The following is a 127,604-nucleotide window of genomic DNA, read 5'->3' on the forward strand; positions in this document are numbered from 1 at the left end:
TACATTATTAATGAGCTATTTTACATCTTTTTTTCTGTACTGTCTTTGAACTCTGGTGTATATTTTAAATCTTAATTCAGACCAGCCATTCATATGCTTAATAGCCACATGTGGCCAGTGACTGCGTGTTGGGCAGCGCAGGTTTAATGTTTCCCACATGTCCCCAAACCTGCACATTGTAAGTTTCCATTAAATGTGCTCGTCTGGGCTGGTCCTGTCTCCTGACCCCTCCTCACAGGGGCATCTATGCTCTGCCCAGGCCTTCTCTTGTTCCAACCTGAGCCTTTTTGGAAAAAGGCCAATGATTGCCTCAGTATTGTAGACTCCGATCCTTGTGTGAACATTCCATGCCTTTGCAAGATACATCAGCCTCATTCTTGCTTCAGCTTGCCTGCTTATGTCAGGAAATTTGTGCCCATAAGAGGAAAGTTACATTTTCTGGTTTAATTTTTACAAAAATATTTGGTTGACCCAAAAGGCAGCCTGCCCATAGGCAGGGTGGGAAGTTCCCAGGAGCCACGGTACCCGCAACTCCTCCCTCCCAGGCCCCGCCCAACTGTGGGTGGCCCCCGGGTGGCCTTCACAGCCAAGCAGCATGAGTCAGCCCGGTCACTTGTTAAACCTCGCTCCAGTCTCAGAGCCCCTTTTGTTTTTCAGTTGAATTGGCAGCTGGAAACACACATACACAACACACACACTGAGAACTAGGCTGAGGGTTTGGTTCTTAAGCAGGGAAGCATATTGTTTGTCATAACTACTATCATATTCCCCAAACTGGCCCTCCACGGCCATCCTAGGAGTCGCTGGGACTCTCTGTCAGGGAAGCTCTCTGTGGTTTAACTTAAAGTAGGAGGTGGTAGAGGAATTCAGATCCTGATGGAAGGGCAGGACAAGGAAGGAAGTCGTCCTCCTGTGACTGGGGGGATGGCCACAGACCCCACAACACCCCCTGCTCCAGCCAGGGCAGCAGAGCCTCCCCTTGTCCTCCCCACTGGGGTTGGAGATTCAAACTCCATCTGCCCAAATTTACTTTTTGACCCCAGCAATTCTCAACCATGGTTGCACATTAGAGACACCCGGGTAGGTTTTAAAATTCTTGATGCCCAGCCCAAAAACCAGACCCATTAAATCAGAATCTGTTGAGGCCTTTACTCTGTGACCAGGTGGATTTATGATTTCCAGTTTCAGCCAGAACCCCAACCTCTGCCCAGCAGCACTTCATTCCTCCTGAGTCAGCAGGCCCCAGAGCAGTGGTTCCACACCTCCGCTGCTCTCTCCTTCCTCTGCCAGTCTGGTCGAGAAAGGACAGAGGTGGGAAATTATTTTTTCCTGAGAAACTCATTTTACATACTTCCTTCCTGCGCTTCAGGGAAAGCAGAGATTGAGGCTAAAAGGGTCCCCAGCAAGGAAGCCCATCTCTTCCACACTCTGTGCTTTGCTGGGTTATAGTTTCTGTCTCTTATTCAAACTTTTAGTCTGTTGCACTGTCTTTTCCCTTTCAGCTTATGAACATCATTATATCACTATAGTACCCCCCAAGCAGTTTTTCTTTCCATGGTTTCAGTTACTTGCAGTCAACCTCAGTTTGAAAATATTAAATGGGAGATTCTATAAATGAATAAATAATTCATAAGTTTTAAATTGTGTGCTGTCCTGAGTAGCGTGATGAAATCTCAATCTCACGCCATCCCGCTCCATCCCGCCCGGGATGTGAATCATCCCTTTTTTCCAGCATATGTGCTACCCTCCCATTAGTCATTTAGTATCGCAGTTATCAGATTGACTATCTCAGCATTTGTGTTCAAGTCACCCTCATTTTACTTAATAATGGCCCCAACAGTAGTGACGCTGTCAATTGCCAAAGAGAAGCTATAAGTGAAAAGGTGAGGACAGTACGATAAGATATTTTGAGAGCAAGAGATACCACATTCACGTAACTTTTATTACAATATGTTATAATTCTTTATTTTATTATTATGAATCTCTTACTGTGCATAACTTACAAATTAAACTTTATCATAGGTAGGTATCTACAGGAAAAAACATAGTATATATATATAGGGTTTGGTACTATCTGCGGTTTCAGGTATCCACTGGGGGTCTTGGAACATATGCCCTGTGGATAAGTGGGGAACCACTGTACCACCTGAAAAATCCTTCCTCAATTCCGTCTCCCTTTCAGTTTAGCAATTTATCTCTTGCTTCCCTTCCCTGCTAAGAGAAGGACTCCTTCTTGAAGGAGGCCTTAGGGTAGTCGGCACTTTCTCAACTCTCCTCAAACCACTGTAAGTAACTTCAGCCCCATCACAACACTGCTGCCGCTGACACTCAGTAAGGTCGCTGGTGATCCCCTAGGTACTAAATCCTTGGTCTATTTTCCATCTTTCTCTCTTCCCTCATGGGCTGTGTTGATCACTTCCTTTCCCTTGAAACTCATCTTTGGTCTCCTGTGACTCCTCTCTTTACTGATTTCCACTCATCTCTTTGATAGTTTCCTCTTCCTGTACTCAGCCCGGGTGTGGTGCTCCCCGATCCAGTAGCACAAGGAAGCCCAGTGCTATCCTTGGACTTCTTTCCATGTGAGTTTATCTACCCCAAGGATCCAGCTACTACTTATATGATGTTAACTCCCAAATCGTTGTCTAACCCAGATATCTTGTATATCCAGCTCTCTACTGGACATCTCCACATGAACACCCCTCTGAACATGTCCAAAATGGAATCCATTTTATTTTTCCCATCAAATTTGCTTTTCCTGTAGTCATCATACTTAATGGTGAAACACTAGAAGTATTACTATAAAAGTTAGGAACAAGAAAATGTGTCTGCTGCCATCACTATTAGAATTGTACTGAAAGGACAATAGAAATCTGAATACAAAGATCTATTCAATTCAATAAGTTTTATAAGAAAAATAAATAAGAACAATACATGTTGGAAAGGAGGTAATCAATATTTACAGATGTGGAAAATTCCAGAGAATCACTTGAAAAACAAAGCTACTCAAATGATTTAGCAAGGTTGCCTGTTACGAATTAATGACACACTAACAATAGCATTGCTTTATACCTTTATTCCTTCATTCATTTCAAAACTTTTATTGAGAGCCTACAATATGGAGGCATTGTTAAGCTGTAGGGCTACAGTTATGAATAAAAGATATATGATCTCTGCTGTCATGAAGCTTACATTCTATAAGTTAATACTATATTAAAAAAAAAAGTTTCCACTTATAATAGCCCCCACAAATATAAAATATCTAGGAATAAACTTAACCACTAATGTGTATGACTTAGAACAAAACTATTCAGAGGCGTAAAGGGGATCTTTAAAAATGGAAAGAAATACTATATACCTAAACTGGAAAATCTAATATGAATTTTAAATCTTAATTAATTTATTTTGAAGGTACTTCAATGCAATAAATTTAGTCAGAAGTTTAAATGAGAGAAAATATTCAAGAAAGGGTAGAAAAGGGTGCTACCAGTTATTACCATTTAGTACATAGATGCAATAACCAAACAGGGTGGAGCTGGCATAAGAGAAGACAGGCTTATCAATAAAACAAAAAGTCTAGAATAAAAAAAGAATGTATTTCTAATAAAGGCCTCTCACGACGATGGGGAAAATGATGGATTAGTCTAGGGAATGACAAAAAGTTTCATCTTCATGCCAAAACTCACAGGTAGGCGGTGGCTGCATGAAGTTCTGGGAGGGCTGTCAGGCCTAATATAGTCTTAGCCAGGAGTTCTGCATTTGATTAGAAATGTCTTCCAGGGGCCCAGGACTGGAAGACTACACTCAGGCCACATATTTGTCATTCCTGGATTATTCAATATCATTGGGACAACTAGACAGCAATTCTGGGGGGGAAAGTAGCTTTTCCCATCATAGATACCAAAATAAATTTCAGGTGGATTAGATTTAAATATAAAAAATGAAAACATAAAATACTAGAAGAAAAAAGAGGATTTTTTTTACTTGTGTGTGTAATTGTTGTGGTGAAGGAAGAACTTCACAAGCATGACACTTAAGACAGAAACCAGAGTTAAAGATTGATAGATTTAGCTACTTAATCATTAGAAATGTCTATAAAGCAGAAGTTAATAGAAAACTGATAAACTAAGGAAAACATGCAGTATATATATAATGAAGCGTTAATATTTTGCTATATAATGAGGTCCTCAATAAGAAAAAATAAAAACACGGCAATGGAAAAAAGTGAAAAAGATGTTAATAGGTAATTCACCAAAGGAGAAATGTAAACAGCTGAGAAACATAGTTTTTTCTCCTCATCAGTAATCTAAAGAATAAAAATTGACACAATGCTATGACATTTTTTTCATCTGCCAAACTGTCAAAAGAAAGATCTCTAGTGTGGTTAAGAATGTGGGAAACAATATTGAGCAAATCCCAGCTAATGAGGCCTAGGCACCTTGGACACAAAATCCACTTTGTAATGGTTTCTGGTTACCTTTTTCAGAGAGCAGTCAAGCTATAAAAGGTAGCATTTACTGGTGAGATCTGCAAAAAGTTGTGAAAGGAGATCTCTGTAGCTAAGCTATAATTCTGTAAATTTGTGGTTAGCTAGAATATCCTGTCAGACTGTTAAGTTCTAGTTTCCTTTTCTTATTTTAAAATGTGTCTTCCTAAGAAATGGGTCATGAGTGCTTAGGCTATCATCCCCTAATATCTTGGATAACCCAAATCCCTTGTTAAAATTTTGGGTATAAACTGGCCCCACCTCAGGGTAGATGAGACAGCCCCCTGCTGGGCACCACAGTGTTGGCATGAGGCCAGGAGGCCCACCCAGGTGGGTCATCTCCTCCCGGTGAGGAACAGGAGACTTACAAGTCTCCAGCCTTCTGAGCAGGTGAGACCTGCCACACAAACAATCAACTTCACATTTATCACCCTGTTCTGGGTGAGGAGGAGTTTTCTCCCCAAGAACATTTAGTTGGCAGGTGTCCTGAGATGATGACATCAAAGATCATCTTCATTGTGGCTCAGATGTGATTCCATTTTCATTGTGTTATATACCCAAATAATCAACAGAATAAAACGGGGAAGATTTTATAAATATGATGAAAGTGCTAATCAGTTCCCTCCTGATGCCTTCCTAAGGCCAAACAATCACTTTCACACACTGCTGGTAGGAAATTAAATTAAAGGACAATTTATTCAACTTTGGGCTAATACCCTGAATATAAAGAGTGCTCTTACAATCCTTAAGATAAAAGATGCCCATCCAAGCAAAAAAAATGTGAAAATGATACAGAGGCAATTTATAAAAGAAAAATATAAATTAGAAAACTCATGAAAAAAGGTTCCATATTATTAGAAATACAGAATGCAAATTAAAATCACAAAGCCTGCTTTTTGCCTAACAAATTAGCAAACATAAAAAAAAAAGGATCATGCCCAGGGCTAGTGTAGGTGCAGGGAAAGGGGCACAGTGAAGGAGAGAGCTATGGTAAAAATCTTTCTACAGAGCAGCACTTCTCAAAAGAGTGGTCAGGGACCCCTATGGCTCCTTGAGACCCTTTCAGGAGTCTGAGAGGTTAAAACTATTTTCATGATAATACCAAGACGTTATTTGCCCCTTTCATTCTCATTCTCTCACTGGCATAGAGCGCAGTGTTCCAGAGGCTGCATGATGTGGAATATCACAGCAGATTGATGAAAAAACAGACATGAGACTCAGAGCATATTCTATTAAGCCAGCCATTAAAGATAAAACGTCTTTACCAAAAAAATAAAACTGCCAATTTTCTCACTAAATATTTTTTGTTTTGGAACATTGTTATTTTTAATAAAAATATATCACTTGTATTAGCATTTAATGGTTTCATTATAGTTATTTTTAAATGAATTAATATATAAATGTTTAACAGTTTTCTACACTTTAATTCTAAGACAGTTAATATGGCTAGAAATTACCCACACAAACAAAAGCCTTTTAAAACCTCAATAATTTTTAAGAGTGTAAAGGGAAAAGTTTGAAAACTGCTGGCTTTCAAGCTAAGCGCTAATATGCATCTAAAGCCTTGAAAATGGAGCTACAGTGGTGAATATACTTACAAACGTGAAAACAACTTAAATGTCTGTAAATAGGAGACCAGTTAAGTAAATTACATCAGTGTAATGGAGTACATACGACTAATAAAAAATACTACAAAATATTTATTATGGTGAAGATGTTCACAATTTATTAAGTTCAGAAACAGGATATAATGAAAGAATAGATTTTTTTCAACAAATGGTGATGGGACAACTGGATAGCTACATGCAAAAGAATAAATTTGGACGCATGCTCAGACCATATATATAAAAATTAACTCATGGGGTGGCCAATTAGCTCAGTTGGTTAGAGCATGGTGCTAATAACAAAAGGTTGCCAGTTCAGTCACTTCATGGGCCACTGTGAGCTGTGCCCTCCTTGAAAAAAAAAAAAAAAGAATTAACTCAAAATGGATGAAAGACCTAAATCCAAGGTCATGAAAATTTATACTTACGTTTTCTTTTAAGAGTTTTATAGTGTAAGAGGTAGAATTATAAAACTCTTAGAAGAAAAAAACATTAGAATTGGATTAGATATAATACCAAAAGCACAACAAAGAAAAAAATAGGTAAACTTGACTTCATCAAAATTAAAAACCTGTGCTTCAAAGCACACTATGAAGAAAGTTAAGAGACAGGGCACCCCACTTTCGGGTATCCCCTCTCATAAGAGAGCTGTACTTTCGCTTTAATAAAAATCTTTGCTCCTCTACGTCTCAAAAAACAACAACAAAAAAGAAAGTTAAGAGACAACCCACAAAATGGGAGAAGATGTTTGCAATCATTTACCAGATAAGATTCTAGTATACAGAATATATAAAGAACTCTTACACTCAACAATAAAAAGACAAATAACTCAATTTTTTAAATGGGCAAAGTATTGGAATAGACATTTCTTCAAAGAAAATATTGAAATAACTGATAAACACAAGAAAAGATGCTCAGTGAAGGAAATGCAAACCCTTAGGGAAATGCACATCAAAATCACAATGAGGTACCTACCACTTCATGCCCAGTCGGGTGACTGCAAAAAAAAAAAAAGAAAGAAAGAAAGAAAAAAATTAACAAGCATTGGCAGGAAGGTGGGAATATTGGAAACCCTATATACTGCTGGTGGGAATGTAAAGGGGTACTGTCGCTGTGGAAAACAATTTGGCAGTTCCCCAAAAGATTCTGCATAGAGTTACCATATGACCCAGCAATTCCACTCCTAGGTATATACCCAAGAGAAATGAAAACATGTCCACACAAAAACTTATACACGAGTATTCATAACAGCATTATTCATAATAGCCAAAAAGTGGAAACAACGCAAATGTCCATCAACTGGTGAATGGATAAACACAATGCAATATATTCAGCCATAAAAAGGAATGAAGTATTGATATATGCTACAACATGGAGGAACCTTGAAAACATACTTAGTGAAAGAAGCGAGACACAAAAGGTCTCATCTTGTATAATTCTATTTATTTGAAACATCCAGAATAAGTAAATCTGTAGATTCAGAAAGTAGATTATTGATTGCCAGAAACTGCGGTAAAGGGGGGTGGGTGAGCACTGAGGAATGACTGGTAATAGGTATGGGTTTCTTTTTGAGATGATAAAAATGTCTGGCATAAGATAGTGGTGATGATTGCACAATGTTGTGAATATGTTAAAACCCACTAAATTGTACACTTTAAAATGAATTTTATGGTATATATCTGAATTTAATAAAAAGAAAAATAGCATACAAATTAGTGTGTAGAGTATGATCTCATTTTAAAAGAATAGTATATGTTACTTTAAAAGAGTAATATATAAATCAAAGAATAGAAGATATTAACAGTAGCAATATGGATGTTTCTATGTATCCTGTTTCCCCGAAAATAAGACCTAGCGGCACAATCAGCTCTAATGCGTCTTTTGGAGCAAAAATTAATATGAGACCGGGTATCATATTATACTATATTATACCTGGTCTCATATTATATTAGATCTGGTCTTATATTAATTTTTGCTCCAAAGGATGCATTAGAGCTAATTGTCCGGTTAGGTCTTATTTTCAAGGAAACATGGTATTACATATTCACATATGTTTTATAAAAATATGTATCGCTGTCTTACTTGAAAAATTGGGCAATAAAAGTTACTAAAGACAAACTAAAACAAAGTGCAGTCTATCTATACATTTAGACTCTCCCCGAGGCAGTTTTTCTGGCCTAGAGGGACAGTCCAGAATCGTGGTTAAGAGAGCAGTGTGGGGGCCACCTCACTGGGGTTCAAATACTGGCTATGTTGCCGACTTGCTCTGTAAGCTTGGACAAGTCACTCCTTGCTGTGTGCCCAGTTTTCTCACCTGTAAAGTGGCATCAAAATAATATCTGCTTCATAGGGCTCTATGGATTCAGTGAGTTAATTCATTTTAAGGTGCTTGGAACAGTGGTTTGCACATACAGTAGCAAGAATTTGATAAATGTTAGGCAGTCCTGGAGATGTTGCTTGGAGCCGCACAGGTTCCAGGCTGGGAAATGACCACATCTGACCTAAGGTCCTGTCAGGAGCCAGTGGGAGAAGGTTCTCTTAAGGGCCCACTTGAGCAAGCCCAGAAAATGCTTTCTGGAGCAGAGGTGCACCAACAAATGAAAGCACAGGTTTTCATTCACATGGAGGCAGGTATATGAAAGCGCATCTGTTACTCCTCACAGTGGGTGAACTGCTCAGGGAATAACTAAGTTCGTGTCTTCCATCACTCCAGTGATGAACTGGGTAGTGTTTGCTGTCACTGAAGTACAGTTGCTTTAGCTCCCTACCAAGGTGTCCTCGGCCTGGTGGCAGATGTCTGGAGTCCTGGGAGGAGAAAGGGGGCAGCTATAGTCACCCTCTCCCTACTTTAGTGGACACGAGGCCAGGGGCCATTCAGGAGACTCGGAGGCCTCTCATAGAGCCTTGACTATTAGGGCAAGAGTGCAGGCGAAGAAGAGGTAGGCGGCTCAGTTCTGCTAGGGGACAAACTCCACCTCCGTGTAACCTTCTCTGGCATGCCCCCTTTGCCTTCCTCTCTACTGCTCCCTCCTCTCCCCCATAAAGTCTAAAGGTGACAGCACCTTCAAAAATGTTCAGAGCAAATTTCTCTGGCACTTCCTTTCTTTCTGCTTCCTCTCAATCAAATGAGTAGTTACCCAAAATGCCAAGCTGGGGCTTGTAGCTGCTGTTTTTTTTGTTAACTTCCGCTTTTTTTTCTTAGAGTGCTTATGGAAGGCCTGTATGTCAGAAGTCAGCCCTGTGGCAAGAGGCAGAAGCAGAGATGGGTGCCCACAAAGGCAGTATTATTTCCCAAGGCAGCCAGAGAATTGTGGGTATTATGCCCTCTTCTCAGATGGAGGATTAAGACCCAGAAAGAGGGAGCAGCTTGTCCAAGATCACCCAGGGAGTTGATGCCAGAGGTAGGACTAGACTCAGGTCTCCTGATCCTCAACAGAGTGTAATTTTCCTTCCCGAATGTTGATGCTTAAAAGCAGGAACCCCAGAACCCCCGGCAGGTAATAAAGCATTAGAGAGCCAGGATCAGAATGACGAAGAAACAGCTATTTCCCAAGGATGCCTAACAGAATGACTTTGGGGAACTGTAAGTCATTCTGTATGGGAGGGAAGGCAGAGAAGACACAGGCAGGCTTGCACTGCTGAGGCTGGTGGGAGCAGATCCTGAAGGGTGTGGAAGCTGTTGTGGGGAGTTTGAATTTTCTTCTGTATGCCATGGGTGGACGTAGGACTTGATGGCCTTTATGCAGGGGAGTGATGTGGCTAGATCAGAATTCTAGGAAGGCGCCTTCAGGTGGCCAGGCAGGCAAGGTGGCCAGAAGACTTGGCAGTGGAAGGCTTCTCTGGTGATGACTGCCTATTTATATGTCGGCTGGGTGCTGTCTCATTGGCAGGGGGTGACAGGCCCAAAGATGCGGAACAGTATGTGGCTCTCTACTCGGTGTAGCCAAGAGTAGCAGGGGGTGAGTTGGGCTCAACTCACAAACCTCAAGCTCTTGGCAAACACTCCTTACTCTCCAGCTGACAGAGAGTAAACTATTCTCGGGGTGAACCTTAGCGTTTCATTGCCCAAATTGCTGCCTGGGGTGGGGCATGTGGTGTTGGTGACCATGTGCGCATGTTGAGTAGGGCAAGGAAGGAGCCTGGGGATTGGGGGGAGAGGAGCCTTCTAAACACGTGGCACAACTCCTATGGCTACGACACAACACGTGCTTGTCAATGGTTAGATAAATCATTATACACTCCTGACTGTGGCAGTAGCTGTGGCCTAATACTGGTGGTAGAAAATGGGCTATGACAAGAAACACAGCAATGGCAGAGGCGACTCATCCATCTCCAGTCCTCAGTCCTAAAGAGGACAGGACATACTCAAACTGCCCCAAAGAGAAAGGAGAGAAATCCTGAAATGCAAGTCCCCATAGGAGTGGGGACAAGTGAATTAAATTCTAATAGTCAAGCTGGCCTGGCACTTGATATTCACTGCTCCAAGACCCTCTTCCAGCCACAGTCCCTTCTAACCTGTAGCTGTTATTTTCAGCCTTCTATTGATTCCTTATCTGCCTTTGGTGAGGTGCTTTTCAAAAACAACAAAAACTTTCCCCCCAAGTTATTGTCCTATTTCTTTTTCTCCTTTGCACCATGAAGTGTTTGAGCCATCTGCACGCCTGTCTCCACTTCCTCACCCCCTCACCCCCAGGCCCTCCTCTCCTGGTGCAATTTGGCTTCTTCCCATCACTCTTCTAAAATTCTGCTTCCCAAAGATTCCTATGACATTGAAATTGTCACCCCCAGTATCCCCCCTTGAAGTGGTCTCTAAAATGACTGGGAGAAGAGGTGTAAAAAAAAAAACTGTTAGAGATTAGATTTCAATGTTTTTAATCTTAACAGTTAACATTTAAGTTTTTGTTTTCTAGTATATTTAGATTATGCTTGTATATGGTTTATAAATAAGTATAGTGTTCATATATGTAATTTATAAATAAACATGTAAAAAGGGTGTATGACAAAGACTTTTTACTGAAGGGGTACACGTTAAAAAAATATTTGGAGATCACTGGTTTTTTAAGATAAAGCTTAAACCTTTTATTATGGCATTCAAGGCTGTTTACATTTTAGCCTCAAATGATTTGTGGCTTCCACTTCCCTTTACCACATACAACGCTCTAACATAGTTGGAGCTACTACACATCTTCTAATTGTACCAGAACATCAAGTTTTAGTTCAAAGTATTTTGCACGTAGATGTTCAATCAAATCTGTTAAACCTCTCTGTAGCATTATTGTCATTCCATCAGCCTTGGAGCTTTCCTCCTTGACTCTTCTCAAGGGCACTATCCTGTTTTTTGCCCCTGCTGCTTTGACCATTCCTTCTTCACTGGCTGCTGCTTCTATCTTCACTCCACAAGTACTTACTGAGCCCCTGCTCTATCAGTGTATGTCATCATATTAAGTTGCCATTCATCCTATGCCTTGCTGCCTAAATAATTACAAATTATTACCAGCTTTGCCTCCTAAGGGAAGTTTGAGAATTTGAGGCCTATGTTTTGTAGACCATTCACCCAGAGTTTCAGGGACTCCTCCTTACAAACCATTTGGCTTGGTTTGTGAAGGGCCAATCTAATGATCCATTCTTTCCTTACCCCACACAAACTTGATTTGTGCTCATTTCCAGGAGACAGTGAACCATTTCAGAGTCTTCCCTAGTCTCACCTGTCCTGGCCCCTCACTCCAATTGTCTTCTCTCAGCTTATTTAGTGCACATTGCCTTGTTCCCCATCTTTTAATATCTATCTTCAGTGCCCCAAAATATTGTGGACAGCAATGGGCCTTTGGCTTTTTGCAATCTAAATTAAATTGAAGTTTATTGTGTTGTAAGCACTGTTCTGCTTTACATGTTTTTTTTTTTTTTTTTTTTTTTAATAAGCCCAGATGATGTGTACTTTTACCACCATTTTATACTGAGGCACAGCCATTTGCCCAAGGCTACAAGTGGCAGAACTCAAAATTGAACTCAGGTTTAACTCCAGAATCTGGGCTCCTTTCAGTGACTGCATGACTGACCCCACATTAGGTGGTGTAAAGTGCACAACAGACCCCAATCTTACCTCCGGGGACTCTCAGAAGTAGGTCTGTACCTCTGAAAAAAGCAGATGCCCTGTAGAGAGTAAGTCTCAACATGTATTTATCGCAGATAACATTCTCCCACTGAAATTTTTCTTTGCTGTTAGTGATCTCCCACAGTGCCTGTGGTTTGAACACTTTGGCATCTAATCACCTATTGTCCTGTACTGTTGTTTCTGGTGTATCTTTGCCTAATGGTAGAGAATTTTTCTTCTCTCAGGTCCAGCCTAGTTCCACTGGCAGATGTGGACATGAGGCTTGTTAGGTCTTCACTGCAGGAACTTCCTAGTCCACTGGTGAAGAGACTCAATGGCACTCAAAATCTAAGAACCTTCTGGAGTGTTAAAAATGCAGTCTTCTGATTAAATTTGGGGTGGGACCCCAGAATCTGCATTTTTAACAGAGGTTTTTCTTAGGCCACAGCCAACGGTTCAGTCTATATTCTTGCCTGTGAGGATGCCCCATTTAGGCAGGATTATTTCCTGGTATAATGATTTCTCTAAATATTGAACAGCTGAAGAATTAGAAGCTGGGCCTCTTTTGTTTCTGCATAGGCCACTTGGCAGGTGTTAATAACATCCTGACAGGCTGCTTGCCACAGGTGCATGTTTGACACGTGCACCCCGCTGGTACCATCCCCCATCGGGTCCTTCAGCCCAACCCAGGCCCCTATCCCTACCACCACCCTGTAGCAGTCGCCCTCTTCCAAGCCCTCAAACCCACCCTAGCATTTCCCTTCCCCCAACCTCCGGCCCCTACCTCCTCCCGGGGGAGCCATTCCCTCCCCCTTTTCTGGGTCCCCAGGCTCCTCCCACCCGAGAACATTTTTTTTTGTTTCTGGCTGAGTTTTCCAAGTGTGACTGGGGGTGGTGGTGGGCTGGTTAGACCGGAGGACATACTGCCACTCAGGTCCTACCGAATGGGTGTATTTTCCCATGTGAGAAAACACATTTTCTACCCGAGATGGGCAAAGGCCTCTCTCTGCAACGTGGGTGGAGGGATGTTATTCCACCAGCGAGACCCTCAGTGTACAAACATCCCAAAGCAGGCTCAGCCTGCTGAGTTCCTTTGTTGGGACAGAGAGGAAATGGAATCTTACCAATAAGGTGGAAAGGGCTTGAGAGAATACCAAGGACCCGCCTAGCACTAAAAGGGAAGGAAAAAAAACCACCAACAAAGAGTTTAAGATAGTTCCCAGCTTTTTCAAATATGAAGCATTTTTTAACCAATCCACTTTTTAATTTTTAAATTCTTGACATTACAGAACTAAACTGAAATTTATTAACATTCCACTCTTACATTTCTTATTGACAAACAGAAATAAAATTCATGAGCCAAAAACCCAAAACAAAACTAAAAACAGGGAAAAGCTTATAAAACTAAATATGGATCCCAGCATTAACAGCTGAACAGAGAATGTGATTTTTAAATTCTTAGCGGATGAAAGTCGTGTATAAACTGAACCCTTACAAATTATTTAAAACCTGGAATCACTGACCAGAAATTACACAGTTGGATCATGGGAAAACAGCAGAAAGGGGTTACGAGTGGACCTACACTGTTCTAGCTGCACCCCATGCCCTTCTCAGAGGAAAGCCTGGCATTGATTAGATACTGGGCCAGACTAATACTGGCAGCAGAACCAGTGATAGTAACCTGCCTACCAGAGGAGCCTTCCACTGGATTGGCAATTTTGATCTGGGCCCCGGACATCTGGCGGATCTCATTAATGTTGGCGCCTTGGCGCCCGATTATACAGCCAATTAAGTTATTTGGAATGGTGAGTTCATGGGTGGTTTGAGTAGATGCATCCAAACTTGCCCAATAGCCTTTCACCTCTGGAGAGCTGGAGTCAATTCCGGCGAATCCGGTCCCGCCGTGCATCATGGCAAAGTGAGACTGTTGTCTTGCCACCTGGTTCAGCTTGGCCAGATCGAGCGGAGAAATGGTGTGTTGTCCTTGAATCGAGTAGGCATCTAGAGGTGGTCCCTCCAGGTCATGGGTGGCGTGGGGGTAGCCCGCAGCGTCGCTGCACCGATCTTGGCCGCCCGCGCAGATAACTGGAGAGCTGGCCGGCATGGGCTGGTACGGAATGGTCATGACTCTCCCTTGCGGAGACTGGGAGAGCGTCTCCAGCATGACCAGGCAGATCTGCTTGACACACTCGGTGACAGACTGCGGCACGCCAGCAATGGTGATGGCCCGCTCGGTGGAGTTGGGCAGCATATCCCCCGCCACCTGGACCTGGGCCCCCGTACTCTCGCGGATCTCTTTGATCTTACACCCGCCTTTCCCAATCAGGGAGCCGCACTGGGTGGCCGGCACCACCAGCCTCAGGGTGACCGGGGGCCTGCTGGCCGCCGTGCTGTTGGTCATGGAGCTGTTGATATCTTCTTCCAGCTTGTCGATGATCATAGCGAAGGCCTTAAAGATGGCATTGGTGGGCCCGGTCAGAGTGATGATTCTCTCCGGACAATTCCCCTCCGAGATGTTGATCCGCGCGCCACTCTCCTCGCGGATCCTCTTAACCGACTCCCCTTTCTTCCCAATGATGCTTCCTACTTCCTTTCCGTGCATAAGCAGCCGAATGGTGAGAGTCACATTTAGTCCACTTTCAGTCACACCGGCATCCATGGCGAGCGGCGGGCGGCGTTCGGGGGAGTTGGGCTCGTTACGTGGTCAAGTCTTTGGTGGCTGGCGGGGGGAGGGGAGGTGTAGGCCCAAAACTGCCGGCGCGAGGCGAGCGAGGGCCGCGGGAGCGAGCGGGCGCGGGTGGGAGGCCGCAGCGTCGTCGCAGGGGCGGACGGCGGCGGCGGAGGGGGCGAGCGGGGCCGGGAGCGGCGGGCGGGCGGGTGGGCGAGGGCGCGGCGGTAGCGACTCCGGCGGCAGCCTCGGCGGTCTGGGCGGGGCGGGAAGCCCGCTTTCAACCCCGCGTACCCTCTGACCCGGAAGTGCTTGCTGCGCAGGACCCCTTGAAAAAAAAATGAGGACCCGTCTTTTTTAGGTCACAAGACTGCGCCAACCGATACATGGTACTTAAAAAAAACAAAACCTCTTAACAGTCTAGTATTGAAAGTAGAGCCCCGATGGGCAGAAGCTGTGAGTCCGGCAAAGTTTTAAAACGAGCATGTATTTTATTAACCCTAGAGGCACTGGCAGATGTTTGGAAATGTTAAGTGTTGTGAATGGGGACGACACATTATTTTCGGGTCCTGCAAAACCGGTCTGGTCACGAAAGAACACGGGCAACCCTGGCAGTAACTGCAGGCGGCAGCTGGGACGCCGCGGGTTTAAAACGTGCGCGTGAGGCGGCCAGAGCGCATGCGCAAGGGTGTGGGTGGACGGGAGGGGTAGCCGCAGTCTTCCGGGGGGGAGGGGCGGCGAGGCTTGCTGAGCGGGTGCGCGCGCGGGCGGGCACGTGGGGCCTTTTGGTCCTCGGCATTCGGGAGCCCCGCGCTAGCCACCCCCCTGGTTTCGGCCCCGTGGCCGCGGCGGCCGGTGAGGAAAAACACCGAAGCCCACTTCCCGCCGCCGCAAGAGCGCGGGTCCGCTCGTGGTTTCTGGGAAGTCCTAGAAACGTGGCCTTAAAAAAGAATGGCGTCCATTTACATAATGCTTTGTTTGCACTTTGCAAGTTTCTTTCGTTAAACCCGCAGAAACTCCGCCTCCTGCCCTGGTGTCGTTTTAGCCTCCGCAGCCTCCTCAGACATTTAAGACAATGGTGTGCTTCTTGGGGTTCCTGTTCCAACAACTGCTCTGGGGAGCTCCAGCGGTTTGCCCCGCGCAGTTTACCCTCCCGCTGCGGCCTAGCGGCCCTTTCCTCGCTTGGTGCAGTCGCTGCGCCCCGCACTCCGAGGGCGGTCCCCGACCCGCCATCTTGGAAGGCCTTTTCCTGTCAGTGCCGCTACCACATATTCTCGCTAAAGAAAGGTTGCTGGGCAAGCTGGTGTTACCAGTTGTTATTTCTGCCGCTTCCCCTTTGTCTAAGCCCCACAGAAAAGGCCGTGTGCGCAACGAGCTTCCTGTTCCCTCAGGGAAAGCAGCTAACGTGGCACTCCGCCCCCTCTTCCTTCCCCACGGGGGTGGCCGCCATGTTTTCTGAACACAAAATGGCGACACGTGGCCTGTATTTGTCGCCGAGAAATTGGGGTCAGCACGAAAGCTCTAGAATGCGCCCAGCCGTCACCCCCAACCCTCGAGCCGTGGTTGGGGGCCTTCCCGCCTAGCGAGTCCTTTAACCACTTTGATAAAACCATCCACAGGATGGTTCAAATCTCGTGGGGTTAATTTTAATGCACTTCTCCCATTAATTTGAAACGGGAACGTGAATAAAATGTAGGCATAATACCGAGTCTCTTGCTCATTTTAAATTTAATGCATAATGGGGGCCAATACCCATGGGTAACGGGCACCAAGTACCAAAGCGTTTAGGAATCACTTCCTTAAGGCATGAGATGGGAAATTACTTTCCTAGACTTCTAGCACAGCTTGTTGTGCTAGAGAGACCAAGAAATAATCTTATAAGTCTTCTTTTAAAAAAGACGATTTCCGTGAAACAACAGGATGCCTATTTTTTTCACAGGCCAGCTGGACAGCGAACGCTGTTTACCACACTTGGTATTCCTTTTCAGTTTAGAAGGGACAGACATTTATTGTGGATTTAACAGTGCCAGATCCCGTGCTAGGCATTTTACTGCATACCATCTTTAATTTTTACAACGATTTTCTGAGGTAGGTGGTATTGTTTCTCTCTCTCTCTTTTTTTAACAGATGAATTCACTTAGTCCCAGGGAGATGGAGTGATTCATTCAAGGTCACACAGTGTCAAGGATGGAATCCAGACCTTATTTCCTTATTGGTGAGCGCATTTCCAAATTTTTCTGTAAATCAGGATTTTAGAATTTAAGTGCTGTTTTAATGTTTAGGCGAGCTTGTCATTTAAGGGAATCCCTCAGGTAACCTTTTGGTGGGTGGTTACCCTCTATTTGTATCTGCTTGGGAATTCCCAATTTTTCCTAGTGTGAGCTATACCTGTAACGGCCTCAAATGCTTTTTTTTTTTTTTTAATGAGGTGTATGGGTGAGGATAGGGAGGGGGTAGTGATTCAACCCTGCCTACCTGCCTAAAGGCTCGAGTATATTGTCAGTCCAGCCCTGTCTGTGGCACTCTTGAGTCTATCTGGCTCTGTGGAGCAAGCAATTTCTTTCTATGACTCACTGGCTTCCTTCATTTATCCATGGGCTTGACTTCCGCCTTCCCCACCCCAACTAGGTAAAAATAAATAATTTTACACTGGCACCAAGTGTCCATTTCTCTGCAAATATTGACAGAGCATGACAGAGTACTAGATAAATCGTAGTCCGTAGACTGTTCACTTCACTGTAACAAATAATGTGGGCCAAGCAACAAATATGTGCCTAAACAGGGCTCTGCTTGTGTGGGTGTTAGAGATGGAGAGAAGGGCTTTTTGCTTCCTTTAACTTGCATTAATCTCACATACCAGACTTTCCGAAGTTCTTTCACATTACCTTATTTAGTCCCACAAACAACTTTAATAGGTAGGAGCACAACAGCAACAATGACGATAATAGCACTAAGTGCTTACTGTGTGCCAAGCACTGTTCGGAGTTTTATTCTATGTGTTAATTCAGTTCTCACATTTTTAGAAGCAAACCACTTTTAAGAAATAAATTTTACATAATGACGTGTGTGTGTGTGTGTGTGTGTGTGTGTGTGTATACCATGTGTATAACAAATAATTTTTGCAAAAGTGTTACTCTTACTACGTATTATGTTCTCTGGTAATTTTTATTCTCTTCTTCACATTAAAAAAGGGGGCACATGAAAACTAAAGTGATGAAAAATCCATTAGTAGGTTGTGACCAATATGATTAATGTTCTCATTTAATTCTCACCAAACCTGAGATGGGGGTGATGTTATTTCCATTTCATAGAGGTACAGAAAGGTAGAGGATTTTGTCTAAGGTCACATAGCTAGTAAGTGGTAAAGCAAGGATTTTAATCTAGGCAATCTGAGTCCAGAGCCTATATACTCAACCATTAAGTTAGATGTGGTCTCTGCAGAGGCCCTTACAGGGAGACAGAGTTGATTAGGGAATTAAAAATATTAGTAAATGTTAAAAACTAAGGAGGCAGCAAAAGGACTGAATTACGTATAATGAAGAATTATGCTGATGCAAAGAGTTCTGGTCCTCTAAATCTGCCACCTCTATATTTTCCCTAAAGAAGATTTTCTCCGTTGGGTTTTTCTTCACAAGACTTCTTATTATTTTAAGGCTTTTCTGCCTGAAACATTCCTTTAATTTCTTAGCTGAGTACCTCCAGGACTATACTCACCTCCTCAATGAAGCCTTACCTTTCCTAGCTCTCAGCATCCTCTCTTCCCCCAGAGTCCTGCAGCTTTCCTTTGAGTAGCCCACGTTTGGCTGTTGATTAAATTAGAGTATGTCTTTGTGTTGATAATGTGTTATACAGGCCACTGGTGCCTTGGGTGACCCTGAGATCTGGCAAAAAGGGTGCTGGACTTGGGAATCCATGGCTCTGGCTCCTAGCTCCAGCTCTACCACTAGTTAGCTTTGAGACTTCCATAACCTAGTTCATTTATCTGGACCTCAGGGTTTCCATCTGTAAAAAAAAGAGATTAAATGGTCTCTAAGGCCCCTTCTAATTCTGTCCAGGACGTGATGATACTTGCTAATGTTGGTTATTTATCCCTGGAAGGGAGGGTTATGAAAATACATATTTTACTCACTTATGGTAAATTCTTCACTCCCTTCCTCAGACCTGCACTATCATGTGGGTACGTGACTGAATTCCACACCATCCATTTTGCAGATGAAGCCACTGAGATATGGAGCAACTGACTAAATAGTTATCACCCCACCCCTGGAGCCTTACACATGACTCTTCTCCTCCCACTCCAGTGACTGCAGGTTGGTAAGGGGTTTAATGAGGTTGGGAAGGTGAGTCAAGCTTAGACTTTGGAAACCGAACCACAGGATTTATACTCCATTCAGAAGAAGGATTTTTTTGCTTCCTCTTACCTCACATTGACTTGTTATATAAAACCTTTCAAAGTGATTTCACATTATTTATTTAATCATCATAAACAATGTGGCCAGGAAGGTATTTATTCTGCCCATTTTATGGAAGAGCCATTTTTGGATCAGAGTAGTGAAGTGACTTGCTCAGGTTTACACACCTTATTAGGATCTGAGCCTCTTTTTGTTTTCTTTAAACTTTTTATTTTAAATGTGCTTGTCTAGTACCATCAACTCCAAGTCAAGTAGTTGTTTCAATCTAGTTGTGGAGGGCGCAGCTCACACTGGCCCATGTGGGGATTGAACCGGCAACCTTGTTAAGAGTACCACGCTCTAACCAACTGTCTGCCTCCTAGGCTCTGAGCCTTTTGACTTTTAATTGTGCATGTTCCTTTCCTTGGCTTCTGATGACACATGGAATAGCTTTGTCTTAAACTCAGAAAGCTTTCTACCCAGTCTTCATTTTGCTGTTTCAGAACATCCAATCCACTTGTTAGGTTCTGACTCGTCTGGTTTAAGAGAATCTCTTCCCTCTTATTCTCTAATGTTTATGTATCTGTGAAGTGTTTGGCATGATTCCTCAGTAAGACTCTTGAGTTCCCAGTGGGCAGGGATCACATTTTTTTTCCCTAACCTTCCTGGCCCAGCAAGTATACCATAGTTTTTAAAATTTGCCCTACCAACATGCAACATTTTTTTAGAAAAACATGGTTTATTTTTCTCTTCCCCCGTCACATTTAACTTCCCATTTCTTTTTTATTTAAAATTATAGTAAATTAAAAGGACCTTTCCCCTATTACTTTCCAGATACTACATAGTGCAGCCTAGAAACATGTCTTTGCCACTTTGTGAATAGTAACAATTTGACCTCATGTGTTGGTAACCCTACACTGCTGTTGTGGGGTCACTACAAGGTTTCCTTCGAAACAGAAGAAATGTGTTGGTGTGCCTTACAGAAGTGAGGGGGAGATACAGCAACATCCTTGGCCTAAGTTCTCCCAACTGGGCAAAGCACTGCCCATGGATTCCCTATGGTCACTGGTTGAAATAAGGCTCAAGAAGGGAGTGCAGAGAAAAGCTAAGGGGAAATGAGAACAGAATGCAAGTGCGAAGTATCTAAAGTGAGAAAGGAAGAAAAGGTAAGAAAAGGACAGAGAGGAAAGAGTAGGGCAGAGAAGAGGAGACTACAGGATTAGTGGAAGGGAGGTAGAGAGAACAGTACAGAGTCCACAAGCCCCTCCTGTGGTGTGGGAAGCATAGGATGCTATCTTGTACCCAGGAAGAGCAGCTGGTGAGATAACTCTTCCTGAGCTGATCCTGAGCTGCTGGTCTCTTTTTTTTAAATCCTGTATTTCCAATATCAGGTAGGGATATTTCCAATATCAGGTTTCTTCTATCAGTTGGGAATGTGATTAGATCCCAAATAATTTTTTTCCCCTCTTCTTCTGCCTTTCCCCCCACCCCACTCCGGTTCAAGCTGTTGTTTCTCAGTCTAGTTATCTAGGACATAGCTCCCTGGCCCATGCTGATATTATGAGCCTTGCGCTCCCCCAGGCTGAGGCAGTTGGTCGCTGGTTGTTGGTTGGCTGCTCACAGCAGCTCACGGCAGCTCTTGCCAGCTGCCGGCCGCTCACGCTGGCTGCCGGCCGCTCCTGGCAGCACAGCAGCCCATGGCAATGCATGGCCGCCCAGCTCCAGGGAGAGCCGCTGTTCACACTCTTAGCTGTAGAGGGCGCAGCTCACTGGCCCATGTGGGAATCCAGCTGGCGACCTCCGCGTTAGGAGCAGTGCTCCAACCACCTGAGCCACTGGGCCGGCCCAGATCCCAAATAATTTTAATATCAGCCTCAGTTCAAATGGTTTATCAAAGAAAATGTGCTATAAAAATCATAAGGTATTCTAGGTCAAATTTCATCTTATTCATTCAACAAATACTGATTGCTTATATGTCCCAGACACTGAGGCTATAAAAATGAGTAAGATTCTGTCTTTGCCCTCAAGGTGTTTATAGTCTGGAGAGAGAGACAAACAGTTCATATAGTACAGTGTGTTAAAATACTAGGATATGAGTAAGCAGAGGGTACTGTGGGCTCAAAGGAGGGCCCTTGATTCAGTCTTAAAGGGGACCCAGGAATGCTGCCTAGAGAATTTGACATTCAGGCTGAGTCCCAGGTTGGCAAACTGTAAGGTGGAGGGCAGGGCAGGGTATTCCAGGCAAAGGAAGCAAAGGCAGAGAGAGCACAGTCCATACAGAAGCTATAAAAGCCATTTCAGGAGGGAATGAAATACGTTTGCATGATACAGTTTTTGGTGAGTATTGTTCTGCTTCAGAAGTTTAGATTATTGAGACTTTACTATTCTTGCTAGAGCACAGAAAGTTAAAATCTTTATTTCTTAGCAGTAATTCTCTTCTAAGATGAAGACACCAGAAATCGTACTTCCTGTCTTAGAGAGTCTAAGGACAAAATATAAATAAAGCACAGCCTTTGAATTAGTAAATGATTGTTAACCCTTTGTGCAGTAAAAGAAAGAAGGTGCAATACATGGCATATCTTTCTCAATCTTTTGGATTTGATTATGTTCTGCTTTGTTTTTAAAGGGGTGTGTGTGTGTGGAAATTTGAGGTCTTTGGTTACGATATGTGAAATTTGAGGTCTTGGGTTAGGATGTGTGAGGAGGGAAAGAATAATTGTTTCTTTTATAGCATAACAAAAGAAATTTATTTAAATAGCTCATTTCTCTGATCCCACCTCCTGAGCACAAGCAAGATGTACCTGGGGATTTTGTTTCAGAGAGACACTTACTTCAACCAGACAAAGTGTGTGTTCGTCATTATTCACTGTGTAAAATCTGTTGTCTAGATTAGGAGCATTGATTTTTTGTGTTTTTTTGTTTGTTTGTTTGTTTCCTTTGAGACATCGATATAGCTACATTAAACAGAAACCTTACGTGTATTCATTGGCCAATACTGGGATTTTTACCTGGGAATTAAAAGATAAAAAGTGGTATGTGTGGTGTAGGGAAGAACATGCTTAGAAAATAGCACATAGATTCAGTGGTCATTTCTCAGTTTTCTTCTTTCTTGACCTTTCAGTAGCACTTGACACTCCCTTTTTGTGAACTAGTTTTACTCGGTTTCCAGGATGCCACTCCCTTGGGTCTCCTGTACCTTACCAGCCCCTCCTTCTCAACCCCTCTCCCCCTCCCCCCACTTTGTTTTGAGCTGATTCCTCCTCTCAACCTCCAATGATAGAGTACTCAGATCAGTACTTGGATCCCTTCTCTGTCTACACGTATTTCCTCAGTGCTCTCTTTCAAGACTTTAAATTCCATCTATACCGTGACAGTTCTCAAGTGTGTATTACTAGCTCGAATGTCTTCCGCTGAACTCAAGACTCTTAATAGCCAACTGCCTACTGGATACTTCCACTTGGGTATCTATTAACTTCTTGAACATAATATATTGTAAAAAAATAACTCCGGAATTTCTCTCAAAGCCTCATCTCTGACAATTCTTCCCCATCTCAGTTTCAGTTGTATTGAATATACGGAGGACTCTCCCTAGGCCCGCTTCTTTTTCTTACTCTCCTCATCCAATCCACCAGGAGGTTCTCTCAGCTGTACCTTAAAATACACTCAGAATTTGAACGCTTCTCACTACATCCTCTGCTATTAGAATAGCTTTTAAATGGTCTTCCTCCTTTTGCTCTCAGTTGCCTGGGTCTAAACAATGACCGGAGTAATCCTGTTTAAGTATTTATAAAATCATGCCACGCCTCTGCTGAAAATTGTCCACTGGGTCCTTCTCAGATTAAAAACTAAAGTCCTCTGTGTTCTGCAAGGGCACATAGAATCTTCAGCACTGCCCTCCTCAGCGGCTCTGACCTCATCTTCTACCACTTTCCCCCTGTGCTCTAGCCACGTGGTCTCCTTGTAGTTGCTCCAAGATGCCAAACAACTTTGGGACCTTTGTAATTGTTTTCTCTGCCTGGAGCACTTCTTCCAGATATCAGGATGGTCTCCCTTATCTCCTTCAGGTTTCTGCTCAGCTGTCACCTGATCTGTGAAGCATACCTTGACCATTTTATTGAAAGTAAAAGCCATCTTCTGTCCTCTGCCTCTCCTGCTTTTTCTCCACAGAACTTATTGCTATTTGACATAGTATTCATTCATTCATTCATTCATTCATTCATTCATTCATTCTTCAGATATTTATAGAGTGCTGCCTACTATGTGCCAGTTCTAGGGACTATCTCTACTATAGTTTGTTTATTACTTGTCACCCAGCACTGGAATATAAATTGTATGATGGCGAGGACTTTGTTTTGCTCATTGCTGTGTCCTTCCTAGAACAATGTCTAGCACATAGGAGTTGAATGAAGAAATATATTCAAATGTTAAACAAAAACATATTGAATATATGTGTGCCAGAAAATTAGGGAAAGACATTGTTCCTGCCCTCAAGTTTCTTAGTCTAAAAAATGCTTATATTGACCTGAACCATGCTGTGATCTCTAGCAGGATAAACTGATACATCATATTGGAATTGGGGAGGTAGGACTGGTGTGCAAGGGTATGAATATCTTCAGAGACAAAATACGACTTTGTCAGGCTTATCAATACTTTGTGCTGTCTTTGGGAGGGCAGGATTGATGATAGCAAACTGCATTACTGGCTTTTGGGTTACAGTTCCTGTTTGCTCTTGCTTTGTTAACAGCAAGAGTTTGTTAAAAATCCCATTATCAGGTACCTCCTAGGAACGTCCTATCATAGCCACTTCCTCTCAGGATAAGTGAAAGAGTTTATTATTTTTACCTCCTCTATATCTGAAAATTGTTTTCCAGAATCCCTGGCCATCCACTTACTGGCTGTTTGGTCTTGAACCTCAGTTTCTGCACCTGTCAAATGGAGATAATGATAAATAACACCAATCTTCTTATGAGGATTAAACGACTAAGTGATATAATGGTTTTGAGAACAGGATAATGGAAAGAGGAAGAAGCAGAGGACAGAATTCCTTTTTTTTTTAAAATAGCAAATACTGTATATTTCTGCTTTACTTTGAAAAAAATTTAATAAGCATATGTTTCTTTTCTAAAGAGAGCAATGAAGATTTTATTTTTGAAAACGAAAACTTTAATATATCGCGGGGCGGCCGGATGGCTCAGTTGGTTAGAGCACGAGCTCTCAACAACAAGGTTGCTGGTTAAATTCCCTGCATGGGTTGGTGGGCTGTGCCCCTGCAACTAAAGGTTGAAAATGGGAACTGGACTTGGTGCTGAGCTGCGCCCTCCACAACTAGAGTGAAGGACAATGACTTGGAGCTGATGGGCCCTGGGGAAACACACTGTTCCCCAATATTCCCCAATAAAACTTAAAAAAAAAGTTTTAAAAACAAACAAAAAATTTAATAGATTGCTTGTTATAGAGTAGCAGGTTTATAGAAAATATTTTCTTGTCTCTCCACCCACATACTTACCCCTATATTGTCCACATACTTACCCTTATATTGCATGAGGGAAATGAAATGCTAGATAACCCCACCCCAGGCTGCCCAGTGAGCTGGTATCTGGGTAGGAAAGCAACCATTTCCCTTTAGGTGAAATTGGAACTCAGGAGGTAGTAGCATTTGAGAGAGGCTCAAAGAAGTCAGTGATGATGACAACAGCAGTAAGAGTAATGGCTGAACTTGATGCACCAGGCAGCGTGCTAAGCACTTTTTGTGGATTGTCTTTTTCCCCCCCTTTCTACTGCCTCCCCCGCCCATGGTCTCCCCAACCATGGCCTCCCCCCACCCCACTTTCTTTGTTCCATACGTTTTACATGGATTATTTACATGGTAGCCCTCTCTAGGGAGAGCTGTTGTTCACAATCTTAGCTGTAGAGGGCGCAGCTCACTGGCCCATGTGGGAATCGAACTGGCCACGTTAGGAGCACGTTTTTCCTACCACCTGAGCCACCAGGATGGCCCCTGGGTTGTCTTATTTTAACAACATCATAACCATATGAGGTTGGTGCTGTGAAAAGCAGAGCAGTATTAAGAGTAAGGAGCATAGATTCTGAGGTCGGACCTCCTGCACTGGCATCTCAACTTTGCCAGTAACTAGCCATGTGGCCTTGAATAAGACAACTGTGCCTCATTTTCCACATCTGTATCTGTAAAATGAGGGTAATAGTACCTGCCTCATAAAGTTGTTGTAACGATTAAATGATATAAGCCATGTAAAGTGCTTACCAGAGTACTTGGCACATAGAAAGTACTCACCAAATGTCAGCTGTTATTATAATTAAAATAGTTGTTATCCACATTTAGCAGATGGAGAGACAAAGGCTTAGAGAGAGGTAAGGTTATTTGCCTAAGTGACACAGCAAATAAATGATGGAACAGGAATTTGCACCCAGGCAGTCAAACTCCAGAGCTCTTGTTCGTAACCATTATACTATGCCACCTTTGTGGGTGGAGGGGAAGAGACTGGATAAGCACTGCGTTTTGTCTAACTTGAGATGAACATAGATGTAAAGGTCAGGTTTGGGTTTGGACCTACCTAACCTTTATTTGTGATCTTAAGCATCTAATCACCATAGCATGTGCTTGGTTATTCTCTTAGTTAATTCTTCCCTAGATCCAAAGAAATGAATGAGTGATGGGTTAGTTATGGTCTTTTCCTGTTGAGGGATTGGGTGTTCCCTGGCTGGGGCCAAGAAATGGAGCTAAATAAACACCTGTGTCCTTGCCAGTGCTCTATGGACAAGCAGTAGAAGCTTGTCTGGTCTCTCTTGTTATTATGATTGTTTATCTTCATAATACAACTGGTAATGATGAGAAGCAGGGCAGTGTATGCATTGAGCACTTTCTTTGTTCCATGCGTTTTACATGGATTATCTCATCTAATCCTTAAAATAACACTGTAAAGTAGTTGCTTTTATCCCTATTTTATAGAAGCAAAGAAAGGTTAAGAGACTTGACTAAAGTCACTCAGTAAGTGTTACAGCTGGGATTTGAATAAGCAATCTGGCTCCAGAGTCCATGCTCATAACCTCTATACTGCTTCTATTCTTGTCTTACCTGTGTAAAGTACAGAGTATGTACCAGGTGGTTTAGTAGGGCCAGTCCTGTATTTCATAGGAAAAAATGGGAAGATTTTGACTACTGGGCTAAGAAAAAGGAGGCCTGTGATCTTGTGACCTGTCCCTAACTTGCCCCCTCCAGGACTTCACTTTTCTCAGCCTATTGTCCTCAGTCATTAAGAAATGTGTTGCTGTAGATGGTGTCTGAGATGCCTTCTAACTCTGATACTCTGTGATTGAGCATGTGAAGTGAGGAGAATAACACCAGCTCAACTTCTTGATTTTGAAGCAGTGGTATTTGTGAGATTTTAGGGAGCCCGTTTTGTGCAGGGAAAATGCCAGATTTCAGGGCTGAGAATGAGCCGCCTTCCTGAAGAAGGTACGGTCTGGGCTCTTTTTTTGAGGTTGGTTGCCAAGGGAACCTAGCCTCTGGCCAGCAACAGTCAGGAATGCTTTGGTTGAGAGGGGTACAGATAACTAAAACAAGCAGCACAGTTAGGTTTCACTTTCCAAACTGCCCCCGCCCCTCTCCCCCCCCCCCCCCCCCCCCCAGTTACCTTTCCTTTTCAAGCTGTTAGTTTTATATACTTTCCGTATGTTAGGCACCGTTTTAAATACTTTACAAAGTATTATTTAATCTTCATAGTAATCTTATGAGATAGGTACTTGTTCTACATTTGCAGATAATGAAAGTGAGGCAAATAAAGTTACTTTGTCCACATTTACTTAAGTAGAAAGTGGTATCAAATCCACTAAGTTATAATGCCTGGTTGGAGCTTAAAAAAAGAGAGCTTAAAATGTAGAAGGAGGGGGCAGACAGGTGGCTCAGTTGGTTAGAGTGTGAGTTCTGGGCAACGGGGCTGCTGGTTCGATTCCTGCATAGGCCATTGAGCTGCGCCCTCTGCAACTAGAATGAAGTCAATGATCTGTTGCTGAGCTCCCATATGGCGAGATGGCTCAGTTGATTGGGGCGCGTGCTCTCAACAACAAGGTTGCTGGTTCGACTTCTGCAAGGGATGGTGGGCTGTGCCCCCTGCAACTAAGATTAAACACGGCACCTTGAGCTGAGCTGCCGCTGAGCTCCCAGATGGCTCGTTGGTTGGAGCGCGTCCTCTCAACCACAAGGTTGCCGGTTGAACTCCGGTAAGGGATGGTGGGCTGTGCCCCCTGCAACTAGAAAATGGCAACTGGGCCTGGAGCTGAGCTGCGCCCTCTACAACTAAGACTGAAAGGACAACAACTTGACTTGGATGGAGCTGATGAGTCCTGGGAAAAACACACTACCATTCCCCCTTCCCCCCAAAAAAGTCCTGGAAATAGACACTGTTCCCCAATAAAGTCCTGTTCCCCTTCCCCAATAAAATCTTTTAAAAAAATTTAAAAAGTAGAGGGAGGACCCTTTAGTTATTTATTAGTAGTTTTTGTTTATTTGTTTCGTTTTTTTTTTTGAATGATAGACGCTTGGAGTTGGAAAGGGCCTTTGAGGTTATACGATCAGTCTCCTTGTCTCCAGTCTGCCATCCAATTAGTTACAGGAATGCTTTCTGTCATCCCCCTGACAGATGATCATTCAGGTTCCTTTTGAATACTTGCATTGCTGGGGAGCTCATCACTCCTTGAGGATCCCATTATATTGAATAGCTCTCGTTGGTAGGAAATATTTCTTGTATTAAATTGTAATCTAATCTAGACCTGTCCGATATGGTTCCCCTGGAACCATACAGGAGAAATATAATCCATCTTATACATGCCAATCTTGTGAATGTTTGAAGATAATCTTCCTACTTATGAGGCATATTTGCAGTTTTCTTGTAGCATCTAAACTTGTATTTAATTCAGATTGGTTTATAAGCAATCTCTGTCTCTTACTACTTGGTAAGTATAACCTTGCAACAGATCTATGCTTCACTTTTTGTGATTAGTTAGGCACAACATTTGGGCCCTTCCCACATTTTTGGAGAATGAATGGATAGTGAGCTGAATCTATACAATTATATATGAGTCTGGAGGTAGTTTTCTATTCTTGTAAGGTGCTGCCCTATACACGGAACTCACAAAATGGCTGGAAGTTTATCCGGGCACTTGACGAAACTGCATTTACTTCATCAGACCACTAGGTGATGAACGACTCTCAAACCCGAACTGCCAGGGCCAGTTGTGTACGTGACAGTTTCTACTTGTGCCGTGAAAGGCCATCAGAAGTCATCTGGTACAACCTCTAAAAGTTTTTTGTGGGGAGCGGGAACCCATCTGTGTACACTTACTTTGTCTTTCCCAGCTTTGTTCTGTTTTAAATATTAATTTGATTAGGATGCTTCTTTTTTAATTTTCTTAAAAAAGAAGCATGGTTGGTACTTTCAAGGTTATTGTATGTCCAATTTTTTTTTTCTTTAACCTTCATGTATAAATGATATCTTGTTTGGGTTTAGGATTCTTGAATAGTAATCTTAGTCTCTACAAAGACTGTATGCAGCTTTCTACTGTGTTCAGTTTCTAGTGATACAGATGGAAAGTCCAATGCCAGCAGGATTCTTTGTTCTTTGTGAGTAACCTATTCTCTCTTTCTGAAGTTAGTAAATTCTTTCTTCATGCTCAGTGTTTCATCATGATATACTTAGGTGTGTGTCTTTTTAAAATACCTCTGCTTGCCACTTGATGAACCTTTTAGACTTAAAAACTTAAGTCTTTTTTTAGTTCAAGGAAGTTTTATTGCTTTCCTTCTATGTGTTTCCAACCTCCTTACTTTATAGATGAGGAGATTGAGCCAGAAATGTTAAGTGACTTGCCCAAGGTCACTCAGCTAGTTAAAAATGATCTTTAGCAAATAATTTGACTCCTTTTATGAGCTAGACTGTCATTGTATTTATTGACTGTTGCTCTAATGAGAGGGCCATCATGAACAACATGGAAATTTTTTAGTAAGACTGGAATTTTGGCAAGGGTTTATGGGGAGAGGAAGGAAGAAGAGATGATTAAATTCATTATGATTAAAATGTGGCCCATTTGAAGGACTGTAAAATTCACCAATCCCCGAGTATCCCAGTTATTGGAGTACCCCAAAGCTTTAAAAGTTAAAGCCAGGAAGTTGATTGAACACTTGGAGAATTAGATATTTAGTTGTCAGGAGTTGGATAAGCATGGTCATGCCCTGTTGTAAATATTGGAAAACATAAATGGCATCTGAAGGTTGGAGACAGACATCATAAACTGCCTTATCAGTGGTCTGGTTTCTGTTTTGAGTTTCAACTTGGGATCCTATTCTGCTGGGAATCACTCATTCCTGGCTCTGTTGATCTTTGGATTTCCCCAGCCCTTGAGTCCCTTTCGGTTTTGAAATGAAACCTACCCCAGAGGGTGAGGTCAGGTACTCGAGAGTACTTTGACAGCTCACACCAGGTTGTTTTCTTTTAGAGCCATCAGGCATGTGACAGCATGAGATATAAGGCTCAGCAGGCTGTGATATGGACTAATTGATGGTGAATCAGCTGTTGGGTAAGGCCTAGGCAGTATCATTTCTTTGGGTAACCAGGAAAACATGTAGACCAAATATGTTGTCTTTCAGCCCCAGAAAGTTGAAAGAGCACAATCACTAGAGACCGGCCATGTTCTCTCCACCTTTGGTTTACTGAAGAAGGAAAGGCTTTATTTTAGTGTGTTTTCTCCTCATTTGTAGAACCTCTTTTCTTTTCAAGAAAGACCCATGTCCCTGGCAGCTTTCTGCTGCTCCAGCTTCTAAACATTTACAAAATTTTTTTTTATTAGTTTCAGGTATACAAAACAATGTAATAGTTAGATGTGTACACCCCTCACAAAGTGAAAACCCCCCACCCCCAAGGTATTACCCCTCTGACATCGTATATAGCTGTTACAACTCCACTGACTATTCCCTATGCTGTACTCCTCATCCTGTGACTACATGTATATTAAGCTTCTAAACTTTTATACTGTGCCTCTTGGAACTGCTGCTTTGATATGAGGTGACTCCTCTAGATACCCCTACACACCTTACCCCATACCCTACTCCTGATCCTTTCACAGAATGCAGCTTCCCCTCTTCCCTTTGCTGTAAACCTGGTTTCTACCATATTACAGCACTTCACTTGGGATTTTTGTAAGTGGAATTGGCTCTTTCTTCAAAGCATCCCATACCACTTCCCCCTGATTGTGCCTGAGTGTCTCCTAGCCCCATCCCTCAGCGCTGCAGAGCTGCTTCCAGACCTTCAAATACCTTTTCTCCTTTGAGACTTCTGCTGGCCAGCAAGGCCACCTGATCTCTGTTCTTAAAGCTGGCATCTATACTCATTTTTCCATGTTTGCTTAGGACTTTGCTGTCTGTCCTCGTCTCCTGGGGTTCTGGCCAGGCTAGGGGATTGGTGGCCAGGCGTGGCCTGGCGCCAAGGATTCAGGATCCAGCATGAAATTAGGGGACTTGGTATTAGCATCACAGATGTGGGCAGATGGTGGGGTGGAAGGGACAGAGAAAAGTTAGTATCTGAAGCAAAGGATATCCTTTATAAGGCTCCCTCTTCTGCCCATTTTTGTTGTTTTAACTAAGAGTTATTTTTTTTTTTTAGAACACTTTTGGTTCACAGCAAAGTTGAAAAGGTACAGATTGCCATTAGTTTTTGAGAAATCGGTTTTTAATTTTATAGAGACTATAGTAAAATATCAAAAAATCAAAACATTGTAGATATTTTGAATACTCCTGTTGCCCCCGCCCCCATTTCAATTATTTCTGTATTCCCCAGAGGTAACCTCTTAGTGGTTTGGAAAATACCTTCTAGACTTCTTTTTTTCTGTATGTTTGCATAAGTATGTATGAGCCCAGAAAAAATTCGAAGTGTTATTTTTGTGTTTTATTTATTTACACAAATGGGGTTACATTTTAGGTATTGTTCTGGTATTTCTTTCTTTGATTCAGTAATGTGCCTTGACAGTATTCCATATCGGTACGGAAAGATATTTCTCATTCTTTTGGGCTACTGTAGAATTCATAGACAAGATATACTGTATTTTATTTAGCTATTTTCCTATTGAAGGACATTAAGGTATTTCCAGTTTTTTGTTGTTATGAATGATTCTTGTTGTTTTAAATGTCAACTTTCTGTTCCTAGGCTTTTTTTCCCTTTTCCTCACACTCTCCCTAGGTGATTTCTACCTCTGTGATGGCTTCAGTTACCATCTCCACATGGATGATGCCCATCTCTCTCTAGACCAGAATATCCAACTGCTCATATGGACAACTCTACTGGGATGTTTTGCAGACTCAGGAAAATGCAGCTTCCTGCTCTTCCCCACTTGCTCCTCATCCAGTGTCCTGTCAGTGATAAATACCATCACTGCGCCATGCAGTTGCTAGTCCCCAAAGCCTAGTAGCCATTGCAAATCCTCCCTTCCCTTTCTACAGCCGACAACCAGTCTGTCACTAGGAGTTGTCCTCCCCAGTATTTCTTGGATCTGATTGCTTTCTTTACTTCTTCATAGCCACAACCCTGTACCTTCATTTCCTAATTTATAGAGTATTTTTGAAGATTAAATGAAATAATATGTATAAAATGCTTAGAACAATGGATTGGCACCCAGTAAGTGCTATGTGAATGTTAGGTGTTGCCATTATTGTTGTCTCCTCCTCCTCCTCCTTCCCCAGTCTTTGCCTCCAGTCTTGATTTTATCCTCTCCTACTTCCATTCCATTCTCCACACTGCAGCCAGAGTGATCTTTATAAAATGTAAGAAGGATCATGGTCTTACTCCCCTACTTAAAAAAACTTCAGTGATCTTTTTGTTGGGCTTGTGCATGTACTATTACCCCCACCTAGAATGCTTTTTCCCTTGATCTTTGAATGGCTGGTTCCTTTTTATTGAGGTACCTGCTTTTAAGTGTTTTCTTCTCAGGTTTTCCCCCAAATCATTAGGTCTGAAGTAGCCACCTGTATGCTTTCACATCACCTACTGTGTACATCACATCACCTACTGTGTATAGCACTTACCAATATGTGCTATTTTTCTGGTTTATATACATACTTGTTTACAGTCTCCTCCATTTAGAATGTAAATTCTCTGAAAATAGGGATATTGTTTGTTTTATTCATGTTGTATTACTGGCACATTGTTGGCACTGAATGAATACTTGTTAAGTGAGTAAAACAGCTTCACATGTCTTATGAGGCCCTTCTTGGTCTCTCCAGCATCATCTGCCTCTTAGTATACTCTCTGCCTTGGCTCACCCACTTTCCAGCTCTTCCCATCTGTTCAGGTGTGCTTTCTTGCTGCAGAAACTTTGCATATGCTGTTCCCTTTCCCTAGAACACCCTTCTTAAAAGCCCTGCTACTGCCTGGGTATCTCCTATTTATCCTTGAAGTTTCAGCTTAGGTGTAACTTCACCTTACTAGCTTTCTTAATTTTACAGGCTGGTTCTGTGTGTATTGCCTTTAATTATACACATTGTAATTATTCAGTTGTCTGTCTCCCTCACTAGACTGTGAGTTCTGTCGGACAAAGGCCTATGTCTTGCCCACCATGTATTCTTAGTTCTAACTGCCGTGGGCTGGAAGGGTCCCTTGAGGTGGGGCTGGTGGGTAAGAGGGATGGAGTACCAGGGATATTACTTGAGTGCTAACGAAGTGTGTCTTAGAATGTAAGGGTGAGGTCTAGACATTCGACCCTGACTTATTGTCGTTCTTATTCCATCATCTTCAGTGATGCCAGTGTTTGCCCGGCTGAATATATTTGTGTCTCTCTGAGACATATTCATAAAATCAGGGTAAGCTTGGCAGGCGACTTGTCCATGAAGGGGGCATGAGTGCTGAGGATAAAGGCTGAGGATCTGGGTGGGTTGATTATTTAGTCTGAGTGGCTGATGGCAGAATAACTGGGAGTGGAATAGAATCCTAAGCAAGGAAGGAAGCAAAAAGGCCTTAGGGAAAAGGAGAGGCAAAGACGAAACAGGAAGTTGAATCATTAGGTCAGAAACGCAGAGAATCAGGATAGTGGGTGGAGTGTGAGAAGGCATGGAGTAAGCAGTCAGGATTAGGGCCATAAGTAATCTTGGAGAGTACTTAAATCATCTTTTAGCATTCTTACCTCTTTAGTGTGGAACCAGCTTTTGGATTATAGGAAACATCAGGGTTTGAACTAGATTGCCTGTTGCTTTTTTATGTTTATGTGCTATTTAAAGTCAAATCCCCAGAAATCCTACCTTACCCTCCCCCACACACATACTTCAGTTTCTGCTGCCTTCACTCCTTTTAAATATACCCTATTTCCCCCAAAATAAGACCTAGCCGGAAAATAAGCCCTAGCATGATTTTTCAGGATGACATCCCCTGAACATAAGCCCTAATATAAGACCCGGTCTTATTTTCGGGGAAACACGGTAGTAGGTTCAATTAGCTCGTCTTTGCGAAAAGTTTCCTGTACAGAAGACTGCAGCCGTCCTGGTGCTCAATGCAGGTTGGGGGAGCACTCCTGCCGGCCCCCTCATCTCACCAAACCAGGCATAGGAGTTACCTAGGCAGCCTTAGGAGTTCAGGATGCTCTGCCCAGCCTGAATCTGTGGAATTTCTCTCTGAATTTTGGGGAGGGACATGGGAGTGTAGAATATAGGGTGGGACTCTTATCGGTGAGGCATAGTAAAGCGTAGTGACAGACTATCTGGGTATGATAGACAGTAGGATTTGGGTTGTGTATGCGATGAACTTCCACGTTTTTGACCTGGAATGGTCCTGGAGTTTGTGGCAGCGTTAGGAGGTTCTGATGTGTTAAGTAGAGAACCTTGGTGAATAGCGCTAGTCATAAACTCTTAGAGGTACCTGGATGGATTTCTACGCGGCCTGGAACTCTTCTGCAGATTGCCTGGTCGCTGGCAGAATGGTGGGTACAGAGGGGGAGTCATGCGGATAGAAACAGTACTTACTAAGGAAGGCTGTGTTCTATTTTGAAGGTTGGATGGAGTAATTGTGTGCACATACTGGGCAGTCTAAGGCCCAGTTACCTGGCCTGTGTGAGGCAAGGCGTCTGCACTCCCTCCGTAGGGCATCGCTGGGAAAACCAACCGAAGAGAGCTGAAGGTCATGGCCGTTGTTAGTGATTACCCCAAGAGTGCTCCCCGACTTTGACTCCTCTGCTCTCTAGGCGCCATGCTCTGATGTCCTGCCTTCTGTTTTCTGCTTTGTAGCCTTCAAATTTCATAATCCATCCTGACTCCTCTGTCTAGATTGCTCCCTACCCAGCTTGACTCTTGGCTCTACGTAGTCCCCTAATTTTGACATTGCCAGCCAGCTTCAAGTGAGGGCCTTCCTCCATTAGCCGCCTTCCTAGAATTATGATTTTGAAGCTTTAATACATCAGAATTACCCAGGGGACAAGGGCAGGAGGGCTGGAGACTTGTCTAAAATGCAGATTCTTGGTCTCTAGTCCTAGCTATTCTGATTCAGTAGGCATGGGGAATCTGCATTTTGAATGGCTTTCTGGTGACTCTTACACCAGTCGTCATGTTCAGACCATATTCGGAGAAACTCTGACTTTGAAAGGACTCTGGTTACCAAAGGGTAAGGGGGGTGGGGGTGGGAGAAGAGGGTAAGGGGGATCAAATATATGGTGATGGAAGGAGAACTGACTCTGGGTGGTGAACACACAATGGGATTTATAGATGATGTAATACAGAATTGTACACCTGAAATCTATGTAATTTTACTAACAATTGTCACCCCAATAAATTTAAAAAATAAATTAAAAAAAAAAAAAAAAGAAAGGACTCTGCCAACCTCCCAATTCCTAAAGGGGAAGAAGGGATTTGAACCTTTACTTGGATCCTAAAGTCCTAGGAACCTTAATCTGTCACTGGTCAGCTAGTGGGGAGAATGGATAGCTGTCTCTGTGCTGGTACCTCATCTCATTACCATTGTAGGCGCAGAGCCCCGAGGAAGTTGAGGGCCTTAATGACTCCCCCATAGCAGGTCAGTACCTCTGGGATTTACAGGGGGCTTTGACTTTGGACTTAGAAGGCAGAGGAGAATATAGACCTTGACAGCTGCTAATTGCACCTCAGCTTTGTCTCTGAGGTGCCTCTTTTTCCTGTGCACATAGACTGCCCTGGTATAGGCCATCGTCATTTGGTCTCAGCTCTCCTCACTCTCATTGAGGCCACTTCCCTCCTATAAAACAACCCAAACGGTCTCTCCTTTTCAAATCCTCTGTTGCATTTGTATTACCTACACAATCAAGTCCAAATGTGTCAGGTTGGAATAAACAGTCTTGCACAGTTTGGCCTAAACTGTGGCCTACACAGCCCAGCAGGAACTGGCCCCTGCCTGTTTCTCAGGTCTTATCCCAAGGCCTCTCCTCCTCCTCTCCCGCAGGCGCCCCACCCCGCTCGCAGCTCCTTGACCTCTTCTTTTAGCTCCCTGGCTTCAGGGCGTTTGCAGTGCTGCAGCCTCTGCCTAGAATACCCTTACCCTGCTCTTCACCTCATTACCTATTCCTTGCCTTTAAATTTCACGTAAGCATTGTGTCCTCTTTTCTGGCCACTCCATACTAAGCAAGTCCATGTTACACACATGTTACTTTAGCACCCTGTTTGCTTCCATTAGGTCATTTTATCACTTTTTACTGTTTTGTCTTTCCCTCCTACTAGATTATAAGCTCCATGAGGACAGGGACCTTCTTGCTTATGGTTGTATCTTCAGTGCCTAACGCAAGGGGCACTCAAGTACTTGTTGACTAAATTGTCTTTCATGCTCTTGTTGGTACCTTAGTTGGTGCTTTGGGGGCGCTGCACAATTCTCACCCTTTGCATGGGATCTTGCCTCTGCCGGAAGCCCCCTTCCTCTCATCAACGGTCGGGGTCCTTGTCCTTTACCACTTCTCTAAGCAATTCCTTGACTTTCAGAGGCAGTGGTAGTTCCACAGAGGAAACACTTTGGTCCTCTCGGAAGGACTTTCACCCTGCGTGGTGATTCCCCAGGGTAAGAGAGAGATGGTATTGCCCTGGGTTTACCACATGGCAAGCCAGAGGCTGTGAAACGTGGATTAACTTGGAAATAGCAGAACTGAGATTTGAACCACGATATGTCTGTGGACTCATCAGACATATCATCTGATATGTAGACTCACTCATCTACCTCAGTATGTTCTCTCTAAGAGAAACCAAACAGCACACTCAGAGACACTGAAGTGAAAGAGGTGCTTTTAAAAAAATTATTTAGGTAATAAAAGTATATACAAATATATTTTTAAAATTTCCTCATAAACACAGTAAAAGGTATATTATTGATGAGCCATTTATAAGGATGATGGAGTAAAGGGCGACCATGATATTTAGAGGATGATGTGTGTTTCATGTGTTTCTTTGAGCATATCTTTGGGGACTCTTTGTGACAATGACAGAGTCAACATGTAACCTAGTAGAAATGAGCCAAGGTGAAACATTATTAAATTCAAACCAAAGCAAATATTCATCATTTATAGTTGCTTGGAGGATAAAGAGTGAAATCTGAACAATTTTGTTGAGCAAAAAAATATGCAAAATTTGTGTACAAAGCTTTTAACACATTTTGCTTAAAATATATATCTTACTATATGTAAATAAGATACGCATTTAGTAAATTATGGTAGATATTATCATATTATGCAGCGATTAAAAAGGGTGAGACAGACACACACACGCTCACACTCTGATATGGACCAATCTCTAAGATCTGTAATTAAGAGAAAACTAAAGCCAGGTGCAGAATGGTCTTTGTGGCATGCTAGTTCTAGTATTTGTATGGAAAAAGGGGAGAACTCTGTATACTTGTTAAATCTATACTATCTCTGGAAGTTTGTTTTGTTAATATTTTTTTGTGTTGTTGAAATTTTTTATTCATGTGTGCATTGCCTTTTTTAAATTGTAGTAAAAAACTAACAAAATTTACTATCTTAACCATTTTTAAGTGTACAGTTCAGTATTGTTCAGTATATTTACATTGTTATGCAACAGATTGCCAGAAGTTTGTCATCTTGCAAAACTGGACCTCTTATACCCACTAAACAATTGTTCGTTTCCCGTCTCTCTAGCTCCTGGTAACTACCATTCTACTTTTATGAATTTGACTACTTTAGATACCTCATAAAAGTGGAATCATACCGTATTTGCCTTCTTGTGACTAGCTTATTTCACTTAGTTCATCCATGTTGTACCGTGTGACAGGATTTTCTTCCTTGTTAAGGCTGAAGAATGTTCCATTTTAGGTACATATCACATCTTATCTATTTGTCAATATGTTGCCTTTTATTAACTTTTAAAAAGTATTTTGTTTCACCCTATAAATGTGATTTCAAAAATTTGTATGTGAACAGTACGTGTGTGTGTGGTGTGGCAATAGGGACAGAGGTTAGAGGATTATTAAATTGTATCTCCATAAACTTTATAGCAAAGGGAAAGATCCCTTTTGTCTAGTGAATGATCCCCAACTTTATGTCTTGGATTTTTGTATTTAAGATTTTCTTTTGAAGGGAAACACATCTCTTACTAAGAATGGAACCAAAACAGGGGAGATTATGTTTGAAATTGAAGATATTTGTGTATGTCAGGACACTCCACCATTTGTCTTACTTCACCTACCCCTCTGTTTGTCTTACTAGTATCTCTGTTCTTCCTGTTTCATGCAAGAAATCTGAGGGTCCCCTTTTTTATAACATATTTCCTACGTGTTGATTTTGTCTTCACAAATGGAGTAAATTCTTAAAGGCAGGAGACATGTGTTCTGATTATATCCTATAGTGATGAGCATAATAGAAGTTGCATAAAACTACATATTCAAGGAAGACAAGACAAAGGTGGAGAGAAAGAGGTTCCTCTGCTAAAGAGATGATTGCTTTTGGTTTTCTCTGACTCATCTTATACTCTCCACTAGTGAAGAATTTCTCCCACTTGCAGACTAAGTGTGTTGGAGGATGTGTGTGTGTGTGTGTGTGTGTGTGTGTGTGTGTGTATGTGTGTGTGTGTGAGATGTTCTCTGCTGAAAGCCCAGGAAAGAGAGTAGAAGCTGGCATGGGGCCTTGATAGTGTGTACTGAGACTTCTGTGTGCAGCCCCGAGGAGAAGCTCCGATTTCTGCCCTCTTCCTAATTTCAAGCCTCATCCTAAATTCAGCTGTCAGCAGGATGGCTGGACCTGTATGTGCCTTAGGCTTCATAAATTTAGTAGGATATAGTAGGAATGTTGGATAAAAGTGATTTGTCATTTTTGGTGATAGTATATGAAAGCACTTAGCACAGGACCTGGCATATAGTAGGTATCCAAGAGGTGACACAGAGTATGTGAGAAATAATTTCAAACAGTCAAATCTTTCTCTAGATCCCCTACCTCTACTCATGTGCCTCCACTCCTACCCTTAGGCTAAAGAAATAGGGGATAGCAATATGAAGTCCACCTTTGGGAAGCTGCCAATTCCTTGTTTGTGGCTTTATGCTCAGGTGAGAAGCGTAATCTGCTTCCACATATCTGAGAGCAAATATATCTGGGCCGTGTCCACCAGGTTACTTAAAACCTCACCCTAGACTAAAAATGTTCCAATCAAACTAGCATATCCGGTCACCTTGGGCAGCTTTCTTGGTAGGGACCTATTTTTGAGAATCTTAGTGGAGACATGTGTGAATCTCTAGGGGAGTGTGGTAAGGAAGTGGGGGTGTGGGGTTGGGCATGAGTTTAACTTAGCCAGGATAGCTTGGTGGATGTCGGCGTGGAGGAATGGATAGGGGAGGGGCAAAAAGGGCTCAGCTCTGTGTCATTTTCTGTTCATAGGAAGGTACAGGCACTTGTGCTGGGTGCAGACCTCTGCCCTGCTGTGCCTTGTCACCTCCCTGTGAATGTCACTTCCTGGCTGCCCTGCAAAGCATTTGTGGTTAAGTAGCTGAAATAGGGACTCTGAATCAGATAGCCTTGCTTTAAGTCTTACAGATCTGCAGTGAGGAAGTGTGCCTCCCAGGTTCTGCTTCCCATGTGCCAAAATGAGAGGAATCCCATCCAGATCTGTGGGAGCTTCCCTCTATCCTTCTTATGCCCCCTCAGCTTACCTTGATCTTAAGCCTTTATCCCTTTCATCCTATCACTGGCCTGGCTTCTGGGAAGAGGAGGGAAAAGGGTGAGGGAAAAATAGGGAGCGTTAAAAGAACTGGCAGGGGTGTAGATTTGCTGTCCTTAAATGTTTTCTGGAACAAAAGTGTAGGTGTGGGGAGGAGGATGAGTAAGGGGGTGGGAGAACAAACAAATGTCACCTGTACCACTTGTCTGGCATCAGCCTGAACCCTTGCTTGGTATTATCAGTATCTTTCTGTGTTGTTCCCTTTTCCCATTTAAAGCATGAATATGTACACACATGTAATTTCATATCCATGGAATCATACCTTAATACTGTTTTGTAATCTTTTATCACTTTTTCCTTAGATTTATTGAGATATAATTGATGTAATGACATTGTGTAGGTTCAAGGTATGCAATGTGATAATTTAATATACATATATATTGTTGTGATTACCACAATATGGTTAACACATCCATCACCACACAGTTGCTTACTTTTTTTTGTGTGTGGTGAGAATCTTTTTTCACTTGATTGTGTGTTATAAACATCTTTCCATGATTTACTTTTTTTTTTTTTAAAAGATTTTTATTGGGGAAGGGGAACAGGACTTTTATTGGGGGAACAGTGTGTACTTCCAGGCCTTTTTTTCAAGTCAAGTTGTTGTCCTTTCCATCTTAGTTGTGGAGGGCGCAGCTCAGCTCCAGATCCAGTTGCCTTTTCTAGTTGCAGGGGGCACAGCCCACCATCCCTTGCGGGAGTCAAACCGGCAACCAACCTTGTGGTTGAGAGGACGCACTCCAACCAACTGAGCCATCCGGGAGCTAAACAGCAGCTCAGCTCAAGGTGCCGTGTTCAATCTTAGTTGCAGGGGGCGCTGCCCACCATCCCTTGCGAGACTCGAGGAATTGAACTGGCAACCTTGTGGTTGAGAGCCCACTGGCCCATGTGGGAATCGAACCGGCAGCCTTCAGAGTTAGGAGCATGGAGCTCTAACCGCCTGAGCCACCGGGCCGGCCCCCTTATTTTTGTTTTTTAAAAGGATTTTATTGGGGAAGGGAAGCAGGACTTTATTGGGGAACAGTGTGTATTTCTAGGACTTTGTTGGGGAACAGTGTGTTTTTTCCCAGGACCCATCAGCTCCAAGTCAAGTTGTTGTTCCTTCAGTCTTAGTTGTGGAGGGCACAGCTCAGCTCCAAGTCCAGCCGCTGTTTTCAATCTAGTTGCGGGGGGCGCACCCCACCATCCCATGTGGGAGTCCCATGGGATGGTGGCAACCAACCGGCAACCTTGTTGTTGAGAGCTCGCGCTCTAACCAACGGAGCCATTGAGCCACCCGGGAGCTCAGTGGCAGCTCAGCAGCAGCTCGTTATCTTCAATCTAGTTGTGGAGGGCGCAGCTCACTGGCCCATGTGGGTCAGAGCTCGTGCTCTATCCAACTGAGCTATCTGGCCATCCTCATGTTAACTAATACAGAATAAGTGGTTGAATTATATTTCAATGTGTGGCTATACCACAATGCATTTTTTCTCTATTATTTAATCTATATCTTGTCTGTTATCAATGGGGTCTTTCCTGACCCCCGTACTTAAAATTCTAACAAACCTTCCTTTCCTGTCTCCTTTCTGTCTTTTATTTTTCTCTATAGCATTTAGCACCACTTGATATACTACATTATTAAAATTTATTTGTTCATTGCCTAACATACTCCACTAGAATGTAAGCCCCATGAAGACAAAGATTTTGTCCACTGCACTATACTTGGTGCTTAGAACAGTTCCTGGCACACAATTGGCGCTCAATAAATATTTGTTGAATGAATGAATTCTTTGGACTTTTGATGTACCTACTGGGTTTTTTATTTGCAATAATTTTGTTATTATATATATTCTGTGATAATCACTTTGGTATATAATCTTTACACACTGTCTACTTATTTCCTTAGGATAAATTCCAAGAAATGGAATGGCTAATTTAAAGGGTATGCACATTTAAAATGTTGATTCATGGAGCTAAGCTACCCTTAAGAATGTTAAATTCTACCAAAGGCATGAGATTGCTAATTTCTCCACATCATCAGTAACACTGGGTTTTGTGGTTTTCGTCTTCCCTGTCTGACAGGTGAGATATGGTGTTATCGCTGTAACTTGGTAGTTCAGAATGTCACTCTGGAGCCAGCCTGTTTGGGCCTGAATTCTGACTCGGCCGCTAACTGTGTGACCTTGGGTAAGTCATTTAACTTCTCTTCCCTTAGTTTCATCTTTGTTAAAGTAGGGATAATGATAGCACCTATTTCATGGTGGAATAAATCAGTTAATCCAAATAAAATGCTTCAATTAGTAACTGAGATGGGACACTCAATAAATATGATTTAATTTACATTTCTTTGAATATTAAAGATTGAATATCTTTTCAAATGTATTTTGGACATATATATTTTTCTTTGGGCTACTTATTCATGTCCTTTGCACGTTCCCAGTAATATTTTCCTAATAATTTGTATGAGCTAAAGGGTTGACTATTGTATATGGTACAGAATTGTTCTCTGTTTGTCATTTGTCTTTCAACTTTGTTTATGCAATTCTTTTTCTGTCTGGAACTTTTACATTTTTAGATAATCAAAATAATATTTTCCTTTGTAGTTTTCTTTGCTACTAGGCCAGTGTTTAGAAAAGGCGTGCTTTGCTACCTCAAAATGATAAACATAGTTACTCATTTATTCTCTTCAAGTAATTTTTGTGTGTGTATTTTTAAATCTTTGATCCATCTGGAATTTATTTTGATATGAAGACAGCAGTTGAGATGTAGCTCTATTTCTTTTCAGTTGGGTAGCGTTTGAAGCCCATTTATTGAAGAAGAAGGAGCAGGAGCAGGAGCAAGAATCAGGAAGGATTCTCTTTCAGGAGGATCTATTCTTTTCTCTAATTTGAAAGTAGGCTATCCTACAAACAACAGATTTCCATTTCAGAGAATAAATGTGCTGTTTGGGTCCAGTCAGTAGTCCAAATTCGGTCAGTAGACGATGTGGGATGAATATGTTGTATAAAGCATTTTGCAATCAGAACTCACAACTTGACTTTAAGTGATGAGACTGCTGTGCTCACTGGGGCAGTTCTCTCCTGGCTCTGGAGGCTCCTCCTAAGTGGATCCTAATTTGGGGACTGTTTTGAAGGGGCCATTATTAGTTTGGAATGATAAGTTCTGTGTTGTTCAAAAAACAAAAGAAGTGACTGTAGCAGATATTTCCTCACTCCAGCTTGGGGGTTATTGAATGGTAATGAACTCACTGTGTTCTAGCTTTGCCTTCATCGGCTCTTTCTGGAACTCTAGTCCCATCCAGTTTCTTGCTTCTGACTCAAGACAGAGGGAGGCTGATCCTTCTATAAGAGAACATCCACATATCCCATGGCAGCTCCTATCTGCCAGAGATGAAGAAGGGTCGCTGATTCTTACATAGCGTATATTACGTACCAGGAACTGTCCTAAGCACCTTATACCTGCTCTTTATGAGGTAGATGCTCTGTACTGGGTTGAATAGTGTCCCCCCCCCCCCCCAAATTGATGTCCACCCAGAACTTATGAATGTGATCTTATTTGGAAATGAAGTCTTTGTAGATATAATCAAGTTAAGATGAAGTCATACTGGTTAGAGTGAGCCCTAATCCAATGACTGGTGTTCTTATAAGAAGAGGGAGACACAGAGAGGGAAGATGGCCAAGTGAAGATGGAGGCAGAGAGTGGAGTTATGCTGCCACAAACCAAGGAAGGGCAAATATTACTGACAAGCACCAGAAGCTGGAGGAGGCAAGGAAAGAGTCTTCCCTGAGAGCCTTCAGAGGGAGCATGGCCCTGCTGACACCTTGATTTTGGACTTCTAGACTCCAGAAACATGAGAGAATAAGTTTCTGTTGGCTAAAGCCTCCCAGTTTGTAGTATTTGTTATGGGTGCCCTAAGAAACCAGTATATCCTCTTATTATCATCTTCATTTATAGATAAGGAAACTGAGGCCCCAAATGGTCAAATACTTGGAGGTCTCTCCAGGTCACTGCTTTACTGGCTGGGCACTTACTCTGAAGCTTCTGCCGTTGCTGTTGTCAGCTTTCCACCTTCACCACGGCCATCAGCTTCTGGTAGCACTGGGGCTGAGCTGCTGGAATGGCTGCTTTCTCTAACAGCAGGCACAGCCTTTCTTCATCCTTGGCCACTTCTCACCCTAAAACAGAAACTCTTCCCAGGAGGCTTCTGGCTGTAGCCTGATCGTTTCACTAGATCTCTTCCTGGTCCCATCTGAAACCAGGCTTTTATTTTTCATTTCCCAGCAGTGTAAGAGAAATGTGGGTGACATTTGGGGGGAGGGTCACTCAGCTTCTTCTGGCAATTGTTTTTATGCTTTTCATTTCTGGCCTGCTATACTTCCTAGAATTTCTGTTAGTCAAGTCTTGTTTTTCTTTATAGCTTTCAGGATCTCACATACCCCTCACATAGCACAAACCCGGTTTCCACGAAAATAACACCTAGCCTGACAATCAGCTCTAATGCGTCTTTTGGAGCAAAAATTAACATAAGACCCAGTCTTATATTATGTTAAATAAGACCCAGTCTTATATTATTGTAAAATAAGACCGGGTCTTATATTAATTTTTCCTCCAAAAGATGCATTAGAGCTGATTGGGGAGACATGGTAGCACAGTTCATGGTTGTGAGCAGACAGGAACATCTTCATGGTAGCTGGCTGTGAGAGCCCTGCATACCTGTTCTTTTTCTTACATTTTTGATTTTTTTTTTATTGGGGAATATTGGGGAGCAGTGTGTTTCTCCAGGACCCATCAACTCCAAGTCATTGTCCTTCAATCTAGTTGTGGAGGGTGCAGCTCACTGGCCCATGTGGGAATCGAACTGGCAACCCTGTTGCTCAGAGCTTGAGCTCTAACCAATGGAGCCATCCGGCCGTCCCCCTGGTTACCTGCTCTTAATGAACTCAACCCACCACAGTGCCTCTCCCCTTGCCAATGGCAGGGGGTTGGAGGGGGAGGGGATACGGGTGCTCTCTAACCCAGCTCATCTCCCTCAGTAGCTCCTTGTCTGCCCATGGTCTCTTCTGCCAGCATCCCAGAAAAGGTTTCCTTCTTCTGAATCCTGTTACTGGCCGCAGAATCTTGCTTGTTTTCCAATATAGACCTTTGCCTTGGATCCTGCTCTTATTGTCAGCTCCTCTCACTAGACTGAGCTCCGGGAACTCAGGAACATACCTGTTTTGTCTGCCACTGTATCCCAGGACTGAGCAAAGACCTGGCATTTACTAGCTAGCCCCTCAAGAAATGTTAATTGAATGAAGAAACAAATATTGACTTTGAAGCTTTGGAATCCTGGTTTTCCTTGCTTCTTGTTGAAGCCAAGGACCAGATTAAGAACTTTAGAGGTCTAAGCAATATAACGATTATGACGTCCCTCATACTTTCAGCCCTCAGCATATATTTCACAAATAATATTAAACACAAAAGAAGTATAAGGAAATCTGGTACAGCATAAGGAAAATAATTTTTACCATGGTGACTACTTGGATAAATATAAAATAATTTGAAACATTTTTTGGTTATTGTCTCCGCTTTGCCTGTTCCCTAAACACAGGCTGTTGGATAATTCTGCCTGGACAAGCCCCTTCGTCACCTTGGACTTCATCTTCCTCTTTATTCCATCTGCTGAAGCTGCCAGCCAGCCTCTTTCACCCCCCAGGCGTGTCTGGCTCCTGAGACCCCATCCTGGGCTAGTGCCCTGGGCTTCCTGGGGGCTTGCCAAGAAAGTCGAGTAGAACATGCACAGTGCTAAGGAGTGCCTCCAACTGAGAGCTCCCGTGCTGAACTGGGATTTACAGTCAGCATAACACATTGGGCCAAGTGATTACACTTAGATCGTTTTTAGTCATAATAATCTGCTTCCTGATCCTGTATATGGAAAGCCCTCCTTCTGGCTTACTGAAAGAAGTCAAGATGCAAGTTCACTGTGCCTCCTATATTAATCTGAGACCATTCAGAGAAGTAAAGGGGGATTCTGAAGTGAAGCCCAGGCCTCCTACTGGCTGTTCCAGGGCTATGATCATAATCAAAGCCTGTTGCTGCTTGATTCCAGAGTTTAAAATAGTGTTGGAAACCTCCTGGGGAAAAGAGCACCACCGTAACCTCCTGGCTAAGGAAGTAGTGTGTGCTGGCCAGAGCAGAAGGGGTAGCTAAGGCTCCCAAGTTCTATTCTGGACCTGTTGATTTGAGGTGTGACATTCAGCAATCTGAGATGATGTCCTGTAGCTCTGATGGTTTTCTCTTCTCTGCGCAGAGAGTGATGTGGCTGTGCTTGCAGGAAAAGAGACCAATACACTGGTCCCCTGTCCTCTAAGAAAGACTCACCATTAGATGTTCTTCCTTTCATTTGAATTTCAAGGCTCCTTTTAAAAATGCAGGCCCTTCCCTCCGCCACCACATACACACACAGAGTAAATATAGAAACCCAGCAATATTCACAGTTTACTTGAATTCATTTAATTAGAATTGCTTCCCTTTTAGCAGTGTGATTAGACCAGCTCTTTTAAGGAATGAGAACTTTGATAGTGTTTAGGAAAGGAAGGAGAGGTTTGTGTGGGGCACATCACCTTGGCTTTGGACAGCCAGAGAGTAACATGAGGGCAGCAGGTACCTGATGTGCTAGATGAGGAAGAACAAACTCACATCCCTGGAGAGCCAGGAATGTATTAGATGCTTTTCATATGTTTTCTTATTTAGTTACCATAATGCAAACCAATTAAGTATCTCCATTTTTGCACACGGGCAAGCTGAAAGTCAAAGAAGTTATGTAACTTGCCCAAGGTCAGACAGCAAATAAAAGGCTGAGCTAAGATTTAGTTCTCCTCAAGTATGTCCAATTCCAAAGCCCATGCTGTTTTCACAGAGCTCTTGTATCTCTGACAAGATTTAGCAAAGGAGGGTGGGCAAAATAAGAGAAGATGGGGAGATGCCCCCTTTCTCTACCTCACAGTTTTGCTTGTTGAGACCTGTTTAGCCAGAGCATCCTGTTTATAGCATACTACTAGGTTCTATATATAGAGATGCTGCAACAACATATGTGGGCTGTAGGAGAGGATTGAAAAAAGCCTTTGTTCTTTACCTCTAGGTCATCATTGCAGTGTAACCCACAAGTGTCAAAACGTCACTGGTAACTCTGGTTTATTGCTTAAGAGGCCCCGTCCTATCATCCAAATAAAATCTGTTGATGTATCCCAAGGAGTAAGCCATGATGGGGGCAGAGGTGAGGGTGTGGTGTGCCCTTACTGCATGTGCTGGAGCTGGTGGCACCTGTTATGTGACTATTGTAGTGAATTATTACTGAGTAAACAAGAGGTGTCTCTCTTTTGCTTTTCTAAGGGAGACCAGATGGCAGTGGGTGTTGGCCCAGATCCAGGGGAGCTTCGCCTCTGGTCTGGCAGAGGAGACAGCTTGAGAGTGTCAGGTGATGGAATAAGAAGAGATAGGACTGGTCTATCAATTGGTGTAATTTTAGGGGCACCAAGAATGTGTCCTGCCCCCTCAAAGACTTGCCTCAGCTATTTCCTATTGCTTGGAATTCCACAAGTGAAATTTCTTTCCTCTGGTTTAAGTCTTTGAGACCCTATTAAAAATGAAGGGACTCCAGGAAACGGTTTGATTATGATGCATCTTTGTCACGTGATTGAGAAGTGTGATTGAGTTTATGAGATTGGTTACTGAGAACTAGACTAAGGCAAGGGCCAGAGAGGAGGGGGCACTTTCCCCCCAGTCATAGGAACACAAGGGAGACACCACTGAGTTGGAGATAAAGGTCCCTAAAGAAACACTGTTTCCTTCATAGTTTTGTCTGAGAAAAAAAGTAGCAGCTGAAGGTAGTAGGGATAGAGGCTCTTGATCCCAAGGGGGGTGGGAGGTAGAGCGATTTTCCACCAGTGTACTGGGTGTGCAGGCACGGTATTGCCTGGAATAGCTGACAGAATGTAACAAGGAGCACAGCACCTTTGGGTCTGTGGTTTGCGGTGATGTCCTCAGACAGGACCGTCACAGATTTTAGGAAGCGTGAGGGAGCTTCGCAGAAATGATGTAAAATGGTGTCGTAAAAGAGACAACATGGGCAGGGCACTTCCTCAGTGGCCATTGGTCATAGACAACTTCCGGTCTTGATTTCCCAATGAGCTGTGCTGAGAATAGGGCTTTACCGGAAAGCAGAAATAAGCCATGTCAAAAGCAATGACAGAGCACTTGGGGTGTCCATACAAAGATCCAGTTCCCCCTTGTCCACTAACTTTGTGAAGCAAAAGTAGCTAATCCAGAGGCTGCCAGCATAGCACCTATAATTCAGATCTATAACATTTTTAGGCTGAATTCCTCCAAAGAGAGTGAGCCTTCCAAGTTCACTGTTCATTTTTTATTTTTTTCCTCCCCAGGCCAAATCAAATCTCAGTGCCTTCCCAGCTCCTTACAGTGGGGTTCATGTATGTTCTTCACCCTCAGACTTCAGCTTCTACCCGTCCACATTCTTATCCTAAGTCTAGAGCATTTCCTTTTGATCAGACCTTTGGTTTCATTTACGCCTCTGGAGTTCTTACTCATTTCTTCCCACACAGTTCCCTAGAGGGCTATCCTAGGAATTGACTCTACCCCTTACCTCCTAAATTTGGCAGGGTCTGGAACTTATTCCTTACTGAAATCAGCACAACTCTGTGGAGGTTTCTGGATGTTCTGCAGGCTCTTCTTTCCCCAATAGCCCCATACACAAAATCTAGTGAAGGAGCTGGATCTGTTCACCAAGATTTTGGAGCTAGTACCCCCCGGGGAGTCTCCTGGGCATGTGTCCTGTGCCCTGAGAGACAGCTCTGTCCACCAGTCTCTGCCTCCCCTCCGCGTCACCTTCGGCTTTTTCCTAAGAGGGTCAAGCTCTGTCCAGTCGCCCTGCCTGGATCCCCAGCCCTGTCCAGGACTACAGCTCTGCTGTCACACCCTCACCAGGGGCGTGGCCATTGCTTTCCAGCCTCTATTAGGCCAGGTCCCTTCTCTAATACTAAAGCCTTTTCTAGCATCTAGGCTTTGGTAGGTAGAGTCCTTCCTACTCAGGTACAGGTCTCCCAGTGTTGACCACCCTGAATCCTGCCCACTACTTTTTGGGCTAATTGGATATCATGCTGGTCTGTCCAGCTGCACTTCCGCAACAAGGCTCATAGCTTAGTCAGGGCCCTGTCCTGAATTTCATGTGAGTTCTCCAGCTGCCTGTACCTCAAAAAGAGCTTTAAATATGCATGTCTAAAGCTCCAAAAGGGAGATAGAGAATATAACATTTTCCAAACTTTTTAACTAGAGAACCATTTTTTTCTGAATTTCACAGAATGTGGAGTTTGGTGGAGCATAGTTTTGGAAAGTCTGAGCCTTTCTCCCAAAAGAATGGATATCAAATGGAGGAATTCCTGGTGAAGGTAATGTGACAATCAGTAAAAAAAATTCTTTGGGGGTAGGAAATCTTTCCTTGTGCTCTCCATTGAACATTGCCTGCTGAACAGCTCCCGTTTACGGTCTCTGCTGGCATGACACCATTATTGTGTGTCTGCATAAGGCCAGTTCTGACCTGGACGAGCTGTAAGGTGGGGAGGAGGTAGGGATTCTACGTTCTTTCTCCCACATCTGGATCCTCTTCCCTTTTCCTGCATTTGAAACAGGAAGTGGTGATGGGGTGATGCCATTATGGCCACAGACATCATGGCCACAGGTATGTGTCTTTACTGTCATGAGTAAGATCTTTAGCTTCTGAATCCAAGGAAGGAGGGCTTGTCTGAGGCTTCTTTCCCCCCATTTATCCTCTTCCAGGATTTCTCTAGCACTATCTTGGACTATTTATCTCAGCATCAGTCTAAGTCTCACTGGTAGTTTAGGATTTTGACTTTACATATGGGGATCAGTGCCAAGTGGGATGGAGCCCATTTTTATGGAAAGGGTGTGACGTTATACATTTTCTTTTTTTTCTTTTCTTTTTTATTTTATTGGGGAAGGGGAACAGGACTTTATTGGGGAACAGTGTGTACTTCCAGGACTTTTTTCCAAGTCAAATTGTTGTCCTTTCAATCTTAGCTGTGGAGGGTGCCGTTCAGCTTCAAGTTGTTGTCCTTTCAGTCTTAGCTGTGGAGGGCGCAGCTTAGCTCCAGGTCCAGTTGCTGTTGCTAGTTGCAGGGGGCGCAGCCCACCATCCCTTGCGGGAGTTGAACCAGCATCCTCGTGGTTGAGAGGACGCGCTCCAACCAACTGAGCCATCTAGGAGCTCAGTGGCAACTCAGCTCAAGGTGCCGTGTTCAATTTTTAGTTGCAGGGGGCGCTGCCCACCATCCCTTGCGGGACTCGAGGAATTGAACTGGCAACCTTGTGGTTGAGAGCCCACTGGCCCATGTGGGAATCAAACTGGTAGCCTTTGGAGTTAAGAGCATGGAGCTCTAACCGCCTGAGCCACCGGGCTGGCCTGTACATTTTCTACGTTATGAAATACCTCTTGTTTTATAGCTCCTGGGCAGTCCAGACTATAATAACTTTTTTTCAACCCTTCAGTGGAAATAAACTCATGCTCTGTGGCCAGGTTAATTTTGCAGGCGGAGAGTCATTTAAATCTGGTAGGGTGGGTCACCAAGTACCAGAAGCTCCGGCTGGCATAGGTGGTAACCAGAGAAGAAGCCAGTCACTTCCCTCTTTATGCCATTCCCAACCAGAACAGATTGGAAAAGACTACTTGAAGCAGATAGAAATCTCTAAGACTCTTGATTAAGAAATTACTAGGTCTCTTTGAGACTCTGAGGTATGTGTCTTTACTGTCATGAGTAAGATCTGTAGTTGGCTGATCTTTACTTAGTTGGCTGAGCTAATCATAAAACAAACTAGACAGGCTCAGCTTTGACCCTACCCTTAGGTATGATGTTCTTTGAACATCCAACAAGTAGCATCCTCCACCCACAAGCCCCACCCTAGGGGCCTTGGCCTATGGCACTGGTCCATTTCTGCCACTTCCTCTGAAAGACCATGGTTTTAACTATGAAAATCAGGGAGTGAGCTAACATACAGAAAGGTGGGAGGAGGGCTTGAAATGGGCATTTAGAGATCTTAAATAGAACCAATCAGATATTTGATTAGTCTATAGGCCCTTATAAGTATTAGTTGGCCTATGCCTATAACAACAGAAAGCCTATTTTCCCCTACTAGTCTTTCCCTAATAGGCTCCCTACATAAACACATTTCCTAAGATTCTGTTTTTAGCTCTCTTCTCTCCCTCCCTGGTGTCATTTATGCTTACGGTTTTCGCAACCACTAATATGTCAGAAACTCTTACATCTCTATCTCCAGTCTAAATTTCTCTTCAGAGTTTCTGACTCACAGTGGCCAAACACTGTTGACATCATAACCTGGATGCCTCTTAGGCATTTTAAACTCAACATATCCGAAACCAAATTATATTCTTTGTCAACCCATCCCCTTCTCCCCATTCTCGTATTCCTTCCTATTTCTATTCCTCCTTTGTTCTTTGACTTAGGAGCATCACCATCCAGGGTCATTAGTAAACTTGTTTCTACGTCACTATCTTATGAGGTGTGATCAAAAAATATGATGACTGTTTAAATAAAAATTTATGAGGAGAATTATTGCCATTAATTCTCCTCAGAATACTCCTCCTCACCTCCAACACACCCATCCCATCATTCTTACCACTTTCTAAAGCAGTTCTGGAAGTCCTCTTTCGTGAGTGTCTTTATTTGTGCTTTTGAGGCTGCCTCGATGTCCTGAAGCAATTCAAAACATTTTCCTTTCATGGTCCTTTTAACTTTGGGGAAGAGCCAAAAGTCACATGGTGACAGATCCGATGAATAAAGTGGATGAGGACACAATGTAATGTTTTTATTTGACACAAAATGACGTACCAGAAGCAATGTGTGACATGGAGTGTTGTCGTGATGGAGGATGAAACCGTTTGCCCATTTCTCAAGCTGTTTTTTATGCATGTCGTTTCTTTTCTTTTTTTAAAAAATTTTTTATTGGGGAATGTTGGGGAACTGTGTTGTTTTGCAGGACCCATCAGTTCCAAGTCCAGTTGCTGTTTTCAGTCTTTATTTGCAGGGGGCGCAGCCCACCATCCCATGCAGGAATTGAACCAGCAACCCTGTTGTTAAGAGCTCGTGCTCTAACCAACTGAGCCATCTGGCCGTCCCTGCACATCGTTTCTTAAACACTTGTAAAGACACTCACAAAAGAGGACTTCTAGAACTGCTTCAGAAAGTGGCAAGAATGATGGGATAAGTGAGTTGGAAGCGAGGGAGAATATTTTGAGGGGAATTAATGGCAATATGTCTTTTACTGTAATAATTTTTTAAAATTTAAACATTCACCATATTTTTTTTATTACATCCGTATACTATTACCCCACCAGAAATTTAATAGGCTCTGAGTATAATGTAAGATGTTAGGATGTGGGTGGGTGATTTCCTTCCATCTTTCTTCCCCTCTCTCCATTCTAGGTTGTGGTTCTTGTCTGCAAGGCATCTGTCGTTGAATTTCACAGAGCAATTAACAGATTGAAAATAAAAAACTTAAAGAACAATTAAAGGTTAAAGTGAGGTTCAGATTCTAAGTAAAATGGAAATTCTGGAAAGGAAGCATCCAAGTTCTAAAACCTTGGGAGAAAGCATCATGGAAGAGGTGATAGTTGACCAAGAATATCCTAGGTGGGATAGGGATTACATGACCCCTTTGGAAGCATGCGGCGTGGAGAAGGGATGGGGCATATGACCCTCAACTTGGTTCTTGGGCAAGAAGAGTAATTAGCACTTTCCCCGCTGCCTGCTTCTGTAAGTCACCACTGAACCTCATGCAGTTTGGTTCCTTTTAAAATGTTGTGAAGATTGAGTATCCTAGTGTTAGCTGAAACCATCCTTTCCCTTAAAATTTTGGCTCAGTGTGTCATTCTACAACTTGTAGAAAGTCTGATTCCTCCCAAATTTCTTCAAATTCCTAGAAGCTCATGTATTTATGGTCACTCTAATTTTGAGCTCTTGCTTTCACTAAATTAATTCAGATTATAGATGGTCTTACTGTCTCAAGCATGCTCTACCGATTTTCATCCACAGTGACCCAGATGTAGAACTCAGATATTTCCCAGTAAAAGCCTTTGTGCGTGTAGCAGACTTTATTAAAGGTTTGGGTAATGGAGAGTATATTACATTGTAGTAAAGCAAGCAACTCGAATTCTAATACTGTCTATTCCTGTCCCTTAAAGTACTTTTGCCCACCTTCCCATTAGGGATTCATCACTTATTCACATCACCCAGGTATAAGGCCTTGGTCTCTTATAATCTTATCTTTCTCCTCTCAGCAAACCTTCCTTGTTCTCTTGTCGCTAAGCACTCCAAATACTTCTTTCTCTGTTATACAAAGCATTTGAATTCTAACTTTCCCTCCCTAACTCACCTCTGTATGTCCACAGCCCACCTAAGTAAGGGCTCTGCTGAATAAAAAGTTCTCCACTTTTTTGGCCACACAAAGGATTTGTAGAATTTATGATGTGTTCTTTTACATTATCTTACCTCTTTGGAAAGCATTTCTTGTTTTCGATAGCATTTACTTCTTATTACCCCAGGAATGGTTTTGCTTTGAAGGAACTGTGGAGAGAATGTGAGAGGATGTTGCAGTTAAGGACATCAATGTAAATATACAACCTACATGCAACCTATTGTGGGCAATGAAAAAGCTAGTCCGAATGGAAAGAAGAATTCTTGTTTGGCAGCAGAGCTCAGAAAAGATTAGAAAGCCCAGAAACGGCCCTAAGTTACAATGGGAAAGAATAGTGTTTGGGACAAATGTCAACTATTAAAAAAAAAAAAGAAAGAAAAATATTTCTGTCACCTTCTAGCAAAATTAATTCTAAAACTAAAGTAATATGTATACTAGAAAATAGTTTTTTAAGCATGGCACCAAAGGTAGAAACTATAAAGGAAAAAGTGTGATGAGGTATCTAAAAAAAAAAAAATTACAACAAACACCATGAACAAGATAAAAAGTAGACGACAAACTGGTTACAAAGAGTTTTCAACATGTCTCTAATGTGCATAAAGCCCTACAAATCAATAGGAAAAAATAAAAATCACAAAAAGAAAATGGGCCAAAGTCATAGAAGAATAAATACAAATGACCAATAAAACATATAGAAAAGGGCTGTTTCACTTAGAATCCAGAAAACACAAATAGAAATAAGATACAATTTTTCAACTGTTAGATTGAGAAATATTAAAAAGAAGAAAATATTTATTGCTGGTGAGGGTTTGAGGATACAGGAACTCATACTCTGTAGCTGGGAATATAATTAATACAGTTTCTCTGAAGTTCAGTTTGGGAATATGTATCACATTTAAAGTGCACATGCTCTTAAAGCAGCAATTTGACTTCTAGGTATTTCTCCCAAGGGCAAGTGTGCAGAGATACATGTATGAGGATATTTGTTACTATAGAGTTTATAAAGCAGTCAAAATGGCCATCAATAGGGGATTGGTCATAAATTATGTTATGTCCATACAATGATAAATGAAATAGATCTATAATTATTGGTATGGAAAGATGGCTACAATATATACATGAAAAAATGTATAGCGTCTGAACCTGTTTTAGCTGAAAAAAATACATATGGCCATAGCTACGTGTATATATTTAAAAATTCATACAGCACATTGTAACATAAGTTATCTTTTCTAATTCAGAAAAAAAAGAACCACTTCAAAAAAATAGGAAATAGATTCCGACTTGAGGGTGGTGGGTACAGTTATTTGACTTTGGTGGACTAGGTAATGAATAGTGGTGATAAAAGCAGTGTTTGCGGAAGGTTTTGTAGTGTGAATGTGTGAAATGAATGAAGTGAAAAATGAGGTTAGAGAAATCAGTTAGGAAGCTATCTTGGGAGTTCAGGCCTGAAATAATGAGGCACAAACTGGGGTAAGTGGTGGGATTATAAGGAAAAGAATTAGTCTGAGGGACAGTCCATGGAAGTAAACACTGATTTGATAGTCTGTCAGGCAGGAAGAGGATAAAGAAGAAAGAGAAGCAAGTCACTGATAATGCAAAGGTGTCTGTGTACCCTGTGAAGTTGGAAAATGACTTGTCATGACGGAAATGGGGGTAACTGGAAAGGAGAACCACTCTTCTAGAAAGGGGAAACAAATTTGTTTCTTGGAGTTGAATTTGAAGGGCCAGAGGTACATCCAAAAGGAAATGTTTTGTAGGCTGAGGATTCCCACTTAGAGAGAAAGGTACTTCTAAACTAGAGGAAATAGGTAGAAGTGGGGATTCTCTAGACTTGAGATGCCTGAGGGAGGGGTGTTTATATTTTGGTTTTCTCTTTCCTGTTGGCAGCCTTGATGGACCTTGGAGTGGAGTGTGTGGCACTGGTCTCAGCTGGAACCTGAGAGGAGAGCCTGAGGAGAGGTAGGAGTGGGCAGTCATCGTCATAGAAAAACAACTGCCATGACATTACTTAGAAATCACTACCGTTTACAAAGGCCATTATATACGGTGACTTAGCTAACACAATCCTGTATGCTATGCGTTACCATTTTTCTGAGGCTCAAAGAGGAGAATTCGGACTCAAATTCTGGTATTCAGGCCTCAAATTCCATTTCTCAGTTCTTTACTATCCATGTCTTAGAGATGCATTTTCTAAGGAGGGAAAGACTAGAGCAAAAGCTGCAGCCTGGAGCTGGGGGTACCCACAGTTAAGAGGTGGGAGGAAGGAGAGTGCCAGGGAAGACACCATGTCACTCAGAGTCACTGCCTTGTCCCCTGGCCTTAGTAGGCCCTGACATTCCTCTAAACTAGAGAATGTTGGCTCTCTGTTGAATTCAAGGGGAAAAATAGTCCTAATCTGTCTGTAAATAGCTCGAGGTGTTTTGGAAATAAGACTGGCCGTTTTATTTACAGCAGAGTTAGTGTAGTGGCTTAGTGGTTTATTGAATTCTGGCTTCATTCTTTTGAAAGTAATACAGTAAAAGCATATTGACTTTGGCCCATGAGGGAAGGGCTTATCTGAATCAATCACATGAAAAAAACGTTTTTACGAAGTCATTAGGTTTGTTTACTTTTGGAATCACGTGGTAATTCACTTGTGTGTGTGTGCTTGCTAGCTGGTAGAGATCCTAAGAGGACCCACTTTAATGAGTAAAAAAATCAAAAGTCTCTTAAGTCACTTCAGTTTTCCAACTGACAATCGTATTTATGGTTTTAAATTATTTAGCTAACCCATTCTGATAGCATAAACACAAAAAGCAGTTATTTCTTGTTAGAAGTTCTTAACAGGGTCCACTTTAAAGAGGTTCTCAGGCAATTGCTAGACCAATGTCCACTAAGAATCCTACAAAGCATCCTTGCACCCCAGTGCTTGGAGCTTAGTGGGCAATCAGGAAGCAGTGGTTGAATGAATGAGTGAGTGAACAAGTGAGTGAGTGAAGGACTGAAGGAGCCTTTCTTCCTGAGGCTTGTTGAGCTGCGTGGAACAGTCTTCCCACAACCTCACACTACAGCTTGGCTGGGTGCTTTTGGGACTAGTCTTTCCTTCAGGTTTTGTAGCGGGGAGGGAGGAAATGCAGGCACCATGGGAAGTTTCTGCTCTGTGAGCTGATGACTTCACAGAGAAGGAACGTTTTCAAAACCAGTAAGCTAGTGTCACTTGAGTCCCAGTCACATGATCTTTCCTTCTAAAAAGATCAGGCTGCTGAGAAAGTCTCTGGAGCAAATGAGGAAGGCTCTGGAGGTAGGAGATTACCTACTGTGTTTCCCCGAAAATGAGACCTAATTGGAAAATAAGCCCTCACATGATTTTTCAGGATGACATCCCCTGAACATAAGCCCTAATGCGTCTTTTGGAGCAAAAATTAATATAAGACCCAGTCTTATTTTTGGGGAAACACGGTATTGGCAACCTGGATCTTACCCAGAGAGGGCAGCTACTTTCTAAGTCCTCTGTAGGAGGCTCTCCAACAACCACGCTTCCTCCTCAGTGTGTGGATTCTAAATCAGGCGCCCATCTGGCTCATTGCGGGCTCTTGCTTACCCAGCCTGGCCCTGCCCTTTGGCCGTGTGCCATTGGCGATTTTTGGTCCTGCTGGAAATTATACCTTCTAAGAAGGTTAAGAAAACTGGGAGGTTCTGGATGTGGCTCCAGAAAGACTGGGACCTGTCACCTGGCCCTGCCCTGTTTCCTGGCATGCATGCCCAGCCACCTTTGTACTTTTAGCACAGTCTTCCAAGCCCGTAATTCTGCCTAGAAGGACTGGCTTCTTCAGAGGGACTGTGGGAGCAGGCGTGGCCGTGCTACGGAAGGTGCTCCGGACGCCAGTCTCCATCTCCTGTGTTAGGAGAATTAGTGATCTCATGCGGATGGTCTGGTGCTTACATTGGGGTGGTTGGGGGACTGGAGAGTCTTCATATCATGAAAGGATCTACCACTGGGTTTCTTTAAGAGTTGAACCTAATTTTCAAAATAAAATTTGATTTTCATGCTGTAAGTAATGTGCAGTTATTCACATCAGAAAAAAACTTCTGACACTTTCCAGGCAAACCTCCTTGTTTGAGAAAAGAGTAAACTTTGGGAGGTCCAGCAAGGGCAAAGCCATGCTGTATGAGGAGGTGACACTCAGAGTCTGTGAAAGAAATTGAAGCAGAGGGGAATAGACACTGCGTGAGAGGAAGTCTCAGTCCCACCTGGAAGAGCATTTCTATTTCTTGAGGGCATTTTTCAGGTGAGGGAGGGAAAAAATGCATGCATTCCTTCCCCCAGGATACCCTGCTTATATCCCTCAGATGGAGTAAGTCCTGCCTCGCTCGCTTTTACCTTAGTCCTTTCAGACTGAACCCAGACGACATGGTACTTGAGTACTTGAGACTTTGCAAGGCACATTTAGGGAAGTGAAAACCTAAATTATTGGATATGAATGACTGAATGCAACTTTATTATATCCAATGTGTTAAAAAAAAAAGACTAATATTCAGTTAACAAAATGTCAGTGGAGGCTTTTTGGGGTGGGATCGGGCTGATTTAATTAGCCAGTTTGATTTGCAGTCAGAAGTATCTGAACTATAATAGGTGCTTGTAAAGTCCATTCATTCATTTATCAAAAATTTATTAACTGCAGAGAGTTCTATGATAACTTGAGATAAAGTGATAGGATATGGCAACTATAGACTTAACTGTGGGAGGTCAGAGAGAGGAGAGATTGTTTCTAGCTTTTGGATCTAGAGAATCAGGGAAGTTAAAGAACACTTTGTTTAATCTTGCTTTTTACTCTAGTCAGAGGTAGTGTTGATACAAAGGAAAATCTGTTCTCATTCCTATTAAAAATTATTCTCATTTATATTATTAAAACTGAATTAATAGCAACACAATATATTCCTTTTCACTGTGCTTTTTTGCTAATCTCTAAAGAAATTTTCAAAAGAGCAGACCTTTGGGAAATAAGGCCAGTCCACTCTCTTCTACTAGACAGAACCTTTGCAGCTAGCGCCTGGAGGGAGGGGATGGACCAGGCAGGGAGGCCACTCTTTCAAGAAGCTCGTCTGTGAAGTGAGGAGAGTTGATGAAGGAGCGACACAAGATCTAGGGAGGGTTATTTATTTTTTGAGACCCGAGCATGTCCTTGTGTTGTGGAGAAAGAGCTAGTAAAGAGGGAGAAGGTGAAGACTGAAAGAAATAAAAATTATTGATCATGTCACCTGGGGAGAAGGGGCTACTGAGCACCGGTGCAGAGATTCAACTTGAACTGAACAAAGGACGAGGCTACCAGTAAGGTGACTCCGTCACCACTATCACTGCCATCATTGATTACTTTCCTACATTTGCTAGCACTCTGTTGAGCATTTTTAAGTCTCATTTGATGGTGGCAAGGGATATGATGGGGCAGAGGAATTTTGTAAGATTTTAGGGAGACAGAAAGTTGGAGTTTCCTTCTGTTGGGTTTTGTTTTCTCTAGGCAGGAGTTGAGGTTATCTGATAAGAGCAGGGAATAGTGGGGACAGTGGCCTGGTTTTTAAAAACGTGTGCCAATGGCGCTAATCTGTGGACATGTAGCTGAGCAGTGCTGAAGACCCAGCTAATGTTGGAGATGATGACTTTCTAGAGGAAGCAGCTCTCATGACAGTGGTTGCTTTAGCAGCACTTAGCAACTAAGGGGTTAAAGCAGAGGGCATTCTATCCTATAGGAGCTGTGTTTTGTGGGGCAAATGGTAAACTTGGAGGGAGGGGCGTCTAGGATATTGGTAACAGTGGTTGTCATCTAGTTGGCTAGAGAGACGAGTGAGTCCAGGAGAGGATGGATAGGCAGCAGTGTGCTGGGGAGCGCGTATCAGGGACTGAACGTCTCAATGCTGTTGAAGAACAGAAGCTATAGAAGTACAGACAAGGAGAGGTAGAAATATAGGCGGACATAACGGCTGCACTAGTCTGCATTCCCACCATGTATGAGGGTTCCTTTGTCTCCACAGCCTCTCCAACATTTGTTACTATTTGTCTTGTTGATGATAGCCATTCTGGGGTGAGGTGATATCTCATTGTGGTTTTGATTTGCATTTCTCTGATGATTAGTGATGTTGAGCATTTTTTCATATGTCTATTTGCCATCTGTATGTCCTCTTTGGAGAAATGTCTCTTCAAGTCCTCTGCCCATTTTTCAATTGGGTTGTTTGTTTTTTTGTTGTTGAGTTGCATGAGTTCCTTGTATATTCTGGATACTAGCCCCTTATCGGAGGCACTGTTTGCAAAAATCTTCTCCCATTCAGTTGGATTTAATAAAATTTAAAAAAAGTATCAGATGGGATAAAGTGAAAAAAAAAAAGAAATATAGGCGGACATAGGAGGTCACGACAGGCAAGGGTCTGACTGGAGTGGAAAGGCAGACTCTGATCAGGTGGCCCGTGTCCTTGGTGACCAAGAGGTCAGTCATTGACAGCAATGAGGAGGAGTGCAGTTGCTTGGTACAGGCCTCAGCAAAGGAAGGATTTTTTTTGGTAAGATTGTAGGAATAATGGCTTTGTTTCTCCTCTTGGTACCACTGGTTACTGCTGAATGATGTTATGGCAGAACCTTCATTGCCCAGAAACCAAGTTCCGCAAGGAGTGTCAGGTTTCAGCTGGGGAGAAGGAGGCCAGAACCATCTTTTAGGCCTGCTTTCTGTACTGCCTGCGCAAATACCATGGAGGTCTCATAGTTGCGGGAGGACGGGAGGGGAGTTCTGGCCAAGTGGGAGGACCTCCACAAAGCACTCGGCCTTCACGCAGAGTTTGCAGGAACAGGGACTAAGTACTCTTGCAGGCAAAACCCCATTTGGCCATTAGGGTTTTTTTGAACTGTTCAGGATCAGGTTGGGCCAGTGCTAATCTTCTGTGAGAGGCTGAAGGGAAACTTTGTAAAGGTTCCCTGCTTAAAATTCTAGGAGTCATGGACTCTTGAGCCTTTCTATTTCTGTGGTGTCTGGAATTTTTTACCTCCACGTACGGTAACAGTAAATAATGCCCTAAGGCCCACATAGTTTGAAAGAGTCTGAAAACACTCAGATTATTGTTTATAAAAATGTTTTTGGATTTTCAGTGATTCAGGATTCCTTTGACATTGTTAGTACATGACTCCAACCATTTAAGAAAGAAGCCTCCAAACAGCTGAAAACAAAATCTTGACAATTCTTTTTGCTCCTTCTTCACTTGATCCATTTACACTACCGCCTGGCTATACAACCAGATGTGAGGAGCTCAGAAAACGATTGCCTCATCCGCCATTTACCACAGGGACCTAAACAAGGTTGTGCGGCCCCCAGCAGAGAGGCTGCATGTCTCAGAGCTCCGGGGGCCGTTCCCATGGTGGTACTTTCTAAATCGTTTGTAACTGGTTTTGCCACCTAAAAATGAGAGCTTCTGTCTGGGTAAAGTCATTGTAAACAAAGTTGGAAGACAACCAAGAGGCTGGAAGACAACCAAGAGGCTGGGAGACAACTTTTGCAATACGTGTAAAAGACAATGGATTAAATTAACATCTATAATCTAGAAAGGCACTTGCCACCATCTTTCCACACGGCCATAATGGTGCGCATGAATGTCCTGGCCGATGTTCTCAGGAGCATCAGCAATGCCGAGAAGAGAGGCAAACGCCAGTTCTCATTAGGCCGTGCTCCAAGGTCATTGTCCGGTTTCTAACTGTGATGATGAAGCATGGTGACATTGGTGAATGTGAAATCATTGATGATCTGGGAAAATTGTTGTGAACCTCACGGGCAGGTTAAACAAGTGTGGAGTGATCAGCCCCAGATTTGATGTGCAACTCAGAGGTCTAGAAAAATGGCAGAACAACCTGCTCCCGTCCCGCCAATTTGGTTTCATTGTACTGACAACCTCAGTGGGCATCAGGGACCATGAAGAAGCAAGACGAAAACACACAGGAGGGAAAATCCTGGGGTTCTTTTTTCTAGGGATGTAATACATACATGCAAATAAAAATTCCTCAATGGAAAAAAAATCTATAAAGGGTTCCTGTAAATCAGTAAGGAAAAGACAACAAACCCAATAGAAAATGAGCAAAGAATACAAATAATAATGAAACATCAACTTTCATCTTCGTTTATGTAAGATAAAAGATTTATTCCTCATCCTCACCTTCTTATTCTCTTTATTTAATCTGGTATTATAAATCTTAACCTCTGACAAGAGTTTAGGGACCTTTCACTACCCCCCCTTCTCAGGAACTAAAAGGATTCCTGAGGGAGGCTAGTGGGCCATGAAGTCTGCTGTTGCACTTTTTGGTGTGATGAACAGAGGAATTCAAAGCTCAGCACTCTCCCTTCCTAGGATTTGCTCCTTTTTAGTAGTATTCACAGCCTTGCAGAGCCTCTCTGCCTCCAGCCTCTGATGCAGTGGCAGGGGCTGGAGCGTCCTATGCTTGGGAGGTCTTGCTTGCTCTTTCCCCTTGGAAAGGGACTGGAATTACTTGAGTGGCCCAGGAAGGCAAGACGTAGAGCCGGCCTGGGTCTTGGGAGGAAACCCGCTCCTTGCACTTGACCTTGCCTTTCCTTTGGAGAAGCCTCTTAGCTGCTTTAAACTTGGTCTCAGGCCCCATCAACCTAGATGAAAGGAGTCATTGAAGCTAACTAGTTTTGCCTATTTCACTGGGGTTTGAGGCTCCAGACCGCCAGCCTGGAAACAACAGGAATCTCATCACAGGGCAGCACAAGAACATAAACATTGTCTTTGAAAGGCAGGTAACACCTTTGGGACAGAAATACTGCTTTCCTTAATCACATCCTTAGTGTCAGTGGGCCCTAGTACAGGTATATGTGAATTGTTTTGGACTTGAAACATAGGCTTTTCTCTGAGCTGGAAAGTTTACATTGAGTAATGTAGGCATACCTCATTTTATTGTGCTTCGCTTTGTTGAGTTTTTCAGACAGTTGTATTTTCATCAACATTGAGGCGAGACCCTTCACCACCAAAAAAATGATGATTTACTGAAGGCTCAGATGATGGTAGCACTTTTAGCGTAAAGTCCTTTTAAATTAAGGTATGTGCTTTGTTTTTTAGACATAATACTATTGCACATTTAATAGACTACAGTGTAGTGTAAACACAACTTGTGTGTGCACTGGAAAACCAAAAAATTTGTGTGACTCACTTTATTGAGGAATTCTGGAACCAAACCTACACTATCTCCAAGGTATGCCTGTAGAAACTTATCTAAAACTAAAACTGACTGCAGCTAGTTCTGTTCTAAAGAGGGGTGGCATAATTCATATTTGTAGGGGAAAGAATCATTAAATTTGCTTCATCACTACAGAATGGTGACAGTGAGAGAGTGAAAGTTCCAAACTTCGTTTTGTTCCTCAGTGCTAGTCAGCGGTGGAACCTGGAATGGATGGTTCATAATGGGGCTGACACCAGCTGTGGGTCCTTGGACATCAGTGGAAGGAGGATGGAGAGCTAAGCTCCTCTGAATAATATTAGGGGAACTTAGTTTCCTGAGGGAAGGACAGACCCCTCCCAAATGTGAGAAGCGTCTAGAGAGGGTGAAGGTGCCAAGTAGCATGGTAATATAAAACCCCTCTGTCTCTCCATAACTTCAGGAAAGTCTGATGTTTTGAGTAAGTTTGTGTGTGTATTTTTTCTTTTTGGTAAAGCATGGGAAAAGGGAGTTGAGTCCTACATCTGGGACAGCTCAGAGCAGAGAGAGGAGACCAGCCTTAGAAGATGAAATGTGAGTGAGATCACAAGTCCAGAAGGAGATGGAGTCAGAGGCAAAAGGGACTGTTAAGAGCATTAGCTGTCGGGGATTTGTAGAAATTGTGGGAGGGTCATGGGACTTACCTTAGAATTTGGGATAGGGGGATCTAGGCAGATGCCCGAGCGCAGGGTTGTTGCAGCTGACACCTGATTGTGATAGTGCTATGCAACTCAGTACATTTGACAGTGATGCCCCCCACCCCCTCAAGGACCCTCTTGTGGAGGTCTATTTGTTGGATGCTCCAGGAACTATCCTGATATTCCTCTTTCTGCCCAATGAAAGCAATTTTCACTTCAGACCCCAAAAGGAAGCAGAACTTTCCAACACAGGGCTCGTTATTCCCTTCTCTCCCTGTAATTTACACAGGTCCTGAGGAGACTGGTCAGAGTCAGAGAGCTGCAGCCTGTTCAGCCACACTAGCGCGGAGTAGGACACATCACTTGGGAGTGACGAGAAGTAGGAAAAGTCTGCCACAAAGACTTAGGACTTGAATACTGCTCTGAGCAAGGACCTAAAAAAGGGTGCCCGAAAGCCAGAAGCCAAAGTCCCCAAGCAGCCGAAGTGGGACCAGGGCAAATGTAGCCAGTGCCACACTGTACAAGTGTTGTTGCTCATTCCTTGGGGAGGAAGAACCTATTGTGTAGTCTTAACATCCACTGGAGCTGCGAAGTTTGAGGACAGTGGAGATGAGCGGGCTTTGACTGCCGAGCACGCTTCTCCCTTCTTAGGTCAGAGTCCCTGGGTTTTCCTTTGGGGGACCCCTCTGTCCCTGTTCTCAGACAGGATCCCTTGGCTCTAGATGGAGGACACATATGCCAGTCAGAGAACAGCAGTTGGCATGGGCATGGTCTCAAATCTAGGCCAGTCATGACTCTGGACTTTTGTTGGAACTATTAAGCACTGAACTCTCATTTCTTTTCCAACTGGGTTGCCAAGCTTATAGAATGTACATAGCCCTAAGGCTGCTGTAACCAACTTCCCACCCCAAGGGGAATGTGAAGCCAACTCATGAAAGCTGAGCTGTGAGGTGGAGAGAAACGGAGACTAGAGGACATCTTCTCAGCAACTGCATCTAACCATGCCTTACACTAGTCTAACCCTGAGCATTTCATTTACATGGGCCTGGGCTTTCCTTCCCCCCCACCCCTTTGAAAGTTTGATTTGGATTTTTGTCACCTGCAGCCAGTAGAGTCTTTATTCACGTTATGAATTGTATGCAATTCTCATTACAAAGTGTGGTTCGGTCTTTCTCAACAGGTCCTTTTGTCTTAAAGTGCTGAATTGTAAGTTTGCTGTAAGAATCAAATGAGACTGGCATATAAAGAACCTAGCATTATCCTCTGTACATAGAAGAAATCTAGTAAATATTAACTACAGGGAGGACGGGAAGTGAAGGAAGGTGGGGTGCTGAATTAAAAAAAACCCTTAGATCATATCAGGTCCCGCTATCCTGCATGTCCCAACACCCTGAGTTTTTCCCTCTTGACCCTTTGTCATGGTTTGTAATGATGATAAGCTTATGCAGTATTTTGATCATCTCCCTCACTGACCTGGCAGTTGCATGAGCGCTGTGATTTTTCCTCACTGTTATAGCCCCAGCAGCTAGTCCAGTGTGTGGCATTCAGCAAACATGTACTGATGGAATTGTCACACGTAGTTACCCAAATTGGACTGACCCTCCTTGATTATTGGGGTTAGGATTGCGGCAGAATTGGCACTCAGGGAGAGCTATTCCCGTCCCCTCTGTATCTCCCACACTGCCTACACCCCCAACACACACAGAATTTGGTCTTAATGAGATAATTTTGATTTGGTTGTTAAACCTTTCACAAAACCTCTAGTCCTTATATTTTTATTGGATCGTTGTAGTGTGGTGGTTGGCCTAATCTGTGGAAAGCCTTGTAGGGGAGCCGGTCAGGTCTCTGTGGGTAACAAGCAGTCTTCCTTGCTCCTCTGTCTTTATAAAATCATGTATTAACTGGGATAGTCCCCCTTTACTCAGGCTTGCTCAGGGATGTGTTGGAGGCTCTGGGAAGGCCTAGAAGCTGATGAGAGAAAGGTCCTGGATGCTGGAGACTTCACTGTCAAGCAAGAAACAAAAGCAATGAAAGGTGGCCCCGGGAGGGGGTGCTGAGCTGAAGCTCACTCCTTCAGCCCTCGCCTGGGCCCAGCAGGAGCTCCAAGACCCCCCCCCCCCCAGCTGGGGCTGCAGTTCACCCCTTCCCCCAGCCGGCTTTCCCTGAGGTGGGGAGAATGTTTCCCAGGGCTCATGTGACTTCCACTGGCAAGTGACGATTACAGACGGTTACCAGTCAGTAAAACTGCCAAAGGCTTTGTGCTGTAATAATCCTTTTCCTGTTTAAAACTCTGGGGATTTTCTACTGTTGCCAATAGTTTTTCAAGTCAGGAATTACGGTGTGGATTATGTAATGGCTGGGTATTAAAAATAGAAAAGACCAGAGTTTGCATCTATTTTAACCAAATCAAAACAGAGCAAAAGGAGGGGAAAGGAGGAGAGGGAGAGGCCAGAGGAGGAGGGAAAAAGATTACGTGACCAGAAGCAGTGAGAACAAATCATGTGACTGGACAATCCAGCCCACAATTTACTCTGCCCTTTTCCTGCCATTCTTGGCCCAAGGTGCTACACCTCCCTTCCTCCGCCTTCTGGGGGGGAGAAGGGAGCCTACAGAGAATTCAGAGGACTTAAGACCCTCGAGGCTATTCCTCAGCTCAGCCTTGGAGTGTTTGCCTGCTTCTGACTGGCAAAATGGCTAAGAGAGGAAAGGGACTGAATTTGACATCCTGCCCGCACCCCTCCAAGTCCAGGACTCCTCTGTCTTGATTTCTGTGGTCTTGGTGCTCTGCTTGTTTCTCTTGTTGCGGTGGTAGAGTCCAGGGTTGCTTCCACCTCTCCCTCTTCCCACTGGATTGCCACCTCTAAGCCCCTCATCTATGAATTCCAGGGCTATCATTGGTTTGTGTGACTTCTCACTAATCTCCACCCCCCACTCTGAGTTAAAAGATCTTTGTGTTTTTCTAGAGACCTATTGAGTAACTTTAAGGACCTGCTAATGGTGAAATTTTAGGTGTCAGGTGAGTCTGGAGCAGGGGGGATATTTTTGGAAGGAGGACTTGTAAGGGCTGATTGCTCACATCGAAATACACCAGGTTTCCTACTATGTTCCCCCCCCCCTCCCGAATACGGAGGCACTCACAGAGGGAGGTTTTGAGTTAACTTACACCCCTGAGTCTACAAGGACCACCAAACATTTGGTATGGCTCAGATTTTAATTCTTCCAATCCACTGTGTCCATTGATGCACTTGAACATGTCTGGTCAAGTGTCCTGGCTTCTATTATGGTCAGTGTCATTGCAGCATCAGTTTTTTGTTATCTGGACAGGCTGGCCATTCCACACCAGGTCGTCAGCAGAAGTTGGAGGTCACAGTGAGTATCTGCCCTCCACATCCCATCCCACCCCTGAAGCTTTGAAGCAAGGTAAGGAGTCCACTGAAATACCTATCTTACGGGCTGCTAGGGGCCTGAGTCAATCCAGGACTAAAATCATTAGCAAGGTCCACAAATGAACCCTTTTCCCCTAAACTCAACTCTCTGTTACATTCTCTTCCCACTCTTACCCCCCATGGATAGGACCATAAGGAGACATCACAGCTTGAGCACAGCAATGGTGGGTACATTAGTCACCCTCATCCTTTTCCTGAAGAAGCTTGATCACTCTTATCATTAAAATACTTAATGGAATCCCCCCTCCCAATGCACACACGCACATGCACACAGCCACACACCTTTTAGTGGGGGTGCTTCTAGGTCTGTTGCTTGAGATAACTGGTGGTCTCATGCTCATATGGACAGAGTAACATATTTAAATAGATTTAATTTTTATTGACCCAACTGCATTGACAAATTTGAGACAGTAATGCTTATACGCGTATATGTGGGACATTCATTTGGACCACAGACAGTGTAAGACATAAATGGTAGCTGTCTTACATTAACTCTCCTGCCAAGGCTCAGTGTAGACAACTCTCCCTTTACTGCACATATCACCACACCTGTGGGACCTCTTCTCTGTTTCATTTTGGCAGCAGACTCAGAAGTGCGCTTGGGGAATGGGCCGAGATAGGCATAGGGTTAGGCCTCAGGACTCCACCTATTTGCTGCAACTCCCTCTGGCTGGAAGTCCCGGCAGTGGGAGTAGGGAGAAGGTGGGACGCGGGGAGAGTTGGTATGGCACCTGAGGTGACTCCAGCCACACCTGGAGCTACTCTTTGTCTTCCAACAGAAGATGAAGGGCAGGGTGGGGAGGCAGGGAGCCGCAAGAAGAGGAGAGGAGGAAGGAAAGAGGGAGGAATGAGGAGGAGGGGTAGGAGGAGAGGAGGCAAGGGAGGAGGGGATTGCAGGCTGAGCCTGGGGCTGAGCAAAGCCAGATTGACGGGGAGGCTTGTGTGTCTGCCCCCCGGGACTGATAGGCTGGGCAGGATCTGGTGTTTGAGGCCAAGTCTTGGAGAAGCAAGTGGGGGCTGTCTTGGCAGCCTGGTACAGCCTTGGGGTAATGATTGCAGGCCACCAGGATGCTAAACAAGGGGCAGTGCCAGCCCCTGCTCTGTACTCTCAGCACCCTCTTCCTTCCAACCAGATGGGCCCAGGCTCCAAAGACCCCTCCATCTCCTTAGTGACAAGAGGCAAGTGAAGAAGGAACTCACTAGCACTTACCGTGCTGAGTGGTTCGCACTTTAAGAGGAGACCCCAGAATATTACTTCTGCTACCACTAGAAGTATTACTAAGACTAGTACTTCTCTAGTCAATTTTGGTAATTTTGAATTTTTTTCAAAAATGTGAAAAAAGTGAAAAAAAAGTTTTAAAAATTGCTAGCATAAAATTTTTGTAGTCTTCTCTTGTTTTTACATCTCTACTGTATTTTATCTTCCCTTTTTCATTCCCAGTATCCCTTATTTAATGCTTCATGCCCTTTCTATGATTAGTTTTGTTAGAGGTCGATTTTATTTTCTAAGAACTAGCTTTTGTGTTATCTTTATTTGTCTTGTATTTCATTTATTTTAATCATTTTAAAACTTGTTTTATAACTGAAAAGTAATACAAGGGGAGGGGGAGGGGGGTCTCCCCCCCCCCATCAAAGGGTCACTTTCTCTTACAAATTATTATAAAATGACTAGTTACCCAAAAGACTGGACAAAGGATTAAAAAAAAAGAAATCTAGGGGCGGCCGGATGGCTCAGTTGATTAGAATGCAAGCTCTTAACAGCAAGGTTGTGGGTTCAGTTCCCACATAAGATGGTGGGCTGCGCCCCCTGCAACTAACATTGAAAATGGTGACTGGACTTGGAGCTGAGCTGCGCCCTCCACAACTAGATTGAAGGACGACTTGCCTTGGAGCTGATGGGCCCTGGAGAAACACACTGTTCCCCAATATTCCCCAATTAAAAAAAAAAATCTATGTGGCTTATAAACATAGGAAAAGACCTTAATTACACATAAAATAATGCATCTTTAATGGTGGACCTCCAGGCTTGAGTGGGAAAGAGAGGTATCTTCGAGTTAGTAGAGGGAACCCTGGACTCCAAGTCCTAGGCTGCCGCTCCCAACTTGACTTTTATTGACGGCTGTTAGGTAAGGCACAGACCTCCCCTGTAAACTGTGACTGGTAAAAACATGATCCACCTGCCTTACGTCGTTGGTGCTTGTGTCACATCAATACGGAATGTGAGGGCGATAAAGCACCTGAACACCTCCTCAGCCCTCCACCCCAGTCTTCCTTTTCCCACAGGTGGCAGTAGGGGGCACGTGGGTTGTGGATGAAAACAGCATAGCCTGGTAGGGCCGCTTACCAGGTCTTGGCCCTTAAATTGGAACATTATTTTGAAGAGAAGAAAAGGGTTTTATTCTCTCTTTAGCTAGCTGTGCCTACTGTCTTACCTCTTCTTCAGTTAAGTGGTTGTTTTGTTTTGTTTTTTAAGTTTTATAACTGTATTCTCTGGAGAAGTGGGTGGGAGGGTTAGGTAAGCCCCAAAATTTGGGAGACAGGAATGGGTGGTCTGTATCAGTGGTTCTCTTAATATTTTGGTGTTGGGCCCTTTTACACTCTTAAAAATTATTGAGGAATTCAGAAAAATTTTGTGTAGTCTGTAGCTATAGATATTTACCATGTAACAAATATGGAAACAAATACTAGAAACAGAGGCTTTAAAAGTACTTATTATTTTTTTAAGTAACAGTAATAAATTCCTTACATGTTAACATTTTATAAAAAGTATATTTTCTAAAATAAAAACATTTAGAGAAGAGTCATATTGTTTTACAGATAGGCAGATTTCTTTAATGACTGGCTTAAGAGAAGACAACTGGATTCTCATATCTGCTTCTGTATTCAGTCTGTAGCAAAATGTTGCTTTAGTTGAAGTAGATAAATAAAATCCAGCCTCATACGGATTTGTGGTTGGAAAAAGTAGGACTCTTTTAATAGCCTTTTCAGATAATTGTGGATATCTCTGATATGTCCCCCAAATTGGACAAATGGCAGTTTCTGAAAGATTAGTTGTGGTATGGGATCTGCACCACATCCCTGATCTCATACACAGCTGAATAAAACTCCATTGATCTGTTTTATACTTTGAATGGGTTTTGTATTCATGCCTGATTTTGTAACATCGTGCATTAGTCATTTGGAAAATAATGGCTCAGTGAGTTATGCAGAGCTTCCAAATGTGGACACTTTCAGTCCCCGATATCACATTTGTTAATATTACTACTGATTTCATCACCAAAGTCTTTAGGTATTGGGAAGCTGTCAAGCTCATGGTGTGGATACAAGTTTTCTAAAAGTCTAATTTTCACTTGACAGCTCAAATTTTATAATTGGCAAAAAATACTGTGAGTTCTTTTACTTAATGTGACAAGCTCACTTCATTCATTTTTGAGAAAATGTCTGCCAAATACCCAACTGAATAATCATAGTTTGCCAATTGTTTTTTCTAATAAAAATGGTGTTCCACGAAAAAAGCAAGTAATTCAGTTCTCAATGCAACCATGTAAATGTGTCCATGACGTCAGTATGTAGCGGAAGTGCTTTGTGCATAGGCTGTTAACAAGATGTGTACTCAAGGGTCATATCTTAATAAAATTAACAATTATTACTCCATCATGGACATTCTTATGTGAATCTGGACTTTGTTAAACCATAAGTATGTGGGGATAAGGGATAGGACTTCGTTGATTCGTGTTAAAGCCCCAGCAGTTTTACCAGTTTTTGCTTTTGCATTATCAGTGCAAATGTCAACAAAGTGAATACTATAGACAGTTTTGGTGTTATTATAAAAATGTTCTTGACCTCTTGAACCACCTGGAATGATCTTGGAGACCCTCCTCCCCCACCCCGGAGTCCAGGGATCATAATTTTGGAGCCACCAATCTGTGTGACCATGGGCACTGTTAGCTCGTGGCTTTGAACACCTCAGTTAGCCTCCCTGGGCTTGCGTTTTCCAATTTTAAGGGGGCCCTGGGTGGGCTCTTAGTTTCTCTACACTATTGAATCCTGTTTGCTGGTCCTTGAAGCCACTTCTGCCCTAGCAGCTGTGATACTGCTCTCTGTTCTCCCTCTCTCCCTCTCTCTCTCTCATATCTTCCTTTTCCTCCATAGTTCCACAGCCCACGTCTTACAGGTGGGCGTCCTCCTTATTCTTTCATCTGTTCATTCACTCCCTGGGTGATCTTATCCCCTCCCTGGTCTTTAACCATCACCTACAGGATGACGCCTCCCAAATCTCCATCTTAAGTTCAGATGTCTGTGCTGGGCTCCAGTTCTATGAGTCCAGCTGCCCCCAGGGCCTTTTCACCTGTGTGCCCTGCAGGCATGTCAAAGTCAACTAGTCTAACTGATTTAGTCATGTTCCCCCACATATTGCTTCCTCTTCCAGAGTTAGCCAGGCTCGGTTAATCCATCATCTGCCCAACTGCTTACGACAGAAGCCTACGAGCCTGCCTCCCCTTATTTGGCCCCCTTACTTCACTCATCTAATCACCCAGGCCTATCATTATTGCTTTCTAAATAATTTCCCAACATCTTCCTGCTCTCCAGCTCTGCCACCACTGCTTCAGGTGAGGCCCTCATCACTTCCAATCTATACAGCTCACAAGAGTTATCTTCTCAGATTGTTTTCCATTAAATAAACACATATTGAATACATATTATGCTGGGCCCTGTGCAGGGTGCTGGGGGTATAACACAGAACAAAACAGACATCATCCCTGGTCTCTAGCACTTACAATATACGAGGGGAGAGAAAAAATACAGGGCACAGGTAATCAAGACAATGTGAGAACCCTCGGAAGCCTTGGCTAAGGGCTAGCTGAGTGACAGGTGGTCAGGGAACACTTCCTGGAGGAAGCAACACTCTGAGACTGCTCACTGGGAGGGAGTTAGGTGGGAGGGACTGAGTGTGGCGTGCAAAGCTTTCCTGGTAATTTGATTATCTCATTTCCCTACTTAAGGCCCTTCTCTGAGCTTCACCACTGCCTGCAGGATGAAGTCCAATTCCTTACCGTGGAAGACAACCTTTGTGGCCTCATCTGCCCTGCATTCCCTTGCATTCTGCCTGAGCTGCTTTCAGTTCCCACAAAGCCCAGCTCACAGCTCCAGGCCTTTGTACACTGGTGCCTCGTGCTCTCCACCCTTCCCACCCACTGAATTACCAGGCAGCTGACTCAGGAGACCTTCCCTGACCCTCCCATGTAGACTTTGTGGCTCCCTGTCCTGTGCCCCCCCCGCACACACCTGGACGCCAGTGCACTTGTCACATTGTTAGAGCTCATTCACGTGTGTCTCTGACTCTGGCTCCTACCTGCCAGTGCAGGGCCTGCCTCGGTCCACATCCTCACCCCATGGGCATTTGGGGCATCCTCCGGGGGGGTGTCTCCCATGTGCTGGTAGATAAGGTTAGACAGTTACCACCCCCCACCCCAGCTATCTTTTCCCCTTCTCAAGCTCTGCAACCTCTCTTTGCCCCTGCCACACCCCATGGAGCTATCAGCTCTGCTGGATATTGCCTCTCCCATCAGGCACCCCACACCGGCGGGAGCCACTGACATTCCTGTTGGCATGAGGTCAGCTAGCTCCACCGTAGGAGCAGGACTGTGGGGCTGCTGGTACCCCCATTACCTCACGGAGCCACAGGGTCTGGCCCCACAGATATATCTGTCACGGATAAAACTGGAGCTCAGAATTACCTTCTTTCCATTGAACAAAGCTTTGTCTCTGGGTCAGCTCATTATACCTCTCTCCTCCTTCCCTTAGCAAGAGTTCTTTCTCAAAAGGCTTCTTAGCCCCTCATGCAAATATGCTTCCCAAGGTTCTGCCCACCAGTGGGCCAGACAGGTGTGACTTGCGTCTCTCTCCATCTCCAGCCTGGAGGAAAAGGTGTAGACATCTTTGTTTGTTTTAGTAGTAGATTATGTAAGCAATACTGAATATAGCTTCATCATTTAAAAACTCCAAGCCGTTTAGAAATACATAGAATAAAAAGGTAAAACTCCCATTCTACCCCTTCCCCTATCCTAAAGCTTACCCTGCTGTTAATTATCTGGTGGAGATGTTCAGACTTTTTTGCTCTTTATGCATAATATTTGAGAAATTAATCTCTCCCCACCCCTAGATTTCCCCCTTTCCTACTCTCGCATTCATGGAGCTCATTTCCTCCTGAACTAGCTCCCCAGATTAGAAAATGGAAGCCGTCTTCAAGTGTCTGGCTTTGTGTGCCAAAAAGCTTATGCACTTAGGGAAACTTCACGATTTGCAAAATAATTCATCGAACAAAAAGCATTTTCTTTCACAGTCTGTGTGCCTTGACTAGAAACAAGATGGAGGAAGGATTTCACCTGGAGTGGAAAGACCCTCAACTCTTTGGAGCCTTCCCCTCCTCAGGCTGGGGGCAGGAGAGACCGAGAAGAAAGATCAGTGGTCTCCATCCTGCCTTCTAGCAGCTCACCGGGGCAGGCAGGAGTAAGATCCCAGAGAGTGGTGGCCACGTGGTGGGGCCAAGCTGTGGGGACACAGATAGGTCGGTCCAAGATTCCTGGCTGCCCACGGTGGCACAGAGCAGCGGAGGCTACTAGACCTGGCCTCAGCCCACTTCACAACCACTTCCCCTGTCCCATGCCTGGCACTTCTCAGTTTTCTGGAGAACTCAGACACACCTAGAATTCAGTTTTCTGTTGGCAGGAGGGAAGCTTACCATAAGCATTGAGTTGAGTTACAGAAACGAAAGTTTGGTTTCTTACATACTTAAATTTGTGAACTGAGATTTGTTCCTGTGGCTTGTACTATTCATATTCTGCCACTTTGGGAAAAAGATTTCGCAATATTTAAAAAAAATGTTTCCACAGCAGTAGATACAGATTTATGTTATTCTTTTTGAAAAGCAATACATGCTCATAATAGGAAATTCTAACAGAACCAAAGGAGAAAGCAAAAGTTCTCCAGTGCTCCATTCCCACTCCCTAGATATGTAACTATTGCTAACAGCTTCTTGAGAGTTCAAGAAGTTTTTTATGCAGATAAAGACATGTATCTATTTCTGTGTAGCTTTTTATATAGAAATAATCTCAAACCATACATACCTACCTGCAACTCATTTGTTTCTTTATTTAACAATTTGATTTTATTGTTAAATAAATTGTATTATTTAAATAGGTGTAGTTCTACTTCATTTCTTTCAAAGATGCCCAGTATTCCATAGAATGGATGTGTCACATGTATTTCACCAGATGATTGGCATAAGTTCCCAGATTTTTAGCTACCGTGTTTCCTCGAAAATAAGACCTAGCCAGACCATCAGCTCTAATGTGTCTTTTGGAGCAAAAATTAATATAAGACCCAGTCTTATTTTAATATAAGACTGGGTAATAATATAATATAGCATAGTATAGTATAATATAGTATAATATAATATAATATAATATAATATATAATAAATATAATACCAGGTATAATATAATATATATAATACCAGGTATAATATAATAGAAGACTGGGTCTTATATTAATTTTTGCTCCAAAAGACTCATTAGAGCTGATGATCCGGCTAAGTCTTATTTTCGGGGAAACACGGTAGTTTGCCACTGTTCTCAGTGCTTTATAGCCATTAACTCATTTAATCCTCACAAGTCTATAAGGCAGTTTCCTCTATTAGCATCCCATTTTACAGATGAGGAAGCTGAGGCATGGAACTGTAAAGTACCCAGTCCAAGGTTCCTGCGGCGGTGGCACTCTAGACTTGGTCTCCATATAGCCTCTCCCATGTGCTCATGGCAAGTGCTCCAGGACTTCTCTCCTCCCTCTGCTTCTTCTAGAACCTTGGAAGCACCAAGGATGGTTTATATCTATACAAGGAGAAAAAATTAAAAAGGCGTTTGATTGGTCTTTTCTCCCTGATTCTGACTTCTCCATTTCTGATGGCTTTTGTAATTTTTTTCTCCAGAGGGTGTAACTGAAGTAAGTACTGATTGTAGACATTATGGACAACCATGAAAATTTACTTGTTGAATCTGCATGAAAAAAATCTTCTGTCATTCCTAGTGTTCTCTTAGGGCCGTTTAGGTCTCTGGGCCTACTGTCTGAGATGCTTTGGGGTAGGAGATTTGCTTAGACATGAAAGCAAACTTTATCATCCAGGAGGGCAAGGAGATGCTGGTGAGTCAGGCTGTTTGGGACCCAGGGCTGTTTGGACTAGACCCATAGTTTGGATGAAGGGGGTACTCCGAAGGAGGCCTCTACCAGCCAAGATGGGAAGTTGTAAATGGGCTGAGGGTGGCAGAAGACGTGGGAAGGGATCTGCTGGATCAAAGCCAACTTCACACCATTGGAAATACTTAATAGCTCATTAATTATAGGATGCCATAGAATTGGCTTTGCCTCTGGGTGTGGGGGCAGTAACCTATGCTTTGAACAAACAGCCCCATCACTCAATAATAATTAGCAGCAACAATGGGCATCTTCATAGGACCAGATTGACAGGTGGCCCACAATACACAGCCTCCAGCCTGACCTGGAACTGGGCTTGGATGCCACACCTGTGGAGCCAACCAGCCCATGCTCAGGCAGCCCACAGGGGCACAGGCACAGAAATGACACATCTTTCCTGGGCCATTTGCTGAGAACTTGCTGTGTACTGGCCATTGAGAGGAACACATAAGCAATAAGGCACAGACTGTACCCACAGTTTATAGAGAATTGGGGCGACAAGATTAAGTTGGAAAAATTAAACAGCAGCACAAGAAATATCATATATGTCACATATATGGGACGTGGATGCTCAAAGCAAACAGCAGTTCTGGACAGGATTCCCCACCAGGTGGTCCGCATCATACCTCTGTGTTTCTTGTGAAAGAAGTTGGAAACACAAAGAGGAAAAAAATCATACGCTTGTCAGATGCATATTGTTACTATTTTGGTTATATCCTCTAAGATCTCTTTCTCTGTTTCTCCATATATATGTGTACATATGTACATATATATGTACACATATATATCTCCATATATATGTACATATACACATTTTATTACATAAATTATTATACCTATTTTTCTGTGACTTGCTTTTTATACTTAGTAATAAATTGCGAACAGTTTTCCTTGATAAACTTCTTACGTATGTCTTGTATTTTACTGTATACCTACCATGATTTTAACTAGTCCCTTATTTATTGCCCCTTTAGGTTACTAACAGTTGTGCACATCCTTATTTTTATTTCTGGGATATAGTTTTTAAGTAAAATTGCTAGATCAAAGAATGTGCATACGTTGACTGATTTGATACATATTGCCCAATTGTCTTCCAGAAAGGATGTGTCAATGTAGGCTCTTATCACTTGTCTTATGAGAGTATCTCTTTCCCAACACTAGGTATTAATTTTGTTTAATTGCAAATTTGATAAGCAAAAATATTTCATTGTTGCTGTTTTATTTTGGTTTTCTTTTTATTATTTTATTACTTAGACTCATTTTTTTATAAGCCAGTTAGTTATTGTAATTATTTTTTGACAAATTGTTTATGTGCTTTATCTAGTTTTCTAGTAGTATATTATTTTCTTTTTCCCATTTCCTTTGTGCAGTATTTTATTATTTAGTGTGTCTTATTCTTTTTATCTTATTGATTTATGAGTACTTGATATTCAGGCTATTAACTCTTTGTCTTCCTTATATTACAAATATTTTATCTTAAATTGTCATTTGCCACTTAGTTTTGTCCACTATTCAAGCATTCATAAGTCTGCAATGCCCACGTAACCAAGGTAGTCCACCTAGGCTTTCCAAACCACTGGGCTGGAGGTGGCCAGGACTGGACGCAGACAGGCCCATGGGTGGCCCCTGCGCTGGTACTGGGGTGGCAGGACGAGGCCCAAAGTCAGGACCAGGCTGGGGAGGAGCGAGCTGAGCAGATTGAAGCTGGAGTGGAGGGGTGGCCAAGATGTGGTGGCCTTGGGTCAGGGAGTGAGGAAGTCGGGGAGGAGTCTCGGGTGACTCACAGGGTGCTGACCGGACAGGGTGAGCAGGTGGAGGATGAGCCAGAATCAGGAATATAGGAAGGGGGCGGGGCGTAGGGGCAGAGATTGTTATCATTCCCTTTGGATTGTTGGTGGACGCTTCTGGTGGAGACAACTTGGAGGTATTTGGATTTCCAGGTCTGGCCTGGTTTCTGTCTTTGTGTAAGGCTCAAAAAGGCTTTTTCTGCTACAGAATTGTGTATTCACATAAATGCTCTCATAATACTTTCTTAGTTTTTCTGTGTGTTTGTTTTCTACATTTAAATCTTAATCTAGATGGAAATTGTGGTATTTTGGGGAATTGTGACAGTTAAGGATTTAACCTTTTTTTCTGAAGTCACCAATTAAAATATCTACCCTCGCCCTCCTGATGTTTCCATGTGTATCTGGTCTGCTCTGTTCCGGTGAGTTGTCTGTTCCTATTCCAGTACCATCTACTTTGATCATGTTTTCTTTAAATACATCCTAATAGGTGCTTGGGTAAAGTGTACTTCATCGCACTTATTTTTTTCTCAGAATTTTCTTGGCTCTTTTAGGATGGACTTCAAAATCATTGGGTCAAGCCCTGCTCCCTTGGACTGCACTGTGGGAGCTGGAAACAGGTGACTCCAGTGGGGCCCTTTGTATTCGTAAGCACCACACATGTCAGAAGCTGGATTTGATGGGGCTGGACTTTGTCCTTGGTGCAGACATCACATGGCATGTTTAGGAAGAAGCCCCTCACCTCATTGACCTTCACCTGGAGTTCCCCCAGCCTCTGGCCTGGGCAGTCCTGTGGACGCTTAGAGCCCCGGTGTCCCTGCTGCCGTGGCTGTTACAGCACCCAGCCATATACCCCCCACTGTAGCCAAGCCAGCTTATACTGGGGTTTTCCTGTCCCTCTTGCAGGGGACCCTACCCCCAGCCAGTGTTTTCTCCAAGTTCTGTTCTCGTCTCAGGATTTCCTACGGATTAGCTCTGGGGATCTCTTCTTAGTCTGTTCTTAAATGTGTTATTCCAGAAAGAATCCTTCATACCTGCCAGCATTGTGATGGCTTTTTCCTAGTTGCTTTTGTGCATGCATGTTTACCCTAATTCACATTAGTTAGGTTCTTTCTTATTTGAGTGACTTTTTCAGCATCTTTTTTTATCGATGAGTAGTAAATATACAGTAAAGTCACAAATCCTAAGTACCCGTATCAGTGAATATTTACAGAAGTGTACACTATGTAATCACCACCCCAATCCAGGTGTTTCTCTTAGAGTTCAGAAGCTGTTGGTGGGAGGTTGGATGGAGAGGGAAATCGTGAATATGTCCCCAAGTTGCCATCTTTTTCTAGAACTGTCCTCAAAGGATGTTAAGAAGGAGCCACTTGTCAAGTCTGTACAGTAGTGGGGGGAGCAGCATGGTTCGGAGTGGTGGGTCATGTGTCAGCCCACCCCTTTACTAGCCATGAGACTTTTGTGCCTCAGTTTTAACAACTGTAAAATGGGAGTAGTTGACAGTTCCTACCTCACAGGGTTGTCACAAAGATTACATGAGGCAGTACATATAAGTGCACAAAAAATGTTAATTGTTGTTTTTGTTATAAATAATGAGGAGGAGGAGGCAGTGGTTCTTAATGAAAGGTACACATCAGAATCACCTGGGGCACTTTCGCAAAATTCATATGCTCAACCTGGCCAGGTATACTGAGTCAGAGTCTAGATTTTAAACTCCACGTCATTCTGTGGCTTATCCATGGTTTAGAACCATTGGGCTGGAGGTGGTTGTGACTAGAAGCCAGAAGGCCAGTGGGTGGCCCTGCAATAGTGAGGGCTAGAGAGGAGCGAGCTGGGCAGACTCAAGGTAGAGTGGAGGGATGGCCAAGCTGTGGTGGCCTTGGGTAGGGGAGCGAGGAAGTGGGGGAGGAGTCTGGGGTGACTCACAGGGTGACCTGGATGACAGGGTGAGCAGGTGGAGGAGGAGCCAGAACGGGGAATACTGGAAGGGGGCGGGGAGTGGTGGGCCAGAGATTGTTATCATTCCTTTTGGGATTGTTGAGTGGAGGCTCCTGGTGGAAATAACAAGTTAGTATTTGGATCTCTAGGCCTGGGCATGTCGTGATTTTCAGGGAGTCCTTGGTGTGCAGGAGGTAGATAAAGCCATGAGCCTGGTCATAGAGCGAACGTAGAGGACAGGAGAGGGCCAAGTTCAGAAGCATCCACCTCTGGGAAGGTCTTCATCCACTTCTTATTCCCTCTCCAGAAAGAGAGAAGCACTTGTTTCTCACGTAAGGACCCCCTTGCTGAGGACCGTTGGGGAATGAAATCAGTCTTCCCACTTGAAGGTGAATAATAACTGAGTCACTTCTTTTCCTCACAGTTCTCAAAGTTTTCTGTATTCTCTGATGGAGGAGCTTAATCCCACCCATCAGTACCCGCAGATGGCACGTTTGGTTAGGGGCAGTGTCTTATCTTCTGACATCCCTTCACCCCAGGCGGTCACACATATCAGCCTCCGGTGGGTGGCATCTTAGGCTCTCCAGGCTCTTGAGATCAACCCGTTACGCTTTGGTAAGAATTTGAGCCATTTCAGTATCTCTCCCAGAAGCGTTTGCACTTAGAACTACAAGTGTAATGGGAATAATGGAAGATGTTGCCTTAGTCGCTGTCCAGCAGACCTTTCTGCATTGATGGAAATGTTATCTGTGCTACACAACATGAAAGCCACTGGCCACATGTGGCGTTTGAGTCTTGGAAATGTGGCTAGTGTAACCGAGGAACTGGATTTTTCATTTTAATTAATTTAAAGTTAAATTTAAATTAACAAAAGAAAAGCAGGCACTATTAGGTTGCATTTACTGGATCAGTGAGAGAGAGAGACATGGGCACGGGGCCTGACACCCCACTCGATGCCTCACTATCAAGTGCTCTCCAAAGGTAACTTTGAAACTAGGTCTTTGAAATCCAGTGCGTTTTCCTTCTCCCGTTGCTCTAGCCTCAGCCCCTTGATTTGCCTTCCCAAGAAGGCATGTATCTACAGCTGACGCACAGGCCTCTCCCAGCCCTCGTTTGCAGCACTGCTTCTTGCCCCAAGACAAGACAGGGCCCGTGCCTTCTGCTCTGCTGCCCTCTCTCTCCGCTCCTGCTCATGCCACAGCAAAGCCCCACTTCCTCCAGGAAGGCTTCCTCAACGCCTGTGCCTTCCAGGTGAGGCCCGTTTTCGGGCCCTTGAACAGATTCCACTGGGCTTCCCAGTCGGGGGTGGAGGTGGCAAGGACGGGTCTCAGGAAGACGCAGCCGCAGGATGGATGTGTGTTTGCTAACTGCGTTTCAGGCTTTCTTGACCACCACTCCCTGTGGAAATGTGTGTCACGTCCCAGCCACCACACATGCCTGCATATAGACACATAAACCCGAAGCAAACATTTTGTAACAATAATGCCTACCCTCACTATGCATGATGCACTTGGATATTTTCCATTCTGTTCTATTTATTTTTTAAAGAAAAATGCCGGTTGTGACCCACTAAACTGATTTCGCAACTCAGTAATGGGTCACAACCCACAGGGTGAAAAATGCAGAGTGAAATCACTGCTGCTCAGAACAACTCCAAACACAGGCCAAGTGGCCCTGTCCAGGTGTCACCCTCCGGGTTCCTTGAAGAGCTGGCAGATGATGGCCCCGGCAGCTGTGTGCTCCTGGTGGGGGCGTACCTGGTGGTGCTCTGCCAAGTCCTCTCAGGGCCCCAGCTGGTTGTGTCGTAAGGTGGCCGTGCTCACAGGTGCTGTCTGGTGCTGTGCAAGGAGGTTGAAGTCTCTAAAGTACTCCAGACACCTGAGAGAAAGATGCCGCTCCACGTCAGGTGCGTGGGGCTGAGCACCTCAGCCCTCTTGATGAGGCTCCTCATGGAGTCGAAGCTCCCAGGTCTAGTGGGGCTCACCTGTGGGGCTCACCTGTGGGGCTCACCAGTGGGGCTCACCTGTGGGGCTCACCAGTGGGGCTCACCTGTCGGGCTACGAATGACAGAAAAAGGAAGAGCAAAACACGAAGCGCCTGCATGCAGCCCCACAGTGGAAACAGCTTCCCAGTTAGAGGACGGATGATAAATACATAGAAGGAGCATTCCAGGTGGGATTAAGTCTTGGAGCCGTGCCTCCCTTTGGGCTTTAGCCCTCAATTGGGAGTTATTAAAAACAGAACCTGCAGAAATAGCTACATCAAAATCCCAGCATCTAAACCAGGTGTTTTATCCCTCTGAGGGCCTCAAACTCTGGTCACACTTACTTATTAGCACACTAATCCAACGAGAGTAGCTCCCTCATTTCCCAACCCACTGCAGAAGAAAAGAAATGGCCTGGAAGCGCGGTGGCGGTAGGTGGTTTTCAGAGACGGACACGTAGATAACAGGAACTCGAAGGCCGCAGGGAAGGACAGAGAACCGATGAGAAGGAAACAATCACGTGATTTTCTGGGTCCATAGGGAATGCCCAGAATGATCAGAACGGTGACCATTTCAGTGGAAAAGAATGTGTTTTTTTAAGGTATTAGGGAACCACAGGCCACATTGTAGTACGATTTCCCTTTAAAGTGGTGAAAACTGTGTTTTGGCAACTGAAGTTGTACTTTTCAGGAAAAGTAATTCGTGGGAGCCAAAGTGATTCTGGGTACATGAGATATTGAGCTGCTTCTGATTAGGGCTCGCCATACCCTTCATGGGTGTGAAGCACACTGATCTCAGGTTCAAGGCCCCCACCCCCCTGCCTTAGTCTGCCTCACAGCCTATAAACCCGTCCTTATTGCTGGAGTCCTTGGTTCACCAGTGAACTTGTGAATAAATCCTTTTCAGCCTGAAAGCTTGCTGATAGTAGCTCCCTGGTGCCCTGAAGGTAGGTGCAGAGAAGGGACTCTGAGCTGGCCACTCCCTGGGGATGGCAGGCCTGGGTGGCGTGGCCTAAGTGACCAGAGGGCAGGACAAAGTCACTGAATATTTGGGCGTCTGAGAAAGTGTTAATTAGAAGGCAGTGGGGTTGGAGATGTGTCACACCCCCAGGAGGTTTCTGTCTTACCAGTAGGTTATTATATACTACGCATGCGTAATACATTACACATTCTGTTGTGGATATTTACAAATGATGAAAACATTTCTCCTAATGGGGGACAATAACAATAATAAACTAAGGTAACATCAGGAGTCTGTGAAGAGATTTCAGATGTTTGCAGAACCATTCCTCGATGTATCCCCAAGGCCAGAAAGGGAACAGGGCTTGGCCTCGTGGTGGTTCTAAGAAGCTGCCTAATGGAATTATATTTTTCAGTAGGAATATAATAATGTCAGGGGTAGAGAAAAACTACCCAAGCTTAAACATTCTAACTAGTGGAAATTAGATTTTGATGATGAAATCACAGATGATTTTAAAAGGGAGAAGGAGGGGGACAGCAGCAAACGAAGACAGATGAGCTTAAATTTTCAGTGACCGTACTGGTTTTTCACATGTATGTGAGAGCTTGTGTGTGATACATTTATGTCAGAATATCCAGAAGGACCAAAGTCCAGAATGATCAGTGGTTGTAAATGCAGCCCGGCCAGCACAGAGGCTGCTCATCGGCTTCCTTATTGAAATCTGTTTCGAGCAAGAGGATGAACAGGACAAACGCAGGCCCTTTGCTAGGGCGAGGCACAGGGTGTTAATGTCAGAGAGAAAGAAAAAGCTCCCAATTCTCATTTGTTGCCAATTCTACCTCCCTTGAGACTAGTCCTTAAATTGGGGCGGGGGTGGGGGGAAGTAACAAAGATCACATGGGGTGACCTGTAGCTCCCTATAGTAGAGGGGATGTTAGTGGAACCCCTCCACCCCTTCCCGGGGCAGCGTCCACCCGTCATGTTCCCCAAAGGCGCTCATCCGGGTTGACTCATGCCTCCGAATCAGCACTGCAGGGGACAGGTGGTCTAGCCAGAGACAAATCCATGTATTAGCCCTAGATTTAAACACACCCGAGGAAACTGAAACCTGTCCTGTCCAGCAAAAATTTTTATTTTTAAAAATCAATAAAGATCCTACAGGTAGGTTTCTCTAGGCTGCAGATGACACAGCCCTGGGAGAGACAAGTGAAATGGCTTTGGAGTGACAAAGTCAGGATTCAAACCCGTCTTGTCAGGGTGGGGGGAAAAAAAAAGGGAATTTTACAAGGGAAAATACAACATTTTATATTTGGGTTCAACAAAATTTGTCATCCAAGTACACAATGGGGGCTCCAGAGGTGGGTTTGTGGGGCCCCAGGGGGCTGATTTTCCACAGGCTCCATGTCAATCAGGAGTGTGGGGCTCAGAAGAGGCATTGTCCTAGGACAAAGCAGGGAACACAGCTCATCTCCACTCCCCACTCCTCATGGATGTCCAGTGTGGGGCACGGTCCCAGAGACTACCAGGTCGGAAACGTCCAGGGCATGTCACCACGAGGGACAGAGTCTAGGGACGGAGCAGTGGGTGATGAGGCAGGGACCATCAGCCTGGAGCAGAAAGGTGAGTTCAGATACCTGAAGAGCCCCTGAGGGTGAAGGAGGGGAGAATTCTGTATGTCCAGAGGGCGGGTCCCATTAGAGGGAAGCAGGTCTGGGTTCCATCTGAGAAAGATGCCCTGTGTCTGCCCTGTCAAGGGAAGGTTTGCACAGCCTTGGCATGGCCTCTCTGCCAGGGACATCACAGAGGGCACTGCAGCTCCTGCCTAGGAAAGTGGCCTGAGGATTCTCAAGTCCCTTCATAGATGTTCCCTTTCCCATGAATGAGGAGTCAGCAGGGAGCTAAGCTCCTTTGCCCAAGCACTTTGGACTAGCGGTTAAAGGGCAGACGGACGCACTGGGGTTCAATTCCTGCTTCTGCCACTGTGTGTGTGACCTTTGGCACGTTACTCTCTGCACCTCAGTCCCTTCATTAAAAATAAGGACCATGGCAATAGTACACACCTATCAAAAATAGAACTTTTGTGAGATTCAGAGTTAAAGCAAGGCACTTGGGAAGGTGCCATGCCTGTGGTAAGGGCCATGTACCCAGATAGCTGCTATAATTGTCACCGTCTCCATCATTGTCACCACTACCAGCACTACCACCACTACCGATGTATCACACAGTTACTGATCTCTGTGTGCTGTGGGAGTAGCGATGATTAGTTGAGTTCCTGCCTTCAAGAAGTTGCAGCCCAGTGTGGAAGGCAGAGAACTGTCACGTGTGGAGATGGGGTTTGGGGAGAGCTCCTAGGGGTGGTGGGTTGGGGCCTCCTCCCTCAAAAACCAGCTCCTGAAACCATGACTCGGCTCCAAAGCATTTTTAGGCATCTGAGGTCTCATCACTCCAGTGCTCTCCCAGGCCTCTTGCTGTGGGGGCGGCTGTGCATGAGGTACCCCTTCTGCACCCCAAGCAAACACTGGGACTGGCCAGGCCAGCCGGGCAGGTCTGAGGGTTCAGGGCCCCACCCTGAGGCCTCCCAGGCACAGCTGGGGCCCACAGCCCCCATTCCTGAGCTTTCGGGCTGGAACACTAAAGCTCCCTGTGCGTGCCCCCTCTGTGCCTGGCACTTTGCTTGTGTCATGCACATCATATCCTGGGAGGTTGGGTGGCGTCAGGTTATCTCTATTTTACAGCTAAGTAAACAGGCTGGGACGTTAAGTGTCTTATAAAGGGCAGAGCCGGGACGTGGAGCCAAGGTTTCCAAGGCCAAAATCGGGCGCCGTTTCCATACCCACCGTGGGCAAGACCAGAGGTGACTCAGCCAAGAGCCCTGCCCTCTGGAGGAGATGGAGCCAGAGATCCGATGTCTGAGCACCCCAGCCCAGGGGAAGGGCCACAAGGGCTCTGAGAGCCCTACCCTTCGGGCTGATCTGTTCCTCAGGTCCCTGCCATTCACGGCGCCCTCCTCACAAAGCCGGTGCCTGCCTGCGAAGTACCCAGAGGACCTCTCCTGCAAAGTGGTCCCTGCTGCTTACTCTTCACGGCAACTTCTCTCAGCAATCATTTTAGAGAAGGAAGGCATCGGTTTAGAAAAGAACATGTTTTTAAGCAGTGGTGACCTTTTTTTTTCCCCTCCTAAAGACTATATTTTTACAACAGTTTTAGGGTGACAGCAAAATTAAGAAGAAGTTTCAGAGATTTCCCATACACCCCCTGCCTGCACACGTGGGGGACCCTTCTTCACCCCCTCCTACCACCCCACCCCTGCTCTGAGGTGGGGAGAGTTAACGCTGCTCCTTGTTAATGAGCTCTTCGCCAGGTCTGTGTCTCTGCATTGTAAGTTCCATGTGGCAGATTAAAAAAACACACAAAAAACTGGTAAAAGATACATAACAAAATCTACCTTTTTAACCATTTTTAAGTGTACAACTCAGTGGCATTAAGTACATTCACATTGTTCTGCGATCATCACCACTCTCCATTTCCAGGACTTTTTCATCATTCCAAACTGAATGTTTATGTCCATTAAACAATAACTCACCGTCCTCTCTCCCATCCCCCCTCCCAGGTGCTGGCAACCACCATTCTACTCTGTCTCTGAATTTGCCTAGTCCAAGTACCCCAGATAAGTGGAATCATACACTGTCTTTTGGTGTCTGGCTTATTTCACTTGACACAATGTCTTCAAGGTTCATTTGTGTGGTACCATGTGTCAGAATTTCCTTCCCTTTTAAGGTTGAATGTATAGACCACATTGAATGTATAGACCACATTTGTTTACCTGTCCATGGACACTTGGGTTGCTTGCACCTTTTGCCTATTGTGAATAATGCAGCTATAAACATTGGTGTATAAATACCTGTTTTAGTCTCTGCTTTCAGTTCTTTGGGGGTAGATACTCGGAAGTGGAATTACTGGATCATTGATAATTCTATGTTTAACTGTTTGAGGAGCCATCACATTGTCTTCCACGCTGGCTGCACCATTTTACATCCCACGAGCAATCCACAAGGGTTCCAATTTCTCCACATCCTCACTATTGTGGCAGGGGTTTTTAAACCTCTTGTCCATGGCTGTATCCCCTTCCCTGCCACGCCCCAACCCTGTGCCATCTGCAGCTGGCAGGGTGGGAGGAGAATGGTGCTACGCAGTGTTTCGGCACTGCCCAATGGGGACCCCTCTTCCACTCCAGCTCGGATGAGTCTTCCCCACTGAGTGACCTTACAGTCCCTTCCCACTCTCCTGGCTCCCAGTGAGAGGGACACCGGCCGCTGGGGCCCCAAACAGTCAGTCAGCATGAGACCAGCAGTGAGGCCCCCAGAACGGGGTTCTGCTGTCCCTCATCATCTGGGTCAAATGGTCCCCAGGCTCCAAGTGAGAAGGGGCTGGGGACTAATGTCAGGACCCCTGACACCTCCTGTGTTTGCTGCATGGATGAGGTCTGGGAAACTGCCATTCCACTTCCAAACGTGGCTTCCTCCTACAGTACAGCTGTGCTGGGGACGCAGGCCTGAGTTAAAGAACCTTTTAGGTGTCTTCATAAGGACTTGCTGATTGGGAGGCTTTCACCTAACCCAGGGGAGAGCCCCCAGTGGGCAGATTCCATCCTGGGCCACTAGTTTCTGCCTGGGGCTCGGAGGGGTGCCCGCTGCTGCCTTCTCAACTGCTGGGCAGCTGAGCTACTCGGGAGGACCAGTCACCACTGATGGCTAAACTGCCCCCAGTGCCACTTATCCTGGCCACATGTCAAGTTACCCATGTGGGAAGCAGCCTCGCTAGGACTGCAGCCTGCACTGTTTTTGGTTGGGATTCATATTAGATGCCCTGTTTGTCTTCTCCAGTGAAGGCCTCTGTATAGGGGGTCCTCTGTGTCCATTGGACACTCGGGCCGGCCTCCCCTAACCCCAGTCTCCACAGGTCTAGTCTAGTGTGACTGCTTCCTTCTTTGAAGTGTCCCCTTATGCTCCCCACATTTAATTTACTGCACGCCATAAAGTCTGCATGTTAAGTATGGCCATCCCTCACTACCCCGCCAAATCTGATGAAAATCCCACCATAGTTATTTTATGATGCTGAGACAGATGAGCAGAAACAACTGTATGTATCGATTTATATTTCTTCATGACTTCTGGATTAATGTTACTGTCCGAGCCACGCCCAGGCCTGCGCTCCGTTGTCTGCCTGGCTTCCCTGTATCTCCCCTCTCACAGACTTGTGACATGGGTCTAATTGCTTAATTGTCTTCTCCTCCAGTAGGCTTTCGCTCTCTGGGGACACTAACTGTTGCATTCATCTTTTTATCTCTGGACCTGGCACATATTTGTTGAGTGGATGTATGTATGAGTTTTAAACTTCTTGAGGTTAGAGCCTGGGTCTTTCTCTTCTTATTAATTCCACATTTCAGCCCAGCCCAGAGCTGAGCCCATAACAGGGCTGATGGCTTGGCCAATTATTGGCAGTGCTAGAGAGTCACTTGGAAAAGTTTACCAGGTCAAACTGGATTTTAATCCTCCAGGAGACAAAGAAACCCAAGGCTTGACTCTCCCAAATATCTGAAGTGCCTGTTAGTGAGAGGCCAGACCCTGTCACACACATATGAGGCATAATCCTTGGCAGGGGGAAGGTGGTGTGGTGAAGTGGGAAGAACTTGGGTAATAAAACAAGAGGGGGGTTTGCATGAACCAATAGTGATCAAGTGTCAGGAACTGAAGAGTTCGGTTTATTAGCTCTCTGTCGCAAGGTTCAAATCCAAACGAGAGAGAAGGAGAGGGAGGGAAGGAAGGAGAGAGAGAGAGCCCAGACATGGAAGCTAGATCAAACTGGACCTGAATCCCCTTTCCATCTTTTTAAATTGCAGAACTCTAGACATGGTAGTCATCTCTCTGAGTAGTCCTAGTTTCACCCTGCAGAATAGAAGCTAAGGCAAGTTTTTAAATTTTCATTTGCTTCTGCCTTTTGCTTTTTCAAAGTAAACTCAAACAAATTGACTCTTTACTCTTGGCCCAATCCTTCAGGAAATACAGCAGGTCCTTAAATAACGTTGTTTTATTCAGCATTGTTTCATTCTAATGTTGATAAAATGCTGTAGGAACTTAATTCTTGTTTACATCAGTTAGCTTGTGGTAAAATTGGTTTTGGTATATGTCATTTCATTAAAGTTGTAGAACCTATTGATGACGTTAAGTGAAGACTTACTACATGTTCTTAGGAAGGCTGCTAGGAGACCTTGGATTTCCAGTAGATCAAGAGGCTCAACAGAAACAAACTAAAAACATGACTACTGAGCATTGCCCAGTATCCTGACGTACTGAGCCCTCTGTGGAGCTGTGGGAGGGAAGGGCTTGGGGGAGGGGCCTTCTTCTCTCCCCTTTTCTGCTCCCAGTATTCTACTGCCACAATATCATCCACTCAGGATGTCGTGAAGGCCTCCAGGCCTGAGGGGGTCATGCTTCAGAGGCCTAATAGCTCCCAGGGACCAGCACTAGGCCTGATAAGGGTGAGAAGTAGGCCTACCTTCTCAGGACTGGTAAGTCAGCATATTTGTCTTCATACTGAGGATTCCTCGTGCGAGAGCCATCATACCGCACCAAGACTCATCCATTTCGAAAGGTACCTCTCCTCTCCCTTTGCCCCTATTAAAGCTTGGCTGTCCTGTGTCTCCTTCCCTTCTAGCCAGCTATATGTTAGAAGGCTCCAATCAATTCCCACATGGAGTAATTTTAAAATTCCAAAAAACTTGTATTTTATAGGGGAGATTTAATAGGACAGAGCATCTATGTGAAAGGGTGACTCTAAAGATTAGCTCTTTGTTGTGGGGGCCCCCTGGGCAGTGTAACTCTAGTACCAGAGGGAGGGAGGGAAGGGACTGGTGGGGAAGGAAGGTACCGATTGAGGGGAGATTGAGGGGAGAGTTCCATCACAAACACCTTCCCAGGATTCCATCCACCATGTAAACAGATGGCTGCCTGCTCTGCCTCCAGGGGCCTGGCTTGGGTGGGGAGGGGGGCAGCTGGCCTCTACTAGCCTAAGCATCATTTAAAAGTAAGGAAAACAATTTTTTTTAAATGAAAGTTTATTGGAGTGACAATTGTTAGTAAAGTTACATAGATTTCAGGTGTACAATTCTGTAAACGTTATCTGTATATCACATTATGTGTTCACCACCCAGAGTCAGTTCTCTTTCCATCACCATATATTATAATTAAAAAAAAAAAAAAGAAAATTATGAGAAGCAGTGAAATGTGGCATTTGGGTAGGGGAATTTTTTTTCCCTCTTTTTTTTTGTTGTTGTTGAGAGAATAATAATCTATAAACCACAAAATTCACACTTTAAAGTGTCTAATTCAATGATCTTTAGTATATTCCAAGGTTATGCAACCATCATCACTAATTCAAGAACATTTTTTCACTCCAAAAAGAAACCCTGTATCCATTAACAGTCACTCCCTACCCCCCAGCCCCTGGCAACCAGTAATCTACTTTCTGTCTCAATGTATTTACTTATTATGTACACTTCATATGAATAGACTCATCCAATAAGTGGCCTTTTGTGTCTGGCACCTTTCACGTGACATAATGTTTTCAAGGTTCATTCATGTTGAAGCATATATCAGTACTTCATTCCTGTTTATTGCTGAATCATATTCTATTGTATGGATAAACCACATTTTGTTTATCCTGATGGACATGGGGATTATTTTTACTTTTTGGCTATTATAAATAATATTGCTCTGAACATTCACACACAAGTTTTGTTGTGTGGACATATGTTTTCAATTCTCTTGAGTATAAACTTAGTAGTGGAATTGTTGGGTCATTCTGTGTTTAAATTTTTGAGGAACTGCCATGAGTTGGGGATTTTTGATACCTTTTTCCCCTGATTATAAACAAAACATATATTCATTATAGAAAACATATAAATGTATTCAGAAGAAAAGATTCACTCTAATTGTATGACCCATTAATAACTACCTTTAACATAGTGGTGTATTTCCTGCTTGTTTGCTTATGTACATCACTTAAAAAATTATATTGAGCTCAAAATATATATAGTTTTGTGTCCTAATTCTTTCATTTTACCTTCTATTGTAAGCATTTTCCATGTCAATAAATATTATAATGTGATTCTTTTTTACCACACTATCATCCTTGGATACATTACAACTTACTTAATCAATCTGCTATTCATGGACATGTAGGTAATTTCCACATTTTTGTGCTTATCATAAGTGGTGCAATGTCTTTGTACGTAAATGTCCATCTACATCTCTGATAAGTTTTGAGATAAATTCTTAGAAGTGAAATTGTGGGTCAAGAATGTGAACATTTAAAAAAGTAAACCTTTTGTTTTGAAATAATTTTAGATCTACAGAAAAATTTCAAAGATCGTAGAGACGGTTCCCATATAGGCTTCACCCAGCTTCCTCTAATGTTAATATCTTACCTCACCAGAGTATCTTCGTCAAAATTAATAAATTAACATTGGTTTGCTACTATTAAAAAAACTCCAGGTTTTATTTGGCTTTCAGTAGTTTTTCTTACTACTGTCCAATCCAAGATACTATGTTGTATTTAGGATGTGAATACTTTTAAGGCTTTTGATGTGTGTGTGTGTGTGTGTGTGTGTGTGTGTGTGTGTGTGTAACAGTTGTATCAATTTATACTCCTACCAATACTCTAGGGGAAAAAAGACTGACAACCGAATAGGCATAACAGCAACAACAAGGTAATTTGTGGGCATTTCTTAATTGCTAGTGGGTTTACTGATTTTTTCATCTGTTTGGTGGGCAGTTGTTCGTTTTGTTTTTGATTTCCCAGTCATCTATATGAGTTTGAACAATGTCTAGGCCGTCAGCTTCCATTCAGGCTGACATACAGTGTCAGGCGAGCACCTAGAAAGCTGTTACTGCATCCTGTACTCACTAAGGCAAGGGCACTGGGAGGGCAGGCTGCCAGAAGCTCCCTTGGAGGCCGCCCCAGCTGGGGAACCTGGATGACAGCAAGGTGTGCTCTCCAAGAGAGCAGGAGGCCAGCTGTGTACCAAGAGCATTGCAGGGTGGGCAGTGGCGTATTGTAAAGAGCACTGTCTAGACGTCAGGAGAACTGGAGTTCCATCCTAATTGTCTTACTACCCATGTGAACTTGAGCCAGTTGGTCCATCTTCCTGAGTTCTTGTTTTTCATTTGGTTAACAGGCAGACTCAGGGACTGAATGGACGATTGTGAAGGTGCTTTGTAAAGCACCGTACAAGTGAGTGATACGGTCATAGGGAACGATGTCACGAAGGGGACCAAGCAGTGCCTTACGTGGACAGTATGAATCTCAATCCACCATCGCAAGGGACAAGAAATGCTCCTGAAATTAATTTAGTTCGAACCCTGAGCTCCCATCTTGCCTGACAGGGAGGAAATTCCATCATGGTCATTATCGGCCCCCTCTTCGGAAGGGTCACCCCAGAATCCAGGAGGCTTATGGTGCTGCCCAGGAAAGGGGCACTTCTGTGGGCTGTCCACTCTCATGGGCCCCGTGCCCTGGGAGGCTCAGGCTCTGCCTCCAGTCCACGCTTGAGGCCTGCCTCCACACTCTGAGGCATGCCCCTCCCTGGAGGTCTCAATCCTTTCCCCACTCCCAGGTTTCCCTCTCTCTGCTCCCTCTCATTTCCTCCCTCCCAGGGGGTCTTCAAGACACTCCCCTCGGAGTCTGCCAGGAGCCAGGCTCCAGAAAACAGAAATAAAGGAGAGCAGAGCCTGGGGGTGGCTTCTGTCTGGCCCTAACACTTAAAGAGGACAGTCGATCCAAGACCCTGTAATGGGAAGGGAAAGGAAAAACGCAACCATCTAAACACAAATTAATATCTGAGAAAATAGTCTGGTCACCCTGAGAAAAAATTGGAATGTATGTCCACTTGTCAAAATACTGTCACAAACCTGCAGTGTGGCCCCAGGCACGTCAGCCATTGTCTCTGAGCCTGCTTCCTCAGCTGTGCAATGAGGGGTTGGGTTCCATAATCTCCAAAGAAGCCACGGGCACTTACAGTCCTAAGAGTCGGCCACTTTCTGGGAGGGTCAGGGTTTCTTTTATTTTGGAGTTCCTGGCCTTTTCTAGTCATGTGACCCGACAAGGAGAGGCTTGTTGGTCTAATCTGTGAAAGGTTTTTCGAAGCTCAGTATAATAGCTCATGCTAAAGAGGAGCTAAGTGCTCTCCATGCCAGTGTATTTATCTCATTTAATCCGCATAACTACTTGTTGGGTTGGTCCTATTGTTTTCGTTTGATGAAAGAGGAAACAGAGGCCGGTGGCGTTCCCAGAGCCATAGGTAGGTGAATGGTGGAGCTGGCCTGGCTTTGAAGCTATGCTGTCCTGCCCATTGGGTTGTGTCCCCTCTAGGGGTCAGGGAATCAGAAGGCAACTGTCCTGGGATGAGTATGTGACTGTCTTTAGAACCAGTCTGGGAAACCCTCCCTGAAGAGACTCCCAGGTTCTCTGTCCCCTGAATCCTGAAGAGCTGGAGAGAGTGTTGGGAGCACAGTTCTCTGGGGGGTGAGAGCGAGCATTTCTCAGAGTTCTGAGGTTGCTGCCCAGGACCCTGCCTGCATGCCCGCCCTGCAGAAAACTGTCCTCCGACCTCCAGGGGTGGGACAGACACATGGCCAGTGTGGTCCTGCTCCCTCTGTGGGAATCAATGTCTGGGCTTGCATCCGGTCTCTGGGCAGACATGTGCCGCCGCCATCACACACCACCCAAGGGCTGGGAACCATATCAGGGGCTTACCACCCAGAGAAGATCCACGACAGCTGGGATGGTTCAGTTCCGAGTGCCACCAACAAGCCTCCCCCACAGTGATCCTGTCACATCGGTCCCTCCACTGTCCCCACAGAGTTGCTCCTACTTCTAATTTCCACGTCTCTCCCCTTCACCCCGGGGTCTAAAAATTGGCTGTGGGAAAAGAAAATTCCAAGATCTTGTGACCGCCCGAAGATGCATTCTGTCCAACTTTCCTGATGAAACTTTTTGGGAAACAGTACATTATTTATCCAAATTTTAATTTAATCCAGGTTTGGGGGTATATTGACTCAAAAATCATGTTGGGCCATTTCTTTCCACGTCTGCTTATGAAGCCCTTCCTAGGCAGCCCTGGGCCAGGTACCATGAGTACAGTAGAAATCGAAGACAGAAGTTCTAAAGGTCATCCTTCATTTTGTAGATGGAAACAGGACCATCCAGAGATGTTAAGAAGTTCGTCCAAGGTCAACAGCTACCTGGGGGCCATTGTGGGTTTGGAACTTGAGGTTCCTGCCTTTCAGCCCTGTGCTCTTTTGACAGCATCTTACACAACTTCCAGTGTGGTTGGAGGAGCGGGAATGACACCTCTGCAAACGATGACAGAGCTCTTGGGGGGGGGGGGGGGGCAGAGTTCCCCTGGCTGGTGATTTCCCACCCACAGCAGGCTGGCTGCCAGAGCCTTTATGCTGTTTACTTACGTCTGGGGTTTGTCCTTTTCTTTTGAGACACTGAGAAATCCCATAATGACAAATAAATGATTAGGGGAAATTGAATTCTTACGTGTTTGCCCAGTTTGTTCTTAGTGTGTGTGTGTGTGTGTGTGTGTTGTGGGGGCATTCGAATACTTTCTATCCTCAGACAGTTTCACATAGAGTGAGCTTGGTTAGGACTCTCCAGGTGTGCTTGGCACGCACAGTGACAGGCTCAGCGGAGAGTGGAAATGAAGCAGGGGGAAGAGGTAACTGGTCCCATGTGGAAAGGAGACATTGCACCACTGTACTGACTGGGGCACTTTGAACCTGGAGGGAGAAGGGGGTCCACCATTGTTGTCCACTGGGGGGGTGAAGTGGGCTCTCTGAGTGAAAGGAAAAAGGCTGGGAAAGGGCTTTCTTAACCCAGAAGGGTACAGGTTTTGAAGGCGCCTGACTCAATGTCAATGTCATTCATTCATTCATGTAAGTAATTCTGGAGAGCATTCACAAATGATCTAAAATCACCTGTGGGCAGGAGCATTTGAGGTCTTGCTCCCCGGCATATGTTATCAGTTTTGGCTCAAATAAACTTTTATAAAAATTGGTAAGTAAAAGAAAAATCACCGCTGGGCAAGCTCTGTGTCAGGTTCCAGGAAGGATGTGTTTTCTATCCAGGGACGTGTCTTGGTTGTAGTCTCTCCTGGATAGAAGAGACTCCGTCTCCTTGGGGGCCCCACAGCCTCCCTTGGGCTTCCTTTTAGGGCTCCAGAGTTGACTCCTGGCTGGTTCCAGGCCCCCCACTGCCTGGGGTTGGGGAGTGTGAAGGCTGCCCATCCACCTTGTTGCCTCACCAAACTCAGATTGGAGCGTGTGAGGTGCTGTGGGGCTGGGCCTGGTTCCAAGGAAAACCGCCATCCCAGCTCCTCTGAGAAGCCCACGGCCGAGAGCAGGGGCTGGAGGGACATGGGTTTCCACCCCTCCCTGACTTATACAAGCCTTTTTGTCACAGTAGATGAAAGCATCTGGGCCCACCATCAGAAATGAAAGCAGATTTGGAACTAATGAGAGATCAAAATAGAGTCTGAAAACGGAAGCCTGGAGACCTTGGCACAAGCAGGGGTGCAGGCTGCAGAGGTGGCCCATCCTGGGTCAGGGCCTCCCCAGGCCACATGGTGGGAAGAGATGGGGCCGGGTGTGGCAGAACTGCGGTTGGGTCACATTGCTAACTCCTGTTTCTTTGGAGCTATGAGTCGGACAGATTTTATCTTGCCTGTTTTGACCCTCCATGAGCCAACAGCTGGGGAGTGGGGGGAGACAAGAGAGCAGCAAGCCGCTGGTTCTTCTTTTGGCCCATTTAGCAACTTCCCGTAACTTTTGAGTAAGGACAGGTATTTCCCCTTGTGTCCTGAGATGTGCAGTTGGCAACATATGCCTGTGGCCCCAAGGTCATCTACAAATGGACCGTAGCTCCGCCCAAAAGCAGTTTCATTGAATTCACTGACCACAAGGAAAGGGTGGAGGGGGTGTTAAATAGGCAGCCTTGGCCGGGCCAGGCCTTCGCGTTCGGACCCATCATTAAGTGAATTATTTTTTGAGCACCTACTTTGTGTCTGGCAGAGCGAGGGGCATTCTGGCTCATGTTTCCTTCATTCTCCACACCTTTCCCCTTTCTCATTCAGCAAGGCCCGCATTTTACCAATGAAAACATGGAATCACAGGGAGAAAACCATGGACTTGGCTTCTGTCTCTAAGTGTGTGAAGCAGGTAGCAAAGTCTCTTGGCAAATTCGTATGTATCTGCTACAAACAATCTTTTCCTCAAGTAATTTTGGGTACTTTCCAAATTTACCAATTCCCTAAAGGATGGGGGTGGGTGGTTGCTAGGCATGTGACCAGGGCCTGCTCTGGGTCTCAGACATGGGTGCAGGGCAGCTGGCCAGCGGGGGATGTGACAGGAATGTAAACGTGCCATCAGCCCCTGACCCCATATCCTGGGAACAGCCTGACCCGAGGGCTGCCTGCCCTCTCGCCACCCAATGTGTCATTGCCCAGAACTGTTCTGCTTCTACTCAAAAACAATTCCTGAATCCCCGCTCGTCGATCCCAGCCTGTTCCCTTCCAGAGTTTTCACCTACAACACCTACCACCTCTGCCCCCGACCTCACAGGATTCCCCAGCACCTTTCCCTCCTAGCCTGTCCTCACCTCCCTCTCCTGGAGGTCCAGACCCTTTCCTTCACATCAGACACATCTTCCCTAAACCTGCCAACCCCTCTTGCCTCTGTTCTTCCACTGCCCCCAACCAGGCTCTGGGTCAGGACAACCTTCCGCTGCCCTCAGCTCCCCAGTGCGGGGATTGGTTCTTCTACAAACTCCAGGCCTCTAATCACATGCTTCTAGCAGGCAGCGTTTGCCTCTCCCTTTCCCTGGAATTGTCCCAAGCCTTCCCCGCTGTCCTCTGCCCCGTAACCTCTCCACCACACTTTGGGCAAACAACCCAAATCCCACTTCTCTGAGCAATCAGAGGTCACCAGATGGGGAGCCCCTGCTATGGTAGTCATTTCCTCCCTGCCAGAGGGAAACTGAGGGGCTGGGGGAAGCATGGTCAGCTCAGCCCCCAGCTGTAACCAGCGGTGGCATGATGGGTATGAGGGCCCAGCCACTTCCCCCAAGTCAGGGTCTGCCTGCCCATCCTCCTGCCTCCTCTGCCTCCTCCTGCTCCCTCTGCCTCTCTTTCACAGGGGTTACCCCCCCACACACTAAATCTCTTGCACTTATAACTCCATTTGGCATCTGCTTCCCAGATAATCCAACTGACACCCGCCTTCCTGGCTTGTCATCTGAATATTTACCTGCCTTGGTTCCACCTTGCGTCCTCCTTGCGCATCTCCATGAAAGGCAGTTCTTCTGCCGGCCCGAAGCTAATCGTTTCAGCTGGGCTGTGGAGCCACTCCTTTGCTCACTGTCCGCTGTACCCCATACAGTCCTGTGGCTGTCATCCCAGCTTCCCAACCTTCTCCGTCCCTTTGCTGCCCTACACTTTTCCTCACCAGCCACTCTTCCTTCACCCAATGCCACCACAGCCACCAGTGAGCCCCAAGTTGCTAAAATCCTTGGGTACCTCTCAACCTTTGCCACACGTAATCTGTATTAAGCACCCTCTCCTCCCTGAACCACTCTCCTCTCCTGACTTCTGGGACCCCATTCTGCTCTCCGTTTCCTTCCTCTTTCACCACGTCTCAGCCTCCTCACCCAAGGCCAGCCCCTTCAAAGCTGGTGTCCCACAGGGCTGGTGTGGGACCCTCATCTCTCAGCCACCTCCCTCCCTCCGTGAGGGAGACGATTCCCAAATGCTGACTTGCTCATGACTCTCAAATGCCATCTTTCAATCAGGAGTTCTTCCTGACGTCTAGATTCCAGCAGCCAGTTGGCGAGGGGACTTGTCCATTGGCCCTACCATGTGTACCTCAAACCCAGCATGTCCCAGGATGAACTCACAGTCACCCCACGAAGCCAGTGCTTGGGTTTCCACTCCAGAGAGTGCCACCATCACCCTCCATGTCACCCAGGCCAGAAACTGGGGCAGCCCCCTGAGTCCTCCCCTCCAGGTGGTCACCAGGTACCGCTGATTCTACACCTACACTCTCTCCTGATCTGTCTGCTCTCCTCATCTCTGCCCCTGAACGTGGCCTTCAGCCGTAACCATGAGAGCTAGGTGGGTGTATCCAGATTCCGCTATCTCAACCCAGTGTCTTGCCTCTCACCCTATATCTCTCCATTACATTCCTCAAATGGAGCTTTCCGAAAGGCCTGTGATTCTGGACTGGGAAGATTTCCGGTTCTCCCATTGCCTTCACCACTACCAGCTTCACCATTTATCAAGCTTTCTCCGTGTGGCAGTTAAAACACTCTGGATCTGGTCTTGCCTTCCTCTTGATCCTTCGAGGGCGAGCCAGACTGAATCACATGTAGCTCCCAACACGTCCTGCACTCTCATGCCTCGGGGCCTTTGCACCTGCCTCCCTCTGCCTGGAGCATTCTCCCCCATTTCTCTCCTCGCTAACGCCTACTCATCCATGAAAGCTCCAATGGCTACAGTCCCCAGGAGCTTGAGTAAGGGTGTCTCCCTTCTGCTCTTCTCCAGCACCCTCTGCAGAGTTCTGTCTACCAGAGGGCTGATCGCCCTAGTTCTGTTTCCCCTACTAGACTGAGAGCTTTCTGAGAGCCGGTCTCATTTCTGCATCCCCAGCACCTAGCACAGACCGGCACAGAGTTAGCCCTAAACAAATACTAGTAATGAAGTAATGCACGAATGAGCAGATAATGAATTCTGGTTGGGGATGGGGGTGCTCACTAGGGGTTAATATTTGAAGTGAGTCCGAAAGAATGACTCAGGATTTGTGAAGCAGGAATTTGAATGGAGACGGGCATTCCAGGAACAGGGGTGCGTATGTGCAAGCCATGGGGGTTTGGAGAGGCGGATGTGTTTAGGAAAGTGTAGTGAGTTCTGCAGCTGCAGCAGACGTTGGGTGTGTAGGGCATGCCAGAGAGGGCTCTGGAGAAATGGGACCAGAGACAATGACTCTTGGCCTCTGGGAAGCCTGACTTTGTCCAGTATACAACAGCAGGACAGAAAGAGTGCTTCATGAGGAAAGCAGTGCCAGGCCATGGGGGCCTAGGGAGGAGGTGATGGGTGTGACCCTGAGCAGGCCAGGGGACAGAGAGCAGGGACAGAGTGGACAGGGGTTTAGATGGCAGTGACCTGGTGCCGGAGGAGGTGTGAAGGTTGAAGGGTGGTGCTGCTGTGATCTGGCGTGGGTTCCTGGTGGATGGAACCCTTCACCAAGATGGCAGCCTTGGAGAGGAGCAGGTTTGAGAGCAAGAGAATGCGTTCAGTTTTGCTTGTGAGTTTTGCTGGAAAGTGTACAGTGGAAGGGCTGTCAGGTTTGAAGAACCTTTTGAGGGCCCCCTTCAAGGCAGAGTGGAGGGCGGAGGTCAGATCTGGGTGTTTTGCTCAATTTTTCAGGACTTTTGTGAGGTAGTTAAACCTAGCTATTATTTAAAAATTAAATTATATAAAATTACAATTAGATAAATTATATTAAAAAGAAAGATAAATACTCAAAACATCACTTCCTGAGAATTTTACAATATTTTATAGTTTATACTTTCAAGATTATTTCCATCTATTATGTCTGTGAAATACTGTAGGTGTTACTGTGCTCTTCTTCCCAACTCTGAATTCAGTGACAGCATATTGATAGTTTAAAATCAGCCATGGTGGAAATATTTACACTGTGGAAGTTGGCAAACCCCACAAATCAGGGCTTAATTTATTGTTTTGTTGACTGTCTAGAGTTATGAGTTATAGAGAAAATATTAATTATGCACATTAAACTTAAGTGTATTTGTGCCATTACATTGTGACTGGCACAGAAAAACAAAGCAAAAGTTCTTTTAGTGTTCAAAAACTATTATCTGGTTCCATAAAGAAGTTGCTTATATCACTGACAAAGGAGTGAAGTTCCAACATGTATCTTCACTGTTTCACCTTTTTCTTACTAGTTGGCACAAACAAAAATATCAACCAGTATTCATGTAGGAACTACACTCATTTGTCAATTATAATTATAGGTTAGTTATGGATTCAGCAGGTCGGTAAAAATCAATGAAAGCATGTGTAAGATTCAATTTGCTCTTTGCAATTTACAATAAAGTGTACTGTATGTTTTATTATTATGTATAAACTGCTAAACATCCTTTATATCAATAAAATTTATAATACACTCATATATACACTATTTTCTCTGCCACATGGAATGCCAGCCATCTTCTGAGAGTGAGAGGCAGAGAAGAAGCGAGGAGCTGAGTGGGTGAGAGGCCAGAAAGGACCTGCGAGGACGAGGCCAGAAAGATAGGAGATGACAACATGACAACAACAGAATCATAACCGTGAGAGCTAGGTGGGGTGTCAACCAGATTCCGGCCCTGGGCCAAGCCCCACTTTATGGATTTGCTTTATTAACCTCCCAGGACAATCCTAGGAGGACACGGAGGCTTAGAGAAGTTAATTCCTTTATCCATGACCCACAACCACTTAGTGGCTGAGTCAGGATGCGAACTCAGGCAGCCCGGCTCTGTTGGCAAGTCAGGAGCCTGCCTCCCATCTGTTGCTCCTTAGCAAAGCCCCTCGGACTATGCACGTTGGAACTGGTCCAGGACAGAGATGGGCAGGGCACGTGTGGACACCTGTCAAGGACTTGGGGGCATCAAAAGGACTGGCAAAGCTGCCTCAGGCCTCTGGCCCCGGTCAGGTGTCCACCTCCCAGCACGGTCCTGCCACCACTCCCCGGTGTCTACTTAAGCTAATAATAGGAATCGGGGCTTGTGTTTAAAAAAATCTTTGTTATTTTCTAATGGTTCATTCTTACTGTATTTTTAAAGAGTAAAATACGTAACAGATTGGAAATTTCCAAAAATTGGTCCTTCCCTTTAGAACATTTGAGAAGCACTGTCCTAACCCGCCCTTCTAATCACAATCCTCTCCTGCTGGAAGCCCTTCGTGATCCCCACGGGCTATAGCAGAGGCTTCAAATAGTGGGCGGGGACCAATCTGCGGGTTGGGAACTTAATTTAACGTGTCATTACCAGCATTAAAAAAAGAAAAAGAAGTGGCGTGAAATAGAAAATATCAGGCGATATTACATGTGGTAAATACATTTTGTTTCAGCTACATATAAAAATAAATATATACTTATATATTAAGTATATAATATATGATGTATTGATATTAAATCTGTGACACATAATTATTATATACCATATACTAATATTAAATATATATTAAATATATACATTTATACATTTATAGATAGGTCTATCTGTCTATCTAATATATTATAATGCATGTGTGTACTGGGCGATGATGAGAAATGTCTTTCTTACTATGATCACAGTGAAAACAGTTTGAACGCCGCTGCTCTGTCAGGTAAAGAGCACTGCCAGGCCTGACGTTCAAAGCCGTAGCAGAGAGAGCAATCGCTGAGGAAGAGCAGGCAGTGCTTCCTGGGAAAAGGGTGAAGTGAGCTGGGCTTGGAGGACGCCCAGGTTATGGATGAGCAGAGGGAACGACGTGAGTGAAGACCCAGAAAGACCACGACTTTCAGGTCTCGATTGTGCCGGTGCTCCAACTCTGAGCGGGTCTGGACCTGGCCTCTGGGAGCGTGTCAGTAGCATGACGACCGCAACCCCTGCGGTGGCATCTTAGAGGAGGGGGAGCCCCTCAGTCTGCTGGGGGAATCAAAGGAGACTGCTGGAGGTGGTCACACCTTAGCTGACTTCTGAGGTAAGAGTTAGGGTTCATCATGGGAACAGGGGTGTGGGGAAGGCGCACCTGGCCAAGCGAGTGGCTTGGGAAAAGGCACAAGAGAAACCCGTCATGTGTAGGGAACTATGAGCCATTTAGTGTGGGTGGAGCATGAGGTAGGGAGGGGGCCTTCATGTGTCACCTTGAGAGTCAGGACTTTGTTTGAGGCTGAGGAGCCAAGGAGGAATGTTGAGCGAAGAATGGCAGGCATACACTTACATCTCAGGACTCTGCCCCGACGAGAGTGGATTAGTGGAGAGGGGCAGGAGGCAGGGAGACCTGCAGAATGACTGGTGCAATAGTTGGGCCTGAACTAGGGCACTGGGGGCACAGACAGAGGGCGGGAGGGAGACCCCACAGGAGGAGCCAACAGAAGGTGGCTGCCCATCAATCATTGGATGGGGCAGTGAGAGAAGGGGTCGTCGCGGGTGACGCCGGTGGTGCTGATGGGGCAGCTTGCTAGATGGTAGTGCCTTTTGCCCAGATGAAGAATGCAGAAGTCAGAGGGGGTCTGGGGAGAAGATAACGGATTCACTGTTGAAAGTGGCACTCGTAGTGGATGTGGCAGTGGGCAGCTGGAAAGAGGAGTGAGGCTGGGCCAGGAAGACACACACTGGAGAGGGCAGAATGAGAGAGAGGGCTGTTGAGGGAAGCCCATGAAAGACTGAGGGGAATAGTCTTTGAGGAACAAGATCCAGAAAGTTGGGTCACAGAAGCCAACTGGGCAGAAAAGACCTAAGAGGAAGAATAGCGATGCAAATGCTTCAGAAAATCAAATTCCTGAAGGGGCCATTGGATGTGGCCACTGGGAGGCCACTGCTGCCTGTAACTGGGGTACATCCGAGGGTGGCGGGGCAGGGGCCAGGGACTTTGGGAGTGAATGGAGATTGACACACCGAGGTGGAGAGGGAGCAGGGTGCATCTATTAATAGGCCCTATGGCACCTTTGTGTGAGTTAGAAAGGGACGCCCCTTTCTCCAGGCAGGTCAGCCCTCATCCCAACACGCTGGCTTGGCGAGAGGGGTGCGGGCTGGATTTCAGCACCCTCATGCCCCACAGAGGGACATCCACATGCTGTGGCCTTGTGAGTGTGGACCAGTCCTTTTAGAAACTGGGAAGAAAGGAGAGAAGTAGTCATCGACCAAGAAGGAAGCTGTAATATGTGAGGGCTTTATTTTTTCAGCTGTGAGAGACTGGTGCATGCTGGCTCAGATGAGAGAGGGGAAGCCATGAAGAAGAGAACAGGACAGGGAGACCAGCAATGAGTAGCTGGGTGGGAGCCCAGGCGGGGGGGGGGGGACGCCGATGGGGAGCAGGGTTCTGTGCTGACTGGGGGCCTGGGGCCCAGTGTGCAGGGCAGTTAACTGGGAATCTCTGTGATGGGCCTGGGGGAGGACACCGAGTGGGAACGCTGAGGTGTGGCTGAGACAGCCTGTCCTAGACAACCAGGTAGCGAGCCTAGAACGGCACAGGTCAGGCTGGGGAGGGTCTTGGCACAGAGCTTGTGTTGACTTATTATTTTACTTTTTACTACGGAAAATTTTCAAACACACCCAAAAGTTGTGGGAAATGCCAACGATCGGTCCTCTTACACCTAGCATTTAACTCCCATGGTTATTACTATTGTCAATGTTATTTGATGACACATTCCTCCCCTTTTAAGTACCTTTTTAAAAACTTAAAAAAATTTTAATAGACTTCAGTTTTTAGAGCAGTTTTAGGTTCACAGCAAAATTGAACAGAAGATACAGAGATGTCCCACATAACCCTGGTTAAAAACTGTTTTATTTGGACATAACTTTAAGCTTAACAGAAAATGGCAAGAACAAGTTGCTTTATTTTTAAATAATGTTTTTCTTATTAGAGAAGATATTCTCAAAATGTATATAGAAGAAAATTGAGATCATTCATGATTTAACCAGCCAAAAATAAGTACAATCATTCTTTTGGTGTATTTCCTTCCCGTTATTTTTTTCTATGCTTATATATGTATTTTCAATTGGACTATTTTATCCGGAGACTAACGCCACCCCCCGGAGAACTCCTTTCTGGGGTTCCCATGTGGGCTGTCCCATGGCCGTCACCCCACATCCCTCCACAGAGTCTGCCTGTGGGCAACAATTGATCCACCAGGTTTGTGGTTTGTGGATGACCCCTTTCCCTGGTTTCAGTGCGAGTGCTGGTCTCCCCGGTAACATTTGTTGTAGTTGTTTTTCTTGGGGACTATTGGCTGATTCTGGTGGGACAACTTGCCCAGTGCTCCTCAGGCCACCATCTTGCCCAGCTCCCACCCTCATCTCTCTGTCTCTGAGTCTGTCTCCCCCACTCACCTGAGTGCTCACCTGCGAGGGTAGGGCTCAGGGCTGACTCATTGCTCAACGTGAGGCAGAGCTGGCCTTAAGAAATATGTATGGAATTGAATCAACCCACGTATTGGGCATTGCCCCTCCCCATCTATGCTGCAGACTCTCGAGTGACGTACACTAACTTACAGCCACCAGTGTGGTGTCTGGTACACTAGCTGCTCAATAAATGTTTGTTACCGCTGCTGCCAATACCCTGGAGATTTCCATACGTGGTAGGGCTCAGCTGTTTTTTCCTTCTGCTCTTTCCCGCCTCCCCCTACTTCTTCCGGAAGGTATAGAAGAGAGACCACTTTCACATGCCAGAGGGAAGGTGGCCCTGCTTTGTCGCCCATTTTCTGTAAGTTAGGAGCAAAGCTAAGTCGGCAATGGATTCAAAAGCAGCAGTTTGCTGCGCTGAGGCTATTTTATATGCTTGCATTGCTGACAATACATCATGAGCAGCAATTAAAACTATTTCAGGATCAGTTCAAAGCTGTCTTTGAGGTGTTTTAAGTTGGACCAAAGTCCCCCATGTGTCTAGCTCTGAGCCAAGTTCTAGTGGGTGTCATTAGAAACCCACCGGTATTTGGAGAGTACGCAGGCTATATACTTTGATTGCCTGAATATTTCATAAATTTCAGGGGTGTTTGTCAGAAGTGGATTAATGTCTCCAGAGCTGTTTCGACTGTCTTCCAAGTCCCATTCCCAACCTCAATGAAGTGGAAGGGGCCGTGAGATGTGAGAGGAGTCAGTGATGTGCATGGGGTCGTCCCTCAGAGCCCGTCCCTCTGTCCAGGCAAAGCCCCTGCGCATCTGGCGCACGGAGGGAGGGTGGCAGGAACCGGAGCAGAAAGGTTTGAGGGCTTGGTCGAGGGTAGGGGCATGAAGAATTGGGAAGAAGACAGGAACCCAATTTGCAGGGCCGGCCTGTGAGGGGTGGAGCGGGGAGAACTCAGAACCTTAAGTAATCTTTGGATTTGATTGAAAGATAAAAACAGGGCAAGAAGCAGTTTGGGTTCTGGCTATTGGACTGCGAGGGAGTCAGTCAGCTTGTTCTGATCAGTCCTGTCGGCCTTGGCCCTGACCCTGGGCCTGGAGGGCTGGTAATGGCTTTGGGGCCTGGGATGACAGTTCCATACACCCCTGGGACCCTCCAGGGGCCTCCAGGGCCACAAGGGGCATGAAGCACGGCTGTCTGCTGATAGAGGGGGTTTAGCTTGTGGGCTGAGCCGGGTGGCTCCTGGGCAGAAGAGCTCTGGCCTGGGTGGTGAAAGATGGAGGGCCACTCAGACGGGAGGAAGAGAGTCTGTAACAGTGGGAACCGGGGAAGGGCCCTCTGGCAGCGTCGCTCTGTCCCTCAGCGGCAGCACTGGCCTGTTCAGTGCGGCCTGTGGCAGGACCGAGAAGAGGGGCCAGCAAGGCCAACTGCCTTGCCCACGTGCTTCTGGCCGTGACTGACGTGACTGCTGGGTCATTTCTGCTTGGGAACAGGGACGTTAGTCTCTGAGGTTTGTGGTTTGGGAATAAGGAAGCTGCTGCTACTTAGGGTTTCCCCAGATGCCTTGCTTTGGTCAGAGCCCACCTAGATTCCCGTGGGCTCAGGTCAGCACTGCATCCCTAACCAGATGTTTGTGCAGAGTTCACCTGTTTGCCTGTCTTTCCAGCTTGAGGGCCTGATGCCATAACCCACGGAAGCAGACCCTGGAAGCAGCTGGCGCTATGCCTTCAACCCTACATCCACACACTCACACCAACCCTGGGGCGGGGGTTGTGCAGGCAAGTGGGTCCTCGCTGGCGGCAGGGAGTGCCCGGAGGCGGGCAGAATGGAGGGCATCATGCCCTTAGCGCCACAGCGTGGGGGCCAGAAGGTAGATGACCCACTTTCAGAGCGGCGTGGCTGTGACGGGCTGCTTCATAGTGGTCAGCCTGCACATACACGTTGGTCTTAAACTTCAAAACTGGGTGGTTAAACATCTGTATCCTGTTTTCATTAGCTTGTAAGCCATGGTGATGGGGACCGGCCTAGTTTTCTGAGCCAGCAAGTGTGCCCAGAGGCTAATAAACAGCAGGTGTCTCCAATAAATAGGATTTTAATACTCAATGTAAATGTGTATGCAAATAAATCTGTGAAATGAAAGGTGGGAGCTGACTTCTATATTCAAGTTACACAATTTCTTAGCTGTGTTGCACTGAGAACTGTGGTGTGACTGTGTGTGATGGATGTGTCACGTGTGCACGGTGTATGGACAGTGTGTTTTTGCAGACAGTGTATGTATGTGTGGTGTACGGTAAGGAGTGTGTGTGTGTGTGTGTGTGTGTGTGTGTGTGTGTGTGAGGGACGTCCCCACCAAGTTGGCTGGAGACAAAACCAGCTACGTATTTACAGTGCCTGGTGTAAGACGAAAGTGTGGGGTCTCTCATTCCAAATTACTGGTAATTTCAAGATAGCAACAGCAGAGCATCAAACCAAGCTCAGGCTTTCTGAGTGAGAGCCCTGTGAGACTCCATGGGTCAAATACCCAGGAAGCCCGCCCTTCTGTCTCTCTTCAACCTTCCTTTGCTGCCATGAAAAGTCCTGGAATCCCCTTTCCTCTCTCCCTATCCAGCGCCCAGGGAGACCTTGACCTTGGGAGTGTCTGGAGCTCGCAGCCTGGAGAGGAGCTGAAGCAGTTGCCCTGTGCACTGTGGGGCTCGTTTGTGCCTTTCCTGACTCTCCTGTTTCAGTCTGGGCATCACCGGGGCACCCAAATCCATAAGGTGTCTCTCGGCTCTTTGCTCAGAATGATCTGAGCAGCTTCAGGCCCCTCCGGGCCTACCTTGTGTCACGGGGCCCAGCCGTCCACCCGCAGCACTAAAGGCTCCAAGCTCCTCCCCAGCCCCCACTCTGCTCCCAGAAGTGAGTGGTCAGACAGCAGAAGCAGAACAGAGAAGGAGGCGCCAGGCGTCCACGTGCACCCCGCCATGGGCTTCGGTTCTCAGTAGGCCCGCTCCTGGGGGAAGAAGTGGCAGAGGGGAGCTGGGGAGCTAGGCCGTGTCAGGCTGGCAGAGTTCACAGCTCGGAAATCTCAGTGAGGGGGTGTGGAGGGTGGGGTCTGCCTCAGTCCTTCCTGTTTACTGTCCTGGTTTGTCTCGTCTCAGGTAAGTGCTGTGCGCCGGCTTCAGAACACCCTCTGCTAATGGAACAGGAGGGTGCCCCGCCCCAATACCTCTACTTGTCAATAATTAGCCATGATTTCTGAGGTTCCGGCAGGAGGCACCTGGCCTGACCCAGGCTGGTTTAGCTCATCAGTGTACCAATAGCCTAGTGATTCTGAGGTCTGTGGTTCTGGGGTGTTCCACGTGTGGGCATCTCCAAGGGTTAGGGGAGCGTGAGCACTCACTTCACCATGTTCCCTCTCCTAGCCAGAGCCTGGCCCCTCAACTCAAGCCCTTCCAGCTCTCAGAGGGGATCCCAGATGGGACTGTGTGAATAGGCAGCCTGGAGGGCCTCCCAGAGTAGGGCCACCTGCTTCAAGGTAAAGGACCCAGAAGTGTAGAGGTTGTGGGGGAACATGGAGCAAGGTGGGCTAGAGAGGGGATTTGGGACGAGTGGCAATTGCTATAAACTTGTTAATGGGCTTTGCCTGCCCCAGAGACCGACAGAGTGACCATGGTCCCCAAGTAGGAAAGTAAAGCTAATCTGGCTTCCGGGGGTGGGGGGAGTCCTGACTTAGAATTTGCCAATTCTGTGGTATAAATACTTCCACAAAGTCCAATTTCAAGCTACCAATGGGCTTAACAACCGGCTCACAAATGTCTTGAATATTTAAAAACACCAGCTGTTGCTCACTGCCCATTAGATCACTGTCATCAACAGCACGAGCCCCCAGGGACTAGCTGTGCGCCTTCCTGAGCCCAGCACACCCACTTCCCCGACTTTATTTGCAAAATGCCCGGCTCTGTGCATTGGACAGCCGGGGCCCGAAGCAAGCCATCCAGCCCTTCAGCTCCTAGTGCTTCAGATCCTAGAGCTGGTGGGCTGGTCTGCCGCGCAGGTTGTCACGCTGCTCGCTGACGTGACAGATGTGAAACAACTGCCAAAACAAACACCGAGCCCAGCCAAGTGAAGTGCCACAACCAAGTTCCAGCAACCGCCTGTTTCTAGCGCAGAGCAATGGGAAACTCGGACTTCAGTGTCCGGTCATTTGTTGGAAGAGCCAGTCGGGCATCCAGCCATCCTAGTTTGACAGCTAACAAGCCACCCTGCCTCTCATCTCTTGGTTACATGCCAGCCTCCTCACTCATTCTCATTTCCAGGGGACCAGGTGTGGGGGTGAAGAATGCCACGGAGCCAGGAAGCCACCAGGTCAGGTGGATGGGCCACAGAACAACGCCCATCCCAGGGCTGGGAGTCTATCCAAAGAAGTCCACCTGCAGAAGGGATTTCCTGGTCCTGCGGGTGGTGGGGACATTTCTCCAGGTGCAGTTTTTTTCTTTAATGTAATCTTCTCGGAGACCCACCTGCCCTTCACACCTTCCCAGTGACTATTTCCCCTTCCTCTGGGCTCCTGGAATGGCACAATGGCCCCACCTCAGCCTGGCAGCTGTCATGAGAGGTGTTGACCTAGCTGCCTCTCTGCTGGCTCACTGTGTCAGATGGAAGGGCCTGAGATGGCAGCGGGGACCGAGGGTCTTTGGGCATGATTGGGGACCTTGAGACTGTCAGAGGCAGGACTGGGGCCAGGGTCTCCTGGGATTCGGCCAGTCACTGGGTGATGAGTGGTACAGGGAGCCCGTGAGGAGCGGCCTGTGGGCCGGGAAAAACAGCCCAGAGCCGCACGTGTGCCTTTGGTGCTTGCTCCTTTCCTGTCTTAATCCCTCCTGTTTGGTGACAGGTCACACAGGCCTGGAGCTCAGCAGAGAGCACCCGCTGACCCCAGAGGAGGTTTCTGTGGGGCTGGAGACAGTGATACGTGTGAGCCTCACTCCCTGGTTCATCAAAGGAGACAGACTGGTGAACAAATCTGCACAGCTCACTCAACACACACTCCGTGGGGCACGTGTTGGAGGGGCAGGGTAAAGGGCTCGAGGGAGGGGGGACACTTGAATGGGGTTGTAAAAGTGAGACCCCCCCAACAGTTTCAACCTCTCTGCACGGATCCAATTCAGGCTCCAGCCCTAAGACTCGCAGATCTGCCTTCTGGGGATCCATGGGGGGGCTCAGGGGGGCCCTGCATTCCGCGCCCCAACAGCAGGAAGTCACACGGCCAGCCTCCTCCAGCCAAAGCCTTCCAGAATCTTACCCCCAGCTTCACCAACACGGCAGACATTTCCCCCTCTCAGAACAAAAGGGAGTGAAATTCTCTGGCTGCTCCCTTCCTAAATGATCAGGTGTGTGTACATGAGGGGTGGGGTGGGTACAGTCCTGGAGAAGGGGCTCCTGGAAAGTGAGAGCTGCCAGCAGGGGAGGCGACAACACATGTGGAGGACCAAGAGCTGCAGCTGGAACCTGGTCCCGAATCCCAGATCCCAGCGTCCAGCGTCCACTCCCAGAAGTTCAAGAACCACACCAGCCCACTTTCAGGGCCTTAAAAAGGGCATAAGGGCTGAGGCTTAGCCCAGAAAAGTGCTGACTCTGAATTATGTGTGACCAGTGACAAAAAATTACTGTAGCAATTGAGTTCATGGAAAATGCTTGTGTGTGTGTGTGTGTGTGTGTGTGTGTCCTGTCATTTAAAAACTATTTCTGTGCATTCTTGATTCTGAGACTTCTCTCTCTCTCTCTCTCTCTCTCTCTCTCTCTCATAGGATTCCACACTTGGTTCAGAAGGTGTGAGAAGCACCTACTCCATGCCTCACACATAATAGGAGCACAATATAAGCGCCTTTCCTTTAACGACTCAAAGCGGTCATTTGGGGCTGAGGGCCAAAGGCTTCCCCAGTCCAGACATTGATGGGCCGCTGGTCCCTGCCTCCCCCTTCCTTCTCCAGCTGATGACAAACACCTAGATATCATAATGCCTTCCGTGTCATTAATAACAGATGAGTATCTGTTATTCTGAGACAGGCTGGGGAGGGTACCTGAAAATGCCCCCTCTGACTGGGGCTGGCCTTTTCTGCAATGTGGGCTGGCCTGTGCCAGTTGTGTGGATGGATGCAGAAGGGTGAGGCACTGAACCTGCTTGTCCGGCAGGATGCTGGCAGGAGGGCGGGACAAGCAGGGGCGGAGCATCCAGAACAAAGGAGAATGGGGAGCCCTGGGGGCCCAGGCTAGGCATCAAAAAGGCTCTGCGGAGTGAGCAGGCCACAGCAGCTGCCCGCCACTGCGCCCAGCAGTCTGTCAGACAACCCTCGCCGGTCCCTTCTGCCCGCCCCAGGCTGGGCACCTGAACAACACTCTGCTTCGAGAGGCCTTGTTCTCCAGCGTGATTGCGCGGGCACTGCTCTGTGGCTTTTTCTGTTTGGCGTGGGTGGCTGCCGCAGTTCCAGAGGACAGCAGAGGCATGGCTGGGAGCGGAGCCCGGAGCCAGAAGCGTACCTTCACCCCTGAGCCTTTTGATGGAGCCAGTGTAGCTCCCCGCCTCTGGCTGCATCGCCTTGAGGTCATCAACGACCTCAATCATTGGGACCAGGGCACCCAGCTAAGGTTCCTGAAAGAGTCCCTCAGAGGAGACGCCCTGGAGGTCTACAACGGACTCAGTCCCAAGGACCAGGGCAGCTACGGAGCTGTGAAAGACGCCCTGCTGAAGGCCTTCGGCGGGGCAGGGGCGGCCCACAGCCACCTGCCCAAGGAGATTGTCTTTGCCAACAGCATGGGTAAGGGATACTACCTCAAGGGAAAGATTGGCAAAGTGCCCGTGAGGTTCCTGGTGGACTCGGGGGCCCAGGTCTCCGTGGTCCACCCGAGCCTGTGGGAGGAGGTCACCGATGGCGACTTGGACACCCTGCGGCCCTTTGAGAATGTCGTAAAAGTGGCCAATGGGGCAGAAATGAAGATCCTGGGCGTCTGGGATACAGTGGTGTCGCTGGGCAAGCTGAAGCTCAAGGCCGAGTTCCTGGTGGCCAATGCCAGCGCGGAGGAAGCCATCATTGGGACCGACGTGCTGCAGGACCACAACGCCGTCCTGGACTTCGAGCATCGCACCTGCACCCTGAAAGGGAAGAAGTTCCGCCTTCTGCCTGTTGGAGGGACCCTGGAGGATGAGTTCGACCTGGAGCTCATAGAGGAGGAGCCCTCGGAGGAGGGGCGGCAGCAGCTCTCCAATTGAAAACCCCCATTTCCTTACCCCCCAAACACTGGAGGAAGACCCGCGACAGTGGAGGGCAAGGGCAGGTCTTCAGGGGGGCACTGGGCTTGCCCCCTCCTTCCCTCTTCCTCCTCCCTCTGCAGGGGTCTTAATCTGCTCCTGGTGGGGGAGGCTTCCATTTGAAAAGGCACAGGTGAGGGAGAGCAGGCTGGCTTTCTGAGAGGGAGAGAGGGTTCTCATGGTTGTCAAGCTGCCATTGCTGGCAAAGACTCTAAGGCTGGAAGAAGGTTCCAAGACGGCTAGAGATGATTGTCTTTGAGAGACGACTAGGGGAACTCTTTGATCCCCTGAGACATGGCTCAGTCACCTTCAGGTCTGTGTGGCCTGAATCAGCTGGGCTGGGTGCCAGCTGTAGGGTCCTCATGAGCCAGACCCAGCTCTCTTGGCTGAGGGTCACAGCTGCTCAGGGATTCTTCCATAGGTTCTTCCCACCTGCACGATGTATATTTCCTTCTCTCATTTGCTTTGAAACCCATGGAGCCTTGTGCCAATAATTCATTACTTCCAAAACCAATAAAGATTGAGTCACGGCAAAACCATGTAATGTGTTGATTGGTGATGAATGGGATGGATGTGAGAGGGTGGGGAAAACGGAGTAAATGTCAAAGAGAAGGAAGATTCCAGTATGTGCTGAGCTCCTCACCTGGGTGTAGGAGGATGTATATACAATGTCTATATATAGCTTGGATTTAATGACAGCCTCAATGTAAAATATTTTAACTTATTTCCTCCATAATTCCTGCCATTATTTTTTATTTAATCATGTCACTAGTCATTTCAAACTGTAATATCTTAGCATCCAAATTGCCCCTTATACCCAAAAGTGACCCTGAAGTTATTTGTGAGATGTCTTAATGGGGGATTGGAAAATTATGGTTATTGTAAACAAATGGGAAAGTATCTACTTGGCAAAAAGGTTCTTATAGCTGCCTGGGAGCCAGGGGTTGGAGGCAGAAAGCAAGGTCAGGGGACAAGTGTTGACCTGCCCTGGGCCAGCCCAAGGCAGTTCTGGAGGACAGAGGAGGTGGTGGCAGCAGGGGAGGTGGCGGCTCTGGTGGTGGGAGGACAGCTCCTTCCTGGAGGGACTTGGAGTGAGCCTGACACTACAGAGGCGGGATGGAGTCAGGAGACATTCCCAGATTTGGGAATGGGGTGCCCATCGCTTTCAGGGTCCACCACACGTTTGCTTCCAAGTGCCTGCCTCTCTCTGGGACTCAGCAGGACCAGGAATCTGAAAACCCCCAGCCAAAAGGGAGACTGAATGGGCAAAGCTTCAAGAGCTTTCCTTGGGAAGTGGGAAGGGCCATCTTCCCTTCATGAGTGTGGAATGAGCCTTTCCTTGAGGTTTCTAGCTGGACATCCCGGAGAGGGAAACAAACAACTTGCCCCGGAGCCAGAGGTAGGCATGAGTCTTCTTCCTAAGAGCCTCTGGGACTTGCCTCTGGATCTCTCAGAGCTGGTCTGAGCTGAGAACCACTGCTCCGCCCTCAAATTCCAGCTGTGATTCCCCTGGGAACTGAGACACCTGTTCTGCCCCTTAGCCTCCTAATTACTGAAGCCCCAGCCCTGGGCAGCCAAACATCTTCACAGGAATTAGCTCATCAAGCCTCAGGAAACTTTGGGTGATGGGAGGCAGTCTTTTCCCAGGAAAATGTGGCCTGGAGAAGGGGAAGGCCCAGCAAGATGCCTCGAAGTGGAGGTAGGAGAACCAGGGAAAGAGGTGGTCTCCTTGTGTCCCCCAAGTCCTACATCCCTCTTCTCAAATTTAGTTTTCAACCCCTAACAAAAGCTGCTTCTTTCCTAGGTCAAACCCTCCCCTGAGGGGAAAACCCAGGTGGCACCTCCCTGTGACCTATTTCCTCTGGGTCCTTCAGCACATAGGCCCAAGCTGGGCTGAAGCAGGGAGGGTGAGAAGTGGGTGGGTGGGGAGGCGGGCAGGGGAATGGGGGATTGCTGGAGCAGCACCCAGGTTGTCCCCTCCCTGCACTTCTCCAAGCTTGGCCAGCTGGTGAACAAGAATGGGCGACCAGCGTCTCAGCTGCAGAGTTCTTTCCTCTGTGTTCTGAGGGAGGAGAGCCTCTCTGAGCCACGAGGCTCTCGCCAGCTCTCTCTCCTGGAGGAAAGTGAGCACCCAGGGTGGGCCCGGTGAGAGGAGGGGCCTGTGACATTTGCAGTACAGGCCCCATGGAGGAAGGAACTAAGTGGTGGTTCTTACCTGGAGCACCTTAAATCTTACTTTAAGTCTCACTGACTCAAGTGAGACATACGATAGGTACTAGTGTGCAAACGTGTGAAGGTGAAACCGGGGCTGCAGGGTGGCGCACGCTGCTCTCCTGGGAGCCCCATATCGAGGGGGCGCCCTGGAGAGCAGCCAGGGAGTGGGCTGGCCCTCCGCACAGGGCTTGAGGCCTGGGGAGGAGCTTGTGCTTGACTTGCAGGCAAGTGTTTGAGCAGCGGAGGGCCTGAATGGTTAGTCTGGCTTCTAGGTGTAGGGTGCAGTAAAGCAGCACAAAAACTCCAGCTTGGAAGCCACGGCGTAGAGTTGAGTTTCAGATGATGGAAAGGAGGCAGAGGCATCCGTGTAAAGGTCTAATCCTGGATGCTCATTGGAATCACCTGGGAAGATCAATTAGTGCTGTTTCTTTCAATTAAAGCTGTGGTCCTAACGAGCAGCCAGGCTGAGAACCCCTGGTGTAAATCCCAGCTGTACCTACCCCTTTGTGACCCCAAAGGTGATCCCCGGACCAGCAGAAAGGCAGCGTGAGCATCAGCTGGGAGCAGTGGTGCAGAACCTCATTCGCGCCAGGACCCGGACTAGGACCGGCAGGTGATTCTTAGACTCAGGAATGTTTGAAAAGCGCTGGCCTAGAACATTCTGATGGCTCTAGCTAAGGGGCTACTTATGGCCCCCTCAAGACCCCTCTTCTCTAATAATGACACTACCCAGTCAGGGCCTACCAATTCCCCTGACAGTGCTAGATAATTTCTCATGCATTTATCCAGCAAACATTTATTTTTAAACTTTCGTTTTGAAATTATTTCAGACTTACAGAAAAGTTGCAAGAATAGTGCAAAAAATTTCCATATGCTTTACCTAGTTTCCCAAAATATTAACATTTTACCAATTCATGTTATCATTTAATCTCACTCATTCTCTTTCTCTGTATCTATATGTATATGAACTATTTGAAAGTTGCAAATATAAATTTACTCCTCAATACTTTAGTGTTTATTTCCCAAAAAACAAGGAATTCTCTTATGTAAGCAAGCACAATACAATGATCAAAATCAGGAAATTAACATTGGAATACTATTATTGTTATCTAGTCTGCAGACCTTATTACATTTTTCCAGTTATCCCATTAATGAGTTTTATAGCAAAAGAAAACAATTGTCTTCTGGTCCAGGATCCAATCCAGCCACACATTGCCTTTAGTTATGTCTCTTTAGTCTCCTTTGATCTGAACAAATCCGCAGTCTGTCTTTGTCTTTCATGACCTTGACATTCATGAAGAGACCTGGCCACTGATTGTGTAGAATGTGATGTCTGTCTGTCCATCACTGGTGAGCTTTAATCAGTTGGTCAAACTGGTGTCTGCCAGGTATCTCCACTGTAAACTATTTTTCCCTGTGTAATGAATGAGTGTCTTCTGGGTTGATACTATAAAAAATATAGTATATATTCCATATGATGTATAAATCACCTGTTTCTGATCAGGTTGTCACCCACTAGATTCTTGCCTGCAAAGGTGATCTTCTAATCCTACCTCTCTATGTTTATTAGCCGGCGCTCAACTCTAAAGAAATATCCCTTCCTGTTTATTTCTTTATTATTTACTTATATCATTGTAGACTCAGACTCTTACTTTATTCAATCAGTTATATACTTTGATGCTTAAATTGTTTTAGATTTGGCCTCAGGAGCCTCTTCAAACTGGCTCCTGTCTTCTTGGGGCAGATCCCCATTATAATCTGAGCCCTTCCTTATTTTCTGTCACAAGATGTCCCAGGATCATCTCATATCTTCCTTGCACCAGCCCTGGAATCACTCATTTCTCCAAGGAGCCCTGGTTCCTTCTAGTGGAGTCTGGTACGCAGGACCCAGCAGATGGGTGTTAACCGTGCTCATTGCGACCGGGGGGTCATGACTCCTAGGTCCTCTCAGTGATCAGAGCGAAGGCAAAAACATACAGTACATCTGTATATATTTTTATATCCATTGCTCTCTATATTAAAATTTTGAGTTCACACTGATCCTTCCAATTCCAACCCAGCATCCTAGGGTTTATTCTAACCTTCCCCCCTTTCCATACTCGTAACATTTTTTCTTCAACAATGAGAAACCTGGCTCCCGGACACTCATTTGCTCAATCCTAGAATACCCAGAAAGTAATTTCAGAATCGCTAACCCATATACATATGAAAAACAAACCTAGAAGCAACCAGTTATTAATCACCCACTCGGTGCCAAGCATGGGTGGTTCTTGACAACAATAAGAAAGACAACTTATGACATCAGACTGTAGTTATCTTAAGAAGAGCTAAGGCTTTCCGTGCCAGTTTGAAGGTATTACTTTATCTTGAGGATGTAATATGTCCCTCAGGAGGGCAGCTGGAATCAGAGACGGAAGGGCACAGTCCTCTCGTGGTGAGGACTGGCCACGAGGGAGTGGCCACCACCGTGCCCCATAGAGGTGACCTGGCCTGCCCACCTGGTCCTCAGCCACTGAAGACACACTGAGGCAGCTGTCAGAACTGACACTATCACACATTCCAGTCCCATTAGTCACTGTCCTAGCCAGAATCCCCTGTTGCCAAGCAACCCCGGGTAATAAATGCGGCTTCCCTGTCTGGGCTGCAAGAAGGGCAAATTCTGGTCAGGCCACTCTGACAGAACTCCACCCCGTGGAGTTCCTCATTGTGGGGTCATAAATTGGTTCTCCAGTTCTGACTGCTCAGAGGTTGTGAGCCAGCCTTGCCCAAGCCTGGACTGGGCTGAATTCTCCAAGGCCCACATTGCCTATAGGACTTGCCTGGGGCCAGCCGTGCCCTGCTGTGCATCTCTGAGCTCCTGTTAGAGTATTTTCCTGCTTGTGAAGTGGGCCCTGCCTTCTAGGGATTTACAGTCAGAAGAGGGAGGCAGCCAGGCCTGGGGCTGTGTCCTTTCCCATCTGTACAAGGGCACAGGGAAGGTCATGTGGTGGGTCAGTGAGGGCTCCACAGAGTTTTAAGCTGAGCCTTGACAGACAAGTGGCCATTTCCCAAAACAGGTGGGAGAGAGGGAGGAAAGGGGTGAGGGGTTGGGAGACAGAGGGCCAGGTGTGGAGGATTCTGTATGATCTTTGAGGACACTCCAGAAGGCTAGGGATAGCTGATGCTGCATTTCTTCAGCTCTAATATGCACTCAAAACATACATTACACATGTAATATTATTTTTTGCAGGAAGAAAAACCCTGTAATATAAATGTATGTACCAATGGTATATCCTGATTTAAGAGCAGTAAAACGTGTGTGTGGGGTTGGTAGTGGCTGTGGGTCCTAAAGTAGAGAAAATACATGACTTCAGCTCAAGTACCAAGTCAGATCCATGTAGCTGCCTGGAGGGAGGTGCTGTGAAGGATTCAGGGACTGTGTTCAGACACAGCCAGAAAGATGCCTGATTGATTAGTGATGTCTGCCCTGGGAGCAAGTGTGGAGAGTGAGTGCCTGCTGTGTGTCACCAGGGCCTTCATCCTTAAGTAATGAGGAGCCTGGAAGGGTTATAGACAGGGAAGTGACATGGTGATATCTGCATTTTTAATACATCTGAGCCTCAGTTCACAAACTCAAAGAGGTGTGAGAAATGTCATTTTAAAATATTTTTTTCTGAAATTAAAGCTAATTATGTCCAACTCTGAGTCCGCATTCAGCCAGCCTGTTGAGACAGTCAGTCACTCTGTCACTTTGGAGGCACTCCCTGCTCTGGATTAGAGAAAGGTCCCAGAATCACATGCAGCATTGAAGCACTGGGGGGAGAGGGGATGCGAGTCACGGACGCCCAGGGCACTGTTACACGGGGACACCCATGTCCCTGTCCACAGGTTCCCTTCAGGCCACGTGGCTGTACTGCTTTTCATGTGAGAAGCATTAGAAGACTGGGTGTCAGGTCCTGCTTTCCTAGGGACACCAGGAAGCCCTTCCCTGTGATGTCTTGCCACTTCCTCAGGGTGAGGCCACTGAGTGATATGTGGGTGCCTGTTCCCCGCAGGACTGACTACCATCCATCCCATCCAGCAGATCTGTGCTCCTTGTCTCTGCTTACGCATCCCAAGGCCCCCTCACACCTCCCTGTCCAGGTCACTCAAACAGATTCTCATCCATGGGGCGAGGCAGGTACAAAAGATGGGGAAGAAAGGTGTCGTGTTTTATAGGCGATACTGGCTTTTGGCCCAGTAACATAAGATAGCCCTGAAAGGCCAGGCTACTTACTGAGATGGAAGAATTGGGAGCAAAAGCACACATTAGTATTGCCCTGTCCCACAGTCCAGGGATGGGGAACAGGGAATCAGACTGGATGGAGGGCGGTTGTCTGGTGAGGATTCTGTGCTGGTCCAGGTGCAGGCCGAAGCGGCTCCATGGGGAAGAGGGACTGACTCCGGAGGTAACGGGAAGGGGAACCAGCAGGGCCTGGGGGTATTAGTTATGGGATGTGGGAGACCAGTCTAAGGCAGTGGTTCTCACTGCGGGCAGCTTTGCCTTCCAGGCACATTTGGTGATGTCTGGAGAGATTCATGGTTGTTACACTGTGGGGGGCGCAGTGCTACTCACCTACTGCTGACCCTCCCACAATGCACAGGATGCCCCCCCAACACAGAATTCTCCAGCCCCAAATGGCAATCGTGCTGAGGCTGAGAACTTGGCCTGAGGTGACTCACAGGCTGCTGATTTGGCAATTTCTTTTTAAGTCTCACAAAACCCCTGCAATGTTGGTTTTATCTCCATTTAACAGATGAGGAAACTGAAACTGGGGCCAGGTTTGTCTGCCCAACGGTCAATTGCTCAAAAGTTCAATGCTGAACTGAGGTTGGAGTTTAAGCCGGCCTGACTTAGACTGTTCACTTTAATTCGCTGGAGCAGTCTGGACAAAGATTTGATCAAAATGAATTCAGGTTATTTTCATCTATTATAAACAGAGGAAGGCAAGACAAAGTAAGTGGAAGTGAATTTGAAAGGCTGAAGTGTCCAACAAATAGGTCTTGGTTAACTAAGTTGTGTAAAGTATTTGCAAAGCTCGTGAACGTGGAAACAGTCATTGTTGTTGTTGTTGTTTTTGTAATCAATTTAAAATAAAAAATTCATAAAAATCACCAAACTAGTAGAGGAGACAAAATTGGCTGAAAATAAACTGGGATAAACTCCCCCCACCACCAAAAAAAAAGAACAACAACTTCCACAAAATTCCAGATCCTTTTCTTTGATTGTTACTTATTACTGCTTGGTTAAGTTTTTAACCATTTACATTCCTTTTAGTATTTTTTCATTTTGCTTTTTTCTACAGAAGCAATGAATGCTCATCGAAAAATCAGAAATTTTTATTTTATTTTTTTAAGATTTTATTGGGGAAGGGGAATAGGACTTTATTGGGGAACAGTGTGTACTTCCAGGACTTTTTTTTCCAAGTCAAGTTGTTGTCCTTTCAATCTTAGTTGTGGGGGGCGCAGCTCAGCTCCAGGTCCAGTTGCTATTGCTAGTTGCAGGGGGCGCAGCCCACCATCCCTTGAGGGAGTCGAACCAGCAACCTTGTGGTTGAGAGCCCACTGGCCCATGTGGGAATCGAACCTGCAGCCTTCGGAGTTAGGAGCATGGAGCTCTAACCTCCTGAGCCACCGGGCCGACCCCCGGAAAATCAGAAAATTATGTCAATCCAAAAATATATAAAGAAATTTCATGAAGAACCTTGTACCCACTCACCCTCCTTAGGTCACACATGTCATATTTTTCCAGACTTTTCTTTTTAGACATTCATATGGATGTATTTTCCTTCCTCCTTCCTTTCTTTCTCTTTTTCTCATTCTCATTTCTTCTTTCTTCCTTTTTAGCAAACATAGGATTACATAGTACTTTGTTTTGTAAACACCCGTATTTGATTGAACCAATCCCCTATTTTTGGACATTCAAATCGTTCCCACCATTTGCTTTTCACAGCACAGTAATAAAAAAAGGAGTGTTCTGCAGCCACATGTAGCATACACAAATCTCACAGCTGTGTTGAGTGAAAGTAGCCAGACACTGACATGCACAGTGTGGTTCCATTTATATAATGTTCTAAAACAGACACGCAAAACGAAACTACAGTGCGTAGAAACGCAAGCTCAGGAGGCAAAATTATAAAGGCAAGAAGGGGTGTGATTATGGCAGAAGCCAGGCCAGGCAGCTGTGGTGCAATGTCAGGAAGAATATTTGGGGACACCTGGGGGCCAGCAGTGTCTTCATTCTCGACTGGTGTTTATGTGGGTGTTTACATTATAATTCACCAAGTAGTATATTAATGTTTTGTGCACTTTTATCTATATGCATAATTTTTCACAATAAATTTTAAGAAATGAACAGAATTAAAATTGTTGGCTGAAATATTAAACTAGAAATTTAAAGCAAGGTAAAACTATTCTGAAATTTAAGCAAAATACTTGAAAAGACACAAAAAAGATGTAGTTCACCTCCATACTACATCAAAATCCCAATTTTTGAAAAATAATGTAAAGTATGCTTTTAGACCAAATTGTCCTTTGGGCTGAATTGTTTGCCTCCCAACTTGTTCTTATCCAGATTGTTTCCCATCAAATTTCTTTGGTTTATGCTAAAGCCCAGTCATTTTATGTGGTCCTCACCATGCTGCCTTTGGACATCGCTGATGGTGATGAAGTTCTTAATTTGCAATAAAAACCTCCCTCCCTGTGTCTCACCATCTGCCCTTGGGGTGTGTGACATTAGAGACTATTGTCAGGCCTCAGTTCTGAGCCTGAAGTTTGTCTCTCATGTATCCACCCATCCACCCATCCACCCATCCACCCATCCACCCATCCACCCACCCACCCATCCACCCACCCATCCACCCATCCATCCATCCATCCATCCATCCATCCATCCATCCATCCATCCATCCATCATCCATCCATGTATATCACTGAGCACCCACTGTATACCAGGCAATGTTCTAGGTGCTGGGACAGAGCCAAAAAGGAGAGTTTAGTCTCTGAGCTGGCAGAGCCCATTTTTGCATCAGACAGACAAAAAACATGTCATGTGGTGGTAATGAAGTAGGAATATTTCTCTGTGAGTCCCTAGACGATGTAGGGGACTTTTGAGTGAGTGCAGGGATTGTGTCTCTGAGACTGAAGAATGGAAACACGGACCCAGGAGAGGCAAAGAAGTTTAAAAAGAGGATAGTTTATTGAAAACGAAGAGTCAGAGCTCCCGAGTGTGTGGGGGAGTCCTGAATGGGGGTGGCCCCATGACTGAGGCAAAAACTCTAACTCTTTTACCTTCCCTTTGCCTATTTGGGGAAGGGGAGCTGTTTGAAGAAGGGGACTGGCACCTTCTAATGAAATTTGTCTACCAGGTTTGTTCTGCTTGCCCATCCTGAAGGAATTAGCAAAGTAACCCACTCTTATCTATCAGATCTGTTCAGTACGTAAGGCCAAAAGGAATTTTATGATTAACCTCAAGGCTTTGTTACATTTTGTCCTGAAGCAAAGGAGTGATTTCGAAACCTGGAGTTTTAGAATATGGCTGTCTTTGTTTATTCCACCAGGGACCTCCCTGTCAACCTAGCGACGTGCTAAGTAACCCGTCTCAGTAAGAAGAAATGAATCAGGACAGGCGGGTAGTGGATGGAAAGTGATGGGGGATGTGCAATGTTATGCAGAGGCAGTTGTGGGGGCCTCGTGGATAAGGTGACATTTGTGCAGAGACCCAAGTGAAGCGAGGGAACAAGCCGTGAAGGTGTCAAGGTGTCGGGGAGGGCATTCCGTGTGGAAGGAGTAACGAGTGCAAAGACCCTGGGTGTTCCAGGAACAGCCCACAGGCCAGAGTGGGTGGGGAGAGTGCGTGAGGGGTAGGTGATTGGACAGGACATCACAGAGGGTGGCCAGGGCCGGATCAGGAGAGGACTCGCCACTGAAGACACTTGGAAGTCCAGCTGAGTGGGATGGAGTTCCACAGGACGGTTTTGCATCCAGGGAGCCTGGGACCTGATGTCTGTTTTGAAAAGATCTTGGAGGCTGTGGAGACAGCCTGGGGAGCAGGGAGCAGAGCCGGGAGGAAGCCGCGAGACCAGCTCAGGCCTTGCTAAGGCCTGGTGCTGCCCTGTCTCCTCTGGCGGCCCCTCCTTCCTTCTGGTTTGCCCTTTGGCCTCTTCATGTGACTGAGGGCCTTCACTCTGTGGTGGTCCCTTCACTCTGCAGACTGGGCACTGAGACCCCTTTTCCCTCTGAGCCGCTGGCGGTAAACAGCACTCACCTCCGTGACTGGCACATTCATGGCCAAGTACAGGAGCTCGCACTTCTCTCTTAAAATGCATTTTGTCCAAGACACCCTCTCACTTCAGCCCGTCAAACACAGTTTGGGTCCTTATTCTGTCAGGCGACCTGGGTGCCACTGTGCTACCTCGAGGTCACTCCAGATGTGGGGAATGTACCATCCATAACTGACTCCAAATTATTGTATTCAGGTTGAATGAGACAGGCTGGGGACGGGGTTCCATTCTCGACATTGGACACCTTTTTGCAGGTCAAACTGCGTCTGCTAATTTAACTGCGGTGGGGCCGCGAGTAATTTGTTAATAAAATGAATGTGAAAGTCATTTTCTTTTTAAAAATACGCAACAGTGCAGAGTCCAGGCTACTCCTGTAAAAAAGATTATTGTCATCAATTTGCAATCCAGTGAACTTTTTCAGTTGGGGAGAAAAGGTGGTGTCTTTCCACTTCTGACAGGTGACTCAGAGCCAGGTCAACTCTGCCACTGCCTCTGGCATCTGTGGAAACCCCCAGGGAACCCTGGTTCCCCTAGATCAGTCAGGGTTACCTTCAGCTCTGAGGCAGCTCCCTTCTATTCTTTGGGGTTGGTTTCCAGTACTTAAGGAAAATCCCACACTCACTTTCCCGCTCAACACTCTCGATTCCAATAACCTTATTCTTGCTTAGTCAACCTCTCTCTCTTCTGCTTGCAAAAGAAAAGACCAGGTCATTTTTTTATTGTACACAGGCAGGGCTTTTATACAACCATGTCTCCTTTGTTCTCTGCAAAGGTGGATTTGAAATTGACTTCCAAAATGACATATATTAAAATAGGAAAAATTTTAAATAAATATCATGGTCAGAGAAAAGACTAGGGAGAGTTTAGGACACAAATATAAAAGTCACATAATTACTAAAGGTGAGGTGTGAATTTGGCTCTGAGCTTCCTGGCAGCCAAACAAGAAGAGAAAGATGATCCATTTAATGATTCACTGAGGAAACACAGACCCATTCTTCAGGGAAAGCAATGGGATTCCTGGACTGAGTTCTGAAAGGTTGTTTTGCCCAAGATTAGAGGATCTAAGTGTGGTGGAGAGAAAGCAGGACCCAAGTCCTGTCCTGATGCCTCTTCTGGGACCCCATGCTGTTCCATGTCTTGTTGGTCTTCACTTGGTTGGCAGCTGCTTTGACCAAAGCTTTTAACTGCAAAGTTGCAGGGACTTGTCAAAACCTCTGTAGTTACTCGGAATTTACACTTGAAGTGTGGTGTCTTTGTTGATTGTCTCCCTAGAGCTCTAGCTGCTATTGCTCTGAATTTTCTTTCTGTTGGAAAGAAGCATACAAATTATGGGGCATTAGGCATCTCCCACACTTCTGATGAGATTCTTGCAAAATGTAGGCATTTTAGCAAGGGCCTCTCTCTCTCTCTGAACCACCCCTCACTGCCTTGTTTCTCTTTGAGAGTCTCTGAGCTGCCCTGCAGGGCTGGACGGGTTTTAGGGTTTGACTTTCTGAACAGCACCTAGATGACACACCACCTGAAAAACACCCCATCCCCACTGTTGGCCACATTCTGTCCCTGAGTCACCGTTCTCTGCACCCCCTTTCAGTTTAACCACTTCCTGCCCACTATTTGTTGTCTAAATAGCACAGTCAGAATGACATATTTGAACACTCCCCTATGATCTAATGGAGTGTTCCCTTCCAAACTGATTACTTTTCTCAATGTCAAAAATTTGTTTTCTGAAAATCTAAGTTACATTCCTGACAGTGCTCCAGCTTTTCTCCTTATTAGCAAAATAATCATAATTGCTCATATGCATTGACTGCTTCCTGAATGTCAGGCGCTGGGCTAGGCTCTTTTTAATACCTTATCTCACTTAACCCCACCCCAAAGCCCCAGGAAGTAAGTACAGTTAGCTGTCCGATCCATGGGTTTTATACCTGTGAATTTAACCAACCAATACAAGAAAAATCTAAAAGCAAAATCCCACAAAGTTCTAAAAACCAAAATTAAATTTGCCACACGCTAAGCATTACACTGAATCCACACGAATGAAGTAATGTGTAGGCATATCCTGTTGTAGTCTATGTGCAAATATAGGTTATATGCAAATACTACTCATTTTATACAAAGGACTTAAGCATTCTTGGATTTTGGTATCAGAGTGGGGAGTGTCCTGGAACCAATCTCCCTCAGGTACTGAGGGACGACTGTACTCTCCTCATTTTGCAGACTGGGAAAATAGAGCCCGAGATCCTTGACCAGGTCACGCAGAGTGTAAAGGGTGGAGTTGGCATTGGTCCTTGGACCCATCTGACCTGAGTGTGTGAGCTTGATCTGCACCCAGACCCCCTTCCCTGGTATGTGAAGGGCATGGCAGCCATGCCATCTGCACCCCATTCTTCTTGGGCAGCTCGCTCATCTTTGTAGCTTAGCATTAGTTCCAGTGGTTTATGATAACAGCATCTGCTACCTTCTGAGTGATGGGAATGTCAGCAAGGCAAGAGTTTGTCAGACACTGTTTTTAACTAAATGACCTTTCTAGCAGATGGATGTTGGGTCTCCTGTCCCCACTGGGGACTGCCCCCAGCTGTTACCCAGCCTGGCCATGGGGTGGCCAACAGGATTGGTCAGGCTGACGTGTTTCTCCCTTTCCTCTGTCCCCCAGGCCCTCCCAGGTGTCTTCTCACCCAGGCACATGGGTTCCTTGAAGATTGATATATTCCTGACCCAAAGCTCCCTACCTTGCCTGTCATTGCTCACCTCTGCCCCCAGCCACGGCCAAGAACATCCTATAAAAATAAAAGTCTCCTCCCTCTTCAGCTCCCAGACACCCAGCTCTGTCTTGGCCGTGGGGCCATACCCTTTGCTTCTGCGCTGGCTCTTGCCTCAGTGGTCCCGCTATCTTCACTGGAGATGCTGCCTTGTGCACATTGAGGGAGGGCCCAGAAGCTCCCATCTGGCAGAGCCTGCCCTTCCGTCACTATCTCCCAACATGTAGCTTCCTTTTCCTCGGGACAGTATGCTTGCCCCCAGTCAGCAGGCAGCAGCCCCATCCACCTTGTGAGTCCTCCACAAATATGCGCTGAGAATTCCACATAGGACAGGGTGGGCAGGGAGCTCCCTCCCAATCAGTGCTGAGCCCTGAACAATGTGGAGCCCCTGCCTGTGGGGCCCTCAGCCCCTGGGAGCCGAATGTTCCTAACGGATGGCAAGACCTAAGAGAGTCGTGGGAGCAAGGAGTTGTTCCAGAGTCTCTTGGCAGAGAGCCGTGGCATGTCCTTCCTTGTGTAGGCAAGTCCTTCCTCACAGTGACGTCGAAGTGGTAAACCAAAGTGGTACTTGATAATGGGAACTCCAAGGCCTCAGAGGAAGTCGCATAGTAAATCCCGGTTGAATAAGTAAAGTAATGCCACGGAGTCCACAACCAAAAAGATGTGGTATAGAAGGAATGCCTTCACCTCCTGCGTAGGAGGTCTTCCTCCAGGAGCACACTGGGTGATTGCCACAAGACCCCCAGGATGTTCAGGAGTCGCGGCTCTTCCTCACAGTAGGCCGAGAGGGAAGTAAAGATGGAGGGGAGCGCCATGACTTAGCAATGACAACCCACAGTTGTCTTGTGCATTCCCAATTTCTGCCCCAGTAACTGGAATCTAAGACCCCTCCACAGCAAATGGGCAGCTGCATTCAAAGGCTTCAAAGAAAAAAGTTACCCTACCTGGACAAGTTGATTATAGTTGGACACAGCTCTTGCAAACATGGAGGCAGAGCTCACTAGCTCTGTGGGCTTTGAGCAAAATGCCTCACCTCTCTCTTCCTACTTCCTCATCTGTGAAGTGGGGATCATGCAGACCCCCACCCCCCCCGCCCCAGGGCTGAGGGCTGATGTGAGAGGTCGTGGAGGCAACTTTGCAGCCGAGTACTCAAAGCTCACTGAGTACATGTGAGTTGACCGTTATTGTGACAAAGACCCGTACAACATAACGAAGGACATTTTCCATCAGGCTACTGTGGACAAAGTCAGGAAACCTTGGAAATACGTTTTGTCATCTTGTGGGGGAGACTATCTTTATGTGAGTGCTGTCTTCGTAACTATCTGCTGTTCAAAGCTTCCTCCCTCAGCCACAGTAAGCAGAGACCCTGACGCCGCAGTTGGATGTCACTTTCTTTATTGTTGCTGACAATTCGCTCTCTGGGAGGTTTAGTTTGGAGCCTGTCCACAGAGACGGATCCTAGAATCACAAATCCTGGACAGGCCTAGCATGCTGCCCGCTGCTTTTTGGAGAAAGCAGATGAGCTAGGCCACGTCTCCCAAGTGGAAGTTCCAGAAAGATCCTTTTAAGACCTGCAGGCTGCGTGCCATCATAGTTAGCATTGAGGGTGCCATGAAAACCTTTCATAAAATTTTAGGCAGTTTTTAGAATAAGAAGTCACTGATCAAGGTGAAAAAAACCCTTTCGCTTCCTCTTGAGTCTGAACAAATGCTGTCTGAGGGGAGAGTCAGGTCAGGATAGCGTGTTTGGCTCAGCAAACTTGCCAGGCCCAGGACCGGTGCTCCAAAGGTAGTCACACTAAAAAGGCCGCTCCAGAGGGCAGGGTTTTGTGCGTTTTGTTCATTGGTGTGTCTTCAGCTCTATGACAGAGCCTGACACAGAGCAGGTGCTCAATCCCTGTTTGTTAAATGAATGAATAAATGTCAATTAACCAAAGGGGTTAATATGTAGAAGCACCAACCTCCTACACCAGGTGTCTTTCCTCCTCTGTGACTTGTGCAATACCCAAGGTCTTTCACAGCATGGTGTCCTCTGGAACATGTCCCATCACTGGCCATGTGCTCCCGGCCTCCAGGCCATACCCGAGACCACGGAGCTGGTCCCTTCCCTGCACCTGCCTCACTGCACCGGATGCCCTCTTTCCCTGCGAGGGCTCCTTTCTTAGCAAACACCACTCTTTTTTCAGGGCCCAGCTTGAATGCCACTACCTCTGTGATTTCTCATAGCACATCCGTGTACAACTTTATTCCACAACTAACTACAGTGGTGTTATCTTTCCCACCAGACCATGGCTGCTGCAAAGACGGGAAGTCTTTTGTCGTGCAGCCCCCGCATGCGAGATGCCGCAGTGAAGAGGGAGCCAAGAGCAAGTGCGCAAGTGGGTGAAATGGGTAAGTGGAACTGCCGGTGCTGTTATGAATTCTGACAAACAAAGGGGCTAAACTGGAGCCACATGATCAAAACTCTTGTCACAGGCTCCAAGGACTGAAAACTTTTGGCCAGTAAAAATTTCCATGCAATTAAAAGAAAAAAGGAATCCGGTTAACTCAGTTCTGTAAGTAAAAACCATGAGAGGTTCAACTGGGGTACAAAACATCAATTAAGACCAAAATTTCTTTAATAATGAAATAATTTATTATTTGTTAAACGGTTGAACAATACAGAAGTTTACATGTACACAGCAAAGATTCTCTAAAACATGTGGTTGTTCTAAAAATGCATGTGCTAACTGTAGTAAAAAGCACCATTCTCTATGTCTTGACACAGGATTTACATTGGCGTCGTATTTACATAAAGAAACATCTGGAAACAGAATTGCGTACTCTCTCATCTGCTGCTCCCTGTGTAGGCTGTTTACCACCAGGATGAGGGTCCCCAACATTGATGGTTAACGCAACATTCCCAGAGCACCAATTCTAGAGACGGGGTAAAGGCAAGTCTGGTTCTCAGGGAAAAGCTAAAATGAAGAATGCCCCCTCACCCCTCCTGCCCAGACCCCCCAAATGAGAATAAGAAATTAAAATTTAAAAATCTGGATAAGTCTTGGAATTGCCTTACTAATTCTCATTTTATGATTTTTTGAGAGAAGACAAAGATACTCAATTTCTTCAGCCATTCAATAGCTGACTCTAGCAGTGCCAGACAATTCTTTCTTCTTTCAGAAGAATATAGTATAAGAAAATCACCCATGTAATATTAATGAAAGTCATGATAAATCACATATTGCACTCCCTCCCCTCATCCCCAGGCATCTTCAAAACAAAGAGATCTGATCATGTAGAATGAGAAATAATACCACCTCATCTAAAGGGCCTTTGGGTCGTCTTCTCCCAGGAAGGATTTTTAAAATCAGTAGTAGCCAGCTACCTAAACGTAATGTCTCCTTAGACATAGAAAAACAAGAGATTGCCATGCAGGAAACTGCCTTGCAGCCTTTGGCTTCCTGGTTCTCAACACACAGAGCCAGTAAAGGGGGAAGACAAAGAAACTTGGGGAAACAATTAAAGACCGAGATGCAGGGAAATAGATTAGAAAGCACAATGGAAGTGGTATTCTTGCTAATACAGTACAGTATAAAAACCTAAATAATAATAATGTGTATGTTATAGACTTTGCAAAAATAAGTTTTCTCTTTTAAGGATGGGGGAGAGGCAAGCAAAAGCCCACAAAATCCTTTAGCAAGCCCCAAGATATTGCTAGACAATTCTTTTGAGCATCACAATCCTACCTAGTTTATACTGGTTTTTTTCACACCCTAGGATTTGCTCTTGGCTACTTCAGGGATGGAGAAGTGAGGCCCCATTGGGAACCCAGGTAAGGTCTCCTGTTTCTTTTGAAACAAGTAAAGGTTAAAGGAAAATGCCCATCTTAAAGAAACCCAAACCACGCCAGTGGCCCGTGGCAGGGTCGGGACCTACTTACTGCCCTTGTTTTAGTTGTGGGCTGACAGAAGAATCTACGTCCTGCTCAAAGATGTGATGCTCTTTGAATCACTCACTAGCATTCGATGTCTGTGACTAGAGAAAGGTATCAGCAGCAGTCGCTATCAGCACCTTGCTGAATTCACGATCTCTGCTTTGCAAAGGGAAACCCAAATGAAAACACCCTGGGTGCTCAGCCTGCCGTTCTAAGCCAACAGGCAACAGCTATGTTTTCTGGGATGTTACCAGAAGCACACATATACCATGTTTCCCCAAAAATAAGACCGGGTCTTATGTTAATTTTTGCTCCAAAAGACGCATTAGGGCATATTTTCAGGGGATGTCCTATTTTTTCATGTACAACAATCTACATTTATTCAAGTACAGTCATGTCATCTTCTTCTGGAACATCGTCCTAATGTACTAAATGCGTGTCTGGCTGACAATCTTAACTGGGGCTTATTTTCAGGGTAGGTCTTATATTCGGGGAAACACAGTATATTTTCTCACTGTATACAGTTAAATTGGACTACATACTCTTATTTTTCCATTTGCATTGCAATGGTATCAATAAGAGTGTAGTTTACTTTTTAGTTCTTTAAAATCAATTTTCACATAAAAATATGCATGTGCCTATATTTATACACATCTCTATTTACGTACAATTGTCAAAGTCTTAAAGGCTGGGGTTTATCTTTGCCCATCCCCTCCCCCCAACAACCCTAATAGAAAGGTTTTTCATT

At 45.4% G+C, this 127,604-nt stretch overlaps 2 protein-coding genes and 1 pseudogene across 6 annotated transcripts; 2 read left to right on the top strand and 1 right to left on the bottom strand.

The window, feature by feature from the left end:
- Positions 1-13,384: 13,384 nt before the first annotated feature.
- On the bottom strand, positions 13,385-15,151 carry PCBP1 (poly(rC) binding protein 1). Its single transcript, XM_019718535.2, has one exon. It carries the CDS (start codon positions 14,835-14,837, stop codon positions 13,767-13,769), a length of 1,071 nt encoding a protein of 356 aa, XP_019574094.1. The 5' UTR covers positions 14,838-15,151; the 3' UTR covers positions 13,385-13,766.
- Positions 15,152-19,125: 3,974 nt separating this feature from the next.
- Positions 19,126-110,207, top strand: ASPRV1 (aspartic peptidase retroviral like 1). 4 transcript variants are annotated; one of them, XM_088796111.1, is made up of 4 exons: positions 19,126-19,156; positions 41,514-41,618; positions 54,825-54,896; positions 108,170-110,207. In XM_088796111.1, exon 4 carries the CDS (start codon positions 108,865-108,867, stop codon positions 109,627-109,629), a length of 765 nt encoding a protein of 254 aa, XP_088652237.1. In that variant the 5' UTR covers positions 19,126-19,156; positions 41,514-41,618; positions 54,825-54,896; positions 108,170-108,864; the 3' UTR covers positions 109,630-110,207. The 4 variants fall into 4 exon arrangements, with proteins under 4 accessions (XP_088652237.1, XP_074188216.2, XP_019574125.3 ...); XM_074332114.2 differs by lacking the exons at positions 19,126-19,156; positions 41,514-41,618 and adding an exon at positions 48,810-48,874; XM_074332115.2 differs by lacking the exons at positions 19,126-19,156; positions 54,825-54,896 and having other exon boundaries at positions 41,511-41,618.
- LOC141571560 (small ribosomal subunit protein uS8 pseudogene) lies at positions 48,815-66,113 on the top strand (annotated as a pseudogene). Its single transcript, XR_016020442.1, has 3 exons — positions 48,815-48,874; positions 54,825-54,896; positions 60,046-66,113. The product of XR_016020442.1 is annotated as a small ribosomal subunit protein uS8 pseudogene (transcript).
- Positions 110,208-127,604: the final 17,397 nt, after the last annotated feature.

This window comes from Rhinolophus sinicus, chromosome 2, assembly GCF_057876585.1.
Source record: "Rhinolophus sinicus isolate RSI-liver-muscle chromosome 2, RSI-T2T, whole genome shotgun sequence".
Taxonomy (NCBI): Eukaryota; Metazoa; Chordata; class Mammalia; order Chiroptera; family Rhinolophidae; genus Rhinolophus; species Rhinolophus sinicus.

Coding starts and splice junctions, on each gene's coding strand:
- PCBP1 (XM_019718535.2), bottom strand. CDS start 14,837: ATGGATGCCGGTGTGACTGAAAGTGGACTAAATGTGACTCTCACCATT.
- ASPRV1 (XM_088796111.1), top strand. CDS start 108,865: ATGGCTGGGAGCGGAGCCCGGAGCCAGAAGCGTACCTTCACCCCTGAG.